The sequence below is a fragment of the Argopecten irradians genome, chromosome 14, assembly GCF_041381155.1.
Source record: "Argopecten irradians isolate NY chromosome 14, Ai_NY, whole genome shotgun sequence".
NCBI classification, from domain to species: Eukaryota; Metazoa; Mollusca; class Bivalvia; order Pectinida; family Pectinidae; genus Argopecten; species Argopecten irradians.
The window spans coordinates 17,045,423-17,189,601 of record NC_091147.1 but is presented as its reverse complement, the minus strand read 5'-3'; the positions used below and the strand labels follow the sequence as shown (position 1 = coordinate 17,189,601).

Below are 144,179 nucleotides of genomic sequence, written 5' to 3'. Positions count from 1 at the left end.
AGCATTATGCCGAAGACACCAAGCAACATATCCCACCTCATATTGTACTAGAAGACTCGGCACAAATATGTCGCAGTCTCCCAAAACATGCACTACGCACTTCCTACACGCAACATACATGGGAGGGCGTCCTTACATGGCAGGATGTTAATTAAATCAAACAAACTGTGACGATGCAACCTGAAGCGTTAGTTTTGATTCCAATTTATTCCTCATGACACAAACTGTCTATAATTTAACAAATAAGAATGCATTTACGTACTCGTGGTGAGGTTACACTCAAATGAAATAGGGACATATTAGCTTTATAAGCTTTATAATACGTTGGATTCAATTAATATAAGGATACTCAGTTGCTTCATAAAACTTTTGATGTCGAAGGTGTCAATTTAATTTAATGCTAAAGGCAAACATATGAAAACGTCATTTTGATTTATGCTTCTACTGGATAACCTTCCTCCTCTCAAGCTTTTCCCATAAACATTACGTGATATCCTCCTAATAGAAATAACTATGATTTATTTATAGAGTCTTACTTAATACTGCATACATTTCTCTCTGTGTCTCTTACGTGGTGTAGATGGAAATATCAATCTGTTGGATACAGAAGACTTGATACAATTCCATGATATACTCATGAATATAATGTGCTTAACAATTAATTACGGTCGTGTGAGAGTTTAATGAAAACTACAGAAATTATTTTCAAATATACGATATATATCGCAATTGTAACCATATAGATAATCAAATATTCCCATGTGATTAACGCCGACGTCGGGACCGAAAAGGTTGCACACCTGCTTATTTGTATCCGTCTTATACAGGTAAAATATACAACTAAGTAAGTCATAGGGGATCTAGAGATAAGGAAAACCAATCATTATTATCATAATTATTTTTAAGTATTAATGCCAATAGTTAGGTGAACTCCGAATGCAATAAGAGGTAGAATCATCGAACCGCTTTCGTAGGAATTTGTTATCTACCTCCAATTGAATTAAATGTTTATTGCCTTGGCTCACTGCGGTATAATTTTATCATATGTTAAAAACTTACGCATGTATTTTCGTCATATCAGCACTTGAAGGACGAGTATTTATTAATTTGATAACTTTAATATTGATATGCCATATATTTTGATTATACTGTTAACAACTGTATCACAAGTATTAGCTTCCCAAAAAGCTAAGAAGGCTACCATACGGCATTATTTATTAGGAAGCGATTATAGGAAAGCTTGACGTATTGTTCTGCTCTCAGTTAGCTGCCATAGTTCTTATGACAATTCATTTTTGAAGAATGATAATTTAAAAGCTTTCGCATTCAATGTAAAAGATAATAAACTTCGTGATATTCATGAAAGGGCCACTAGGCTACATTTCCGAAAAAAAAAGTTTCTTTAAAACAATTATTATTGACATAATATGGCCAAAGATGAGGTTACAACACCAAACAAGTTGAAGTTTTGTCGTCTGGGGCAGAAATAGTCAACTAACGCGTTGTAATTATGACGACGTCGGGAAACATAATACGACCTGCGTTATAAAAATGAACGTTTTCTTTATTTTAATAATGTTGTTCAGAATGTGCAGTGGCCCTTTTTCTCATGCCAACAAGTTTTCTTTCTAATATACACTGTACTGATATGCATGCACATGTAGTTGGACAAGTTGTTATAATACATATACGCACAGAAACAAGCATAACATTTCGGTTAAAATTATACTTTACTTAAGCGCATACAGTTGCACAAATATCCCCTAAGTAAAGCCTTACTGTTTTTCAGCATCCCCCATGTACGGACATTTTTTACAAGTAGGTCATGATCATCTAGCCAACCGTACTAGTTAGGCTATATATAGAAGCTGCACGCGCTCCCGACACTATAAACAAAAGTCGTTGCCTGGTATACCAGGATGGTAGCGAAAATTGATTGCCAATATTCGTCGGAAAAAAGCAATATATAGGTGAGTGCTGCATGTAGAAAATAAAGAATTTCTATCAGTTTGGTTTGAAACACCATGCCGTCCCATTCATTCGATATCTTATCCAGATTACCAGGTACGGTACGTCAATTTATCTTCGAATCGTCAATTCCACTGCATTCATCATATACCATGCAAACTTGTGAAATGAGTTTCACCATTACCAAGAGATAAAACACGAACATACTGTAGTTTCCTTAAAACATACAAACATGTACACATACACAAAACTCTGTATACAAGTGAGACCGTCCTTAAATAACCTTCGCAGTTAATAAGCCGTTAAAACTAACCTACCAATCATCCAATCAAACACCGTTTCAGTTTGCATTATCTTACCTCTCAACTAAATTATGTGGCGGGTGGCGGCGATGACGTACAGCCGCTTCCTGTTCTGAATCACCTGGTACTAGTCTTAATTTTTGAGGGTTCGATACAAGTCCACATTTTATCTAATTTCCACTCATCAGAGGATAATTATTCTGTCCGAATATCATTATATTGTTTAAGTACTTGGTTTAAACATGCCGCCAAAACACGCACCTCGCACTTCACACACGCTACACACAGCCTACATAGGAGGTCTTCCTGACATGACCATTGATGTTAATAAGATGTTAAAATAATCAAACAAACAAATAAACTTTCTCTCAAAACTGACAGGCTTGCCCGTTCTTCAAATTTCCCTTAAATTAAATCAAAATTTCTCCTTATTTGCATTAAATATGCAAACTTTACGTCTTTGTTTTTACTTAATAATGCATTATCAACTGAAAAAGCAAATATCTATAAAAATCCTTATAAACACGTTTGTTTTTAAAACATTCTCCTTTATATCAATTAGGAAATAGTCAATACCATACTGGACAGAGAAGTGTATTTACGTCTGGGATATGTGCGGAAAACCTAGACATATTCAATGTAATTGATTACTACTTCCTAGTTATTTTAGTAAAAGAAATTGATTGAGTAATGTCTTGAACTCCGTGTTTTGTTCAGATAATTGTTTTGTGGCAGTTTTAAAGTACTCATTAAAAGTAAGTGCTCGTTAAGGAAAGAGTAAGCAATTACATGCACGCAATATTACATACGTAATAGTTCTCGTGTATTCTGGAGGGATTGATCTCTATGTCTAGTTCATATATCGATTTATTTTGTCAAGAGGATTAAATCTGTAAATGCTATCAGTTTCCATTTCGGCTCTCGTTTCATTTGCTAAGAGAACTATTATCCGATTATCGATCCTAATATACAGTTTAAGTGTTAGACACTATAAGTATGATTTACGGGTCTTTTACCAACAATCTGAGTACTTTCTAGTAACAATGTCAGAAGTACATATTTCATTTGACCTGTTTTACTTTCCCAAGTAAAACATCATTCTATTGATAGCTTTATTTTACAGTAATACAAACCCTACCTCACTTATTGAAATTTTGTGCCGGAGTATTGATATAGAATTAAGGTACAATTGAGATAGAATATTTTAGATATCACAGGCTGATAAATGGTAACATATGTTAGAATATGTCTAATTCGATAATTATTATATGCAATCAGCTTCATGAAACTTTGTATTTAGATTAAAATTGGAAAGATCTCAGACAAGTTCGAAAATCTTTCTGATTAGATAGTAACTTAGATATTGCCCTTTGCAATTAAAGTTATTGAATATTGTGAATATGCTTACTTAAATAAATATGCATCGAGCTTAATGAAACTTATAGACTATATAGCTAATATTGGAAATATCTTGAACAAGTTTGAAAATAAGTTTGATTCGACTCTAACTTATTTACGGAGTTATTGCCGATTGGAATAATAATTATTGAACCTTGTGTATACGGTTAAGTGGGTCAAAATATCAGGTGACAGCCAAGGCCCATGGGATTATTGTTTTGAGATTCTACCAGATTGGTATAAGGCTATAAATATATAAACATCCCGTAACGGTTTATAATTGATGAATATGTGAAACACGAATCCATACGGTTTTTGAGATTTTACCACATTGGTATAATACCATATTTCTTAACCAAATCAAAGGTTCATGTGTATTTGATATATATTAGAAATTTCCCAACTGTTTCATTGCGGAATACAACAGTACATCCCAAAACACGCACCTCGCACTTCACACACGCTGCACACTGTATACATAGATACACGTACATGGGAGGCCGTCCGTACATGACCCTGGCTGTTAATATTAATCTAATGAATCAAACAAAGAAATGCATGTCGAAATTTTACCGACTTTAATTACTTTAAGGTTCATGCAAAGGCTTTAACCAGTGATATTTTGCAAGCCTGTAACTCATTACTGTGCTGCAATTGAACAAAACTAACTTCATTAATTGTTGGTATGTACCCTGGCTAACTGTCAGTCTTACTGTGGATATGCAATTTGTGAAGCTGCTTGTAAATTTCAGTAAAATAAGAGAAAATGAATATTTCTGGAGAAGACATAGAACTCCTGTGAATTGCATTGTGGCACCAAATAATCATGATATCGTGTTCAGTAGTGACTATGCCAGGTACTCCAACAGTTTGTTTGGCAAAATCGGTCCAGCGAATAGCACAGGAGCCTATTGTTGTAAATGCAAATGGCTGCTTTAAATGGCGGATCACGAATATATAGTATAAAAGAAGACATTTTAACTGATACAAGTGCTCATAAGAGCACTTGTATCACTATAATGTTCTCTGAACATGACAAGAAGACTATTTACGAAAAAATAGTTAAAATGTGGACTTTGAGGCTCTTTCCGGAAATTTGCATTTTTCGCCCCAAACAGATCGGTTGAACTATTTTTTTCGTGAAGAGTAATGAAATTTAGGCTTGCAAAATATCACTGTTTAAAGCCTTTACATGAACCTTAAGGGCGTGTGTTCAGGCCATTCCTCTCGAATTGGAAGATTCGGAAAATTTACTACTCACCTCCCCATTTAAAAAAGATTTCCGGACAAATTTGTCCGGAATTACGATGACCACTACGTTGTCAAGGTTTGTTTCTAGGTCAGTTAACTGGTCAGCGGCCGAGTGGTCACCAAATGTGACTATTAACCATCGGGTCATGTGACGCATGGCATAGCGCTGGACTTCCCAGCGAGCGATAGAAAACGGCTGGAAGGCAGAAAATACAATGAGTGTGTCAATTTATGTATCACTGGTTGACTGCGACAATATTTTTATAAAACATCGATATTGGTTCTTATTTTCAAAAACATGTTAGCATAGAAATATTAGTATTAGCTGTCGCAATTTTCCAGTCTTAACATAACCCGGAAAGAAAACAATACTGTGGGCATGAATTATTCAAGCTTTAGAAGATATCTTATTAGTAGATTACCTTTTTCAGTAGGGTTCTGACACATTCCATGCTACAAACTATGGTTATGTTGGGAAGTTCCCGGACAGCATAGTCGATCATTGCAAGGAAATCACGTTCAAATCTCGGGGACGAGATGTCCGGTATCATGCCATCTACCACCGAAACACCCGCAGCAGACAGACCGTGAACAAGGGCGTCTAGGTTATCATCTGACAAAATCGGTGTCATAATAGGTACTTTATTGAAAAAGACAGTATGGTCCACTATGATAACGCTATAAAATGGACAAAAGGTTGGTTAATTAATTACGGTAAAATGTCCTATCAACACCACACACAGCACATCGCACACAGGGGAAACCGTCCTTAACTGACCTTAGGTGTTTGACGTAAAACCAATTAACCAAAAATAGAACAAAAACATTTTCAGCAAAGTTCACCTACATAAGTTGAAAACTTTACAAAATATCAGTACATAGAGAGGTATGTTTTTTGTAGCTTGTTTGTTTTCCAGAAGCTTCTGCTTCTAGAGTGTACTCCATGTTTGTTGTTTTGATTGATGTTGGGTTCTAATAATTAATATACTGCCTTTGTTTCTAATCGGTTTTTCCACTAAATATGAAACATGGATACATCATCTTACCTTTATCGGTCAATACAAACGTCGACGACCACTTCAGATGGTTAGCGATCGAAGCAATGATATCAACCAACGCGTTCCCGGTTGGTTCGTACTGCCGACGGCCTTTAGCATTATTATAATTAAAATCTGCTTGAGATTCAGTTCGACATATATCAACAGTATCTTGATTATTCTCACTAAGAGACATAAATGTTGAGCTGGATCCACAATTGTTCAGTGAAACCCTGTCACTATCCGCCTCGTTAGAGCTGGGAATCACCCACTGTAGTACTTGGGTCTTTTTATCCAGTAGAAGGGAGAAGTTTAGATGATAGTCCACATCGGCCAACAACAAAACCAGGTCTATGTCTGAGTATCTCATGCTATTTACTGGAATGAGAGACAAAAGTGAGGCAACAGTAACGTATAGTTGGTTAATTTCACGATTTTTCGGAACATTATTTTTGTTGCAAAAATTTTATTCGAGCTTTTTTAAGCAAGGTTTGTACCCTTATAAACGCTAAAATTGAACTTTCTCTTATTTAGTCAAAATCGCAAAAAAATTGATCCGTAAAAATTATCAGTAATACGGTATATAATTGGGTTAATTACATGCACGCAATTGTAAAGGTTTACATTCTCTTCTTTTAATTTTGTCCAAACAAAACAACTATTAGTTTTGGTTCTGTATTGGTGCGTAGTTTAAGGGCCACAGTTCTTAGCTATTGTAGATTACAAAAGAATAATACAGAAAAACTCAAACCTATTCTTAAGAAAACACATAATCTGGAATGAAAACGTGTTCTTTTCCTGGTGAAACTTTATCATGACAAACAAATTTGAAAATTACACCATTGCAACATTGAAATGTTGTTGACCGAGTAAGAGTTAATTGTTCTTTGAGTTTACATGTATCTAAATATCCTTATAAAAAACAACCGTACCTGTGTTTAGAACAGTATATGGCTCAGATACGTCTACGTACGCCCATGTAATATTGGCGGAAATGACGTCACTGAAACCGGAAACGCTTTTAATGGTCGTCTGCTCTTTACAGAAACCTACACACGGCCCTCTCACGATACCTAGAAGAAAGGAAACGGATTAAAGAAAAATACATAATCTAGACGGAAACGAATCTTAAAGTTTCAAAATATAATGGAGACAAGAAAAGAATGCAAATGCAACCAAATCAAAGGTTTTATGTGGATCTATGATAATCTCCACCGACATACTGGTGTATCTGGAAAGGCAGATGTTTAGAGATACAAAAAGACTAATCGTCCTACAAGATGCTAGGAGATAACGTTCATACCACGTGTTAGAAGTGACCTCTCTTTTTAATTGCAATTTAACTTGCATCTGTATGAATATCGGATGACAACTTTTTTCTTTTTTTTTTAATTATTGTATACTTGCGTAGAAAAAAGAATGCGTGTAACAACTAGACCAACCAACTACATGTCTTTTCATAGACTACAATGTTTAAGTTTTGGATTCTACTATTAAAACTGCTCAAAAAAGGCAGCTATCGTGTTCTTCAACTAAAGTCTAGGATTTCATATAACACAAGAATAAAAATGGGGTCAATCTTCTCAAACTCCACCATGATTACTATTTTGGAATACATGTATGTCTTTTCTGCTTTAAAAAATCCTAATGTTAAAAAAAAAATATTTTGAAACTAAATTTTAATCTGACTTTTAAAAGAGAAATTATTGTTACTGTCAAGAATCAACGACTCCATGTTCTAACTTCACATGTTTATTAGACAACAAATCATAGTCACACAAACGCGTATAAGAGACTGGACATTCAAACACTCACATGACTTATGTTTTACTAATTACCGACATGTATATTAATGCTGACAATAAGTGATTAGAAATACATACATGACAGTTACCAAAGGATAATTACAAGTCACAAAACAGTTAAATCAATAAATAACCAGCGAACAAATGGTCCAGACAAAATTCTAACCAGAGCTCAATTTTCTATACACACTGGGCAGTTTCGAAGGTCCGTTTTGCATTTTAGTTCGTTGTTCTCATTATTGTAATAATTGACACATCAGATTAGAAAATTAATACGCGATTTTTGATGAAGTAATTTCGCAATAGGGTTCGAACGCGAATTCAAATATCGCTTAAACAATTTTATAAAACGTAAAAATGTAAAGGGAGGGGAGTTGTGTTCAAATTAGCATTATCGCAATGACGTATGAATTGACGGATTTCAAATTACCAATAAAGAGTTTTTATAAGATCCAATTAAATATGTATTTGACATCAGAACAAAAAATGTGTTCAAGCATTGTAACGGTAATAAACAACAAAATGAATCGCTGGTCGGGGCTACAACCGGGGGAGGGGCTTTCCTCAGGAATGTTCTGGAAATTTCATAGTTACGTCAGTATGTTTACGGTCACTCATCTCGCCTAAATACACAGAACATCTGATTGTTGGAGAATAATTATCTGAATGTCTAAGCGAACCATAGGTAAACAGGTCATTACAGGATTCCAGAAAAAAAAACATTACAGGTAGCCTATCCGAAACAGTATCATCAGCTTTACCCCCGTCTTTGCATTCAAAATAGGCCTACACACACGTACATGCAAACACTTGTCCATCCTCCGCACTATAAAATAAAAGTCATGACTATGAAGAATTTAGTCTATATCGCGTTCGTAGACCGATATATACATGACAAACATTCAACAGCTCAACGGTCATACCATCAATAGGCTAGACAGCCTTTTAGTAACTTTCCTCGATTGAAAATCAAATATGGCGGCTCGCTCCACTTCGGACCGCATCACTACCCTGACAACGATACATACCAGTAGTCGTTACGCTTCGGTGTTATCTAAATTTTTATTCGAAGTATACATTATTGATATATAACAAATTGAAAAAAGAAACCATATTCTAAAAATAATTGAAAGTTGTCATTGTTATACATGTATTTCAAACCAAACTGCTGCTATAATATTCAACAACCGGAACTATATCTTCGGTCATCCTGACTACAGTAGTTACCCAGCTTAGCAACCATCATCGAATTTAAATTTGATCACGAACATGTAAAAATAGACTTATTTATGTGAATATATAGATTGAACAGTGTTTTGATTGCGTTAAAGGTGGTATGAACGCAATAGGATACAGACATATTCTACATGTAGCGCTAACGCGCTACATTGAATATGTCTGTATCCTATTGCGTTCATACCACCTTTAACGCAATCAAAACACTGTTCAATCTCTATTTGATCGCAGTAAGATGTTTATTATTTATTTGACGCTGTACGCAAAGTTGGAACGACCCTGAAACTGACTGCATACTGTAAGAGCCAATCCAGAGTTCGTGGGAAATTGTGTTAACTCCCGGACCAAACAATGACGTCCTCTTTTTTAACGGTGTCTAACAGATATTTCTAACATTTACATTTTTTTCAAATTATATATTTTTGATATTTCGATCTTTGGGAAGGAGTTAATTTTCAACATTTGAAAGAAGGTCATACAAGGTGTTCACTTTCAACGTATTCGTACTCGTCAATGTGACATTCATTTAATCAATGGACTGCATTCAGTTGGAAAATACAGGAGTATGAATGCAAACTTGACAGCGGCAAAGATGAAGCGCGCCATCGCTTCACGTCGAATTTGTCAACTGATAACAGTTCAATGCTTAAATTTACATTTTGTTACAATTCATTCACATTTGATAAAATAATATTTACATTTGATAAAATAATATTTACATTTGATGGAATAATATTTACATTTGGTAACAATATAATAACATTTGGTAACAAATATTTACATTTGGTAACAATATATTTACATTTGGTAACAATATACATGTATTAATATGTTACTTACCTAGTTTGTGAATCCATACATATTAAAATGTTACTTACCTAGTTTTTGAATCCATAAATATTAAAATGTTACTTACCTAGTTTGTGAATCCATAAATATTAAAATGTTACTTACCTAGTTTGTGAATCCATAAATATTAAAATGTTACTTACCTAGTTAGTGAATCCATAAATATTAAATGTTACTTACCTAGTTTGTGAATCCATAAATATTGGAATATTACTTACCTAGTTTGTGATTCCGTAATTATAAAATTTTGCTTACCTAGTTTGAGAAGAATGATGTCGTCTAGTCCGGTAACTGTATTCGTCAATATTGTTCCTATTATCACAGTGGTCAGAGCCATATTTATCATTCGAGATGGTATTGTCACTAGTTTACCGTGATATTGATATCTACGCAACCATTCTGTAAAATATCCTCATAAACACCTCAACCGTTTACATCTCAGCTCAAATTTAATTCTTATGGTGGAATTATAAACAAATATCCGTAAAGGTTAAGCAAGCAGATTGTCGCAAAATTGTTGTTAAAGTCACAAAGTCAAGAGAACTCCGTAAAGGTTAAGCAAGCAGATTGTCGCAAAATTGTTGTTAAAGTCACAAAGTCAAGAGAACTCCGTTCAGGTTAACTAAGCAGATTGTCACAAAATTGGTGTAAGAGTCACAATGTTAAGAGAACTGTGGCAGTGACAACACAGATAACGTAGCAAAAGTATGTTGGATGAACTGTCGGAGAGCTTGGATCACCTGTAGAAGAGAGTCAGAATCTACCCCGAGTTATTCAGCAGGATATCGACCCCAGCGACCTGACGTCTCTCGGAAATACAGTGACTATATGGTAACATGCTGCGATTACACTGACAGGGATCCATCAGTGATGAAAGGCGATAACAATAATTAGCTATCTTGCTTAATGGACAAATAAATATCAACTTAGAATAAGAAAGTTCAGAAGTTTGATTTGTGTCCTTTGACTCAGCGATAAAAGGAAAGAAATTTTCTTGTTTTCCTTTTTTGCCGAAGAATTGTTTTGGTATAGCTATAATATTCACGTTCTATTGCATGTACCAGTCAGAGTCATTTAAGGACGGCTTCTCGTGCTTGGTTTGGGAGACTGTGATACGTCCACGTGTCTTCAAGAAATTTGATAGGCAAAAATATATTATTAAGTCTTTTAATTGCATTATGTGAGTGATTATAATATGGGTAGTGGTTCACGAGTACATAAATATCCAACAGCTATTAACAGTTGACAATATTTATTACACATAAACGAAGACAGATAACCCTGAAATAACAAGAACAATACCTGACAATATGTAGGGACACATAAATGAACATACTACTATATCTTCTATATTTATACTGTAAGGTATAAAATATAAACAGGTATCTATTTATTATATTATAATAGTAAATTGTATTTTAATTTCCGAGTTACATATATTTACAAATAACATTTAATTTACAGTCACTTGACTCTATGCATTGCCCTAACCTGACCGACCACGTGCGGTCCTTTGTTATACATGATATAAAGCTTTATGGACAAGTTATTTAAAGAAGTTATAACAGAAAACTATAAAGTATATTAATTATATTGCATAAAGAAGAATAAGCTAATTACTTTATTTCTAGTTATATATTAAATAAACATACCTTTCAGTACTGTGGCCGTAAAGCACACATGTACAGGCTTCTATAGGTCGTGTATGTCCAGTGCTTATTTTTCACGTAATGTGCGGACACGCTTCCTCAAGGGTGGGCGTGCACGTGCAAGGACAGGGTCATGCAGGGTCAATGTGACACACTCAACCAATCCATTCACTCGCCTCTCATACGTCATCATAACAACTTACACACACAGATTTACATGTACAGGACATTACATGACGCAGGGACATGTAAATTCAGACAGACACAGGGACATGTAAATTCAGACAATACACAGCGCATGTAGTTAAAACACCATATATAATACATATTATATATATGGTGAATTTAAACACCGCGACATTCTTCCCTGCAAAGGAAAATGACTCCTGGCATTTAAATCACCTAATGTTAAACATCACAGTTAAAATATTCATGGAAATATCAATGAGCAGTACAGTATCCAGTATCCAAGTGATTGGGGCAATCCCTACCTACAAGGATTAAAGGATCACTGCTCACTGAACAGAATTTGTTTTACCAATATTAGAAATCGATATTTACAAAATTTATCACCTTGGCCAGTGTCCCAAGGTAATATCCAGCATCTATAGCTTAACTAGAATTTCTCCACTGCCAAGTGAAACAAAACATTCCTGATGCGAATATAATCTAACATTTATTATAATTGAATTTAAATTGCAATTATGCTACAATTCTACTTAATAAATGGTAAACCATAAGGTAATACACATTAGTAGCTGTAGAGATTAAATGTCATTTTCACAATCAGGAGTGGTCTTGCTCACTATGACATTCTCCCACTGCTCTAAATGTCTAAACGTAGACCTCAGACCCAGAATTTGATGGCACCAAGGTTTCCATGAGCCATTCTCCATACAACTTAGGAGGTTTACAGACTCGTCTGGACCTTGTAGCTTGAACTGAGTCTTGTGTCTGACCAACACTGCGCATGCCTGCAGCGTTAGAATTTCGACACACACCCCTGGTACCCTGTTTCGGAGAATTCCCTGTACCAACAGTATTTGGTTGCACTGGTCGTTGCGCGCTAGCGACAGTGCGCCTGGGTCTCCTCGCAGAAATACCGTACCTTGGTGATTGACTTCCATCATAATCTGTGCTATCAGAGTCAGTAGTGGAGGAGGAACTCTCATCAAACTGTACCCCGGTATTCTGATTCCGAGTTGTCTCCCCTGGTTCATCAGCACCCTGTGTTCTAGGTAGCCATATGAAAGGGAGGAGCAGGCTCCTATGCACAGTTTTAATAGGTCTCTGTCCCGACTCTTTCCGGATCTTGTATACGGGCATATCAGCATTTGGTATACTAAGGATGATGTAGGGATCCTTAGCCCATTTATCAGCTAACTTCTGTTTGCAACACATATCAACGTTCCTCATCAGAACCCGGTCACCTACTTCTAGAGTAGCTTCTCTAACTCCCCTATCGTACCTATCTTTGTACCTCTTACCCTTCCTATCGCTTTCAGCTGAGGCAGCTTTGTAGGCAAAGTCTAACCGACGCTTAAGCTTTTGGGCATAATTCTGGCGACTCCCTGCAGTCTCAGAATCTGTATCGATGCCTAAAAATGCATCTAAACTAAGTCTTGGGTGCCAACCAAACATTAGGTTATGAGGGGAATATCCGGTGGTCTCATGTTTTGTAGCATTATATGCGTGAACAAGAGGAGCCACGTAAGATTTCCAATTGGATTTTTGTTCTTCCTCCATTGTACCTAACATTTTTAGCAAAGTTTGGTTGAACCGTTCGACCATGCCATTGCCCATAGGATGGTAAGGGGTAGTTCTCGTTTTATCCACTCCAGCTATCTTGCAAAGTTCCTTGATAACTTTGCTTTCAAAATTCCTACCCTGGTCACTGTGGATTCGGGCAGGAAAGCTGTAGTGGACAATGAACTGTTCGTACAACACCCTGGCGGTGGTACTCGCTAACTGGTTCCTGGTTGGAATTGCCTGGGCATAGCCGGTGAAATGTTCAGTGATAACCAGCACATTTTCATAGCACCCCTTTGACCTTTCTAAGTTCAAATAATCAATGCAGAGTAATTCCATTGGTCGTGAACTTTGGATATTAACCAACTCTGCTTTTGGAACAGTAGGGGTTTTTCTACGAATACACCTACCACAGCTTTCGACTCATCTATTTACCTCGGCATCAAAGCCAGGCCAAAAAAACCGACGCTTAGCCAACCAGTTTGTTCGGTCACGTCCCTGATGACCGACATCTTCATTATATTTTATTTTTCTATTTCATAAGAAATTATACACCATTTTTACCAACTTAAGCCTTCCTTGCCCGACTATATTCACTTTAACTTGAGTGTCAGCAAGTGGAAAGCTAAACGAAACAAGGTAAGGTAAAATGAATTGTATTTTTTGACTTCACTCTTTTATAATGCATAAACGCAAATAAGCCTTTTAAGCATTTGTCCACAGTGCCGCATAAGTAACCAATCAAACATATTATTGACAATGGGTTTAAGAAAATCTAAAGAATTTAGACATGATGGTTTTCTCTCGGGATGGTTTTGTTATTCCGTCAAAGTCACGCATGTGTTTATTACGATATGCATACGGATGCGTATCGAGGTTATGAATACGTGTATTTCATTTCGATTTCATATTCAACGGTACCATATTACTCACTAGGATCTATTTTCGAAAGCATTCATGTATCGACAATGCATGGTTTTAGACTAATTTCATTAAGGTTACTATATTGCGGGGTAATATTGTAATCCAATTTTCTTTCGCGGCTACTAAATTTCGCGATTTCCATTTCAAAACAAGTTCGCGAAGATTGACATTCGCGGATTTAAAAATTGTATGGAATGTCCTATCGATATTAATGATGTAGATGTATATTCGCAGTGATAAACTTTTGCGTGCGATCAAGGTAAATCCGCGTTGGTTTACAATAGTTCCATCAACCATTACGTGGACACACAACATACGTATTTCGCAGCCTCCCAAAACACGCAGGCCAAACCGGATACATAGCGAGCTTCCCGATGCCGTTCTTAAAGCTGACAATGCAAGATAAAACATTCTTTCAAATTGTCTGCAAATTATCTCAAAACGGGTTTTTTTTTATTTCAACAAGATGGTTTTAACTTGTATTGTCAACTTTAAATCATCTTCGCCGTTGTTAAGAAAATTAACCAATAACCCGGTTTGTCCCTTTTCTTTTTTCCTTTTTTTTTCAAAATAGATGAGCTTCGTCGGTGTAAGCAATGTTTTATCGTTGAGCTAAACTGCCGAAATGAAAGAGTACTATGAAATGTTCAATGGGCCTTTTTCATATAATTATGATGCTATAATTATCATATCACCATTTTCGCAAAGGATGGAGAAACATTCTTACGACTTTATGCCTGGTATGTTAATATGTTATGAACATTGCTATGGCGGTATGTAACGTCACTTAAATGGTTAAGAGCCAGTATATCAACAATAAGCAAACAAGAATTCCAAACAATTATTGTATTAACAAAAGAATGAATTTTATTGTTCTTTTAGGTAGTTTCTGAAGACTGAAAAAAATCTCATTTTTATTTCACAAAAGCAAATTGGTTTATTCTGACATTGTTTTGTTGATCTCTGATAATTAAATTGTATATTATGTGAACCCATAAATATCAAAATATTACTTACCTAGTTTGTGAATCCATGAATATTAAAATGTTACTTACCTAGCTTGTGAATTCATACATATTAAAATGTTACTTACCTAGCTTGTGAATCCGTAAATATTAAAATGTTACTTAACCTAGTTTGTGAATCAGTAAATATTAAAATGTTACTTACCTAGTTTGTTAATCCGGAAATATTAAAATGTTGCTTACCTAGTTTGAGAAGAATGATATCGTCTAGTCCGGTAACTGCATTCATCAATATCAATCCTATTATCACAGTGATCAATTCCCGCCATGTCAGAGCCATATTTATTATTCGAGATGGTATTGTCACGAATTTACCGTGATATTAATATTTACGCAACCATTCTGTAAAATATCCTCATAAACACCTCAACCGTTGTCACCTCAGCTCAAATTTAATTCTTATCGTGGAATTATAAACAAATATCCGTAAAGGTTAAGCAAGCAGATTGTCGCAAAATTGGTGTAAAAGTCACAAAGTCAAGAGAACTTCGTTCAGGTTAACTAAGCAGATTGTCACAAAATTGGTGTAAGAGTCACAATGTTAAGAGAACTGTGGCAGTGACAACACAGATAACGTAGCAAAAGTATGTTGGATGAACTGTCGGAGAGCTTTGATCACCTGTAGAAGAGAGTCAGAATCTACCCCGAGTTATTCAGCAGGATATCGACCCCAGCGACCTGACGTCTCTCGGAAATACAGTGACTATATGGTAACATGCTGCGATTACACTGACAGGGATCCATCAGTGATGAAAGGCGATAACAATAATTAGCTATCTTGCTTAATGGACAAATAAATATCAACTTAGAATAAGAAAGTTCAGAAGTTTGATTTGTGTCCTTTGACTCAGCGATAAAAGGAAAGAAATTTTCTTGTTTTCCTTTTTTGCCGAAGAATTATTTTGGTATAGCTATAATATTCACGTTCTATTGCATGTACCAGCCAGAGTCATTTAAAGACGGCTTCCCGTGCTTGGTTTCGGAGACTGTGATACGTCCACGTGTCTTCAAGAAATTTGGTAGGCAAAAAATATATTATTAAGTCTTTTAATTGTGTCACGAGAGTGATTATAATATGGTTTTTGGTTCACGAGTACATAAATAGAATCCAACAGCTATTAACATTTGACAATATTTATTACACACAAACGGAGACAGATAACCCTGTAATAAAAAGAACAATACCTCACAATATGTAGGGGCACATAAATGAACATACTACTATATCTTCTATATTTATACTGTAAGGTATAAAATATAAACAGGTATCTATTTATTATATTATAATAGTAAATTGTATTTTAATTTCCGAGTTACATATATTTACAAATAACATTTAATTTACAGTCACTTGACTCTATGCATTGCCCTAACCTGAACGACCACGTGCGGTCCTTTGTTATACATGATATAAAGCTTTATGGACAAGTTATTTAAAGAAGTTATAACAGAAAACTATAAAGTATATTAATTATATTGCATAAAGAAGAATAAGCTAATTACTTTATTTCTAGTTATATATTAAATAAAACATACCTTTCAGTACTGTGGCCGTAAAGCCCACATTTACAGGCTTCTATAGGTCGTGTATGTCCAGTGCTTATTTTTCACGTAATGTGCGGACACGCTTCCTCAAGGGTGGGCGTGTACGTGCAAGGACAGGGTCATACAGGGTCAATGTGACACACTCAACCAATCCATTCACTCCCCTCTCATACGTCATCATAACAACTTACACACACAGATTTACATGTACAGGACATTACATGACACAGGGACATGTAAATTCAGACAGACACAGGGACATGTAAATTCAGACAATACACAGCGCATGTAGTTAAAACACCATATATAATACATATTATGTATATGGTAAATTTAAACACCGCGACATTCTTCCCTGCAAAGGAAAATGACTCCTGGCATTTAAATCACCTAATGTTAAACATCACAGTTAAAATATTCATAGGAATATCAATGAGCAGTACAGTATCCAGTATCCAAGTGATTGGGGCAATCCCTACCTACAAGGATTAAAGGATCACTGCTCACTGAACAGAATTTGTTTTACCAATATTAGAAATCGATATTTACAAAATTTATCACCTTGGCCAGCGTCCCAAGGTAATATCCAGCATCTATAGCTTAGCTAGAATTTCTCCACTGCCAAGTGAAACAAAACATTCCTGATGCGAATATAATCTAACATTTATTATAATTGAATTTAAATTGTAATTATGCTACAATTCTACTTAATAAATGGTAAACCATAAGGTAATACACATTAGTAGCTGTAGAGATTAAATGTCATTTTCACAATCAGGAGTGGTCTTGCTCACTATGACATTCTCCCACTGCTCTAAATGTCTAAACGTAGACCTCAGACCCAGAATTTGATGGCACCAAGGTTTCCATGAGCCATTCTCCATACAACTTAGGAGGTTTACAGACTCGTCTGGACCTTGTAGCTTGAACTGAGTCTTGTGTCTGACCAACACTGCGCATGCCTGCAGCGTTAGAATTTCGACACACACCCCTGGTACCCTGTTTCGGAGAATTCCCTGTACCAACAGTATTTGGTTGCACTGGTCGTTGCGCGCCAGCGACAGTGCGCCTGGGTCTCCTCGCAGGAATACCGTACCTTGGTGATTGACTTCCATCATAATCTGTGCTATCAGAGTCAGTAGTGGAGGAGGAACTCTCATCAAACTGTACCCCGGTATTCTGATTCCGAGTTGTCTCCCCTGGTTCATCAGCACCCTGTGTTCTAGGTAGCCATATGAAAGGGAGGAGCAGGCTCCTATGCACAGTTTTAATAGGTCTCTGTCCCGACTCTTTCCGGATCTTGTATACGGGCATATCAGCATTTGGTATACTAAGGATAATGTAGGGATCCTTAGCCCATTTATCAGCTAATTTCTGTTTGCCACATATACCTACGTTCCTCATCAGAACCCGGTCACCTACTTCTAGAGTAGCTTCTCTAACTCCCCTATCGTACCTATCTTTGTACCTCTTACCCTTCCTATCGCTTTCAGCTGAGGCAGCTTTGTAGGCAAAGTCTAACCGACGCTTAAGCTTTTGGGCATAATTCTGGCGACTCCCTGCAGTCTCAGAATCTGTATCGATGCCTAAAAATGCATCTACACTAAGTCTTGGGTGCCAACCAAACATTAGGTTATGAGGGGAATATCCGGTGGTCTCATGTTTTGTAGCATTATATGCGTGAACAAGAGGAGCCACGTAAGATTTCCAATTGGATTTTTGTTCTTCCTCCATTGTACCTAACATTTTTAGCAAAGTTTGGTTGAACCGTTCGACCATGCCATTGCCCATAGGATGGTAAGGGGTAGTTCTCGTTTTATCCACTCCAGCTATCTTGCAAAGTTCCTTGATAACTTTGCTTTCAAAATTCCTACCCTGGTCACTGTGGATTCGGGCAGGAAAGCTGTAGTGGACAATGAACTGTTCGTACAACACCCTGGCGGTGGTACTCGCTAACTAATTCCTGGTTGGAATTGCCTGGGCATAGCCGGTGAAATGGTCAGTGATAACCAGCACATTTTCATAGCACCCCTTTGACCTTTCTAAGTTCAAATAATCAATGCAGAGTAGTTCCATTGGTCGAGAACTTTGGATATTAACCAACTCTGCTTTTGGAACAGTAGGGGTTTTTCTACGAATACACCTACCACAGCTTTCGACTCATCTATTTACCTCGGCATCAAAGCCAGGCCAAAAAAACCGACGCTTAGCCAACCAGTTTGTTCGGTCACGTCCCTGATGACCGACATATTAAGTTGCATTATATTTTATTTTTCTATTTCATAAGAAATTATACACCATTTTTACCAACTTAAGCCTTCCTTGCCCGACTATATTCACTTTAACTTGAGTGTCAGCAAGTGGAAAGCTAAACGAAACAAGGTAAGGTAAAATGAATTGTATTTTTTGACTTCACTCTTTTATAATGCATAAACGCAATAAGCTTTTTAAGCATTTGTCCACAGTGCCGCATAAGTAACCAATCAAATATATTATTGACAATGGGTTTAAGAAAATCTAAAGAATTTAGACATGATGGTTTTCTCTCGGGAAGGTTTTATTATTCCGTCAAAGTCACGCATGTGTTTATAACGATATGCATACGGATGCGTATCGAGGTTATGAATACGTGTATTTCATTTCGATTTCATATTCAACGGTACCATATTACTCACTAGGATCTATTTTCGAAAGCATTCATGTATCGACAATGCATGGTTTTAGACTAATTTCATTAAGGTTACTATATTGCGGGGTAATATTGTAATCCAATTTTCTTTCGCGGCTACTAAATTTCGCGATTTCCATTTCAAAACAAGTTCGCGAAGATTGACATTCGCGGATTTAAAAATTGTATGGAATGTCCTATCGATATTAATGATGTAGATGTATATTCGCAGTGATAAACTTTTGCGTGCGATCAAGGTAAATCCGCGTTGGTTTACAATAGTTTCATCAACCATTACGTGGACACACAACATACGTATTCCGCAGCCTCCCAAAACACGCAGGCCAAACCGGATACATAGCGAGCTTCCCGAGGCCGTTCTTAAAGCTGACAATGCAAGATAAAACATTCTTTCAAATTGTCTGCAAATTATCTCAAAACGTTTTTTTTTTATTTCAACAGGATGGTTTTAACTTGTATTGTCAACTTTAAATCATCTTCGCCGTTGTTAAGAAAATTAACCAATAACCCGGTTTGTCCCTTTTCTTTTTTCCTTTTTTTTCAAAATAAATGAGCGTCGTCGGTGTAAGCAATGTTTTATCGTTGAGCTAAACTGCCGAAATGAAAGAGTACTATGAAATGTTCAATGGGCCTTTTTCATATAATTATAATGCTATAATTATCATATCGTCATTTTCGCTAAGGATGGAGAAACATTCTTACGACTTTATGCCTGGTATGTTAATATGTTATTAACATTGCTATGGCGGTATGTAACGTCACTTAAATGGTTAAGAGCCAGTATATCAACAATAAGCAAACAAGAATTCCAGACAATTATTGTATTAACAAAAGAATGAATTTCATTGTTCTTTTAGGTAGTTTCTGAAGACTGAAAAAAATCTCATTTTTATTTCACAAAAGCAAATTGGTTTATTCTGACATTGTTTTGTTGATCTCTGATAGTTAAATTGTATATTATGTGAACCCATAAATATTAAAATGTTACTTACCTAGTTTGTGAATCCATCAATATTAAAATGTTACTTACCTAGCTTGTGAATTCATACATATTAAAATGTTACTTACCTAGCTTGTGAATCCGTAAATATTAAAATGTTACTTAACCTAGTTTGTGAATCAGTAAATATTAAAATGTTACTTACCTAGTTTGTTAATCCGGAAATATTAAAATGTTGCTTACCTAGTTTGAGAAGAATGATATCGTCTAGTCCGGTAACTGCATTCATCAATATCAATCCTATTATCACAGTGATCAATTCCCGCCATGTCAGAGCCATATTTATTATTCGAGATGGTATTGTCACGAATTTACCGTGATATTAATATTTACGCAACCATTCTGTAAGTCCTCATAAACACCTCAATCGTTTACATCTCAGCTCAAATTTAATTCTTATGGTGGAATTATAAACAAATATCCGTAAAGGTTAAGCAAGCAGATTGTCGCAAAATTGTTGTTAAAGTCACAAAGTCAAGAGAACTCCGTTCAGGTTAACTAAGCAGATTGTCACAAAATTGGTGTAAGAGTCACAATGTTAAGAGAACTGTGGCAGTGACAACACAGATAACGTAGCAAAAGTATGTTGGATGAACTGTCGGAGAGCTTGGATCACCTGTAGAAGAGAGTCAGAATCTACCCCGAGTTATTCAGCAGGATATCGACCCCAGCGACCTGACATCTCTCGGAAATACAGTGACTATATGGTAACCTGCTGCGATTACACTGACAGGGATCCATCAGTGATGAAAGGCGATAACAATAATTAGCTATCTTGCTTAATGGACAAATAAATATCAACTTAGAATAAAAAAGTTCAGAAGTTTGATTTGTGTCCTTTGACTCAGCGATAAAAGGAAAGAAATTTTCTTGTTTTCCTTTTTTGCCGAAGAATTGTTTTGGTATAGCTATAATATTCACGTTCTATTGCATGTACCAGCCAGAGTCATTTAAGGACGGCTTCCCGTGCTTGGTTTGGGAGACTGTGATTTGTCCACGTGTCTTCAAGAAATTTGGTAGGCAAAACATATATTATTAAGTCTTTTAATTGCATTATGTGAAATAAGTTTCTTAGGATTAGTTGCCAAGTTATGAACGCTTGTCTGTGATTTTTCTCCGGGTACTCCAGTTTTCCTTCACCATCGAACCCTACAGTACCCCGGCTGTTTATAAGACGTAAACTAAACAAAACAATCCAAACGAAACTGAGGATTAGAGTTTCCATAAAACCATATTATTCAGAATTTCTTTACTTGGAATTCCATTGACTTTGGAGCGCATTCTAGGTTTTATATCACTGAAATTCTTTCTCGCTATTTACCAATTTCAAAATAGTTAAATTGTATATGAAATTTTGAATTGAAACATTTGTTTAAAAATTTACTTTGAAAGATACCTTATAACTTGGTATTTTCGAGGGGATGATATTTTCAAGAAAATTTGGTCCGCTGAACTATTGAGACATGGTTGAGTTGACCCATATATACCATGACAGTAAGATCGCAAAAATAAACCCATTAAAACAAATTTTAATAAACCCACTGCAATCGTGCAGACAAATTCCACGGAGGAAGAAGAATGAGAAGTAGAAGAAGAATCGTTTAGGGAGTTAAATATCGTTTATCCTTCGTAATCGTTAAATAAATATTTGAATTATATTGTAAATTTCATGTATTTCTATTAATATCTCATTTTATTGAAAAAAATGTACAGAATCGTCTTCATTATAAAAGAGTTCACTTCTCTTGCTTCCTTCTCAGTCAATACACAATCCCACTGTATATCACCACAGTCAATTAAATCTCTTCCTTCCCACTGAGTTATCTTTCCTCGTTACGTAATTTGTTACCGTTTGTTTGATGTCGCCTGCATGCAAAGAACATATATGATACGAGGACATTGCGATCGTGTTAATTCTATGATGAAGCAATCTAGTAGGATTAATGATATATCCGTACAACGCACTACGTCGTGTCAAGTTCATTACCAAAGTACCGCCCTATTGACGCAGTGAGGTCAATTAAAGGCGTTTACCTGAAATAGGCCATCTTATGAATAAGCGAAAAGCACACATTTTCCTAGGCTTTGAAAGTGTACAAATTAAAGATATCTGTATAAAGATTACTAATTACGGTATTTCTAAACTATGGCCAAGCTCTCAGGGTAGACATGCACATATGTCATCTTCCAGAACGACATCCGTTGACTTAGTGCATGTTACTGAAATGTCTGTTAGAGCTGTATATAACAGTGGTCAACTTTTACTTAGCTATTATTATTACTACAACCAGAAGAAGGTAATACCGAATAATATCTACGATTCAAAGTTCGAATACTATGTGCCTAAAGAAGAGTTGCCAGGTACAAATTGCAAGTCGATGGATTCCACCGGGTGCTCCCGCTTAGTCTTCTTGCCCTAAATCTGTATTGCTTAAACAACCCTGGCTGTTAATAGAACATAAAACATATACAAATAACTATACAACTATCATCATATGGTTTATCATTTTAATCTCCCAACAATCAGGGTTATTTATATTACGGACAGCCTCGTATGTGTGCAATGTGTTGTAGTGTGTGAATGTCTGTATGCAGTTTGGAAAGCTGTGGTATGCGACAAATAACTCGCATGCAATGAGTTATAAAAAAATGTTTTTAATATAACAATGTATTTACATTTTCACTGCAACCCCACTATATAACCTTATCAATACAGTTGGTGTTTACCAGTGCATGAATAGCTATTTTGACAGCATCATCATTTTGACGTTACAATATTGTCGTGCCAGTGATCATGGAAAATGTCTATTCAAATGACTGTTAAATCCTTGATAATTGTTTTATTCATCATACAGGTAGATGCAAAATTACTACAATGATTTATAATCATTGAACTGCAACCAGTTGACTATTATGGGAACTTTTATGAATGCAAATTGGACAACGGCAGATTCAACGAGAAGTGCTAGCAAGCTTCATTAAATTTGCCGCTGTGCAGCTGACAATCATACCGCTATAACTGCCAACTGAATACAGTTAAATGCTTTAGTATATTGTTGATGATACAAGTTAATATACATTGAAGTCCCGGTCGCTCTAGCTCTTCTGTCAATATTCATCACGTCTACCGGCGGGTGTGTTCACAGGGTAGGCGGTGGCTGGTTTTGTAAACTGATCATAATTAGGAAGCCCCGGGTGTAATCCTATACAGATAATATAGACATATAGTTATCTCACAAGGGGACTATGTCTAAATAATTAAAAGGTCCATCATTCCGTTAACAGCTAGTGATGTTCGGGTATCGAATAGACCATAACAAGGACAGGTAATCATGCTGGGCGAAATACTAAAAATGTTAATAATGAGCAGTCGACCGGGTTAACGTTTTTACTCTAATTATTGGCTTTTATTTCCATGTAATGTGATTTGCTAATGGTATTGAAGTTTTGAACAACCGGCTAAGGTCATTAAGAGTACGCGTGCTTATTTTAATGCATATTTAATGAGCATTGCAATGCTGTCAGTTCTTTGGTGTGTGCTTCTACCACGTCACGCTCACAAGGGCTAACGAGCTGGTAGTTGTCTGCGATTCGATATCGTAGAATTTGTACTCTGAAAAAAAATCAAATATTCTCCCAGTTATGGAATTGTTACATTAAAATCTTGTAGATTTACAGTTATTGACAAAATAAAATGGCATTTGTTTGAGTTGGCTGGATGTGCTTAATGTCCTATCAACAGCCAAGGTAAGCCAATTAAGGACGGCCGCCCCTGTGTGGAACGTGGTGCATTTGGTGACTGAGACTAAGGTATGCTCGTGTTGTGTCTCCTTGCATTAATATAAAACGTCGGTTGGTTGATCACGTTTAACGTCTTATTAACAACACTAATAATTCTAGAATAACTCCCTTGTACGCAACCTATTGTTGTGTATTTGAATGTCTATGTTTTGAGAGACTACGATATATTCGTGTTGTGCAGCCTTGCACTTGTTGATAAAGACGAACCCTGGAATCATCCCAACCTCATCACATCAGGAGTCCTAGAATAAGGCCTAATGTTTAACTCAACGCAAGGATTGTAACAGTCAATTTTTTTTATCTAAGGAAATAAAAAAACAACTCAAATTATGTTTTTTTCTCTCCATTGTCGCTTTAATTGTATTATTTCTCTTTTCCTTCATCCTCGATACTCCAGAGGTTATTATATCCATATGGTCTAGGTGTGGATATAACGTCAGTGATAGTAATTCATGGAATATCGAGGATGCTTTTCCTTATATCCAAGTCTTTTATCACTGCAAAAAACGCATTATTTGTTGGTGGGGTTTTTTCCCAAGAGACCCTTTAGGATAGAAACAAAACATAAATAAAAATATGTTGACAGGGCGCATTTGCCAGTCTTTTGGCAAGGTATTACAATGCAAATCACGTCCTTATATAACATTAACCTGCTTGAAGACAGTACGTGTAAAATCATCAAGGAGGCTTTGATATCAGAAAAAGGTACGCCCATTAATCTGATGGCCCCATAAACGATTCTAATGGTGCAATTGACATACTTTTAGTAGTGCATGGAAATTGATTTTCTTTGTTTCCTTTGGAATGCTCTTCTCGTGGCCTTTGAATCAAAATATAAAATGTACCTACGGCTCTGGCCGTCAGGTTCAGTGGTGCAGATATACAGCAGAAGTCGTGTTTTATGTAAGGCATCAGTCATGGACTCTGGAGACGACTGCTTATCGCCTTATCGCAGTGCATCAGCAATCTATAACTGATTCACAATGCTCATTTCAGAGAAACACTTTAAAGGTGCATACGAAATGTATCCGAAGCGTAAATGGCTTTCTTTTTTTAAATGGACTGGTAAGACGAGTTTGGTAAGTTTGAAGAGTCGCATTTGTTAGCTAACCGTTAGTATAACATTACGTTTTGGAAAAACAATTTTCATAACGCGAGTTGTCGTGTGTTTCTTATCGTCGTTACCGCGCATTAGTTGTCTACCAATGCGCTAGACGGTAAAACAGCAAAAATGACTCTTTATTATTAACATAGATTACACAGGGAATCGTACAAGATATCGTTTGTTTGGTGTTGTTAGGCCAACAATATAGTTTTTCTGATCTTTTCGAAACGTAGTGGAACTTTATATTACCATGAATTGTTTATGAATATTGATGGTAGGACCGAAATCATGTAAAAAGTGTGAAAATGTTTCCTATATGTTTTTCATATGGTCACTTGTTATCATTTGAACTTGGAAAATTCCTTGTCAATCTACTGCATTGAACAAGTATGACGGTGTTATTCGCGAGCTTGTGGTGGATTTTGAACTTCATCCATAGACCTGCTTGCTGTCACGACTCGGAATGAAGTCCAACCAAGACTTTGGCTTCTTAACCGTCATGCAAACATTTCGCATCATTGCAACCATTCGATGACTCTTTTGTCAGAAAAAATCGGTCCCAAACAATTCAGGTATCATATGCCTTTGTCTGATTTATATGGTGTTCGATGATCCGGTTGGCTTTGTCTTATGTGTCACTGTTATGCTCGCTTCTGTTTTCTTATATGTGTGATGGTACAATGTATATCCTAGGTATTTGGCTGATGTTGCTGTCGTGTTTTCCTGATATTGTTTGTAGCGGTGATATATCATTTCTTCAGGTAAAATTCCAATCTGATTAAAACCAGCTGCGTGTTTCTCCGCTTATGATGGAGGTCCAGCTGTACAGTGTTTGTGTCTAATTAGTCGATGGCAAACTACACGACTCTGTCGCCACCCAATACGCGCACTTCGTGTGTTATATTCATGTAAAGGATGAACAAACCAGTGGCCCGGCAGAGGGTTGTATCACTTTCGAGGAAACGATGGTCAGATCCTTAATGTTTTTGCCCCGCCCCGACATTTATATTGTGTTGGTCATTGCTGTCTGTAGATGTTAGTTTTAGACGAGGACTGAACTAGTTGGTTGAGGATATTGGCTTAAAATTTAAGGTCTTTGCTAAGAATATCATGTTTCCGAGTAGCGATGTTGTTGTGAACTGTTTTCTGTACTTTATATAGGCCCAACACTCACTGTAGTGGTTGTGTCCGTGGGGTATGATATATCCTTTACAAACAAACTGGTCACCTGAGTGTTACATTTTTTATCCTCGGACCAAATATGTATCCAGTACGTCTTAATATCTATTGTTTATGGAGGATCAGTCGGGAACAATTTGATCAACGACCATCATGATCACTTACTGATGGTTCTCACAAAGGTTAACCCATTTTCTATCGGGAGTGAACAAATAATGTAATTGATTCTATCATATCTGGGAGTCATAAAGACTTTTTTGTCATTCTGGTCCCTTTCGGCTCTGCTCCTTCGCCATCTTGTGGAAGTCGGGCCGATTTGTCCAAAAGTTTACCTGCTATCTAAAACTGATGCTTCCACCAAGTTATTTTTTATTATATCTTGTAAAGCCAGGGAGTCCCAGATTTTGTATCTAGTTTTTTCCACTTCATTTCAATCACTTTGGTCACTTCTCTTATTCTTCTGGGGTTTTGTGACATGATACATTGATGCACCTTTAATCATGGATATTTTCTACAATATAACAACGAATTTGGATGCCCGGTAAGTGGTTCTGGTGAAGAAGTTGAAATGTGGGTTGTGGACTTGCACATGATAACGGACAACTAGAACACTGACACGTCAGAAAGGGCCCCGCTATGTGTCTGACGTGCTTAAGTGGAAAAGTAGTATTTTGACAACGAATTCTTCCGTGTTAGCTATATGTTGCTAATAAATAATTAATGTCAACATTAATTGGGAAACCGATGATGGTACATTATTATAATTCTTTGGAAAAAGTCTTCCAAGTATTTAACTTGAATCCTGATTCCAAGCTAACATTACATTAAGAGCATACAATTAACTCAAATAAATTTGACCTTGACCTTTGACTTAGTAACCTTGGCCCATGACCTTACCTTTGGACAGTCAACTCCTTGTTTAATTCTGAACAACTTTGCATCATAATGTTATAACAAAATGTTTATCAGTTAAGAGTTAAGAGCAACAACATTGTGATTTTTTTAAATGTTAAAATCCAAGATGGCCGATTTTTTAATTTAATTTCAGCCTGAAAAATTACCAAGCAGATCTAGGATGGATGGGGAATCATCATGTAAAATATGGGGAAAATACTCCACTCCCTTCCATCATTAATGTGCAAAAGAAAAAAAACGGACAGACGGACGGACGGACGGACGGACGGACAACCTGATTACTATAGGGCACCCGCATCTCGATGCGGGGCCCTAAAAAGGCGATCAGAATAGGTAACCCTCATATCAATGGTGACCTTAAACCTTTTAAACACTTACCAGTATATAACCCATCATAATCCAACCTAAAGAAGCACAAGAAAACAACATTCATAATCAACAATTTATTTTTTTTTAACTTGTGAAAAACAGTTTTAACTAATTCTAACTAATGCTCCTATCATATATAGATGGTTACAAAATGCAACAATTTTATTTGCAATAATAAAAATATGCAGACGTATTTTTCTTACTATTTGTATGTTGAATCTGGCTTAGTATCTATATAAACAGGATTTCAAATGTAATTATTGATCATTTCTATATGTACTGAAAACTGCCATCAATACATTTTTTTTCAAATTGCAAAAGATACAAACACAGGCACATATAAATGTATTTTGGATGCATTGCTTTGATAACAAGTTATTCGTTGGAAGAAAAACCCTTAAATAGAAAAAGATATTAAAAAAATAATGCGCTTGATAAAAGGAATGACTTAAAAGTTAATACGTATGTTGCATTGACTACGTAAATTATGAAAAATGAAGATTCAGTTTGTTCAGATTACAAAACCTCTCATGACTTGTTCTATATAAAACAGCATTAAATCATGTACTACAAAATATCTGTTTTACATGGGAATGCAGATATGCATTTGAAAAGCATCTTCAATCACTTAGCTATTTTTTCGTCTTTGATTTCGGAGAACAAATAATACTGAAATTGGTTAAATTTCAGAAACAAAAAATGCTAATATATTTGCATATTACAGAGTTATCACCCTTTCAGGTAGGTATCCATTATGACGCTATTATTTTGTGAGCGAAACTTGCATTGGTCTCTTTGATAAGTAAGATGGTATGCTCACAAACACATGACGTCATAATGAATACCTACCCGAAAGGGCAGACAACTCTGTAATATGAAATATGGAATAATAATTTCCACACTTGCCTCCCTTTGCTCAACTTGAAAGAGAGACTCTTGCATAAAATCTGAAAATTGTTCACTATATTCCACTTCTTACCTAAAACCCAACCATCACAACCAGTCATAAAATGATAAAATGAAATGGTGTAAAATGTCACTAGATAAAATGTGCCAGCACTATAACATCTCACTGCAACAGTGTGCATATTAACAATGAGCACTATACAATCTTAGAACATCTAACAAGTTTATACCCAAAGTATTATCTCTGAAAGACAAAGTATCTTCTATGAAAGACACATTCGATGCATAGGTAACATACAGACAATTTCTTAAGACTCATTTTATTATCGATTTCCTTGATATTCAATTTAAGCATAAAATTTATAAGCCAGTGATAAGCAATTCTTTTTGCTATAAAAACAATTTCTTATCCTAATGCGAGTCAAAACATTTGAAGGTAACAAACAGATACTACTGTATATTTTCATTCCTTTATCAAGACATGTAATTTTTAATAATATTTATGTAAGAAATATCTCATTTGTTAATGATTTAATTTCCTCCGATATGATTTCATGTTAGACTCATCATAGATGGTAATTTTCACATTCCTCTTAAAAACTTTCATATCACTAAAATTACACACAACCATTAGACAAATATTACTCCAAGTGTTAAATCTTAGCACCAACAATGACTAGAGAAAGATCCTAAAAGACCCGAGTATTTTATAAAAATGATTTCATCAAGTTATACAGACAGGTATATCTATATTTGCTAAAATGTAAAACTAAAACACACATATATGTATTGTGCTCTTGTTCCTTTCCAAGTCACACAATTCTTATGTTTCGGTATGGTTATAACCAGATACATTCAGTCAACTAAAGTCAACATTCTCTAGTATTGAACATCTGGATAAAAGTCACTACATCAGGCCATCTTACCCACAGAAAGGACAGAAATAAACGACCATTATAAAACAACCATGAAGTATCAACATCTTTTTCAAAATCAAATGCACAAATAAGACATTAACAAAAAAAGACATATGACGAAGATATGCTCCCCATTGCCTTATCTCTAAAAATAAGCTAAATAATACTGGTATATTTTATCTTCTACAGACAACACATATGGTCATATAACATCCCTTGAAAAGACACATGATACAGATGAAGTTAGATTTGTTTAGACATTATAACACTTATGATACTGCTACAGAAAACACACGTAATAGTCACAATTACAGATGTCAAACTGACTAATATCACTGGAAAAGAGATACATACATGACACAGTCTGTTAATATTCCTTGAAAAGACATATCTGCAGATAAAGTGAATTTATGTTGCTTACATATCTTCTGGAAAGACACATACCCGACACCTTTGAAGTTCCGCTTTGTTTAGACCTGATAACACTTGTAACACAGATCTTGAGAGTTTTGATTTCCTTTGAATAACGTTCTGTCGTATCTACTCCATGATCTCATAAGTTCATTAGAGTTTTCATTTCCTTTATTCTGTTCTGTTGTCTCTATCCTGCGATCTAAGAAGATCAGTATTTTGATTTCCTTTATCATGTTATGTCGTCTCTACTCCACAGTCTCAGAAGTTCATAAGGGTTTTGATTTCCTTTATTCTGTTCTGTTGTCTCTATCCTGCGATCTAAGAAGATCAGTATTTTGATTTCCTTTATCATGTTATGTCGTCTCTACTCCACAGTCTCAGAAGTTCATAAGGGTTTTGATTTCCTTTATTCTGTTCTGTTGTCTCTATCCTGCGATCTAAGAAGATCAGTATTTTGATTTCCTTTATCATGTTATGTCGTCTCTACTCCACAGTCTCAGAAGTTCATAAGGGTTTTGATTTCCTTTATTCTGTTCTGTTGTCTCTATCCTGCGATCTAAGAAGATCAGTATTTTGATTTCCTTTATCATGTTATGTCGTCTCTGTTCCACAGTCTCAGAAGTTCATAAGGGTTTTGATTTCCTTTATTCTGTTCTGTCGTCTCTGTTCGGCGGTCTCCTTCTTAGCAGCTCCAAATGCTCCCTGCATCAACTTTCTCTTTTTCTCCTGAAGGTCCATCATCCTCACTTCCACAGAGTCATCCACAATGAACTGGAAATAAGAGAGTTTGTGAGTAATATAGATATCTGGATGTCTAAACTTTCTACACAATTGACTCACTAGTGTTATACAGGGTGTTTTCACTATGTTTCATTATACATTTCAGTAGCACTATAATGCTGACACATTTCCAACGGAAAAACAAAGTTAAACATAACTTTGGAAGTTAAACCTGCCTTAGCAACAGACAATCTGCTCAATAAAGACTTAGGGTCACAAAAGGTCATTTATTACACAATTTGACCTGTGTATAAAGACCACTTCTACTTCTCACTTGTCCCTTGGGTGGTCTTTAATAAAGAGGTTTGAATGTATTCTTTACAAAATAAACATGCACTCAAGACCAAACACCCTACACTGAGGCTCTGATTTAAATGAGCTAAGCTGTAAAAATAATTTCACAATCAGATGCATCAAATATGCATAAGAAGCCAGTTCATCTGCTCCTACCTTTGTGATGATGACGTCTCTCTTCTGTCCCAGACGATGACATCTATCAAAACACTGCTCCTCTGCAGCTGGATTCCAGGCCTGACAAAACAAGAGGACATCAAGTTATTTCCTGTCAGTGATGTCTAGCCCAACAATACAAACCTTAACTACCTTTTCAAAACGGCTCTTATTTTTTCAACTTGGAATGTAAAACGGAATTGATAATTTTCTCGAGTCACAAAAGTTATTATTTTACTGTTAAAATACTTATAATAAACTTTTAATCACCTTCTGAACAATTTAATCAAAATAAATTAATTATGTTTCCTGCTGTAGTCCTAATAACTGACCGTTAGTCAATCACCAGACAGCAAATCTGCGAAATGAATTCACAGTCAACATAGATTATGGAAGGATTTTTGCATTTGTGAGGTATATTTTTCTTATGCTAATGTTGTTTTTAAGAAACTTTGATGTCTTGTTTCAGAAAGGTAGTTGACTTTTAAATAGTCCTCCACCAGAATCAAGGCTAATAGAATCTTACATGGGTCTGCCAAGTGCACAGATATCTCAACCCAAGTGAAGGATTTTGGCTGGTCGACCCGAGGCTTGCCGAGGGTTGAAGGCCAAAATCAATCACTTGAGTTGAGATATCCCTGTCCACTTGAGAGATCCATGCAAGATTCTTTTTCTCCCATACTTTGCAGAAAAAAATAAAAATAATGTCCATTACTATCCCACTTTTTCATCGCGCCATTATCATAGGAATGTCATTACGCATCAAAATTGATGACATCATCGACAGTGCAGCCGCAATTACGCACATGTATTGATAATGTCACCCAATTGTCTAGCGTGTGTGACCTCACTTACACCCTCCTGTGTAAGATAGATATCTTTTCCATAGCAACCACAGGATATCCCTTTGAAGTATGGGAGAAATAGAAGTGTAGTCTAAGTATCAATACAAGAGTCCATCAGTCTGATGTATACTTAATGCATATGGTTCCATGAGAAACAACCTGGAGACTGAGATATACTTACGGGGTCCATGAGAAACACCCTGGAGGCTGAGGTTAAGTTGATGCCCACACCTCCAGCCTTGAGAGACAGTAACATGATGGTAGGAGCCACTGGACTAGGGTCCATGAATTCCTCCACAGCTCTCATCCTGGTCTTCAGGTTCATGGTCCCATCTAGACGGGTAAATCTGAAGCCCTGAGCTCTGCAAATGATCCAAATAAATTCAATATTTTTGTGCTGAATTCATAATAGAAATACATGAACCAAATTTTACCAAAAGCTTAAAATTTAAGAATTATTCGTAACTGATTATCAATTAAGTGACTTGATGCAGAGTTAATTCTCTACTTTTGAAATTGGAAATGTAAGACATATTTAGTGAAATAAAAAGCATACTTTAATTCTATTATGCATATGGTTCTTTTGTCATGTTTAATAATTAATTCTGCTTGATGATAGATACAACTAGAGTTCTTATTTACCAGCCTTCCTTATTCAAGTTGCTTTTTTTAGTTCTATATAATATTGTCTGTAGTGATACTAAATTTTCATTATTTTTGTAAGGATAGTCAAAACTCATTTTCTTGAAGTAATGAGTTCATATAATGAGTTATATAAGTTAAGATTTAAGAAGATCGATCTTGATTAAAACAGTATTTTCTGATTCAATTTTTAGACTAGAAAATATTTCTTCTACACTTAAAAATGGGCATCTGCTGAGACACAATGAGCTCTTACCTCAATGGTATTTCCAGCAGACTGAGGAGAGATGTAAACTGTGAAACAACAACACTCCTGATGGTATTGTCCTCCTTCCTCAGGGTCACTAGGGCATTGATCACAGCATCTACCTGTAATTAACAAACAATTGATCACAGCATCTACCTGTAATTAACACACAATTGATCACAGCATCTACCTGTAATCATCAAACAATTGATCACAACATCTACCTATAATTACTGTCGTGTAGGTCTAACCGTTGACGATGACAGTGATGTACTCGCCGCGCAACTTGCACAATACTATTGCATACTGGGTTACAATATAATGCTAAACGCGAGTTGATTGGTTGGTATGCGTGGCTTATATCGTGTGATATGTGTGACCCATGTGTGATAGATCTATCCTGAACTCATCGGGTATTACCGTACTCATAAGAACTAGATCTATCCTGAACTCATCGGGTATTACCGAATTCATAAGAACTGCAGGATGTGTCCATACTTTCTATTACCCGCAGTTTTTACAACAGACGTTTCTTCAAAGAAAGCTCTGGCATTAAATGCGATAACGCGGTTTTCATGAGCTGCTGTCCGTGTTACAACCGGGATAGAAGAATGGATAACTTTTTGCGTCATCGCTAGCATAATTCACGGTAGGGAATGTGCGTCACAAACGTTAGCTAGGCTACTTCGAGAACAACGTAATGGCTGCCGTGAGTTTACCTGTTTGTTTCTGTATCAATCAACTTCTTAAATATCAAAGTACTTTTAATTCGCTACGGATTTATCGGCTGTTAATGGATTTCTTACATAATGTGCCGTTTTCAAACATTCAAGGACAAACATCGTACGCTCGTAGATATATCTAACGCTGTTATCGTTAAGCCTTACGTGGAAATACAGCAAATTGCCTCTAAATTCTCAAATGGCCGATGGAACCGTTTGCGGCGTACGAACATTCCTCTCCAATAAACGGGTCATTATTTTATTTCTGTTTATTCTATAAAATTAAGACTTCGTTGGTAATTTTGCTTGGGTTCCGATAAACAGGTAACTGGGTCAAATGTCCCGCGTGCAGTCACATTCTTTATAATCTTGTGACAACCTCCTCTCGTAACATCAGTTGTTTTTTTTTTTACTAATCTCATGAAAAAGATAATCCTTTAGTTTATAATGAAGATCAAGTAATTCACTACGAAGTTTACCGTCCGTCAGTACCCCGTTAGCATAAGATCTTCCACACACGTTTTTTATCAGTCGCAGCTATATTGCCTTTCAAACTCTAGAACATTGTCAGATAAACTCAGCCCACTCGCTCTATCATCTGACGTCGGGTAGGCTATCTAAACTCCGCCCCTCCAGACAATTGACAGAACCACTCGACCAGTTGATAATACTGTCGCTCAACATACCAAGGTATTACATCATTTATTTTGTCAACGGTTAGACCGACACGACAGTAACACACAATTGATCACAGCATCTACCTGTAATCATCACATAATAGTTAAAACCAGTAATCATTAAACAACAGCATCTACCTGTAATTATCACAAAATAGTTACTATCTGCAATCATCAAACAACAGCATACACCTGTAATTAGCAGACAATTGATCACAGCATCTACCTGTAATCATCACACTATAGGGGATTTCAGAAAAGATGGCGTGACGTCACAGAAAGTTTACATCCGGGTCCTCAAAGGTACAAACACAGTATGGCGACTGATAAAAACAATAACAGATACGTACATCCCTGCTTCATAATCGATACTTTGTCAAAAGTTTACGCTTTCATACTTGCAAATTCTGATTTTGAAATGGTTTCTTATTGTTTCACAGGTTACGGATGTTAACATTTTTATATTTTCATTTGTTTATTGCTAAATTTTAGTGTCGAAGCCACCTATCGAAGCGCTGCCGGGCCATCACACGTAGGCCTACCCGGTTTTGTTCATACGTATAAATTCAGGTTGTGAAAAGGTGTTTATGAAAAGATGATCTATTTCAATTTATAATATTTCTGTTATACATGAAAAACTGTTCACAATACGATATGATATACCACGGCCGCTCGTGTATGGCTTCGTCGCTGGTAGATCACCGCAGGCCACAGCATTGTTGGGGAAATAAATCATATTAATAATTACCAACACTTTTATCTCAAAACGTGCTTGTTTAAGATATATACTCGTTATTTTATATGTACATGTTGTTTTAATGGAATACTCTTGTATCATAACAAATTACGAATAGTAATTAAACTACTGTTTTACACGTATGACTGCCGATCTCGTAAAATGATATGGTGAAATCGTTCAGTTTTCATGCTGCAGATTTCATTTTTAATATTTTATTTTCAGTCGCTTTTATGCCATGGACTGCTGTGTTAAGTCTCAAACTGAAGTGGTATTACTTTTAGATAATTGGAATACATATTAGGTAGACTTCATTTAAATTGATATACATGTAAATTACAGATCGTAGTACTGTAAATGCCGACCAGGATACATTGCGCACGACTTCGAGAATCCTAAATACTCAAAGTTTTGTTTAAAAATATGATAAAAAGAATAAACCTAAAAACTGACTCATTTGTATGTTATAAACTAAATCCCAAAGTTGATGACAAAAAAATAACCAGAATACGTAATTTAATGACACTGAAAATGGACGAAATTCGGGTTCTCGGCTGTACTGTAATGGCTGCCGTGGGCTTGGGGTAATCTACGAAAGCAAATGTTTAATTTTGCACTAATCACACATCGTAAAGTGTTTTATCAAGAAACACTTCGAAAGCAGTAATTATATTTTGAGGGACTTTGAATTTAATTTGTAATTTCAAGTTGATATTTGCAATATATCTGTCAATGTTTATACGTAATGGCGACCGTGTTTTCTCGTAGCCGTCGAAAATGGAGTATAAACAGAGTAAAATATATGAATACTATATGTTTAAATTTGTATAGTATTATAAAATATTTTTATTTACACTTTTTGAAATGCAAATAACGCAATAGTTCTCGGATTGGCGTACTATTTATTACAATAAAATGTAAACAAACATCGCAAGCCGCTGTGTTCCCACAATGTTTATGTGTACAGATATAAGAGTTGTACCTTTGAGCGCCCGGATGTACCTTTGTGTGACGTCATCGCCATCTTTTCTGAAATCTCCTATAGTTTCTACCTATAATTATCACGCAATAGTTAAAAACTGTAATCATTAAACAACAGCATCTGCCTGTAAATTTCAAACAATAACTGTCGTAAGAGTGGCTGATTTATACCCCCGCTATACAAATTTAGTTACAACATCATTAATTTGGGACATTGCAGAACCTTTGTATACTCAACTCCCCTTTATGTTAGGGTTCTGTGTACAAAATTCTTCTAGTAGTTTATGAGTTCACCAGAAAAGTTGTGTCTATGGACAGACAGTCTCATTCCAGTAAACCCCCTCCCCCCCTTAACTTTGTTGCGGGGGTATAACTTACTACTATCACTACTTAAGGTGTACATCATCATTTCTTGAAGCCAAATCAATTGGCGATCCTCTTATAAGAGACACCTTTTAAAAAGATCTTCCAGCTCAGTGATAGAGAAACTTCCAGAAGCTGAAGACCTACAAATCAAACTATTAGAAAATATTCCAGAACTAAAAGAGGGCGAATCAAGTTAGGCTGAAGATTGTCCCCCACCAATATGAAATTGAGGCAGGGTTTTATGTGTATTTTGATTGGAGGTCAAAATAACCTACACTAGGTGACACCCTAACCTGAACTGAATTTCCAGTGACAAGAAGCCTTCGAAATCAGTATCAATCTACATCATCTATCGGCATTACTTTTGGTAGAAAGACAGCCATTTTGTTATCTCTTGGCCGGTAAGTGTGGCATATTGATCATCTTTAGAAGCCATTATTGTGAAAAAAAGTGAAAAATACTGATTATACGTAACCCAGACAAACATAGCAAAGATATGCATCATCTAATTTGTTAGGTGGACTTGTCTATATCACACAGGTATATAGCGGGCCAGGTGACCTTGTCTATACCACACAGGTATATAGCGGGCCAGGTGACCTTGTCTATACCACACAGGTATATAGCGGGCCAGGTGACCTTGTCTATATCACACAGGTATATAGCAGGCCAGGTGACCTTGTCTATACCACACAGGTATATAGCGGGCCAGGTGACCTTGTCTTTACCACACAGGTATACAGCGGGCCAGGTGACCTTGTCTTTACCACACAGGTATATAGCGGGCCACATTTCTTTACCCATAATGCTGTTTACATTTACCTTTGAACTGGACTTCCAGTTTTCTGGCGTGATCACATCGTCGTCACATTCCTCTGGTTCCTGTAGCTGTTCTGGCGGAACTTCAAGTAACTTATCCTCATCTACATCTCCTCGACACAGTGGACAACGGGGCTGTCAACAACAAGTCATCATTATAACTAGAAAATAGACATCCGTCAGATGGGGCCCTGCCCCCTGTTAAGTTGACCCTTAGCTGCGTAAATAACTAGTAACTCCTTTCCCTGTATATCAATTTTGTTTTTGTTTATAAAATTCTGAATTATTCAATTTTTCACCTACTTCTTTTTAGAGAAGATAAAATTTAAGATTTAGCAAATGACAATTGAAAATTTCACTAATCAAGCCAAGGTATCTTTAGTCCTGATCTCATTCACCCCTAAAATTTCATAATGAACTGTTCCATACTTTGATTAAGAAAAGCTCAAATGTTTTTACAGGGGTAAATGAGCAAAAGTAAATATCCACATATTTTACCTCAACCTCAATATTCCTCAGTTAGTCGTCATATCCACCCCTGGACTATGTCATAGCAAAACTGCAGTATCTGTGAGGGACAACTGATGAAACAGGAAGTTTGTTCCTTTGATGTAAATCAAAAGAATCGGATAATGGTACATTGTATGGCTTTGAAACTGAATGTAATTATCTCTAATCTTCAAAGGAAGGCCTGTGATTGGTCTGGTTTTTTCCTTCTAAAATGTCTTCGGTTTTGCTATTACATAATCTAGGATTGAATATCACAAGTGATAGTAGTGACAGTAACCCCTGGGGTATTGAGGATGGATTTACCTTGTCTGTTTTGATGACTGAGGCGATACAGTTGCGGCAGTAGACATGAGCGCAGTGTGTAATGACGGGTTCCTTAAGAGTATCTAGACAGATAGCACACTCCTCGTCTGAGCCTGACCCCAGGACCATAAGCAGGGTACTGATCAGTTTCTCCCTCGCCTCACTACTCAGACCATCATTGCCTGATGCTGAGGGTACATTCTCTACAAAAAAAATTATTAGAGGATGATAGGCAAGTTATCTTCCGAATACGGCGGTTTTGAGTTCCCAAAACGATGTCGGTTAAGTAGGATATCCTGTAAATTAGTACAACCTTCTGGTGATTGTGATGTCATTTTTTAACGCAATTTTTGCGAATCATAATCACTTGAAAATCACTTGGGATCTGCAATTCGCAACTCCCACATTGGCAAATACATGAATATCCATGCAAATACAGTCAAATCTAAGGCAATGATATATTTTCCATAGAAAGACCTTTTCTATACATTCAATCTGTTTTCAGAGACAATCTGTTATATGTACCATATACAAGGATTTATAAGTCTCACTTTACCACACAGCAAATTATTTTTGAAGATTCACAGCATATTGCTATGGTTTCAAAACTGTTATCTGCGAAATACTGAGAAATTGATGAATTATATCAGGCAGAATTTCCTAACCAGAGGTGTATTCAGAATGGCCAGCGCTTGCGAGCGTTAGTGCTAGAGCCAGTGCACAAGAGACCACATTATCAAATGCGTGTCCGAGCACCCGCTGCTGTTTAGGAAATTTCTTGTCGTGCGAGCCCTCGCCATCCTGAACACGTCTCTGATATTGATCAGAATTTCAAAAACATTTTCACTATCAATGTCATCTCCTGGTAAATGTTTCACTTGCAACATGGTATAATATGTTTCTCTTACATGTGTATGTGTAGTGTTTCTCACTTCTGACACCAATTGTCAAAGCTTTTATTCTCAGCTATATCTTAAGTAAACTTTCTTGCAGTATTTGCTATCTTCAATTGTCAGTCAGCTTATATTTAAGAAAACAATTCATTAAACTTTTATTGAAGAACAATCAAAAGATTTATTTTGCAGTATATGTACATGCAGTCCAAGATTCAAAATCCACAAGCTAATTTCCAACATAAACAGTATTGTAGTAAGATTTCCTTAAAGTGAATTCCAAACAATAATTTGTAAAAGTAAGATCACAAAATATATAACTTAAAACCAAACCTTACATGACAGTTTCCTATAATATCTGAAATCAGAACACTTAAATCTCCAAAAAGCCTTAATTGAACTTTTCTCTTTATGAATTCTGGCACAACTCCACTTTTAGTTAAAATCCACAACTCTGAACACCATCCCAAACCCTATCAGACACTATCTGGCTAAAAAACTGGAACTACCAAGGAAAACTCACACATCTAGAACTACAGAATCCTTACAGCGTCTGGGACCTCATAGAACTGGATACTAACTCCCTAACTATGACCTCATATACATCTTATACACTAGTCCACAGACTGTATCATGTGCCAATATACAGAGATCAGTGATATATTTACTTCTTATAGACGCATGAATCAACAAACTCTAAGATCACATATCAAAACAGTCAACCTTACTGATAACACTAACTATATTAATTAATACCGTGAATGCTACATGAACTCATATATTATCTCTCATATCTTTAATTAGAGACTACTTCATACAATTATCACTGACCTCACCCATCACTTGTATAGATATTTTAAGTAAACAAATATTGTTTTAAAACACAGTTGAAGAATATTTATCAAAATGTGACCATTCAACTGTTTTTCCCCCCCCTAAATAACTTTACTGACCATAAGGAATGAGTGTGACCACCCAAAAGTAGCAGAGGCGGCTTAACTACTTCTAAACCATGAACTTTGTGGATATAAAGGACCGCATCCAGTTCATAGCAAGGAGCTTATGGCTCTAAACATTCCAAATGATCAGGTCACGAGGTTACTAGGTTGCAGCATCCGCACATGTTTATAACCTCCTTCAACACGTACAGTCGGGTAATGCTACCATCAGGAGACAACCTAGCGAAGTATCACAGAATAAAAGTTTATCACTATAAAACAAAAGGTCACATTTTAACAAGTACACTCTTCACCATAGCAGTGTTTACAAGTTTAATAAAAAGATCCCAGTGGGATCTTGGCGCCGATGAAAGAATGATTTATGTCCGACAATGGAAAAAGGGATCTTTTCTCTGCTTTTTTAACTTCTACTACAAACTACATATGAAATTTGAGAAGGATTCTTTCAGTACTATCTGAGAAATAGCAATACCAAACTTCAATTATCAAAGTCCAAGATGGCAGCCTGTTGAAGGTGGAGCATTCATATGAAATTTGAGAAAGATCCCTTCAACACTTTCTGAGAAATAGTGGTAACAAACTTCAATCATCAAAATCTAAGTTGGCAAGATAATACTATCTTGTTTGATTTAAAGAGAGAAAAAAATACTTGTCTTACGAACACTTCTTTCATTTTCAATGGAAAATTGCCAACATCCTGACCTCTGCAGTCAAAATGCGCATGTGTTGTTTTTTTACAACTACTCGATATAGGTGGTGCACCAGGTAAAATCTAGATCATCAATATACTTACCATTTATCAATGGAGTCAAGCATCTTAACGATTCAGATTGAAAAAAGTTGGTGACAACAGATGATGGCAATGTAAAATATACTTATCACAATACACATGCTTTTGATTATATCCTCGATATTAATGAATATACCAATCGCCAGGTGTAATAGCCATACCTCGTGCTCACAAACGCACATGCACCTATTCAATGTCGGAGCAAACGACGTAGCATACTCAATACAAAATGCAAAGTCATGTGTGGTTTGATTGGCAGCAGGCGATCTGTCATTATGATATACGATAAATGCCAGTACACTACAAGATCGGAATAAAACACGGCAATGGCAAAGTATAGTAAGTTTGAGAAATCAGTATCTGATGAATATGACATTAATTAAGCAGTCTGGAGGGTTCTGAGGGATTGGCTTTTTATGACTCCATAAAATTACAATGTACTTAAATTTGTACATAATCTCTTTACAATTTTCTTTATTACTTTAATTATTCACCTATTCATATTATTTTTTTTTTTTCATGCGACATTTATTTATTTTCGTAAAATTCAAAGTTATATTTAATTTTGCAAGAGAACTCAAACGCAAATTCAAATGTCTTGCAAATAATTGTATAACATGTATGATGTATCTATGACTATCCAATTGTCAGTTAGAACTCTCAATCACAAATTAATGCATTGAATATTTTCAAATATGTTGAAGAGATGCAAAATACTTTACACGGAAGAAAATTCAGTGATTTACAGTAGATGATCTACAATAACTAAACATATCTGTTAAGAATTATATACAAGGTGTGCTAGTTTTTATCATTGGAGTTAGACTGTACCTAGAACTTCCTTTACAGCTGCAGCAGCCTTAGCAATCAACAGCGGGTGACAACACATCTGTCGGAGACGCATCAGGATAGCCAACACCTCGCCGTAGTTGTGGAGTAGTGTCCCTTGTTTGAAGTACCTGAAATTATCACAATGAAATATTCAGTGATGAAAATAGGAAATTTTGAAAAAGGGTGAAATTTATTTTTTGGGGGAAATTATATGGAATTACAGATACCGGAAACCTATTTTCTGAAAGTCAAAAAGGCTGAAATCAGCCAATTGGCTGAACATTTTCATCCCTGAACATTTACGTAAACACTCCAACATATTTAAACCCCAACAACTCATAAAACATAGTTTTGATTTCATAATATAAAATGATCAAAATAGAAAGGTTTGCAAGGTTAATGCTCTGGGCTCCTTAAGAAATCAGGGTGGAATAAACATGGATAATGCTACATGTCTCCCAATATTTCATGGTGGAGACAATATAACAGCAGCGAAAATTCAAAGAAAGAACATTTTTTCAAAGAGATAAATACATACATTATTATAAGAAGACTCTCTTGTGGTCCATGTTTGACACTATACATACAAATCAAGTAATCTTTTCAGATAAGGGCAGTGAAAACTGTATAACCTTTATCTGCAGACCTTTCGATTGAGAATCAGTGACTTGGAACTCTAACCATGAACCATGGTAACTTTATTTGCTGACTATGACATTACCCTTGTCTGACTTTGATCTTGACCTTATCAGGTTTGCTAGGATGTTATAACTTAATGAATGAATGAAATAAGTTTATAATCTTATTTGCTAACCATAACCCTGCCCTTGTCAGCTGATGTCTATGACCATAACCTATGACTAATTGACCTTACATGCTGACTAACACTCTGCCCTTGTCTGATGTCAATGACCTTACTTGCTGACTATCACTTTTCCCTTGACCTATGACCTTACTTGCTGACTATCACTTTGCCTTTGACCTATGACCTTACTTGCTGACTATCACTTTGCCTTTGACCTATGACCTTACTTGCTGACTATCACTTTGCCTTTGACCTATGACCTTACTTGCTGACTATCACTTTGCCTTTGACCTATGACCTTACTTGCTGACTATCACTTTGCCTTTGACCTATGACCTTACTTGCTGACTATCACTTTGCCCTCATTCTGCATGGCCTCGTAGACATTCCTCTCATCCTCTGTCATCTTGATATGCTCCACGAACACCTTCCTATCTGGTAGCTCCACCAGGGGTTTGTCGTTCAGTTTCTGGGTCTTGGTTCTCCGCAGGGCGATGGCAGACATCAGGTGACACACTCGTCTATACAAAACCAATCAATAGAATGATCAATCCACTCGAGTTGTGTTCAACAGATAAGGTACAAAGCTGTTACAATTATAAGACAGAAAATACAAATGTCTGTTATCATCTTTATATATATCAAAATATAATGGGACAGACAATTTCTATTCAAGAATTATTATTTGCATCTAATACAAATACAATAAGACAGAAATACATCTGAAATTTAAGCCAATTTGTCCCCTTTTAGCAACCAACTGAGCTCTTTGGGGAGTGACCAGGGCATATTTGCCAGCTTCCATTTACTCCACTTCTCTTGTCGGTCAAGTCACATACCGCTCGATAGTGAATGCCAAACATTTTATTTTGTTCATAAGTAATAATACATGGACCAAATTGCCATAGTGTGACAGGACTCGACTTCATGGCACACTTCTTGTTTAGTAGTGGTTCTATATTTGTAGCAACATAATTGTCTTTATATTTAATATCTATGTGAGGATGCTTCCCTTGCCTTGGTATTTGAGACACTTTGTTATCTACCTAAGATCACACTCTTCTTCCTGGTCCGAGGTCTCTCCTTGACATGACATCACCACTGATCACATTTGATCTATATAGCACTCTATGGTTCTGAAGATATTTAATACCTACCTGAGAGCACTTTCCTCGCCCTGGTCCAGGGGTCGCTCTATTGTACGGCGCCACCATTGTCTATCCGTGAATGGGTTTATTTGTAGAAAGTTGACTAGGGACCAAAGATCTTTCATCGAGTTCTGTATTGGAGTACCTGTCGATATGAGGGGAACAGATGAATGTAACAAAATTTTAGATTTAAATATTAACGAAACCAAATGAGTATCAGAACAAACTAGAGATATCTGTTAGAAATTCTGTAAACACAACTGTTTTTCATAAAATTGAAATATTTGTTAGCTGTGAAAATGCTAAATTAAATTGCAGCAAAAATAAATTGATTTGTAGTAAATGAATAAATGCCCCAAAGCGGCAAAGGGACAAGACAGACATGTATAACACTATAAGTCGTCCTCCACATTTTATGGTAGGGGCTCAAATGAATATTACATAAACCCGAGAGCATCTCTCACCAGTGAGGATCCATTTGCGTTCTGCCTTGAGCTGACAGATGGCCTTTGTCTGTTGGGCATTAGGATTTCTGATGTTGTGACCTTCATCTAAAACCAGTCGCAGCCAGTCAACTTTCACCAAAATGTTCTTTCCCTAAGAACATGAGAACATGATTAAATAACAAACACACAGCATTATCATCACTTTGTTGCACATTAAATCTATCTATCTGTAAAACACAAATGCCTGGCCTTGAAATTAAATCGGCACAGGATGCGATCAGAACGACATGATGGGATGGCACACAATAAATGCACTTGATTCATGGAATATATACAGTGATATATTTATCATAACATTCTGTTTTCTATTTCTTATGGGATTGAAAAGTTTTGTTTTAACATTTGCATTTTAACATGTGTGCAAACTTGAAGTAAGAACAATGCATCATTACCTTGTTAGATATAAATAATCTTTGCAGTAGAAAGATAAAAAAAGCCGGGTGATTATAAATGTGATCAGCTCTGTCGACAATGGAACTCTTACCTTGGCATCGACGGCCAGTGTGGAGTAGATGGTCAGTACTTACCTTGGCGTCGGCGGCCAGTGTGGAATAGATGGTCAGTACTTACCTTGGCGTCGGTGGCCAGTGTGGAGTAGATGATCAGTACTTACCTTGGCGTCAGCGGCCAGTGTGGAGTAGATGGTCAGTACTTACCTTGGCGTCAGCCGCCAGTGTGGAGTAGATGGTCAGTACTTACCTTGGCGTCGGCCGCCAGTGTGGAGTAGATGGTCAGTACTTACCTTGGCGTCAGCGGCCAGTGTGGAGTAGATGGTCAGTACTTACCTTGGCGTCGGCGGCTAGTGTGGAGTAGGTGGTCAGTACTTACCTTGGCGTCGGCGGCTAGTGTTGTGTAGGTGGTCAGTACTTACCTTGGCGTCAGCGGCCAGTGTGGAGTAGGTGGTCAGTACTTACCTTGGTGTCAACGGCCAGAGTGGAGAAGGTGGTCAGTATTTACCTTGGCGTCGGCGGCTAGTGTGGAGTACGTGGTCAATACTACGTCCTGTTTACTAAGGAGTGTAGGGTCCTTGGTCCGAGACGACCCATAATAGGTGTAGATCTCCAAGTGGGCATTCTCATGTAGGTGATCCTCAAGCTGGTTCTGTGTAAGCAAGGGGTCATCTCATATTAGATCTACTGATCAGGACAATTCTTTATATCAGCAAGAGATCCCAGAGGGATCTTGGCACCCATTAAAGAATGATCTATGTCTGACAATGGAAAGATGGATCTTTTCTCTACTTTTAAACTTTTTCAAACATACTTCAAATAAAATTTGAGACAGATCGCTTCAATACTTTCTGAGAAATAGCAGTAGCAAACTTCAACTCTTGTTGACCAATTGGTCTCAAAATGCAATATGCACAACTAGGGCCCTAGGGGAACCTACATATGAAATTTGAGAAAGACCCCTTCAGTACTTTCTGAGAAATAGAAATAACAAGAATAATTGTTAACAGACGGACGGACCACGGACAAAAAAGCGATTTGAATAGCCCATCATCTGATGATGGTGGGCTAAAAAATAGTATCAAACTGTTTAAATCATGTATCCGGATCCGTGTCTATTGCGGCTTTATTCTATAGGATTTTCTTTATCAAATATAGTTATTGGCGATTTAGGATTTCGTGTAATCACCATAACGGCTGTATATACAGAAAATAACAATGTAACAGCAATGGTGGGACAGAAAGCACTAAAACAAGATTATGTCTAAATTAGGTAAATTTAGGAAGTCATTCTGTTGAACATGTAATTACCTGGGTAAAAATATGCAAGTTTAGGAAGTCATGCAGTTGAACATGTAATTACCTGGGTAAAAATATGCAAGTTTAGGAAGTCATGCAGTTGAACACTTAATTACCTGCCAGTTACTGATCACAGATAGAGGAGCGATGATGAGTGTGGCTCGAGCTCCTTTTGTGTAAGTCCGTCCAGACATCTTCCCACAAGCACTGGGACCTTCAATGAGAATTTACACTTTAATTTTTTTTACAAAATCATTAATTTTCATATATGACAATCCAAACAATGGAAAATTCCTTATTTTTTTTTTAAATATCTCTCTAAAACATTCCTTTATGTTGCCACCAAATCCTTTAAATTCTGCTTTAATACTTGATGCTTATCAAATCTGGTTCACACTCTGAATGACAACACACTCCTTAACTTAAAATTTCCTATAAGATAGCATTACAGAAGATATTAAAGGGAAATGTTCCAGTAAAACATATATGGTAGAGGGGGAAGGCACTTTGAAATTGGGAGACCCACCGATAGAAGTGATTTTCTATTTTGTTGACCCACACACATATCTATTTTTTTGTAAACGAGACCATGGCATAGAAGCAATTTAATTTTTTATTTCACTCCGATTTGTTTTTGGATTTACACATTTTGATTTCTAGCATCACCAGAGTCCTAGGACAAAATTGCACTGTAAATGGTGTCAGTGAACTTTTGTTTGATATGCTGCATCTATTACTAAATTTGTATAAGGGTACAATCCTCGTAGAACCAGGGTAAAATCTACTAAACTTACTGAAGTGTTTCACAAGCATAATGCAAAAGTAGACATCTGAACATTCACACTTAAGCTTGTGAACTGCAACTTTTTCCTCGACTTAATACCAGTGAATTTAAATAAAGATCTGTTATTTTGCCAAAACTAATCTATTGTTTCTTTGTACCATTGTCAAGTTTGAATGAATATAATATGTTTTTAGATAAATAGTCTATCATTATTATATCAAAAACACTCAGAAAATAAAATAATTGTTTTTTATTGAAGATGAATTAAATATTGTCAGAAATTAACATTTTTTTCAATATTTATTTTTGTATTTTTGTAGTCAGGATGACTGAGCAACATTATAAAACATAAAATTTGCATTTTATTTCAAAAGGTTACAAATGCTTCAGATAGACCCACCCACAGAAGTGATTTTATTGAAACGCCACTCTGGCACAGAAGTGATTTTATTTTGAACCCACCATGGCACATACTATTTTTTAAAGTGCCTTCCCTGGGTGCCATATATGTTTTCCTGGAACAGCCCTAAGCAGGGAAAATCTTACATCTAGAAGCAATCCGTAATATATACATATATATATATGCTTTCCTATGGAGAGTATAATTAATTCCTTACAGTTAAGGAATGTTCATGAAACTGGACCCCATTCTATTCCCTATTAGATGCTTTCAAATCCTGAGATTTGTGACTCTGGATACCTTACCTGGACTGTTATAATGGAGAGCTATATCATCAGGAATGTCGGGTAGATCGTCATCTGTAGACAAAAATGAACATTAATGAATCAGCAAGGATATATCTACAGCCATGCTCAAATGAACTCCCTCCCAACCTGCAGCAGGCATTGTTGAAGTCATTGTAATAGGTTCAAAATCAATGTAGGTTTTACATGAAAGGTCTTGAATCAGCAAGGATACGTACTAGAGCGATGCTCAAATGAACTCCCTCCCAACCCGCAGCAGGCATTGTTGAAGCCAATGTAATAGGTTCACAATCAATGTAGGTTTTACATGAAAGGTCTTGAATCAGCAAGGATACGTACTAGAGCGATGCTCAAATGAACTCCCTCCCAACCCGCAGCAGGCATTGTTGAAGTCATTGTAATAGGTTCAAAATCAATGTAGGTTTTACATGAAAGGTCTTGAATCAGCAAGGATATATCTACAGCCATGCTCAAATTAACTCCCTCCCAACCTGCAGCAGGCATTGTTGAAGTCATTGTAATAGGTTCAAAATCAATGTAGGTTTTACATGAAAGGTCTTGAATCAGCAAGGATATATCTACAGCCATGCTCAAATGAACTCCCTCCCAACCTGCAGCAAGCATTGTTGAAGTCATTGTAATAGGTTCAAAATAAATGTAGGTTTTACATGCAAAAAATATTGAGACCTCAAAATTTATGAATAAATACACTGTAACTCATAAAATTTCTCTTAATCAATATAATGTTGATCTCAAGGGATAATGCAAAGTGAGAGAGATAGAGAATGTAGAAATTGATATGAGGGAAAACTTGTTAATTTTATGTTGAACAGTAGAATTGATAAGTTTGTTATAGAATTGCTATATCAGACCTTACTTACCACTAATATGAGGACTGTTCCATCCTCGGGATGGAGCAACAGATGGATCAGGAAGGTCATCACAATCAAGGTCAATTATACCTACAAACAAACAATGACAGCTGGAACAACAGTTTCTATGTCCACCCTGCTGATATGGCAGTTAGGTTATGATCCTACAATACTATATACATATATTGTCGTAACCATTTTAAACTCCAAAAGATCAATGGCATTCAATCAAAATGCTTATAAATATTTCAGTAAATATAGCAAAAATTCATTACTGATTCATATCCTTAGTGCAACTCAAAATTAACTTAATATGATATTTTGGCATCTATACATAGTATTTGCTGAAATTATTTCTCTTTTCATTCTAGATTTGATCAGTAGACTTAAAACAAGTTAATATACCTGCATTGGTAGAGAGTTCAGGTTTAATAGACATTCCTGGATCAGGTAGGTCCTCATCATCATCAACCACCATAGCAACACCTGGATAAAGTCCACAAACGAAAATCAGAGGCAAAATATAGTTTATAGAGCAATATCGTAAGTTTTTCACAACTTAATTCATAAATGGTCTATTCTTGATTCTGTCTTTTTTCCCTGCGATTAAAAGCAAATGGCGTGGCATCTAAACATATCAGAGATCTCATAATTTAGTATTTTATATTCTTTTTCTTCATATTAACCTTGATATATTTTAAAATTCCATTTAGGTCAAGGTCATGCTACAACTTAAGTTATTTTTTATAACATCTGATTATGCTTACTGCTTTGTAAAATGTCATGTCTCTACGATTTTTACTTGTTTAGAATACAAAGACAACACACAAAAATGATAAATTACCTTTGTTATGCTCCATATCAGGGGCCTTGCTTTCAACTTTTAGAACAGGGGTTGTGCTCTCAACTTTTAGAACGGGAGTCTTGCTCTCAATTTTTAGAATGGGAGCTGTGCTCTCAATCTTTAGAACTGAAGCCATGTTCTCAACTTTTAAAAGTTTCGGATCCACTTTATTTTCCCTACTTCTGCCTGGATTGGGAATGTCCTTGGTTTTAGTCTGATCTTTGTTTCCTGTGTTGGATGACTCCATGTTCACTGCAGTAATTTTGCCCTGGTCCATATTCTCAGCAGGCATGAGCTTTAGTTTTCCTTTACCTTTTCCTTTACCTCCCTTCTTGGCTGCCACCGAACAGCTATCGCCCTTTTTATTTACACGAGCTGAAATACACATAACACATTAGCTTTTCTAAAATTTGAGAGTCAGTAAAGACATAGCAGTATTTATAAAAATTTTCGTCATTGTATATGCTAGTGATGTTGTCACATATATTTCCTAAAGCGAATAGTCGGACAAACAAAGGCTAAAGTTGGTAAAAATGGTGTTAATATATCCAGTATAATTTCTTATGAAATAGAAAAATAAAATCTCCCATCAAAATCGCTCTGTATGCGAAGAAATTAATATATATTATGGGAATCCTAATACGTCTTCCTGACCGGCTATCAGTGCAGTTCACTCTTAACGACATTTCCACGCAGCCTCGTTTTCAAAGAGTTAGACGAATTTATATTTAGAACTGTGCTAAATTTACACAGGGCTTCCCCATAACTTTAATGGTCAAAACTGGACACCGTAAGCAGAATTTGACTATCATTATGGTATGCAATGACTTTTGGAAGGCCAAAGATCGCATTTAGAGTGGTTTCCTTTGCCCGACTATTCACTTTAAAACATACATATGCGATAAGATTTTACTTCGACATACTGTAAACCATGTAAGGGCTACTAAATTTTGCAATTTAAAAACAATTTCGTGAATACAAACATTTAGTGGAAATATCAAATAATAATTAGCGCGGAAACATGAATTTACTTGAATCACACAAAAAAAACCAACAGAATGTATAGAACAGAGATAAGGATGTAAAACTAAAGATCTACTAACTCAAAATTCAAAGCTTTGGTTATCTATGAAAATTTCAAAATACAAATCTGACATTTTATAATAGGCTTTTCTTTCTCTGTTTCAGTTTTTGCCCAAGCTATTTGAGATTCTTACCTCTTTTCATGGGAGAGTTTTCTACCTCAGAGTCACTGCTGACCGCGTATCGAGCAGGCTTCTTTGCATTGCTGAAAAAAAATAAACCAAATTATTTTGCATTGATTTTCAGTGAATTCTGTATTGCATGTTTTGTTTTAATTTGATAAGCTGGTAAGACGTATCTCTCAGTTTGGTTTGGTTTATTATAAGGTTTAAACATCTGTTAACATCCACCGTCATTTAAGGACACTCTCCACTGTGTGTAATGCATTGTTGCATGTGTGAATGTCTGTATGTTTTGGGAGGCTGCAGTATACTCGTGTTGTGTTTCCATGTGATAGTAAAACTCTCACCCTTTTTTTAATTGTGCAATCTCACTTAAGTATGCTGACAAAGACCACAAACAACACACACAAGCTGGTAAGAAAATGACGCAATGTCAAGGGAGAAGTTAACAAAATGAAAGCAAATTAGAAACCAAGTACAAATCTAACATCATACCTGCAATGCACCTCTTAGAACACATCTCTCAAAAGATGTAGGAGGAAGAGATACCGTATAAGTCAAAGAGGTGAAAACAACAATAATTAGGCCAAACAAAATTAATTAGTTGGTTCTCAGGCCACTTTTTCTGAAAATAGATGAGGGAGGGAGGTTTTTTTCCCTTTTTTATTGTAGAAAAAAAGAGACGAGGGATTTTTTTTTTTTTAATTTCCCAACACAATAGGAGGTAAAATTCACCAAAGTTTCAATTCAAAAGGATTTCATAACAGCAAATTATCAACACCTTGTTAAATACAACACGTTTTTCGTTAACAACGGTGGTATCCTCATGATTAGGGTAGGGCTCCAGTAATGACAGTTTCCGAGCGGCCGCGAAAAGCACATCAAAAGCATTTCGTTTAGTTCCCACTATCACCCGTTTCGTCATGATCACGGTATTCAGGTTTCGTTTGGGTGCATGCACCATCAATAATGTCATATCGGATGTAACGGCCGAAAGCTGTGACAGTCTCCCCAACCTTCATGTTCATCATTACTTGATCTAATCCAGACACTTTGCTCTGACCGATTGACGCCGTCATTTTGTTCAGCATCTGTTTCTCGGGAAAAAGTCCAATCTTGGGGTCCTTATGTGCCCTCCTTCAATAATTGGAACAGTTCGGTCAAAGTACAAGCATTGGAGAATCCACCAATAATGTTCCATGCCAGTACAACCGTGGAACCGTGCCAAACATTCATTCACTAGTATTGCAGACAAACGTTTAAAAGATGTGCCGTCTAAAACTGCTAAAAAAGCCGGAGACGGACACTTTTTTACGAGAGGAACCTCGTGCGTTTGCCAATCAAGATCACGTTGGCGCTTGGAATACTCGTAGTGTGAATGCAGACAAGCGTTTTGAAGATGTGCTGTCTAAAATTGTACAAAAAACGGATACAGACATTTTTTTCCAGAATTTTGGTCCAGGCATACATTTTTTTTTTACTTTTACAATAAAATCGGCAATGCGGTGCTTAAAAATGATATGAGCGCGGGCCTGAGAACCAACTAATTAATTTTTTTTGGCCTTAAATTGGTTATGAAGCAAAGGTTCACTCCATGACCAAATTCATACCGTTGATCTCACTCCTTGGAACCAATTTCTACAATGTTTACTATAAGGACATCACACTAATTTCTGAACTGCATTTATAGCAACCCAGATAGACACTAAGGTACTGCTGTACCAAATACTGAAATATGAATACTGGAAGTTTGTAATTTACCGTCGGGGCCGTCCACTGGTGCTGGGAGTGGATATCACAGGCAATGCTATACCGGCTCTGGTCTTGGTTGGTTTGGATTTCTTCTGTCCTTCTGTGTAGACATTATCAAACATGTACAAAACATATTATTATGGATGTTACCTAGAAATCGTTTAATATACCTGTCAATAATTTTAAAAGTATTGTGATATAGTTAAACAACTTCCTTAACTCTTTACCACATGCAAACTAATATAAAGGACTGCATCATCATGCTTCCATGAGGAAAGTATACAATGTTCAACACGAACATTGTTGCAACATCTGTCAAGTGTATGCACCATCTCAATGGCACTTTGTGAAGTTTTCAGTCTGGATTGATAATATGTTTTTAAAGTTAGATTTATTTACTTTCATGCTTATTTTTGAGAAATGTTTTGGCAATAAAGTTGCTTCAGAATGAATCAAACAACACAGTGATGCTATCATTTCCAAATATTATCCGATACGAGGACTTCAAAAATTAATAAAAACGTTTACAGGTCAGAAAATGGTCAATTTTCTCTGTCGGAAATACTCAAAATATTGCCGATTTTTTTTTTTTTTAATTTTAGAAAAAAAAATTTGCACAAATTACTTGAAATATCGTAATTTAAACAAACTAATATATATCTGTATCATGGCTCAGTCAATATATTTGTATTTATTTCTGCTTTGTTCGTGCCGGTTCACGGCCCGTTCACCGCTACTTTCACTTTCTAGTATTCTGAGTAGTGTGTTTGTTGTGGGATGTTTGTACATTATTTGCCATTGAAAAATGCACGAAAATAATCTATCAACTTTAAATGAAGTATATTAAAGGTTTAATGAAGTTTTGACAACAAGTTTCTGACAAAATTATCAACACTCTACGCTGTAAACTTGCTAGTCCATTCGAACACGGCGTCAGGTAATGGCGATAGTACTGGACCTCGCCGTTCTTCATGACCGTCAGATTTTCGATTGGTCAAATTGAATAAAACATCGTCTTAATCATTGTCAGATTATATGCTTTTAGGCCTGTGATATTTAAATATCATGACATTGTACTTATAATTACAAATATCTACCGTAATATCAACAACAAAAGCCATGATGGCGTCCCCCGGTAACATGAGTGAAGCAGTGAACACATGTGTGATTTTCTCGGTTGATTCATTCAGAGTTTGATATAGTAACACTGTGCCGATTTTTGATTGGTTAGAAATTTGGTCACGTCTATTATAGATTATAAAGCCTGAACACAGGTGACGCTTTTATCACGTGACACGAAGCTAGCAAAACATTGATAGTCAAAATGGCGTCCAGAGTCACTTGCATTGAGATCGTGTACAGGCGTCCAGAGGCGCTTACATTGAGATGGTGCAGGGGCGTCCAAAGATCGCAACAAATAAGGTAAAAGATTCTATTATTTCACCCCTTCCATATTTTCTTCAGTCATGATAATACTTACTTGAGTCACATGTTTCCTTTTCTTTGTTCTGTTCCAGTGTACCTTCTGTTTTACATTTGTCCTGTGAATCCTTTAGTTCCTCTGCTACAGCTGCTGTATCACATATGATCTGTTTATCACTCTGTTTCACATCCTTTGGTGGTTCTACGACGTCTGTCCCAGTCGATAAAGCTGTACAAGATGGCAACGAAGAATATGGTATCAAGTCTGTGGATATGGATGTACAGGACAGTGTTTCTGACATCGAGTTTGAGGTATCATTCAAATTACTTTCTAACGACACTAAAGCACTACATGGAGTTAATTCTATAGATAATATTTCCCTTTTCTGTTCCTCCACTGATGCTACACATATCACTTTGCTGTTCTCTGGTTCAGGAGCTAAAACAGTACTTTGTATATGGTCCTGATCTGTAGACAAACTTGACAAAGCATCCTTTGTGATGATGGTGGACAAATCTTTAGTGGCTGGAGAACTTGGATGAGTTGCTGGACTTGATACAGTAGCTGTTGCTGAACTTGATGCAGTAGCTGTTGCTGAACTTGATACAGTAGCTGTTGCCGCTTGACTGGGGAAGCCTGTTTACATAAAATTCTTCATTAATTTTTCTCTATTGTAATCTATAAATGCATGAAAATGTTTAGTTTATGGCACTCAATTTTCGCATGACCAAGCCTTGTTTTCATATATCTGGTGAGTCAATTTTTTTTGCGTTTTGATCTAAAATCGAGAACATTAAATTTGAGCAGATTTAAAATTTTGCAATTTGGCTTTTTTAGGGTATATATAATTCCTCCAATTCAAAATTTTTCGTTACGCAAATTTTCGCCTACCACTGTCCGTGAAATCACCCAAAAATCTTTCACATGAAAACCAGCTCTATGGTATCTCCTTATTGATAACACTTATCTCAGGACTGGAGTGAGCAATTATAGGAATTCTGATTTTGTCCTTGAACAATACTTCAGATATTGGAGTTCAAACAAATATATTAAAAGGACATAAACTTTAAATAATTTGTTATGTATGCTTAGATATGGATTTCAGATGTTTATTGAATATTTTATTACAGTGATTGGTTATCTCAAATGACAGGAAAATGTGGGGAATACCTACCTCAAAAAATGAAAAAATAGACTGTCATATTCTATTTTTGGAACACAAAACCAAAGCTGGCCGAAAACGAGGTTATAATGAACCACAAACTTGTTGACATGACAAGGAATATTAGTTTTCCAAATTTTAAGATTATTTTCAAATTTACAATGGTTGACAAATGAAGTTTAAGCCATATTTGTTATAAAACAATTTGTATTTAGCGTAAGAATGATAAGTCAAAAGTCAAACGAGACTTTTCATTCGACAGGGCACCGCGAAGGGAGGTTCCTGACTTATTGCACATATGTACATCACGCAAGTATAAAGTGGGGAGTTGCTCCCCTCTCTTGCATATCAGTGATCAATTTATTTTTACCTACTTTCCAAATCGTGCACGCTACTGACTCTTGACGTACACTGTTTTCTATCGGAATTCGTTTGTGTTCGCTTCACCCACGTTTTTGATCCACCATTTTGTTTACATATGCAGTGCATTGTGGGAGGTCACTAAAGTTCAAAACTACTATACTATCGTTACAAAATTCGACCGGGCCGGTTCAAAATACAGAAAGATGGAATTTCCATTATAATTATTTTATATGACAGATTTGCACAATAATTGATATATATTACTTAGTAAGGTATCTAACACATCTTAAATATGTATTTTACTCAAATTTACATGGTTTATTTAGGTTCATGTCCCTTTAATATCTGACAGTGAATTACACGCTCCACGGGATATGTAGATTAGAAAAATACATTCAATCCCTATATAAAATCACTGTTTCACGTAACATGTAGAGCAGATTTGCTTCCAGTTTCATTTTCAATCACAGCCAGCCAGCTTTGGTTGTTGGATTTTACCTTTTGGAGCAGGGCTGCCTGTTAGGTCGATGTCAGTGTTATCTGTATACCGTACTGTCCTTCTGGCACTCCTGTAATTCAATAACATTCTCAATAACAATCAATATTTTTATTTCAGAACTAATCTATACAAAAGAAATGCTTGATCGGAATTCATATTTGGTACTAAAGTAATGGATTTAATTTATTCTGAAAAGCATTACATATACTGTTAAGAAATATGACAGAGTATATGATATAGAATACTGAATTTAATAAATACTGATAATGGCAATTGTAGTAGATGATCACACACAAGTACAGATGCGTATAGTATGTTCAGTTACAAGAATGACCAGGAGTAGATTACATGCAATTTACAAAACCTTTGACATGCAATTTACAAAACCTTTGAGATGAGTTGACTAAATCCAACTCATAGGAAACTCAGCTCATCATGTTTTCACAATACAAGCATATAAATTAAAACATGTTCATCACAAAATGTTTACAACAAATTCATGGTTATTTACAACAAAGTAATTTCTATTACTGATATATTTTGTAATACATTTGCGTATAATGAACTACCACGGTATGTAAACCTGTTAGAACTGTACTTACCGTACTATATAAAGTGAAGCAATACTTTTAATATCCATACCTTTTAGGACGTGAAGACATTGGCACGTTCTCTTTGGAAGAGTATCCTTTTGGTACAAATTCTGGATCTTCTCCTTTCATCATGAACGATTTTCGAGGCTCATCTACAATAAATTGTTAAATCATTTAAATTTAATAACATAAAGGACTTAAACCAACTTATTTTTAGGTGTAATTTAATTTTGCTGCTTTCATAGATGATTAAGAATTACAACAAACAGCCCAATGGGCCTTAACAGTAATCTAATTATTAATGACATACAACATATTGTAGAGCTGAACTACACAGAAAGGGTTTTAAAAGTTTTAGCTTATTTGACCATTATAACCCTAATTGAAGTTCAAGGTCAATTATTTGAACAAACTTGTTAGCCCCTCATCCAAGAATGCTGCAGGCCCAATATGAGTAACCTTGGCCTTTTGGCTATTAAGAAGTCGTTTAAATGAAAAGTTAAAACATGGCGCACGACAACGGACAAAGATGACCTAAGAAAAATATCACTATTGAAAAATCATAGACACATATTTATTATCTGATGATGGTGGGCTAAAAATACCACGATTGAGAAACAATCATAGACACATATTTATTATCTGATGATGGTGGGCTAAAAATATCACTATTGAGAAACAACCCCATAAACATATTTATTATAGACACAATTATTACCATAATCTTCATCATCTGAGTCCACTGAGGTGTCCGTGTCTGAAATGTCATCGTCTGGGAGACAGGGTAGCTGGGGTGCCTTCGAGAAGCCCGCCCCAGGGAGGTTACGTACAAATTTACGTTGCATGCTAGTACTGGGCTTACTGTCGTCCACAATGAAGTTGGACATGTTCTCCCTCTTCAGATTAATTTTCTTCATAGCCATTGGTTTGGGTTCTAACTTGTAACTGGCAAGTCTCTGATCAACAAGAACAAGACTGTCAAAGTTGCAGCAATAATGATGCAACAAAATGAAATTTTGGGGAATGGCTGAAAAGTTACTATTGTTAATTAAAGTTGTTGTATTTTTTTATATTTTCTTGCCCTTTAAGTGAAACTTAATTTTCGAGAAATCTGGATTACCTGATTTTATCTTGAAATCAGAAAAGGAAAATGTCTGCAATTTTTAGAAGAAAAAAAATATCAACCTTTATCTGGAGTCCTGAGCCCAGTTTCATCAACATTCCCGAACTTAAAGAGTAGTTCTGTAACTTATTGTTTCCTCAACTTCTCTAATGCTTTTCTATGAAGAATTTTAAGTCAAGGAATAAAAGCTTAACACAACACAAATCTTTACCTGGATATAATATTTGACCATGTGACAGGTAAACCAGTCCCCAGTCTGACCTCAACCTGATACAGAACATATCTGTCCAGGTGATAAACAATGCAGTTCTTACCTGGGCTGACTTTTGGATCCTGTCCAGTTTGGACTGTCGCACTTTGCCTGGTACAGGTACAGCGAGAGGGAGGCCATCCTTGAAATTTGTCATGATCAGTGCGATCATCTCCAGAGTTTTCCCAAGTCCCATATCATCAGCCAGGATACCTGTAAAGAGGAAATCAATACACAAAGGTCTCATAGACACAGTTTATGTTTGGTGAAAATTAAACAGAACAAATTCTGGTACACAATAGACAACATCTCGTTACCCATACCGATAAGTCAAAATATAGGTCAAATTATTTTTAGCAATTCTGTGACCAAGTATTAAGTTCTATTGACAAATTGTGAAGACAATGTGCGAATGGATGCTCTAAGGTTAACATATGAAGGTATTATGTCCCCTAAGAGCACACATTACCTTCCTTGATATCACATATTACCTCTCCTGACAACACATATTACCTCCCCTGACACACACATTACCTCCCCTGACAACACATATTACCTCCCCTTACAACACACTTTACCTCCTTTGACAGATTGTGGCCTTTTATCTGTTGTAAATACTGTGACAGAGTTGAAGAATCGGCCTTTCTTTTCTTCCCAGAAGGGAGGTAACTTGCTGCCATTCTCACGCTGTATCATCCAATTCAAGGCTTGCTTCTGATGTGTGTACATTGGTGTAGCAATTACCTGTCATTTTAAAATGAATGCTGACAACTACTATGATATCTAGACTCATATTTCAAACTATGACAACAAGCTTCCTTCCTAGAAGATACAGAGGATTCAGATCATTCTTTTCACTAATGAGATTTCTTTGTTCATTTCAAGACAATAACATTTTTTTTAATCCAATTTGTAAATAACTGATAAAAGAGTGGGGCACCACTAGCTTCTTTTATTACTGTAATATCTGAGGTGAAAATACTCCTTCAGCACAACATTCACACCAGTTCATACTATTCACATTTGAAACCAAGTCCGCCACAAAGAAATATTTTTGGACAATCGTATGTCACTTTGGAGATTAAGGAATAATTTGACAGATTTTTTCTTCTTCTTCTTTTGCTATCTGGTAATTATTTTAATATCAAGACTAGTTACTTTGGTAAAATATCTGTGAAATACCTTTGCTGGTTCAGCTGTGCTTGTCTTATCTCCTTCCTCCAGATTCTCAAACAGTGAATCCAGCTCACTTTTCATCTAGGAAAGAATCAGAATGTTTTTCAGCAATCAAGACTATTACATAAAAGTTCAGACTGTCAAAAAAGCCTTTTATTGAGGTTGTTTTTGTGTTGTTGTTTTTTTTAATTCAAAACAAAGAACAAAAGTGTTTATTTTTGCAAGATAAAATTCAAATTTTGTAATATTGCAACCAGAAATATTCCATTAAAAAAAGAAAAACAGGGTTAAATCTATATAGTCAGTGAATGATACATGTATAAACCTATAGACCAAATGAGAACTATACAACCTGGACTAGAGTTTACCTCATCTGGAGTCATAAATGTCCGGCGTGGAGTGGGCATCCCTAGTCCAGATCCACCAGGAACACTGGAGGAGAGTTCTGTGGCCTGTGCAGCGTTAAATCCATGTCCCCTCAGCTTGTCCGCTACTGCCTGTCGGTACTCAGGCTTTCCCCAGAGAGTTAGGTTCACAGGCATTGAGTACATGTTGGTGCTTCCAAATGGAACTATGCTGAACATCACAAAAAGTGTAACAAGAAAATTTTAATACAAGGTAACTGTGGTTTTATTAGTTTAATTTCCTATTAATGGTCAGGGTCATTAAGGATGTGCTAGGTTTAAATGATGGAGGAATGCTGAAAAACCACCGACCAGAAATCATTGCCTTTACGGTACCACTCGGCCACTGTACATGTGGCCCCTACAGGGTAACTCAAATACATTAACTTTACAACCATTGAGGAAAAACTTATATAAATCAACTTTAATCAATCATGCTGTTTGCCAAGTTGAAATGTTCAAGGATTCTTAAAGTGAAAGGAAACAGTAAATTTTCTGTAGATAAAGCCTTTGTTGACACACAGGATGGCAACCTTAATCAAAATTTGTAGTTTTATTCCAAGTAAAACTGGCAAGATTGTTTAATTGATTGGGGAAAAAAACAGAGAAATAATTAAGATTTTCTCACCCTTCCAGTCTGGCCCAGCCGTTATCGACAATATGAGCAAGAGGTTTGGCCAACTCTCTCTTTATGTGGCCCACCTGTGTTCCCCCAACATTCAGAATTCTGATAGCATTACAGTCGTACTTGTTATGGGGTTCTCTCTCTATTGCCACCATCTCATTGTTGTTTACCTAAAACAGAACATTCTTTACTTTAGAGTGTCAACATCACATACCATGACTTAACTTTAATCGTGATCAGTTTATATATGTTTACCTATAAGAATAGAAGGATGACAATTATTATATTAAAAATGAAGATCAACATTACAACATGAATAAGTAACTTTTTAACAAATCCACAACTAGTCAAATCCCATTGTGATACCCAGAACATTGAAGAAAGCACATTTTACACAAAAGTTTGTACTTTTTAAGTCAGAACATTTTGACTTAATGAAATCAAATATTACTGATCAAGAGAGATAATTGATATTTAAGGGAGATAACTGTCACTTGAAAATTGATTTAAACATATTTTATTTGCCTTTTTGGTATTTGACAAAAAGGATTGGGCACAAGTTCTTTCAACTTATGGATAAGCCCTCTCCAAACATTCATACAGAATATACATATTAAAGGCTTGTTGCTGCTAAGTACTAAAATATACATAAAGATAGTTTGTTTAAATAAATTTAAAAAACAAACTGTGATTGTTGACGATGTACTCTTATTCGTTACTTCATGAGATTTACCTGGTTTTCATGCACAATATTTATTTCTAACAAGTTTAAAGAAACAGTGAAATTTAGATGAGGCGTCTATCAAAACATGCAAGATAATGAATTAAAAACGATTTGTATCTTTAATGTATTTACAAATGTAACTAAAGATTTGGATATTCTGATCAAGGGATAAGATTGGGATTTCCCAGAGTAAGACATCTAAATCAAACAGGTTGATATCTACAAGGTTTAAACTACTAAGATGTTGCATTAAAAGATTTCTTTGTAAAAGGTAAAAAGGACATGAAAAGAAGAAGTGATGGGCATTCTCAATTTCACCACACAGACAAGAAGGATTATCAGTAAGATTGACTTTAAAAAGATCATATTCACAATTGTAACATTTATTATCATATGCTACTCACTGTGCCCCTGTAGTACTGAATGCCGACAATATTTCCACGAAGATTGCCCAGTAACACCTCATCATCCAACTCACTGTGTCCCATATCGTCATCTGTGTTGATGTATCCAAGGCGATCATGATACCGATCCACTAGAGAGTTCATTTGCCACAAATAGTTGATTCTGTCTTCATACCCTTCCCTATCCCAGGACCTCCTCCTCCACTTCTTCTTTTTGGCTTTATTTTTCTTCTTTCCAAACATGTTCTATCAATGATAAAGATATCTCGTAATGTTACATGTGAATACTTTCAAATTAAATTCAAAAATCATTTTTTTACAGTCATATCTGTTCACATGATAACTGGGGCCAGGGGTTTGATCCTTGTTGCCAGCACACTATTCTCACCCTATCATACTAGCACCAACAAAAGAATAAAAGCACCTATCATATTTTTATCTTTAAAGGGACAATTCACCACCCATCACATTTTTGTCTTTAAAGGGACAATTCAGTCTAAGAGAACATTTAAATTTGTACATATATCGGAAAAACCCCAGTTCTAATGGAAATTAGATCAGTCGGTTTTACTGTGATATGCCTGAAAAGCCCATGGTGGTGACATGTGTGTAGATGTTCAAACTTGCTCGCTGTCTGCCATTACACATTGTGGTCGAACTTCTTGTATGCCGAACCCTGTCCCTTGCTCGTAGAGTAATGCATCACACACAACTGTTGTCTAGAACTGCTCAAATCGCTCTGTCAGTAGTGTGTTTACCTTATTAGGTGAATTGTCTTGTCTAAAAATCATTTTATAACCTTCTCAGTGGTTATGTAGTTTATTTGCTTAACATGCGTGACTTTGGCTTGGGTATGGGTACAGCGTCCATATTGTACCTGCTTAATCGTATTGATCAACGATTTGATATTTCAACGATATTAATTAAAATACTTAACAATGTTGTGGAATTTGTCAATGTTTTACGTTATATGTTTCATAAGAAATGTAGAACAATACATTTATGCTATATTTTGCTTCTTGGTTATGTAAAAGAATTAGCCTGAGTGAATTGTCCCTTTAATGTTATACCAAATGCAATCAAGAAAATCTTGATTGTAGTTACATGTACTTACCATTCCGTTGCCAGCGTTACCAAACACTGCCCGTGGAAGTTCTTTCTTGCTATCCTGTCTCTTGGTCTGTTTAGTTCTGGCCATTTTTACCTACAAGAAACAGAACAACTTGTATTAAGTCTAAAACATTTGGTTTATGAGATTTTCACTTCAAAAATGTTTCAGTAGGTAGGTTAGACACCGGATTTATCTTGTTAGAACACACAGGATATATATTCCGTAACTGATTTTGTGCTATGCAGGATTCAATCTATGGTACAAAGGACTTTCAATATAAATATAAAAGAAAGTGATATATATGCATACACATTTAGAATCGAAACCTTTGAAAATACCTGTAAATATGGACAGTAGGTAAATATATACTATTTTATTTTAAGGCTGATGATATAATTACTCTAGTCTCTGGCAGATCAGAACCTCTCTATTAATTGACATAATGGCTGTAACATTTCTATATGTTTATTCTGGATAACTTGGCCGGATCTCAATCCACAATTTAGGCATATCCACATTGTACATGAACATGTTCAAATTCAGACAATAAATCGCCAATTCATGTTAATATGATGTTGAACTGTTTCTATACTCAGAATCTGACCCCATCACAGACAGGAGTACAGATATGAAACTAGTTAATGCTGTAAGGGAAAAGATAATATAAGAAACCAAGATCTCAAGCTCAAATATATCTCTAATTTCAAAACATTCAAGTAAGTATGTACTTGAAAGAGTATTTTGAATTCTTCTATTATAGACTTGTTTATTTATCATATTTCTTTTGATAATATGATGATCCTTGCCATCGAATGCAGGTGGTTTTAAACCGCATTTTAAGTGTAAGAATTATTTTTTCACACTTTTGTTTCATCATTTTGGTAAAAATATATTCTTGGAAGGTGTTCAAATAATACACTCAAAATTCACTCTTGTCATAATGCAAGTTAAAAAGATACTGCATGTTACTCCAACATCTGGCTGCACCCTTTAAAGGCTTGCCTGCAGTTATATTACAGTTGTCTAAACTCGTCAGAAGTGCAACATCTTACCCAGTGATTTTTCAGTGTATTTTGGGAAAGAAGTTTTTGTAACAAATTGGGAATTTTTAATCGCACAAAGAGCAGTTTTGGGAAAAAGTTTCTCATTACTGAACATGGTATTATAGGTGATTAAATATTGTAAAACAGTAAACTGTTTCATTTTATCAAAAGATGATGACTATCACAACAGCTTCAGAGTAGGTTGTTTTAGATTAAACAAAGAGGGGAGAGATTTTCAGGTTTTATTTGTCTTTCAGAGATTTGATTTGGGAAATTTTCATTGTAATTGGGAAAAAAATTGGAGGGTTTGGCATTGGGAAATGGGAATAGGATCGTTTAACTACCCCAGTTATAGAAGGAGAAAAATCACTGTACACGCTACAATAATAAAGCTTTTGGCAATAGATAATTATTCAGTGACCAGGTAGCTCAAAGGTAGAGCATTCTGCTAGTGTTCGGAGGTCCCAGGTTGTTTGGCCGCTACATTTTTTCCTCTCCTGTCAGTGTCAGTTGCACTCTATCGTTATACTCCCATAACATGAGAGTCGACTGGTCAGCCTTTTTTTTTTCCGATGTTATTTTCCTGACTGACGACTATCATTTCCGAAGGTCTATTTCATTGATGCAGCTTCCGCTGTCTGATGAAAGCGGAAGGGAAAATGGAATATCAATATTCATAGCTCTAACAGAGATAACATTGATGTGTACTTACAGTTTAGGTATTAATTAATAAAAAAAAAAGTAATTATCCCATATATAGTGAAACCATAACTCCAGGCCTCATAAAATAGTATTTTAGAGGATAAAGTATGATGCATCCTTTAAAAAATTTCAGTAACATTTTGACCTGGTTTTAAATATGGCAGCTGGTTACTACAAAAATCGGGATGTGAAATCATGCACAGAATTAATAAACACATGCTATTCAAGTGACCTTGCAGTTCCTTTTTCCTATTTACCGGTTGGATCACTATCGGCATGAAGTTTTGTCTGGGTCATTAAAGTTTACATTAGGAGATGTACTGGGTAAATATTTGTTTTAGATGGATTTTACGGCTGATTTTGTCAAAATATTTATTTACTTATATAAATGAGGTAGGCATTTGACATTTATGACTATTGATATATAATTTAAATGTTTTATATTGTCACAATCCAAACTTTGAATATGTAGCCCTCAGCATCAGTAAATTGCCTAGGGGTTTCATTATCTTTCAGGAGAGGCGGTACCATTGAAATTTCAGGGGGCACTTTTCTATACCATATCTGTATGCTATCTTATGTGATTTAGCCCAAATCATGCGGTATACCACAGCCAGGTTCAACCGGCAAAAAGTACCTGGTACCGCCTGATATTAAAACCCCTGATTGCCTATCGAAAGTTAGAGGTTAGACACGACATAATGTTTCAAATGTGTCTCGTCGTGCTATACCTCTAACATTGTTGGAGTATCTACCTTTATAGAGCTCTGACACGTTACACAATCATAAGGACTAGGAGTAATTTATTTTGAAAACCATATTGATCTATTATTGATCCATGTGCATACCACTAGTGAATTAAAAAAATGTATAATATAAGCCTAACGTTAGGCACCCCTTCCTTTCTTCATGTTGCCCGTACTGGATAGCTGAATAGGCATGCATTATTGCATTGGTAGGCCTACCTTATTCACTTTCATTCAGTCCCTTCATTTTTTTTTTTTTTTTTACAAATTGCTTTGGCAGAAATGTTCACATACGGTATATGTACCGATTTATAGACTAATTAACAAATTCTGCGCCAGGAAGCATGACCACACTGTTGGAAAAATAGCTTTTTCACCGGGTTTCGCAGTTTCAAATTCCTCTCGGACACTCCTGTCGAAATCAAGTGTTCTGTCACTTTTTTACTTCAAAATGTTTAAAAACCATATTCCATTAGACAACAAAGTACTTACAAATATTTAAAAATCAGCAAATGAACGGGAAAATCATACACACCCAGTTAAAAAAAATGATTAAGATATTCTATCTCATTTCTTGGCCAAATGTTCGACTGCTGACTGTCTTCTGAAACTGATTTTCTTTCCCGCAAAAAAGTGACATAATCGGTGTTATGGGATTTTCAAACCCACGTAAATTAGGTCCGCCCAGGGATGATGTGTACGCCGGTCCGAGATCAGACTCACTTTCGATAGGATACGTTTTCAAAATTTTCTGGCGGAGACCCCCCATACAAGAGTTCTTGAACTTTAATTTGTCCACTTTAAACCATTGTTGGAATTTTCCGGGGGAGACTCCCGATACCTCCCTTACGAGAAGGGGCTACCACCCCCTCTCGTGCTCTCCCCGCGTCCCGGGCCTTTAAATATAATTTGGCCTCGAAGCGTTAGCCAGCTGCGGCTAGAACGAATATACGTGCCCGGCCTACAATACCTTTCGGCCGGGTATGAATTAGTCCCTATGTGTCGTAGTGGAGCGCTGCCTCCGAAAATCACTCGGGGACAGTTTTCTATACTTTTTTTGTAGGTTTCCAATTATTTTATGCGTATACATGCATTTACATATTATTTTTGTCTAAAACAAACATACATGTAACTACCATTCTTAATATCTACCGTACCGCTCACAAGACGTGAAATTCACAATTTGTGGACTTACTGTATAAATATTCCCTTCATAACGATCTTCATTCATATTCATATTATATTATGTAAAAAAAAATCCTCGATGAGAATTTGATCAATATTTTATGTTGTTCAATTTTATTGCCTAGTAGGTAAGCAATATCAAACAAGTACAATAAAATGCAAACGAACGTTTAATAATGGTTTGCATAATCATTACTTTGCTCCATTAGCAGTTATAGGCACCAATTGTAGTCTAAAGACGACACCATTTTATGTCTTAAAGTCTTTTGAGCTACAATATTGCAGTAACCTGCGGCCACCAAAGGGCCAAAGGGACCTTCGCGCCCCCATCCCCCCCCTTTCAACTTTTTTTCTTGATCCGCCTGGCCTCTGTTGTAAAGATATCAAGAACGCGTACAGTATGTTCTTGAAAGCCATGTATATGCTCATGTATCCTATAATTTCTTAATTTAGCGATAAGATGCAAAATGAAACTAATTTACTTTGAAAAAAAATCATGATTGTGTTTGTATTAACAATTCCTTGATTTGAATTATTTTAGCGCATTTGTTTTTTTAAATGAGTGAAATCGGTAGAGTATCGTTTGTTTTGTTATCCACAGTGCATGCACGGAAGTGTATAGAATGATCATTAGTTGTTTTTTGTATGGTCAATTGTGAGTATTGAAGCGGGATGAATGAAAACAGGCATGGTATACAGGTCGGTAAAACACCAAATATCGGCATTATTCGTTACGACAAATATGTGTAACATTATAGATGTCCTCATAACATATATATTAACAAATCCATGAACATGATTTTAAAAATAATGTTAGCAATAGATAAGAATCAACGTGTAATCACTGAATTACGATCAAAACTGCGATGTGTTTTCGGAGGAAATTGCGTTTCCCCCCGTTTTTCCTGAAATATTAGTTATAATTGTAACTTATATGAGTAATTTGATTATTTACTTATTTACAGTTTCTTTATTCTACATCATTCGTAATTAGAAAGCGGCTTAAACATGTATACACGAAATAGTTTTGTATAGTCGCTTGTTACTTTACTGTATAGTCGCTTGTTTTAATCCAAAAAATTACTGTATAGTCACTTGCGGAAATTTCTCATTACAAATCGCTATTATTTCTAATTTAAGTAATTTTCAAGCAAAAGGAACTTACATATGATATCGTTTAGGCCGCAGGATGTGTTCAGCATTGAGAAACATATAAACAAAAAGTGGAAAGTTGCGTAAATCTAGTTTTTTATGATTTGATTCATGGAAAGCTCACTTTTTTGATCACGTGATTCCCGGGCGACAACGATATTAAATATGTACACACCAATCGATACAGGCGCACAAGGGTAGATTAGATGCGCATCACTATCTTCACTAATATTAATCAGCCTATATGTGTTATTATTTTTTTAATATGTTAGTATGTATGCATTTTGACCATGACGTCATTAACAGGAAATTTGTTTGTTCTTTTTGTGTCTTGATAATGTGACAGATCGCCTAGAAAATTTGACATTATTTTTGTCCATACTAATGGAATTATTCTTCTCCCTATAAGGTATATTTGAACCCAACATATATTTACGCGTGCGATTAGATTTTACTTATTTCGCTGGTGATAAGAAATTGTGAAAATCAATCGCTGCAATAATGGCAAAACAGTAAAAAACAAAAGTTTAAATCGCGAAATTGAATCCCCTTGGATCAACGTTAGACACGAAAATATGAAAATAATTTTGTGAGTGAACAGCCATTTCCGGCGTAAGAAATGTGGAAATGACGTAAGTAATTTTCGTTTATGATTCTAGAAGGATTTTTTTTTCGCAATTCTGACATTTTTTTTAAAGTAATGACTGGTCCATGGAAATCCAAGTTATACCTGAAGCATCAACGTGGTGCATTCCATTGCATTTTTGTTGCATTTACTCCATCTAAATTGTAAATGACTATATATGATCAGTTTGACAGTGTATTTGATAACTCTTTTAGACTGATTTGTTTAATTTGTTAGCTTTAGAGCCTTTTATCACGGAATATAACATGCGACTATTCAAGTGTCCTCGCAAGCAACTATACATCGCAGTTTCAAAACAATGCAAGTGACTATACAATTTTAACTGATCATCCTGAAACTTCAAAATACGATTAAGTAAAAGATATTGTGTCCATTAATATGCATTTATGTGTTTTATATTGTTGGATTCATTTATAACCCTGTGATGGTGCTTGGAATACTGAAAAACAGAATGCCTTGACATAGTGCAAAATATTAGGCGAGTGTCTCAATTCTTCGATGATGAACAGCATATCGACTCACGAAAAGTGTCTGAAATGTTAATGCTGGTTTAACACTCAAAACTTCATTAGTCACTGGTAGTTCAAATTGCTATCCATGACGCCGTTTATAACTTTAGATTACAACAAAAATGTATAGAATAAATAAAATTGGCAAAAAATATCCACTATCCATCGTTTCATTTGGTGTATATAATGTAGACATCATTTGTGTGTGCAAATAAATCACTGAATATTATTCTAGGTCTAGAAAATAACGTAAAGATGATTTGTTATTTAAAGTCATAATATTAATTTTATTATATTTTAACTTTTTTTTGTCAGTGGTCATGGGCTCTAGCCAAGTTACTAATTTTTCAGAAATTATTTCGGATGTTTTAGAATTAACATGACAATTTGTGTTAGATTCCAATATAAACAATATTTTTTCTGAACCCTTATGATCCACTGATCACAAAGCAAAATGTAACATTGCATAAGATGGAATGAACTTCCGGTTATGACGTCATCAATATGGCCACTATCTCGAATTTCAAACAAGAGGCCCAGAGGTAGGGATTTGTATGCAGGAATTGAAAAAATAAGATTTTAAGGCGACTAAATTTAGGATAAACTCTTTTCTCGACATTTTAACCGACTCCTTCTCTTGTAAACTAGGTGTCCGACAGGGAGATAATTTGAGTCCTAACCTGTTCAAAATATTTCTAAATGATCTACCTAAATATTTGGAAGACTCTCAAGATCCAGTCTACCTTCAGTCTTCACCTCTTGATTGTCTGATGTACGCAGATGATGTTGTCCTCCATTCAGCCTCAGCTGCAGGCCTCCAGGAGAAACTCGATCTTTTAAATTCATACTGCACAGACTGGTGTCTTAATGTGAATGTTCAAAAAACCAAAGTGGTTGTATTCAATCATTCGGGTCGTCTGATCAAATTACCTTTTTCATTCCAGAACAATACAATTGAATGTGTCCACACTTATAAATACTTAGGATTGATATTCTCTGCCTCTGGCACTTTTTCAGCAGCCAGAAAAGAATGTTGAAATAAAGCCCAGAAAGCATACTTCAAACTCCGTAAAGACTTTTTATCATTTAATCCTTCAGTAAAAACTAGTCTGAATGTGTTCGACCATACAATCAATCCGATTTTGCTATACGGTTCTGAAATTTGGGGCTGTTTTGATACGAATGCACCAAGATTTAAAAGAAAATCGCCCACTCTAGATAATATCTACAACAATTGGGAAAGCGAGCTTCTGCATTTAAAACTTTGCAAATTTCTCCTTGGTGTACACAAAAAAAGTACGAACTTCGCTGTACGATCGGAACTTGGACGCTTTCCGATCCATTTTAATATAATCAAGGGGATGGGCATGTACTGGTATCATCTTGAACATACAGCGCACCAATTTCCCCTGCTACATGAGGCTGTATTATGCTCTAAATTATTATATGAAAACGGTAAATCTTCATGGTTCAGTTGTATCAATTCTATCTTTTCAATGACTAACACAAATAAGAGCATAATCAATAAATCTGAATATCAATTCAAACGCATTCTTATTAAAAGTCTTCGTGAACATTATATTAAAATGTGGCACACAACACGCAGTATGTTGAAGGATAGCAAGCTCTCAACTTATTGTCATTTAAAAAATAATTTTGGTACAGAACAGTATCTCTCATCTCTATCCAATTTCAATTCGAGACGATCTCTTACTAAACTCCGCATTTCCGCGCATAGACTGATGATAGAAGCTGGACGTTATTTAAAGATCCCTCGGGACGAAAGACTTTGTAAAAATTGTAATGACGGACACATAGAGGACGAAGTCCATTTTCTATTTGCCTGTGATAAATATAGAGCACAACGTCAGAAATTAATCAATGTATGCCATGACGTATGTCCAAATTTTTTACACTTAGATTCACTTAACCAATTTATATGGCTCATGAACAACGAAAACATGAGTATCCTCGTGCCTCTGTCTGATTTTATTTCACAGAACCTTCGTCGGTAATTATATAACTCAATTTCCCACTGAAACGACACAGCCACTTCTCGTTGTCGCTAACAGTTAGGAAGCTAACTATCAAATTGTATACATTTTAACTATCTATCTACTGCTGGTTGTATATCTACTATTATATAACCTTTATAGTTATCTAGTTATGAATTTCTAGTCATATAAGTGCGTTTTCACTTTAAAAGTTGTCCTGTATGATGTCTACTTTATGTAATATCATAAATGTTTTGTATGTAAATGCCCCGTGAGGGACCTTGATTGGTTTAATAAACATTGTCATATTGTCATTGTCTCTTTATAACTAACTTTCTTCTTCCTAACGTCTCCCCTGACAGCTGACTCTGGGTTCTGTCCTCTAGCCGACACACACCATAGTTTATAAAACTAGTTTCTACTCCTACTTAACATAAAGCGGATGAAGGGAGTGGGACGACTGGATTGTCCGTCTGTCAGTACATGTATAATGTGACCTTGTGGGTTGTGTTGGTTTTTGTCTTCGGTGGCATGTTTCTGGTGAAAAGTCAAGAGTTCCACAATAGAAGGAGACACCACAGTCTTCCAAAACACCCACTTTACACACGCATGACACCACATACACGGGAGGTCGTCCTTATATCATCCTCGGTACTCCAAAACTGACCAATAACATGCCTGCAGAGAATTACTCTGAAGATTTTAGAGGGAGCGACGCCCAACTTCAAAGCTACACTGTCAACCACAGTATACCGTTAGTCGATTTCTTTGAAGATATACATCAAAGAATAATATTACCTATGTCTTCCGTTGTCTTCCGGTTTGCCATGTCTATGACACCAGGGGTGGATATAACGTCAGTGATAGTAACCCATGGAAAATCGAGGACCCAGACTGTTAATAGGACGTAAACCAAACATTTTTTCCTGTAGTACAAGGCACAATGCAACAACAATGATTCATGAAGGGTATTTAATGACAGGTTTTGATGGTAGAGAAAGGTCGAAGTATCTTGAGAAAAAACACCGACCAGCGGTCAGAACCTGGCAACTGCTCCACATGGGAACTCGCGACTCAGTGGTGAAGGGTTTGTGGTAATATGTCGGGACATCTGATATAAAAAAAATCAACAGGCACACATTAGCATTGTACCTATTTACCCCATGGCATGATATCGTAAAAAGGCGACTAATTTTGGATTTTTACCGATTTTCTTCTAACTGACTTCGTCATGCCTAGGTATCGTCACCTTTACGCTATTTCACACTTTAAGTTCAGCGTTCGCACCTGTAAGAATGGCTCATGGCTCTTTGCTCTGATTGAGACACCAAGTCCATAGTCCTTTGGCATTTGGTTGAGCGCTCGCCGCTGTGAGGAAGGCTCTGGGTTATGTTCCCTGGCAGAGACTCACCAAAGTCTATAAAAGTGGTAGTTTCTGTTCCTACTTAGCACTCAGCATAAATGGAGTGGGACGACTGGTTCGCCCATTGTCAGTATAATGTGACCGGTTGGGATGGGTTGCTTGGTGTCTTCGAGGGCATGATTCAGTGATATAGCACTATAAAAAGGGCAACAGTTCCACTATACAAGAAGACACTACATGCATATACCGCAGTCTCCCAAAACACGCACCTCGCACAACATACACACAACACACCGCATACATGAGAGGCCGTCCTTACATGACCATAGCTGTTAATAGGACGTTAATTAATCAAACAAACAAATAAACAAGTCTGCAGGAGCAGAAACTATCACTTTTATAGACTTTGGTGTATTTAGGCCAGGGGACTGGTCCGACAAAACCCAGAGCCTGCCTCACAAGGACGAGTGCTCAAATAAAAGCCAAAAGTGAGGTGGTGTTAAGAGAAACGAAATTATTAGGAAGAACAAAGGTAATTAGGAAGAGGAGAAAAGATAAAAATCCCATATGCACTATTGGGCCTTTTTGGCTCCGAAATTCACTGAATTTTAGTTAGTCCATTCATAGATAAAATAATTTTATGAGAGTACACTAAGATTTTTGTGTTATATCTCCATAACATAAAAAAATCTATTCAAATTAATCCTTATAATTCAATTTACTAAAAAGATAATCTCTTCAATATTCAAAATTCATTTTGGGACTCTTTTGTCTATAAAATCATTACGCCGTCATCTCAGCCAATCAGAAGCAACGTTATAAACGACGACGCCATTTTTTCCTTTATGGGCTGATAAAGTAAATTTTTAAGCCAATGAAAATGCTGGTAACAAGCAAAATTGAATTATATGAAAATAAATTCCGGTTGCTACATGGGATGTTGTAATTTGGAGCCATATATGCCTAATAGTGCATATAGTCTTTTAGTCGCCTTTTACGATCATGCAATATGGGCAGTAACATAATTATGTTCGTTTTGTGATGTGTCTTTATCGACCCTAAGCGTAAACCATGAGCTGTCTCATGATTAATACAATTATTTCCGATGGTTTACATAAACATTGGGATCAGGTGCTCCAGACTAGATGCTCGTAATGCGGATTCAAACTTGTTCCTGTCTATGGGCTTTCTCCCGAGTGTCGCCAGCAATTTCCTATTTGTATCAGAACTTTGTTGGCCTGATATAAAAAGGCCGTGCTCGTCTTCGTGTAAAATTTCTGCTTCGTACAGATGATCCACCAGAGGAACAGCAACCAACTGCTTAACAAGACTGGTGTAATTCTGTCTGATATTCTCTCGCAAACAGTGATGTGACGAAGCGTTTTCTCGTAGCGTGACCTGGTAGTCATCACTGAAAAGTACTGAGTGGTCTATGGCCGATGATATGTCTGGGAATGTCAACTGGTGTTTAAGTTTGATCGTTTTCGTAGAAACAGGATGCTTGTTTGCTAACACTCCGCTTTTTTGTACACAGATCTCGGCCTTTGTCGGCGGGAGAACACGAATTCCAATTTTTGAGCGTTTAGATTCGAGACGACCGCATGTAGGTGAAATGCGTTTTGCTTCTTCTTTATACTTTTCTATCGGCATCCGACCTTGCATTAACTGTGTCTGAAAGTAAGGACTTTCTTTTGTTTCCAATGAAGACGTGTCATCAAAGTCTTTATTTGGTTTATGTATGTATTCCTTTTCTCTGTGTCTTGAACGAAGACCGAACGAAGACTCTAGATCTGTTCCAGAGAAGATTTTCTCATTTCCCCACGTACTTGTCTTCCCTATCGAAGGCACTAAAGATTCTATTTGTCTATCATCAGAAGCAAAAGGATTATGTAACCTGGGACGCTTTGTACAGACGTCTGGCTTTGCTAGAGGAGAAGTAGCTCTCCTCTTCCTTACTGATTCCGATGTTTTTGCAGCATTCTCTTCTTCTGTTTGGTTGAAAGGTACTTCGTCTCCAAGCGAAAAGCAAACTCTTGTTGAAGAAACAGTTCTCTGATTTCCCGGAAGTGCAACTGACGCTAATTCATTGTCTACTATTGACGGGTTAACCTCTTTACAAACCTCTTTTGTTTTGTTGGGCAAAAAAGTTCTCTGATTGACTGGTAGTACCATCCTAGTTTCTGCCCTTCCTCTATCAAAACATACATCCAACTTTTTTGCTTATTTCTTCGGTTTTGTTATCAGGCATATTATGTCCAGTGATAAAGCGATCTCCTGTTGGGAATATCGGTGTTGTGTATTTTGTTGTTTCCTTAACCCAATCGTTCAGCCGTTCTTTGTCTTTTGGCAAGATATTGTTTCCACCAATGAATGGTTGTTTGAACGACGCAACCGGTGATTCTGCAACAGATTCATCCTTTTCTTCTAAACAATAATTGTGTGCTCCTTCTGATGGTTGCTTCATAATCGAAAGAGGTGTTGCTGTAGGAGAGTTTAGCTGTCGATGCAAACATGTTGAAATAACAGATGTTGAATTTACACTTGACATGCTTGAACACTCTTCGTCGTCACTCTCATACCTAGCGTCGTGTTCGGCAACATCTATGATGTCGGCGGTTACTCCAAGCATGTCCAGAACCAGTGTTATTCCCCCTGATTGAGAAACCTGTTCTGTAATCTGCGCAGAGCCTGATCCTGCTGAATCGTGGTGATATTTCACTTTTCCTCCGTTTTCAACTTTGATTATTAATTTACCGTCACATGTGTTGAACTTCCCAGACTTTCTTACAAACGATTGAATTGAAGTACATTTTGATTGTTGCTGTTGTATCTTTGCATCAGTCATGAACATATATTCGCTAGAGGTACTCAGAAGTTTTGGACTTGAATGAGTCGCCAGCAGCGACAATCTATACTTTTTTATTGATGCTGAACATGGTTTCAATCTTAATGTGACCGATACAGCTTTTTCTTCTGTAGGATTGAGTTCAATACACGCAGTAGCTGATGGGTTTGGAATATGCAGTTTTGCCGCTGTTCTAGAGTTGTCAAAAAATTCAATGTTTTGACCATGAGTCGCATGAAATGGTACAGGAGTCATGAGTTCCGTCTCCGAATCTGTAAGACATAAAGAAACGAAAAGTTTGTGACAATCAGATATATTTGCGTACCAACAGTTAAATTTCGTTCTGGGCTTCTTCTATAAAGGATTCAATCTTTTCAACATAGCCTTATTGGAAAGTTGTGGAATGTCATATCACTTTCCAGCTAGGCTATTTGGTAGAATGTTCGACAACCTAGCCGCTTGGTTAACGCGGTCGAGAAAAGGAGGCAGAGTGAAAAATTCGACATCGTGACTAATTGGATGACACAATGATGACAAAATGGTATAGGTTATACGTTTTTTGTACTTACAAAGTCTAACAGACGCATCCCCGAACTGAATGTACACGGCCGCCCATATATTCATATCTGGTGGAATGTTCACCGTGTAAGGGATATCTCCACGAATGTACGTAAAACTGGAATCCGATCTCTCAAGGTAGACCGAACATTTCTTCTTGTACACATTTAATTCGGCTATAAAATCTATACTCTTTTTCAGATGCAATTCTTTTAAATTAGCCACACTATCGGGATTTTGGTTGAAAAATCCAACATGAATAATGGAGGTCCCTCTTACTGTTAATTTTAGTTGTTTACCGCAGACTAGTGGAAATTCGCTGAACACAATTCCACCCGAATACCGATCCTTCCAAGAAACGCTGTTCTTTTCTCGTGTCAAGACGACATTTTCACCTTTTACATCAGAAAACTTCATCGACAAAGCCATCGCACTAAAACATAAAGTTCCTCTATGTTTCTGGGTCGTTACTGTTGAGGAAATGGTCGAGTCTGAAAGAGCAACAATCACTGGTAAAAGAATATATGTATGAGGAACCATTACCACATATATGATTTCCTTGTCTACTTTTATACTAACATGAATCGCACATTTAAAGATATTTTATTTCGTCAATTACTCTGAAAAATTAAAGATAAATATTGATGCCAGTATTTTTTAATTCATCGGTTATGGAGAAATGTAACATACTCAATTGAAATAAAAAAACAACAATAGGGACACCAATTCGTTCGTAAAAATATCGTTTTTCGTTTACTTTTGCGAAATGAACTCTATTTGTATCTAATATTTAATCTCGATAGACACAAGTTAAATGAGAGTTATTACAAATACTTACCTGTTGGTATTATAAAGAATATGTGAAACAATGAAACAATTAGGACTTAAGTTTAGACTCCGCCAATAACATATGACGTAAAGTCTAAATGTTTTGGACAACTGTTTCATGATTTTGATGTCAGGTTAATATTTTTTTTTATAATTTATTTTTTATTTCATTTTCACGTGCAATATACCACATAATAAATAGATACTTGCATTCTTATTCACATTCAATATCCCTATCACACTCATTCTCAAAACATCTTACTCGTATCATCATCATCATTATCATCACATCATCAATCGTCACCATCAACACAACCAACATCGTTCCATGATTTTCATCATCATCATCATCATCATCACAACCATAATATATCTCATCATCATCATAACATCATCATCTTCATCATCAATATTATCATCACCACCATCATCTTTATCATCATCAACATAATTATTATCATCAACATCTTCATCTTCATCAACATTCATCCTCACATCGTCTTTATTATCTCATCATACTGTCATTTATCACACTTCATACTTTCATCTTATATTAATCATTCAAGAACAACCACGCTAATCCGTCCACACATAAAAAGAATCATACATACGCTCATGAAGGCGATTATTAGTAAGGTGAAATAGTAAATTAGATGTAAGTTAAGCCATATAGTATATATATATATATTGATAGAGGTATATTGCACTTATAAGTAAAGCAGAAAGAAAAGAAAGGAAAGTATAACAAGGAGGTAAGATAAAGCTTTAGAAAGGAGGAAGGTAGGCTAGCAGAATTGTGGTATTCGGCCATGTCAAAAACAACCTTAAATACTTAAAAAATATTTATATGTCTTTAAAAAATCATAACAAGTCAGCAGAATATATAATCAAAGAACACTGAAACAGACTTTGAGAAGAATCAGTTTTTTCCACTTACTCCACTCTGTATCAAATTTTTCCTTTTTTCCTTTTCCAATAGCAATGTATTTTTGAACATTATAATGGTCTTTTATTTTATTAATTAAAGAATTTAAATGAATTGAATTATGAAAGCATCTCATCTGTATAAATATATTGTTAAAGAATAATAATAATTTCTTTATCAACCTTATTTATTGGTGGATGATTATCAGAGATCAACCCAAATAGAAATGACTTTTTATTTACAGCAAAGGGAAGTAATAAAGCCTGTAAGAATGTTTCAAAACTTTGTAGTAATGACTGTACCTCAATATATTCCCATAAAATATGTATAATAGTTTCTCTTTCAGAATTACACAGTATACAAAGAGGGGAGGTAACCAGACCGATTTTGAATAAAAAAAGAATTTGTTGTTAAAATATGATGAGCCACTCGGAACAGAAACCACTGAAGCTTTGTATTCTTTGTGACCTGGAAAGGGATTTTATATATATTTGTCCAATCAGTATCATTCAAATCATCAAATATAAAGTTCCATTTTCTTTTACTAGATGGTGTTGTGTTATTTTTCATAAGCTTTCTGTAAAATATCTTTGAGCCTTTCATTTTAGGACACTCGAAAAATTATTTTAAATTTGATGGTGTAAAGGGACAGACAATTCTATTATTACTCAAATCCAAACCTGAAATCACCTTCTTAATGGCTGATGTAAAGCCGTGATATTGCAAAAAGTTTGTCACAATCTTGTATTTCTGTGAGAATTCATTTAAAGAATAAAAATCTTTCATTACATTAAAAATATTAACAACGCCTTTTTATACCAATTTTTATAAAAATAGTTTTTCCCCCAATACATATCTTTTTGTTATACCAGAGTGGTATTTCCCAAATTGACTCATTGTTTTAGTAGGTCAATGTTCAGTTACCCAAAGGCATGGAATTATTGTGTGAATTCCCAAGGGAGATAAGCCACGACACTTCTTAAAAAACTGGAGGCCAATTACACTCTAAAATATTACACATAAAATTGCTTCAAGGGTAATTTCACAAAGAATCAAAACAATTTTAGATAAAATTATCAATGAAGATCAGAATGGCTTTTTATCTGGTAGGTATATAGGTGAAAATATCCGCACAGTGTATGATGTAATGCAATATGTTGAAGATTTAAATATTCCAGGTATGTTGATGTTAGTAGATTTCGAAAAGGTATTTGACTCCGTTTCAAGGAGATTTATTGATAAAGTTGCAACTATTATAACTTTGGTCCAGAAATAAGAAAGTGGTTAAAATTATTTAACAATAATGTATATTCTTCAATTAATCAAGGGGGGAATTTATCGGAACGTATCAGTATTGAAAGAGGTTGTCGTCAAGGAGATCCAATAGCTCCCTACATTTTTATTATATGTGCGGAAGTGCTAGCTGCAAGAATTAGAAATAATAATCATACTAAAGGCATTGATGTAGATAATGTACCAATTTTGAATGTGCAATATGCAGATGACACTGGTTTGATACTAGATGGGTCAGAGAGGTCTCTTAATGAGTCTATATCGGAGCTGAATAACTATGCAAAAATTTCAGGTTTAAATATTAATACTAGTAAAACACAAGTTATATGGTTAGGGAGCTATAAATACAGTGATGTAACATATAGGCCAGATTTGAATTTACAGTGGGGGAAAAACCAGATTTACATTTTTTTCAGTTGATTTAGATCAGATACCAAAAATGAATTTTGACAAAAAAATTGTAAAACTCAAATCACTTCTTACTGCTTGGAAGAGGCGGAGCTTGACTCCAATTGGGAAAATCAATGTTATTAAATCATTATTGACATCGCAACTTAATTATCTATTTATAACTTTACCAAACCCACCAGAAAAATATTAAGCTACAATAAATTCTTTTTTATTTGATTTTTTGTGGAATGGTAAATGCCATAAGATCAAATCAGATGTTGTGATTCAAAATTATGCAGATGGTGGGCTTAAGATGATTGACTTGTATGCTTTCATTCATTCATTAAAGTTAGGATGGATTAGAAGATTATTCTCGTCTTCAGGCAAATGGTATCTGATCCTCAATATGATATAAATTTGTGGGAAGGATTATCTAAAATTGTGTATTTCCAGATGTCTTAATCAATTTTGGAAAGATGTCTTTAAAGCATGGGATAAATTAAATTATTCTGAAGATATGAGGCTAAATAGACAAGAGTGTATCCTCAAAACACCTCTCTGGTACAACAATGATATTAAAGTTGATAATAAATTTGTTTTTTTACTCCAATTGGTTTAGGTCAGGTATTTTAATTTTAAATGATTTGATGAAAAATTCTGACAATTTTACTTTTCTTTCATTTGACGAATTTATACAAAAATTTGGAATTGATACTAATTTTCTACAATACCATGGACTAATATTGTCAATAAAGCGCTATTTAATAAATATCGAAATAAAACCAGAGAAACTTTCATACCCTTTTATACCACAATTATTAGAAATTTTCTTTAAAAGCAAAGAGGGTGTGAAAGACTTCTATAAGTTTATACAACTTATATATAAGTTTCAACAACTCCAACAGGTACTAGAAAATGGAATTTGAACTTTAACTTCGATACAGAAATGTGGTTAAAAATATATACTCTTCCATTTAAGGTAACAAAAAATTCCAAATTGATATGGTTTCAAGTCAGAATTATTCATCATATATTAGTTACTAATACCTTCCTTCATAAGTTAGGAATAAATTCTAGTCCTTTGGGTACTTTATGTAATACAGAAAGGGAGACAATTATACATTGCCTATGGGAATGCAAAGAGGTGCAAACTCTGCTTCAAAATTTTGAAACTTTATTACATTTATTGTTTATTCCCTTTGCAAATAACAAAGATTCATTTCTTTTTGGAATAGTTTTACAAAATTGTAGCTCTGTTGACAATGAAATTTTGATAATTATGAAACTTTACATTTATGAAACCAGATGTCTTAGCAACTCTTTAAATATCAATGCTCTTATTAATGTAATTAAGGATAATTTTTTAGTTCAAAATTATATGTTTTTTGGTCAAAGTGACCATGTTAAAAGGCAATTTGAAATAGGCTGGAGGAAATGGAAACCTTTATTGGACCTTTGAGTATATACCTTTACCCTAGTCTTTCACTTAGTCTTTTACTACTGCTAACTTACTTTAATTTTCTTTTTTATCTTTTGTGGGGGTTTATGTAGCTGATCAGCACGATTCTTCAGAACATTTTTTTATTTATTTATTTTTATTTATTTTGTATAATATATTTAAACTGTAATATACGTGTATGTGTAACGGTACCTCCTCCTCCTCCTCTTCTTCCTTCTTCCTTCTTATCTTTCTTCTTTATTATGTCTGCTTGTCTGCTGTCTGTTGTCTGTCTGTCTGTATGTATGTATGTGTGAGTGTGTGTGTGTGTGTGAGAGAGAGAGAGAGAGTGAGAGCATGTATATATGTGCGTTATGGTTGGCTATTAATGGCTAATATATATTTTTATAGATATATCTATATGTGTAAATGTATATATGTTATGGTGCTGTATATGTTCTGTTATGCTAAGTATTTGTGTGTTATGCAATGCCAAAGCCATGATGCTTATGCATATGTATGTACACATATGTTTTGTATTATGCATGCATCATGCAGGAGTGCATGTATGCATGTATGAGGGTACATATGTACACATGTGATGTTAGAGTTTGTTTGTATGCATATACCTATGCATGCATGCACGTATGTATGTCTGCATGCATGTATGTGTATTGTGTCATGTTTGTACACATACATGCATATTATGCAGGTTAACACCATGGCATGCTATGTAATGTTTTATATATGAAGAATCATAACGTACAACTTGATGTTTTAAGTATTGTGAATGAGTGCGTATGCAAGTGTTTGTGTGTTGGTGTCCATTTATATATACTGTGTAAAATGTTTGAAAATAAAAAAAATAAAACAAAATTGATCATCATTCATGTTATCTTGAACCACATCTCTCTTGATTTTATCTGACCCACCATTCCATAAGAAATGAAACGGAATTGAGTTTATATTCTTTAGAAAAAGTTCGTTTGGATTTGGAAGCGAAATAAAAAGATGATTAAGTTGCGATACAAGCAATGACTTAATTATATGAATTCTGCCTATTGGGGTCAAAGACCTTCTTCTTTTGATCAGAGACTTAAGTTTAATTATTTTTTTATCAAAGTTCAACTTTGGAATTTCATGGAGGTTCACGCTGAACTCAATTTGTTTCTACCCCACTGTAAATTTAAATGTGGTAAAAATGAGTCCTGGCCATACTTTTTGCGACCTATCCAAAACTACTTGAGTTTTTTCTATGTTAATTTTCAAACCTGAAAGTTTTGAATATTCGTCCAATTCATTAATTGCCCCAGCCAAAGATTTTTCGGATCCATCTAATATAAGTGAGGTGTCGTCTGCAAACTGTGATACTGGTATTGGACAATTATCAATATCAATACCTGTAATATTATCATTATTTCTTAATGGTAATGGCCAAAATTTCTGCACATAGTATAAACAAGTAAGGAGCGATTGGATCTCCGTGACGACAGCCTCGTTTAATATTAAGAGAAGAAGACAAATTACCAACTTGATTAACTACTGAGAAAGCATTCCTATGTAGAGTTTTAACCCAAGACAAAATACTGTTACCAAAACCAAATTTTTTTTTAAACTTTTTCAATAAAATCCCATGATACAGAATCAAAAGCTTTTTCAAAGTGTATCATTAATAACATACCAGGAATATCGTGTTCTTCTGCATAATGCATTATATCATAAATCAACCTAATATTTACCCCCATGTATCTACCCGAAAGAAATCCTGTTTGATCGCTATCTATCAATTTATCCATAACACTTATAATTTTATAAGCTACAGTACCTGATGCAATGTTGTACACAATATTCAATAATGATATGGGCCTCAAATTTTTTATGGAATGTTTCGGTTTGTTAGCTTTTGGAATACATGTAATAACTCCTTGTCTTTGAGTTATAGACAATTCTCCCATTCTATACCCATAATTAATTGATCTGACAACAAAATGACCTATCTGAATCCAAAAACATTTAAAAATTTCAGATGTAAATCCGTCAGACCCTGGACTTTTGTTATTCTTCATGTGTTTTGAAATTTTATCTGCTTCTTTATAAGTTATCTCCCCTTCTAAACTATTTGATTCAATTTGCGATAATTTTGGTACTTTACAATTTTCGAGAAAAAGTTCTAAATTTATATTTTCCGGTGAATCATATAATTTCCTATAAAAACTGCTTACTTCTTCTAAAATGTCATCCTGTTTTGTTATAACACCGTTATCTGTAAACAACTAAGGTATAATTTTGGACGTAAAATTTTTGTTCTCTAGGCTAAAAAATAGTTTGTAGGCTTTCCCCCTTCTTCTACCCATCGTAATCTAGAGCGAATTATACTACCCTTAATTTTTTGTAATCTGATAGACTGTAATTCCTTTTTCTTCATGTCTAATTCTTCTATATTAACATTTTCTTCAACTTCCATGTTTTCAATTAGTTTTTTAAGATTATCCTCGCAAATATTCAACTGTTTTTTCTTGTAAGACGAGTAAGAAATAGTTTTCCCTCTAATTTCCATTAGCAATGTCTCCAAAAATAGCTGATCATTTATTACAAGAGGCCCAATGGCCTTAACGGTCATCTGACTTCCGTGGCAATAATCATATAGGTAATCAATAAGATATAGTGTCACGGTAGCCATCTTCGATTTGGGATCAACCAGAGATGTAACAACACTTTGTCGGGACCATGTCAGGATCATCTCTTGCAAATTTCAGTGAAATCGCACCGGTAGAACTTGAGAAGAAGTTCAAAATGCATTTTCAAGATGGCGGCTGTGGCGGCCATCTTGGATTTCAGATCGATCCGAAAAATAACAACACTTTGTCGGGACCATGTCAGGATCATTTCATGCAAGTTTCAGCCTAATCGCACCTGTAGAACTTAAGAAGAAGTTCGAAATGTGTTTTCAAGATGGCCGCTGTGGGGGCCATCTTGGATTTCGGATCGACCCGAAAAGTAACAACACTTTGTCGGGACCATGTCAGGATCATTTCAGGCAAGTTTCAGCCTAATCGCACCTGTAGAACTTGAGGAGAAATTCGAAATGTGTTTTCAAGATGGCCGCTGACCCTTCGGAAATTAGAAATTATTTTGAAAATGTGTACAAAATCTGTGGGATAAACCATTCTATACTTAGTGAATTGTATTTTTTATTTCACATCAATAATGAAAATACTATGAAGAAACGAACCTGTTGTTAAGAAGTAACGCTATAACTGTATATTACCACTGTAACTTTGTGTTCTTAGTCTGTGCAAAGGAAAGTGTTTCTACGTTAAATGATTTTATTCCATTCCGTTCTTCCAGTAGATGTACTATCATTTTCCTATTAAATACTGCTGAAATGTGTTGTTCCTTTCATATATCTTTAAATAACCCGGTGTTAGTTGATGTAAATTCACATTAAATACTACTAAAACCAGGAGAACTAAACCTAGAATTGTCTCCTCATTGTAGTTTTTGCGTTCAGTATTAAATTCGTTAACTTGAGTTTTACTGATACATTGTTAATATTGAAATCAGCTATGTTTCCCAGGTACTAGAAGAGCAGCTTTCTTATTGATTCTTAGAATGCATGGTGTCTTAATATAAAATCCCAGAGTTATTATCAGCATATTGTGAGAGTGGAGAGCAGTGATCCGCCATTACCACCACTTTTATTCTTGATATTTGATTAGATTGACAGCAATAATTAATAATTTAGTTTAATATTCATCCAGGATATATCAACGTTGTAACCATGACCTCTGATAATGCTGACACACAGGGGGCCAGTTCAATAAAATGGATGTTGTCATACATTTTTTGTATTTGGTGGATGGACTAGTGAATAAACAGTCATGTGATTCTTTTTTTCAGAAAATACCGGTTTTAAAAATTGTTAAAAAAAAAATTGGATATTTACAATAGAATCTCTTTAATAGTTAATATCCCGATTTTTAATACTAGTTTTTAGTAAATTTCCCGATTTTTTAAGTATTTTTTCAAACCTCACGTGATTTTTTTTCCTGACAGTAAAGTACGTATACTCACCAGTCCATCCTCCAAATGCAAAAACTGTATGACAACATTCATTTTCATTCACCTGACCCCCTGTGCGCTGACACAAGTACTACAGCCATGTTTAGTGATTATACACGACATACGACTTGCTCCGTAGTAACTTACCTGTTCCTAGTATGCATTGTATATAGTACTTTCTGTTTCGGTTCGAGGAATTTACTGTGAGATATCTACTTTAAAAAGTGGGTTATGTACGAACTTGAGTTCTGTATAGACAGTATAACATAGTTTGGTAGTGTTATGCCGAAATGTGCTTTGTAAACATGCCATTGGCATGTAAACAGAAAGTTAAAACAGTCATATTTCTTCAAATTGATAATAACAGTTATTATTTGTTCCTTACCTGTACACAGATTTGATAATAATATAAACTAAATCATGTGGTGAACGGATAACGATGACCTAATACACATAACCCACACATACATTCGTCCACAATAGTGATAAGCTTTCGCATTGTTTGTATAAGTGTTAATGGCTTTGTAAATATCATAAGTGCATTGAAATGCATTATAGATAAGGTTTTAGCTATGATTAATAAACATTTTAAAAGTTGATTAAGATTTATAAATCTGGCTGTAATTAGCAATGTGAATATTACAATAATTATAATTATCTGTATCATAGTATAATTATAAATATGTCAGCATTAATTATGTTATTGTAAAAGCCGATTAATTATGACGTGAAATGGTGATATAAAAAGGTAAATATGAATACTTTTGTCACATCCATCTTGTTTTATTTTATATGTTAATGTATAGGCCAAATAGAGCAGATGTTATTCAAAACCCGTATTTTATTTCGTCTAGCGTGGCGAAGAGTTACCATTATGTTCATTTATTTACATTACAAATATTACTTGCTCTGAGAAATAGAAGGACGATACCGATGACGTGTACCTGAATGCAGCCAGACATATATATATATGTACATGTATGTGTGCACATGTATTTACGTTAATGAAATTAGTGAATGTTAATGCGTGAAATTATTAATTGATTGTATTCATTAAAATAATAATCAAATTGGAGGAATTGTAAATGATATAAAAGCATAAATATTACAACGTTTATGGGGCAAATAGATATGGTCATCAGAATAGGATACCATGTAGTACATTGTTCACGTGTAATCACTGATAAATTTAAAATGGCTGCTCATTATGAGTTTTGCATACAATCGTAATATTGTTTATATAATGGGCATATATTTACTTAATAGATAAATGGTTTAATAGAATGTTCACAGTATAGGCTAACATTTGTGTTAGATTTCAAAATTGTGTAAAATACAAATATATACAAATATACGTACCATTAGGTTTACTTATATATGGATACCGGAAGTGCTAGCACCAAAATCCCCAGTGTATATAACTGAGCTGTCCCTGATTTGGACCGGCGCTGGTGGGGCCCGTAAAGATAGATAACTCATTTATATGCTTAGAGGAATAATATATGTCTATATATCTACCGTATAGAGATTTATATAAATGTGTGTTAAGTTAACCTGATTTATACAAAAATGATATGAGCAAATTATGGAATATATATATTATGTAGTGCATGTTGATATGTATCCAATATTATATATTTTCATTCGAGTTGCATGCATGTGTGGGTTGTAACACATCCGAGTTGCATCGAGACTTTACAAATAGAGTAATATACAGCGGAAGCTAAAATTTCGTATATTGTTGTAAACAATTTAAGTTTTGTCTATTTAGCATATTGTTGTGTACTTATTATACATCGTTAGTTTTGTACATAACTTGAGGTCATCGAGGATTCGACATTTTTGAGTTCCAGGTACTCGGGCTACAGATGAAAAGGGGGTCGTCTCAAATATTATTGTTTGTACATACGTTGTGAAAACTGTTTATGGCTCTGTGACAGCTTATTAACTACTCGACTAGAAACGCTTTATAATAACGTGTATAGAAATCTGACATACACACAGGTGTTATAATAAGACTGCAGTAAAAAGAAATACTTATTTACACCTACAAACAAGAAATGACCCCCATTTCAACAGTTGTCCTTGACAACATACTCAGTCAATCAACTTAAAAATAGGAAATGTCTAATAAGAATTCGATTCCTAATAATTTATCATGTGTGTGTGGTTTTTTAAATGGAAAACATGCAGTACCTAAATATTTCTATACAAAACAAAAACATAAAAGCAATAAATACTCCGAATGATTTAATGTTTTAATGATATGATCAATCAAATCGATTTACAAAAGATAATACATTTTGAAATAGTAAAATGTCATAAATAACGCTAAAACATCGCTACTGGAGACATATGAGAATAAATAAAATGTGATGGATATCAAATTTCGTAATACATTCAAACCTGCATTAGCGACCACCTCTGTATCAATACCTGTTTAATGAATCATGTTTTTGGGTCAATTTCAGCCCAATTTGACCTGTATATAACGCTCACTTGGTTATAAAGACCATTTTTCCTTGGTCTCTTGGATGGTTTTTATAGACAGGATTGACAGTATAACTACCTTACAGGGAACATTACGAAATGATCAGGATGTTTATTTACAAATTTCACAATAAAAATAACAATAAGATATACAAATTTAAATACAAAAAGAACAAGAGGTCCAAAGAGGCATTGGCGGTTACCAGAGTGCTGATACAGCGCACTGATTTACGTTTGTAATATGTATATAATGTCAGTCATGAATATTTAATACATAATTGCTATCCAATAAAGTGGATTATGGACTAAATAATATAAAAGGGTACCACTTCCCCGAAGAGGGGTTGTCGGATCCCAGTCGATTGAATCTTTTTTCTCTATTTGTTGAAGTTGAAAAGAAGATTTTTTTTTTAAGTTTAAACGGTTACATAATGTAAAACCCTATAGACCCCTGGGTGTCAGTCAGGGAAATTTTGTCATCAAGGTTCAACCGCCATTTCATACTGATAATTCTGACAATGATCGAATAATTCTCAAAGAGGTGTTTTCCCTATATAAAAGTATTCGATTTTACTATTTCTGAAATTTCAGAAGATATTTGAAATTTTAGTCAATTTTACCCGTTTTGGCCCCTTTCACAGTCCTTTGGAGTAGGGGGGGACATATAATTCAGAATTTTGATTGGCCTTATGCCTTAGATGGTTTGTGCAAAATTTCATGCATTTGCTTCAGCAGTTTTGGAGAAGTCAAAAATGTTAATTATTTACAGACACACGAGGTACGACGGACGACGCACTACGACAGACAAAAGCGATTAGAATAGATCATTTTAGACTTCGTCTCAGGTGACCTGAAAAATGGTGAAATTGGCACCATCCATGACTACATAGTTTCTCTGATACACGGAGGAGTACATTACATGAACCATGTAAGAAGAAATCATAAGGTCACGCTTATGTGAGAAAACGCTGACGTTTTTTGCTTATTATTCGATTCACAATCATTACGGAAAATCTTAATTGAGGGATGGTAAAAATAGAGTTGTCACTGGTAAACGTTAACTATTCAAGTGTGTTCAGAATGGCGAGTGTTCTCATAAGCCCTACCACAACAAGACAATTTTCTAAACAGCATTCAATATGGAGTTTAGAAGTCGCTCGTTTTGAGGTAAGTGTCGATTCCATGAGTAATGAGTCCCGTAGCACATATTTACAATTACCGTGACAAGTCATACATTTGATTTAAATAAAATTTGATATAGATTATATAAATGACTTTCGAATGACCCAACAACGAAACCCAAACAAATACAAAAATAACGCGCTTTGTCCCCCAAAATTGTTTACGGAGAAACAGTCTGTGGTTTCTGTGATCATGTGTGTCACGGGGCTTATTTTTGCTGATGAAATCGATACTTTCTTGAACCATAAACTTTAACCGGTGTATTTAGTATATTTCCTCCATAACACCCCTATTATATTGTTGCGACTCCGTGTCAGCCAATCAAACGGTGACGTCATTTTTATGTCGCTAAAACAACTTTTCAGGCAACCATACAAAATGGTATATTTATATATAAATGACAAAATAAATATCAATATCAATCGGTACAGGTAGGGTCCGAGGCACAGGAGGAAATGGTGGGATCGAACGCCTCCCCAACTTGACAGTTTCCTTCGATAGGTGTTGAGATGAAACACATGTAGTATTTGCGACAGTTGTTTGGAAATGGAAGCAGTACCTCACCAAAGCTCGTCACTCCTTCACAAGGTACTACAAAAGGATAAAGGAAATTTAGGTAAAAAACGCTGAAATAATAAAAAAATCATTGCACAGTCGTATTCATCCAATTAAGATTTTATCTCCGTTTAAATTGGTGTTATTTGTATGTCTATATATAACTTCATATATATCATATATATTTGTATGCCTATATATCGTTGATAAAAAGTGTATAACCAGGCTAACGTAAGTAGGACTTGTAACTCGTACAAATTGGCGTTTAGCCTGTAAATTTTGACAAAATATCCAAAAAAAAATACGTTAACAAAATAAAAAACTAACTAGAGCTTAGGCAAGGCAATACACACTACACACCGCATTTATGGGAGGCCGTCCTTACATGACCATGGCTGTTAATTAACGGACGATAATTAATCAAACAAGCAAGTTTATCTTTTACCGGAAGTTATAACCGTGGTTGTTGACAGTGTTGTTGTAGTCATAGATGTTGTGGTGGTAGGTGTGGTAGTGGATACGGTGGTTGGCGATGTAGTGGTGTTGGCCGCGGTAACAACAGATCGTTCTATAGTGACGTTGTCTTTGTCTAACAATAGGGTACCAATCATGAACGCCGGCTGACTACCGTCCGAGGCACGTCTGGCATACTCCTGCAGGACATCTTTTATGTTCTTCTCCAATGTAGAAATCTGAGGTCCATCGAAAATCAATGTCACGACAACTTCATCCGGAGTCTCTCTGGTGATTTGCAGGAAATAAAACGATTTAAAAAAGACATAAAATGTGTCATTACAATGAATAATTAAACAATGATATGAACCTTTTTTGTCTTTCTACGTCTCGTTTTTAAAAAAGAAGAACGGGAAAAGTAAAATAAAACAAAAATGTGACAATATCGACCAGTCACCACCGCTGGTCGACGCTTTTTCTCTGGGTACTCCGGTTTTAGTCCACCAACAAACCTAGCACGTCCTTACATGACCCTGGCTGTTAATAGGACGTTAAACTAATAAAACCAAAAACCAAAACAATCTGAAAGTATATGAAATACAAACTAATTCAAATACAATTTGACTAATACAATTTTCACATGAAAAAGACATATTTTAGGTTAAGAATATTTTACAGAAACAAACATACATATGTTGCGATATGGAAACTTACCTAAATTGTAGTAAAATGGAGGAAAGGAAATCATCCATGTAGCTTTTACCGCTGTACAACGTGTTCAGCTGATGACAAAACAAATTTAACATGATCAAATCTTCTTCTATCAAAGGGTAAATGTATACATTAGCAGATTGAACAATATTGAAATCTTAATGATTAAACAATACACATGATTGATGCGGATTTCAAGTTATCATTTTGCATTTATGCATATTTTTAAAAGATCGATCTGGAACATTAAACATCAAAAGTATTGCAGTGAAAAAAATGGTTCAAAAGTACTTCACTTTATTACAAACACGATTAGAACAAATTCATGGTTATAATGTTATACTTTTTATTCCGAAACAAGGTTGATACAAGGTTTTGTAATGCTGTCTAGAATGTTTGATGTGTAGAAACTTGTTTTCGTGGTTGCTGTGAAACAACGAATAAAAAACAACGAATTTTGTTTTTTATAATAGTTTGATCCATTGACAAACCACGAATATTTCTATCCACGAAATAATGTTAAAGCTCCAAACCATGATCCTTTTTCAAATGTTTTTGAAATAAAATGTGTTGCCATTGAAACCACGAAGGTACAGACGGATATTTCATGTTCTACAATATATGTATAACGATCTATGTTTGTAACGAAGTACCTCCACCGGAAGTTCGTTATAAGTGTGCTTTATTGTATATCGTAACGTACCTCAGTCACAAGTGGGACCGCCAGTGAGGAGAACTCTGTTGTGGTCCTATCGGCTAGGGCAGCGGTGTAGGTCATATTTCGAGCTTGGAAAGTCACTACGAACTCCGTAAACACTAAATAGACCACATCAATGCTTTACAATGGTTGTATGTCCTAATGTATTTTTCTTTAGTGCTCAAATAAATGGCGCAAAAGCAACATTACTAGGCATAAAATTCTACTATTATACAATGATGTTGGTAGGTAAAATTTATTATTTTTAGTATCCAATATACATTACCGAACAACTAGAGAAAAAATGTTAATCAAAAGTTAACTTTTTTACATGAACATACCAACCGAAACGGCATTTATTTTCTTAAAATGGTAATTTTAAAGGGAATTGATGATTTTTGTAAGTGTCGCAAAAGTTGTAAGCTCACCGATCATTTTCATAACGCGGGTCGACTTATATTTCCCGCCACCGTCTTTATTTGATTATACCATATCTTAGTCAATTCGAACCATTGTCCATTACCCTTAAGGCCATTAGAAGTCAGTCTCGACCGATTTTGTTCCACATATCTAACTAATACTGACCGGCGAGGATGATATGGTTGATAATGTTGATTGCATTTTGACTATAATATACAAGTTCCTGCTACGAGTTGATTTTCTTAGATGGTTTTTGAAAAATCGAAAATATAAATACAGACACGACTACGGATGACGCACAACGTCGGACAAATGGCGATTAGACTTGGTCGTGTCATTATATTTAAAATAGATAACCAGAAGGATATAATTTAGTCGCCTTTTCCGACTTGGCCGTACCGATTCCTACTGGTGCTGGTGTTGTGAAGTCTGATATATTGACTGGCTGACCCATTCCATCCTCTGCCAGGTACACCAGTTCTCGGCCGATCTCCCACACCACCTTATCACCAAACACATTATTCCCGGCTTGGTTACTTATGGCGGTGATAATGTCCTGTTGTGTGACATCATCAGTTCCGTTAAATACTATCCTTAAGGTGAAATTTCTAGGCTGCATGACGCTGGAAAATAGTAAATATCATAAATTGAATTCATCTTCATGTTTCTTTAGATACACTGCAAATTCGCATTTTAATATTTAACTGCTTTTTTCACGACGATTTATATTCGCGATCGCGACGTTCTAAGTTAAACTTTCCTGTATGTAAAATATTTTTGCGACGATTTATTTTTTCGATTTCTTACCGTCCGCAAAGTACGCAAAAATTGATCGCACGCTAAAAAACTGGTTTACAATACCTAAATTAACCATTTCAAAAAATGTGTCAATAAACGAAAATACGTAAAAGGAAGCCATCCATTAAGAAAGCAGTAAAATGTATGTATTGCTTTCCCTAAAAATGTTCAGGTATAGTCATCGCTAAGATATCTTTAAAATACTCAACAAGTTTTGATACTTCGAAATATAAGGAAACATTCAATGAAAAATAATGCATTTTTACAAAAACCACTTCCTATATCCTAGTTTTAAACGAGTAAATTTAGTAGTGTTCAAATGGTACTTTCCTACTCATTTCACAACTATGAGCCTTACTTGACTGGCTGTAATTTGCATCCGTAATAACGATCGTTGAGTGCTGAGGCCGTGGATATAAAATCATCAATCTGTAAATAAGTAAATAACAAAATTATAAAAGGATTTTATGATACAAATTTGAAGTTACAAAACCGGTCGTTATAGACAGGCGGTCGTTATATACGGGTGGTCATTAGAGCAGGTTTGACTGTATTTAATCAAGGGCAAATGTCAACGGCAGCTAATATAACCGAATACTTTATCACGTGAATGAGTGAACGATCCAAAACGGTCATGATTAATAGTTTGACATAATTGGATATTAAAAAGAAGAAATAAAAGCAGAAAATTAACGTTATCTTGCATTCATATTCAAAAGAAGAATGAAACAAAACATACATTAACATGAATTATGAAATAGGGCAGTTCTTACGTCTTTACAGAATAGTAGCTCAAAGTCTTTCCATAGTGTAAGGTTCGGGCCGGTGTTAAAGAACTCAAAGTCTGTATCGAGCAGAACAGCATCTGAAATGACACCAAATGCCAAAAATATACACAAGTAGTCATCAGAACCGTAAAGCAATTTACCAAGAACTATTTGCAGCATTACGTCTCGGGGGATGAACTTTTTATAATTTCGTGTTACAATGGTGTGGTCATGAAAATTTCCTTTGATAAATAATAACCAGTAGACAAACCATATAAACTCTTAAAGCCATATCGCGAAATTCCGGTTCCCAAAAATGTATTTTTCCAGCTTAGGTCTAAATGGCGAAATGTTTGGCTAGCGAATAAATCGGCTACACAGTATTAGCTGGGTATGTAAAGACATCTTAGACTATAGAAGAAACCAGGTGTTCAATGAAAGCAGGCGTCTCCTGCTTTATCAACGACCCCTATATAATAATCTAGGTATTGGTACAATACAACAATAAAAGTCTGATTTCATTTTTTCATACATATCTTTGTCAACCTACTTCTCGGAAATCCCGAAAAGCCATGATCATACGACGAATATAAGAATGTAACCCTCCTTATTGTCCCTAGATTAGTCCTGGCGACTAAATATAAGAACCTACATGAACGCGAGGGTTAACTTAACTTTTGGAACTCTACATTGACGTTGACACATATTGTGTTAAATAGTTAATAATACAAGATGTTTAACATATCTTATACCGTTTAGCCGGTTATTTACGTGGAGCTGCATTATCGCCATTCTAAGTAAAAACGATAATACATTTTAATTCATCGGTTTAAATTTGCACGATATGACTTTCGGATATACACGATTTATCTGTTACTCAATATGTCGCGAATCGAATTTTCGCGATAATAGCAGAGTACCGCTGAAATCGCGAAAGTAAATTGCAACATATCATTGTTTCAGTTCTCACCGACTTACCGAATGAAATCATCCCCCATGAGGTATGAAAGACCAACAATGGGCCTAGGGTACGGCTATAGTAGTCGTAGAAGACACTAAGGGCTGTACCTCCCTTAATCAGGCTATAGAAATCCAGGCTCGTCACGTTATACGTCATGTTCTCCGAGTCAAATCTCAGGGAAAACTCAACGACGGGGGGAAGTTCGCTGTAATACAGGGTAAAGATAACTTCATTTTTTTAAATAATATTTTTATGTCGACTTTAATTCATTTTAGATATGCAAATAACAACATCGCATAATAATATTCGTTGATAAGGACAGGTAAGAAAAACCTGTCTTAGCAGCCACCTCTGTAGAAAGACCATCTGCTTAAGGCCTCTTTTTCAGGCTTCCAAATGATCAATTGCAATCAACATACCGGTGTACCATTGGTCTCTTGGGTGGATATTGAAAGAAAGTGAAAAAAACGAAAATGTCTACGCAGCTAAGAATTTAAGCTCTACAGTGAGTTTAAATCTATTACAAGATTTTTTCAGACCTCATTATTTTATATACCTAAATCGGACATCCATGCACTCCTTGAAGTCACCGGCCAGGGTACTGTCCGCCATTACGATGCTTGTAATCTGAAATGAAAGCCACAGTAAAAATTGTTCTGATTTAATAATGCAATCACAGTAATTAAGCATGAAACTTGAATAACATAGTTTTTGGGTTATAGATCCATAACATACAAAGCAAGTTTTTACTTATAACTCAATCTTATGTCTTGAATTTCTTAAAGGACTTTTTCATTAAGAAATTGTTACGCCATGGAATTAGCCAAATGGTGGTATCGTTATAAACCGCGACATCAATTTTCATGTCACGAAACTTTAAGCCAGTGATTTGTATGAATTTATTTGTTCGTTTAAGGAAGATTGAATTATAATTAGACAGAATGATTGTTAAGCATGTACAGTAATCATGTCTATTGATGGCACGATATTTGATAAGCTACTTGAGACGAATACAAATTATGTATTTCATTAAAACACACAAAGCGCGAGCGGATCGCTGAAAAAAAAACAGTCACGACATTATTGCGGACTGGGTTTCTATAACACGTAGTGCAAGCATTTATTTAAACAGGAGGCTCATGGGCCTTAACGGTCATCTGACTATTAGCACAATACAACGTAGTCGTTTAAAGATTTTAGCCAATTTGTCCCCCGTGACCTTAAATGAAAGTCAAGGTCAATTATTTAAAAAAAAACTTGGTAGCCCTTCATCAAAGCATACTGCAGGCCCAATATGAGTACCCTGTGCATTTTGGTTCTTGAGAAGAAGTCGTTTAAAGATTTAAGCCTTTTTGACCCCTGTGACCTTGAATGAAGATCAAGGTCAATCATGTGAACAAACTTGGTAGCCCTTCATCCCAGCATGCTACAGGCCCAATATCAGGTGTCTAGGCCTCTTACTTATTCACAAGAAGTCGTTAAAAGATCTTTGCATATTTGACCCCCGTGACCTTGAATGAAGGCCAAGGTCAATTATTAAAAAAAACTTGGTATCCCTTCATCAAAGCATACTGCAGGCCCAATATGAGTACCCTGTGCATTTTGGTTCTTGAGAAGAAGTCGTTTAAAGATTTAAGCCTTTTTGACCCCTGTGACCTTGAATGAAGATCAAGGTCATTCATTTGAAGAAACTTGGTAGCCCTTAATCCCGGCATGCCACAGGACCAATATCTGGTCTCTAGGCCTCTTAGTAATTCAGTAGAAAAGGTTAAAATATTTTACCCTATTTGACCCCCGTGACCTTGAATGAAAGGCAAGTATATCTATTTTAAAAAACTTGGTAGCCCTTCATCCCAGCATGCCGCAGGCCCAATATGAGTACCCTTGGCCTTTTGGTTCTTGAGAAGAAGTCGTTAAAAGATTTTTTCCTTTTTGACCCCTGTGACCTTGAATGAAGGTCAAGGTCATTCATTTGAACAAAATTGGTAGCCCTTCATCCCAGCATGCTACAGGCCCTATATGAGTACCCTGGGCCTATCGTTTATTGAGGAGAAGTCGTTTGAATGAAAAGTTTACGCCCGGCGGACGGCGCACGACGACGGACGGTGCATGATGACAATAAGTTATCCTGACACTTTTGGTCAGATGACCTAATAAATGTTATTTAAAAAGATACAATAAATATTTGTTTACCTTGCAAGAAGCAAGGATTAAAGATATAGAACACAATGAAACTGTTCAAAAAATATGTCACTATTGATGGGCAGATCACAGTCACACAATTTGTGAAAATAAGTATCTCGCAATAGTAAAGTGTTTACAGTAACTATTTTAAAATTTACTGTTATTTCATGGACACATATAGACGTGACATCATTGTTGAACACTTACAGCTGTACAGAGCGGATTAGCAAGCTGTTTATATGCCTCAGACTGCGGATCAGCGAGATCCGGATTCCATAATTGGTTGATGACTTGTAAAGTGAGAGGGACGTCAATATAGCCCGTGTAATTGGAGAAGTAGACGGTATAGCCCCCTAAGTTATGTCCCATGTAGTCTCCGAATCTCACCAGAGGGCGCTTGCTGGACAGAAAGTCTGATAAACTGTTCTGCAAACTCGCTACATTAAATCCACCATCCATATATATAGCAAGTGTTGCCAAAGATGAACTGCTCAAATTGGTGGCATTTCTAAAGAAAATAACACCGCATGTTAATTAGTTGAGCAATTTAACACATTTCTCAGCATATGTCGGTAACATTAACAAGTTAGTAGTTTCTTATACGTTTGACCAACGTTACTATGCAAGAGGGTCAATGACGTACAAGTGAATATTATTTTGTAGTATTTCTTTCTAGTATTCTATAGGCTCAGAATGACATATCTACGCAGACGTATGCTTGACAAGACGTCAGTGAATTTTTTTTTTAATATTTTAAACCTGCAACCTGGGATGGAATTCAAGTTCCGTTTGAGCACTGCAAGCAGGACGGCAGACGATTATCTTTGGCGCACAATACCTATAGATAATTCTGACTACAATACCTATAGATAATTCTGACTACAATACCTATAGATAATTCTGACTACACCTATAGATAATTCTGACTACAATACCTATAGATAATTCTGACTACAATACTTACAGATAATTCTGACTACAATACCTATAGATAATTCTGACTACAACAACTATTGATAATTCTGACTACAATACCTAAAGATAATTCTGACTACAATACCTATAGATAATTCTGACTACAATACCTATGGATAAATTATCCAAAAATAGCAGTTATTAATCTAAAATAATAGATTTTTCAATTTCTATTGAACTATAAACTGTAATATAAAATAGAAATTAAACAAAAATGTTGAAAACAAAATCATGAGATGGAGACAAACGTGACTTACTGTATATTTTCTACCAAGCATCCTATGTAGTTCTGAGCAAAAGGCGAAGCATTCATCAACTGAGTGATCTGCGAAGACAAGGAGAGTATTACACAAAAAGAATTGAAGACAACTTCATATAAGGGCATGGAGGATCACAAAATAATATCAATGATTTAGCAACTCAAAGCTCGGAGTGTACCTACCATTCATAGTAAGCATACGGAATAGTAATTTTCAATCATACCATTTATAATAAGTTAAATTATTAAATTATTTGATACCAGATTCGATCTTTGAGGACACCATTATAAAAAGAAATTAGAGATAACCCGGAATTTCTTTTATAATACGCAAACGCGATTTCTTTAGAGCTGTTCAATGTAACCACATGTGGATTCAAATAATTTGTATATAATGACGATAAAAATATTTTCTTCCAGCACCATTTCGTGTGATCCACTTACATCAGAACACATTCTGAGGTCTACTGTTCTGTAGCTGGTCGATTCTGGGTCCAGCAGATTTGACGTGAACACTAGGTTGACCAGATGACCGTACCAGGTTTTCCTTGTGGCGTTGTAGTTCTGGACTTCCACCACTAAATCGCCAAGGGTCACTCCAAATCTATCCGAGTATAGAAGTGGTTTATCATCCAATAGTTCTGTTCGAGCAGCTTGGAGCGTCGAAATAGTCTCGTTACCATCAAACGTTAGTTCAACATTCATAATAAAGGGGTTGTTCCTGAAGCGGAAAATTCAAATGTCATTATACAATGGATTTAAAGTTAAATATTTAGAAACTATATATTGAGAAGTAATTCCTATTATTTTTTCAGTCCGCAAAAATTTGAAATGGAAAGGCTAAAATGGAATTTAACAAGTATGGATTAAAATGTCCTATATGAAAAATTCGCGAAAAAAATGTCACTGCAAATTAATATATAAGTGAAAATTGCGAATTTCTCACCGGGAAATTAAAATAATTTTACAGTCTTTGGCCGTACAACAATCGTATTATGGAACAGAAATACACTAGACGAATATTGGTTTTTCATTTACAGAAAAGGTTAAAAAATGAATATCAATATAGAAATAAATTACAGGTTCAAATTTTGACAGAAGGTGCTTAGGAACATAGTGACGTGATTAAATAAGTCTAATGAATATTGAACAACGCAAAAATATTGGGTAAATATGAGACTACCACCCTTGATAAGACAGTTCCTACCTGAAGTTAGCGACGTCACAGCCAAAGAAATGTGGGAACTGTTGGTGCCCCCGGAGCACTGCCTCCACCTGTTAGGGTATACATTCATTACATTAATCATGAGACAATAGACAGTGGGTATACATATCAAAACAAACCGTAAATATCAATAACTTTCAATGCTCATGACTAGTTCTTAGTATTTGCTATCAAAGATATCAAATACTGTTAAATCAACCTATTTTCGCGGTTCCTAAATTTTCGCATATTCATGCCCAATACATTTTTCATGTCATTTGATTTAGCAATTTACAAGTATAACTCTATTGTGCAGATAGGTGAATATTTTTCGCGGTGATTTATTTTCGCGAATTCTAAATGAGCGAAATATATAGCACATGTAAATAAGTTAAATTTCAGTATCGATATGGAAATCAAGCGAAACCCCAAATTGATAACTGTAAACCAACTTTTTTTTCGCGGCTATTCAATTTCTCTATTTCCGTCTCAAAACATTTCTAGGGAGATTAAGTTTCGCTGAAATTGAATGGGAATACTCTCATTTCATTGAGCAAGAATGGTGGAAGATATCAATTCGCACAGATAAGCTTGCGCGAATTAACATTGAGCACGAAATTCGCGAAAATAAATCGCACGCGAATGAAATCAAGCAGTCAGAGAAAAGATATTATAGAAGCTGCTGAGTAAGATTTTTCTTCTTCGTATGCGGCATCCTTAAATAAAAAGGTAAAATAGTTGCTCAGGAATTTATGTTTTACAAACGTTTAATTCCTTTTCAGGGTTCAGTTTACTTTCAAATTAATTAGTGACACAAAAGGGGAGTATTCTTTTACCAAGTGAGCGTATCCTAGACATGTGTCGAAATCACCAAATAATTGTAATATAATACAATATATCTACTGTTAACCAACTTTTTTCACGGGTACTAAATCTCGTGATTTCAATTTCAAAACAACTTCGCTAAGTTTGATATTCCCCGATTTGACAATTTAATGCTAATTCCTAACAATATGGATGATATTGATATTAATTCGCGGAGATAAACTTTCATGAATTTACTGGGATCGCGAAATCCGCAAAAATAAATCGCACGCGAAAGAACTTTGGTTTACAGTAGTGTGCTGATGCTAAAGCATTTCATTACCAGGAATCGTATTTGACAATCACTTACATCACTTAGTCTTCGCCATACAACGTAGTGATAGTATGAAATTATTGTCATTTGACACATAGTTTACCGATTTAGTAGGTTGATGTATCTTACCCGATTAATCTTCTCCCAATATGTCATCTGGAAGATAGCCGCTCACCATTGATGAATCGAGCGTTTTTAATTTTCATTTCGATTGCACTGTTCAATCAAGCATATCTATAAAGATCACCCAAGAGTCAAAGAAAAATGTCTTTACAGGGAGGCATTCTTGACATAAAGGGAAAATTGTGTTAAAATTCAGCAGGTGGTCTTTATACAGGGTTGGCTGCTAAGGCGGGTTTGACAGTATTTTCTTACCTCGTTACAGAAAGACGTGGCTAACGTAACAAACTCTTGGGATGTGTTGTTAGACAGATCGGCTGTGAATGTCCTGTTCAGGACTGGCAGGAAAAACACAAAGGTCGTCCGCAACACTGAAATCAAAACTTAGTATGATTTACTGGAGGAAATACACAAAGGTCGTCCGATTTACTTTTGCAAACTTCGTGATCCAAGTAAATTCATGATAGTTTATCTCTACATCATTCATAACTTCTATTCATTTCTTTTTTTAATCTGCAAATGTTAATCATTCCAAACTTTAAAAAAGGGAAACCTTATTAAGACAACTTAGCATAGCAAGATTTAAAAGTAAAAGCATTATCATTTTAGAGAATATATTTATGGGGTCAGCAAGATGTCTCGGACAGCATATCCGTCCGCATATACTACGGATATTCGAGGAAAATAGTCCAATTAAAAACCATAGTTAGAATATTAAGATGAAATCACAAGGATAAACGTCATTAAAGACAATATATACCTTGGTCACATGTCGGTCCAGTGCGTCCGACTGGACAGTCACAGATAAAAGATCCGTTTGTATTCCGACAACTTCCGGGTCCACAGGGCAAACTATTACATTCATTTACATCTGAAACACATATATATCAATATTCCCATCATCATTGTACACTGCCTGGTATAAGGCCCAATGCTATTTCTATGTAACAACATTGGGCCCTCTGTGACGTCAATACACACATGACATCATTACTGTAACGTTGGAAATTATAATTTGCGATTGTCAGCTGGTATCTGTTCTCTGTCTGAATTCACATTTGGAGCATTTAATACAATTTCCAATCAATTCAACATGTCTTAAAACATAAACATATACCAAAGTAAAAACAAAATCGTTACATTCACACCTATATTTAAATATAAAATAAAAATTATATTTTGTAGTTGTATTTGATGTCTCTAAGAACATTAATTTAAGAACAGGAACAGATTCACAGAAATTCATTATGAGGCCATTTGCCTACCTAATCATGTCAATCTTCCTAAATATATTAGTTAACTATGTGAGTATGTACCTGTGGAACAGTTCTTTCCAGTCCAGCCACTGGAACACACACAGGAGTACGATCCTGGTGTGTTGACACACCCACCATTGTGGTTACATGGCACAGTATTACACTCATTCACATCTACGACAGAAAGTAATAAGGCGTTACCTTATTATTATAAAATAGTATATTACGTTTTTAATTACTAATTTTCATTTTTCTATAATCATTTTAAAGTTATATTTGCCATAACTGGGCGAAATTGTGTATAACTTTGTACAACGACGGCCGATAAATTTTGAATTCTGTCTTTACATCTTATAGAGTTACCTGTTCTTGAGACAATTATTGCTAGGTCATTCCTTTTACACTGTACTTGAATATCACGTGATCAGTATATCTTACCGTCAGTACACAGGCTTCCGGTCCATCCGACGGGGCAGTCACAGGCAAATGAACCAGAGACCTCCGAACATACACCGCCATTAAAGCATGGATCGTTGTCGCACTCCTTGACATCTGCATTCAGAAACCAATGTAAAATCATCAACAGATTAATTTTTCATAATAAGAATGTAGCCTTTATGTGTTTACCCGCGAATCTGTTGTGGTGAGTTTATATTTCAGTTCCTTTATGACAAAACTATATTTCAATTCCATTGCACAAAATAAGCTATTCATCTGTGATTAATCTATGGAATTTGTGTTTTATTCATATCCATTTAGTATTTTTTTCTGAATATGAGCTGTATAAAGAGCAAATAAAAAAACATTTTGCCCCAAAGAGTGTTATCAATTTGCTTCAAGGGATGTTATATCATTTTTGACCCATTTAAAGGTTTGTTTGAATAATAATTTAAGTATTTCAGTTCAGCAAGGTTCAAATGCTCCTTGTCAACTTATCTTGTTTGTGGTCATGGAACGTGTCCCTACCGCTATTGGTGAAGGCTAATATTCTAATGAGCGTAATATTCTTTCATTCGTTTTATAAGTGTGTTGAGTGAGTTACCTATGGAACAGTTCGGTCCGGTCCATCCTGTTGTACACACACAGGTGTAGGAACCCAGAGAATTAATACAGCCTCCGTTATTATCGCAAGGTACATTTGAGCATTCGTTCACATCTGAGGATAAAACGTTTATTCATTATGAAACCGTCATTACTTACTTCTGTTTCATTATCGAATTCAGCGATTGTTTCACGATCTACAATCAGCTACAGAATATGGACACAAGACAACGTACCAACGTATTGGTCCATTTGTTATAAACATGTTAAATGAAGCCATATGTTTGAAGATTACGTATATTGTGAAGAAGTCTATCAGAAGTGCTAAAAGTACATACTGAGGATACGTGGATGAACATTTTCTTGATTTTGTTTTTTAATTACAATTAAAGAGGCATCATTTCATATACCAAAACAATCATTGACTTTTTGTAGGTTAATACGAGGAATTATTAAACCTTTGAAAGGTGATATTTCTCTCGGCCTTCGGCCTCTGGGAATATCACTTTTCTCAGGTTTAACAATTCCTCGTATGAACCTACAAAAAGTAAAAATCTGTATAATGTTCATCGCTAAACCACATTAAAAAAAGATGAAACTCTCACTGCGTTCACAATTAGTAGGCGATTACAAGAGGCCCATGGGCCTTAACGGTCACCTGAGTTTAGATACAGAATGAAACAAAGTGTTTATTTAAACACTATATATTTGCCGATCAGGCCCTTGAAGTCAGTCAGTGATTTTATAAATTTGACTTTTTAATCTATGAAGGGTATTTGATTTCATCAAATTTCTGAATTCAGATGAAAGATTTTTGAAATTTTATCCATTTTGACCCCTTTTGGCCCCGTCCCTCTAGCCCCTGGGGGTCGGCCAGGACCAATATGGATATGACGCTAAAATGCTATCTCGGGCTAATAATTCTAACCCAGATTGACTAATTTCCTATGTAAACTAAGCAAATAATGTTCATAAATGTGTTTTCCCTTTATATTCAATAGTAAATTTTACCCCCTCCCCAGGGGAAAATCTGAGAGCCAAGGGCCATGGAATTCACAATTAATGTACAGGGCCTTAAGACCTTCCAATATATGAAGAGTGTCTGGTTCCATCAAATCTGTGAATTCAGAGAAGATTTCTGAAATTTTAACCACTTTTACCAGTTTTGCCCCGCCCCTCTGGCCCCTGGGGGTCGGCCAGGACCAATATGGATATTGTGTTAAAATGCCCAATCTCATAGGAATAATTCTGACAACATTTGACTAATATACTATTATAAATGACCAAATTATGCTCAAAAATGTGTTTTCCCTATATAAACTATTGTAAATTTAACCCCCTCCCCAGGGGGAAACCTGAGACCCCAGGGTCATAGAATTCAGAATTTTTTGTAGAATGCCTTGAGACCTTTATATCCATGAAGAGTATTTGATTCTAGCACATCTGTGAGTGGAGAAGTAGATTTTTGAAATTTTAGCCAATTTTACCTTTTTCGACCCTTCCCCCATTTCACCCTGAGAGGTGGTGGTCATATGATTCACAATTTTGGTTGACCTTTGGCCTTAGAAGGTTTGTGCAAAATGTCATTGAAATTGCTTTAGCGGTTTTGGAGAGGAGGTCGAAAATGTAAATTGTTTACGGACACACGACGCGCGACAATCGACGCACGAAGGACTACGGACTACGCAAGACGACGGACAAAAGGCGATTAGAATAGGTAACTTGAGACTTCGTCTCAGGTGACCTAAAAAGCCTCGATAGCAAAATATGATCAGTGGAGGAATGCCATTATATGTAAAAATGGGAAAATCTATATTACTCCCATCTTACCATCAGTACACAAACTGCCCACCCATCCGGAAGAACAATTACAGTAGAAGGACCCTGTTGTCTCTACACAGACGGCCCCGTTATGACAGGGGTCAGTATCACACTCTTTGATATCTGTGGGGAAGCAAATATAGACATATTATGCAGTCATATGAATTATGTTGTGGATTGACAGCAAGAAAAGAAAGCAATAGTGAATGTCAAATGAAACACCGACTAATCTGAGGACTGAGGTAGATTCACAGTAGTTAGTTACGAGACACCAAAACGACTTGGGTAAAGTAGGACTAGCCGTCGATTAGTCTCAACTTCCGGTACTTTATATTTTGACATGATTTTTGTGACGCCACAATCACCGGAAGTTGGGACTCATCGACGGCAAATCCTACCTTAAAGAGACAACGACATCGTTTTGATATTTCGAAACTCTCGTAAATAATTGCTAGTCTTGGTTATATCTGGAAAAGGACGTTAAGATCCATGTATAAATTAATCAATCATGGAACTATTATTTTTATTATTTTTGTGCTACATTAATTAAGGAGATTGTCGAATACTTACTGAAGAATACCTGCAACATTTTCGACATGTTAAGTGTCTGCAGCCATGGCAATGGCCAATAATAAAAGGAAAAGCGCTTACAAGGGAATGGAGTATTCTGTGACAAGTAAAAAAGTGGTACCGTTTGTATCTAGTGGTTGTTTAACGTTGGCGAAACCTTTAAGCTGGGGTGGTGATGTTGTAATAATATAAAATATCTTCACAAATCGGCCATGGATGTTCATAGATGAAAAGGCTAATGCATAATATCAACAAAATGGTAAGTAGCGACAGAAATGTCTTGACTGCACTCCCATATTGCATTTTCTTTATCTTGAGCAAATTATGCTGGAGATATCTGGGGAGTAAGATAGTATATTAAGAGCATACTTTACCGTCTTGACAGTATTGCCCGGTGAATCCTGCAGCACATTGACAATAGAACGAACCAGGAGTGTCTACACAGTTACCACCGTTATCACATGGGGATGTCAAACATTCATCTACATCTGAAAAGAAAGGAATATATGGCATCTAAAGGATAGAAAGGACAAGAGAAGCATAAAGCGTAAATAATGTGGATGTTATAACGAAACTACAGCGTGTTCTTCAAATTAGAACGATACCTTCTTAGGTTGATTTACAGAAATGCGGTCAGAGATTTTAATTGCAAAAAACTTGATTTGGGAGAGAAGACCAATGTTAGAGGGCATATTTGGAAGCCAAGGCCTTGGTAAGTTAGCTATCACTTCAAATCAAAAGCCCCAGTAGGTACTATTTTGAGAAACCTCCGAGAGTAAACGCCGAAAGAATACTTCGACCACATTTATCTTACCATCAGTACACAAACTGCCCACCCATCCGGCAGCACAATTACAGTAGAAGGACCCTGTTGTCTCTACACAGACGGCCCCGTTATGACAGGGGTCAGTGTCGCACTCCTTGATATCTGTAGGGAAGGTAATATATGAACATTATACAGCCACAGGCGAAATGGATCTCTCAAGTCAGCATCAAGTTTTAAATTATGACTTCAGTAGCAAATAAAAGAAGAATATCCTATATCTGTAGTCCCGCGTAGGTGTTAATTGCGAAAAGGGGTGGTGGGTAACTAGTAAAAATATCGAGTACTTTAACAACTAAAAATGAACAGCACTTCCATTTCACAACTCTGCCACGATCTTCAGGGGAAAGGACCAAAGGATAATATAAAGCATTTTCACAACTCAGGCATGGGTTCAAGACTTGGATAAAAGCCAAATATAAACTATATATCTATAACTCGGTTCAGATGGTAAATAATGCAAATATCAACTTAATTCAATATTCTGACGTATTTCCTAAAATGAATAGCTAGTGTTGAATTAACCACTTGCCCATTGTACTGTTTTATTCGGGAAATAAAAAGCAAACTTTACCGTCTTGACAGTATTGTCCTGTTAATCCTGTAGCACACTGACAATAGAACGAACCAGGAGTGTCTACACAGTTACCGCCGTTATCACACGGGGATGTCAAACATTCATTTACATCTGAAAAGAAAGAAACATGTGCCACAAAAAACAAAGGAAGGACAGCAAAGACAAAAGTCTACAGGTATCATCAACTACCAATAAACATTGTGCAATAAGGATGCTACTGTGTGTTCGTGTAAGTTTGGTTACTTAACATAATATATCCAGTTATTTTGATATAACAAGCATTCCAGATTGTGATGATGAGAAAAGTACTTCTCAGCATCACATATATTCGTATATTTCCGCTACTGAATACAAAAATAAACATGGTAAAAAAGATATTTGCTTTCTCAGTACATAAAATTTAATTTCGGTGTCTTGCGAAAAACGTTTTGCGCTCTCTCTCTCTCTCTCTCTCTCTCTTACATCAAATGTTACTTTTTATCTCTTAATTTTTATGATATTTAGGAATACACAGTGAACGTACTTTGACTACAGGTTGGTCCCGACCATCCATCATTACACATGCACGTGAAACCTCCAGAGGAAGAATCAAGGCACGTGGCGTTGTTCTTACAAGGACCGGAAATGCACGCGTAGATAGCTGGAATGACAATTTGAATTGCAAAAGATACTTACTTCTTAAAGACAAATGATTAAGTAACAAATACAATATGACAAAAATTGGCAAACTTCAAATAGTTATAATGGAAAAAGTACAAATGGTAAAATATACAAATCGTTGGAGTAAGAAGTAACCAATGTATATAATAACATTGCACTTAAAAATAAAATAGCTTAGCAATAGGAATGAGTAATGCCTTTTCTGGTATACTTAGTTATCATTATACTTTCACCAGTGATACACTTGGATGTCAATGTTGATATAAGATGTTTGCAATATGTATATAACGAACTATGCTTATAACGATGTAGTTCCGTTGGTCCCCATGGGTTTGTTATAACTGTGTTTTAATGTAATATGGAAGACTTACTCTCTTCGCAATTTCGTCCTGAATTTTGCGGCAGACATGTACATTGGTAAGTACCGTCTTGGTTAGAGCATGATCCACTATTCTGACAAGGGGACATCTGACATTCATTTATATCTGGAATACATATATTTCTTATAAGTAAGATAAGTTACTCCCAAGATCATTTTAATTGATAACAATGGGGACAACAGTACATTCAGATAAATCATGATCACTCCTTCCCTAGTAGCCATTCATTCGAAAAATATGTCACACATGTTCAACAATTTGATATAACAGTTTATAACAGTTATCTTCCTTACCTACATCAGTTATCTCCCTTACACAAATAATATATATCTCCCTTACCTCTATCATAGGTATCCCGTTATTATTATAAATCTATACGTACATCTTCCTTACCTAGATCAGTTATATCCCTTACATAAATAATATATATCTCCCTTACCTCTATCACCAACCTATCTTATCCATATCATAGTTATCTCCCTTACCTGTATCAAAGTTATTTCCCTTACCTTTATCAAAGTTTTCATAGTTATTTCCCTTAATCTTTATCATAGTTATTTCCCCTTGCCAGTTTTCCTAACCTGTATACAGTTTCTCCCTTACCTGTATCACAGTTATCACCTTACATGTATCTTATCTCACAGATATCTCCTTACTGTATCACAGTTATCCCCTACCTGTATCACAGTTATCTCCCTTACCTGTATCACAGTATCCTTACCTGTATACAGTTATCACCTTACAGTATCACCTGTATCACAGTTATCTCCCTTACCTGTATCACAGTTTCTCCCTTATCACATCACAGTTATTCTCCCTTACCTGTATCACAGTTATCTCCCTTACCTGTATCACAGTTATCTCCCTTACCTGTATCACAGTTATCTCCCATCCATCCTGAATCACACAGACACTGGTATGTACCAGGCTGTGTAACACATGTGGCTCCGTTTTTACAAGGATCAGAGCTGCACTCATTGACCACTGTAGGTATCCAAAACTTAGTGTTAAATGTTATACTAGACTGATATATGTGGAATGTTATACATACATAACAGGTAGGAAAAGGGAACGTTTCTATGCACGGTAGTAAACAAGACGTTTTACCAGATATAAAAGTGTCAACACATTGTGTGTCTATAATTAAATCATTGATCTCTATGACTAATTGAGAGAAAGATGTGGGTTCTGCTTAATAGTAATAAGTTCATGAATGGAAATATTTGACAAAATCAACAGCATAACTCTTATCTTTTTTACCTTGAGTGCAATCATGACCCGTCCATTCAACCGTGCAGCTGCACGTGTAAGAGCCTCGATTATCAATGCAAGTACCACCATTCTTACAAGGGAGCTGTTGACATTCGTCAATATCTGTCAAAGTGAAAATTTACTTTTTGTATATTTTCTCTTATTTAAAAAAAATATGATTGCGTTTGTACCCTAGAAACCGTGCGTAAAATTATGTCCTTATGATACACAGCACTATGAAAAAAATGTATTTTTTATAAGACCTTCCTTAAATCAAAGTAACTGATACTATAAGAAACAGTGATCTATTAACGTTTACATCTTAATTGGCGCTTTATGTACCTCCGGATACTTACTTTCTGTACAGAACTGTCCGGTTATTCCTGGGGGACACAGACACGTGTAGGAGCCCTGACTGTTCATACACGTGCTTCCTGACATGCAGTTATCTACACCCAACGTACATTCGTTCACATCTGTACGCCAATAAAACATTTGAAAAAATCAATTTGCATTTTGCACTAGTTAATATTTTGTATGATATTTAATTAATTTAATTTAATATTATACTCATATGAATAGACCACAATTAATTATACATTCACTTAAAGACGATTTATTTGATGAAGGGGGAAAGCGTAGCCAGCAGTCAGCATATAAACACTGATTGCATTGAAATAAATAGCAAAGTAATGTCAATTAAGAAAGTATTGTTTCTATTCTACTTTATGCGTCATGACTATACTGTAATATTAGAAAAAAAGTTACTTTCGATATCCATGCATTAATTACTGTGTTAACCGTTAAACGTTACTTACCTTCGCTACACACGAGTCCCGTCCGACCTGGCGGACATGTACACGTATACCCGCCGTTAATGTTAACGCACGTGCCTCCATACATACACATTGTCATCCCGAGGCGACATTCGTTAATATCTGTAAAAATATTACTATCTGATTATTACATAAAACCCAATCCTTTATCAAAGTTTTCGTTGTCAAGGTAATGCATTTATATAAGAAGGTGGAAAAAATGAAAATGGCTGGTGAAAAGTGAAGTGACGGTAGACTGCGATACACAAAATATCATGAATTCAGTCTACACATGTATTTGGAAATAATTACGTTGTATACGCCAATTTCAAATCACTTAAAGTCATATGTTCATTTGATAATATACTTATTAAATTAAATGATTATTTTATTCCATCATTACGTTTCCTTTATTAGGCAAAAAAATATGTCTGTTTAGGGTTAGCAGACCGACCCTAATTTTTTACCCCCGACCCTGATTTTTTTCCCCACTTTCCTACGAAAAAAAAATTAAAAAGCCATTATTTTAGGGTGAAAAAATTAAAAAGCCATTATTTTAGGGTGAAAGACACTAGAAAAAATATTTTAAAAAAAATTCTCCCAACCAACCGACCCTATTTTTTTGCCAATGTAACCCTAAACAGACATTTTTTGGCCTTATCACTAATAGTTGTATTAACATGATCGCTGTATAACAAGTCAACTCATAACTCACCATCCGAACAGTTCTGTCCTGTCCATCCGGACGTACATATGCACGTGTAGGAGCCATCACTGTCTACACACGAGGCCGCGTGGTCACAAACTCCAGTCTGGCATTCATCTACATCTTTAATGGTAAATATTATGGGTAATTATCTCAATGGGCTATATGATAAAGAAGCATCATTCAATATTCAATAATACGGATGATAATACATGTTCAATAGCATGACAAAAAAGCTACATTTTACATTGACAATAATATTATGGTGTAAAATGATATATATTCGATATTAAATATCTTCAACAGGAAATAGTATGGATAATAATGTTTCCTATTTCAATTTTTCTGCAAAAAGGTTAGAAGATGCTTACTCTGTTCACAGTAGGTTCCCCTCCAGCCGGAGGGACAGTCACATGCGTACGACCCGTTATTGTTCCTGCATGATCCCCCATTGAGGCAAGGCTCAATTTGTATGTTACATTCATTGATGTCTGTCAACAACAACAAAAATGTTAACCACAATATGACGATCTAGTGTCATTGTACAACAGAGACCAAGATAAACCACAGAAAATCACAAAGACATCTTAACTATCAGGGTGTTTTTTTTCTTTTAGATCCAGGAGCATGAACAATTGGGCGAAAGATCGAGGAGACATTGACCAGCTACCAATGGCTAATCATAAAATTTTAATTCGAAAAATTAAGTACCGGAAATACTTCATTTTGAAAGGTTCATTTCCTTCCTTATTTTTCATATATCAGAATTTATTTAAAACATAAAAAAACAACCAAACAGTAAACATTTTCGCCAATTTTGACAGCAATATTTTAATAATCGTCAACACATTGACATAAATAAATGCTAAAATAAATTTAAGGCATCACGAGATATTTTAATGACAGTAAAACTCATATTCTTAGTACAGCTGTAGTATATTACCTACCAACTTCGCAATTGACACCAGTCCATCCTACATTGCACGTGCAGAAGTAACTATTCTGTCCATTGAAGCACGTGCCTCCGTTAGCGCACGGGTTATTTGCACACTCGTCGATACCTGTATAACAGCCACATGGAAGTAAATATTGACAATGATTGTATTAGTAAAGCTGGGATGAAATTACATATCATCGTCGAATAAAGAACAATGAAATAATCAAATTCTCCAAAAATTTAATGCTGCTGGTTCATCATTAGTAATTATTAATAAAGTCAAATCGTAGAAAATGTAAAACCACAAAACATCATGGTTAGAAATATAGAAAATACGTAATGATTAAAATTCAAGCATATGTCGATATTGTTTTTTATAATCGTTCTTTTAAGACAAATTATTAACAGATGGATTAAGGGATATCTGGTATAGTCAAAGTCATTGTTATCTTTCATGACTCTCTTGAAAAATCGCCGTTTGTAATAGTGTATAGCTAGAAATACAATTACATATAAAAGAACAAAAAAATGTAATTCTAAGCATAATATAATAAAAAAAGCATTTCTTGATACTTACGAATAGAACAAAGTGGTCCTGTCCACCCCCTATCACATTGGCAATAGAATGATCCATCCGTATTCCTACAGTTGCCATGATTGGAACAGTCCACTTGGTTACATTCATTTATATCTGTTATTAAACATAAAAAAGTATCACGTTAGATCAAAAAGGAGAATAAAGGGAAAACACACAAGTGAGATAAAACGAAAGAAAATAGCATAAAACACAGAAAGAAAGAAAAAATAGAAAAAAAGAAAACCACAAAGACATAAAAAAAAATCTTATAAAGATTTCGGCTGAGCTTTGCTTGTACAAATTACATGATATAATAACTTTCAACGATTTGATATATGGAATTCGTGGAATGTGGCCTTGCATTTACAATTTTAAATACGTTGATACAATGAATTATTACAGCTATAAATCTTTCATTTGTGAAAATAAAAAGACAGAGTAGTATGTATGGGTGTATCCAGGTATATGTACGTACCGGTTTGACATTGAGTGCCTGTCCACCCAGACAGACAGACACACATGTAAGAGCCAGGGGTTGCTATACAACTTCCATTGTTTTGACACGGGCGGCTGTCACATTCTCTAAGGCCTAAAACATAGAACTCAATTAAATAATATGCCAATGTATACCAAATCGAATGTTTAATGTATATGGTATGAAAAAAACTAGCAACCTTCTGAACTGCATTGAAGTTTAAAGATGAAACAAACACGATTTTTAAAAACAGTTTTTAGTATTTGGGTATTGCTTTTACATATTGTGCTTCTTAATTACGTATATAATGTATATTTCTTACACAGTTGTACAGTAATATGAATTACCATTACTTACTATCCGTACAGTGCTGGCCTGTCCAATTACTACCACAGTCACACGTGTATGATCCGAGGCTGTTCGTGCATGATCCGCCATTCTGACAGGGGGATGTCAAGCATTCATTTATGTCTGAAATATCAGTTAATTACATTTTGTTTGTCTAAAATAAACCACCATTTGTCAGAAATATCAGCAAAACATGTATCTGATACATCTGAAATATCACTTTACTAATCATCTGTTACACGTCTGAAATACCTTTATTTGACACACGTGAAGTAAGGATACGTCTGACAATTAATGTGACACATTTCTATACTACATTATCTTGCTTGGTTGATGATAACTATACCTGATTCACACAAATCTCCAGTAAATCCCTGAGAACACTGGCATATAAATCCTCCAGTCTGAAGTTCCCGGCAAAAACCGTTGTTCTGGCAGGGCTGGTCACTACAGGTCAGCGGAGCTGATGGGAAAAGAAAAAATATTTTCATATCAAGCTGATTTAATTTGAGCTTGATATGTTAGATCTGAAACAATCATGAAAGTCAATGGCATCATGTAAAAATAACTATATGCACTAATTGATTTGTTCGTCGTACCCAACACAAACTAGTTATGTTTATGGTCGAAAACATCGCAAAACAAGAGGCCCATGGGCCTTAACGGTCACCTGAGTTAGAATATATAATGAAACAAATAATGAAACAAATTAAAGACATATAAACACTATATGCTGGGCCTTGAAGTTGGTCAGTGATTTATAAATTTGACCTTTTTAGACTATGAAGAGTATTTGCTTCCATCAAACCTGTGAACTTAGAGGTATTTTTGAAATTTTAATCAATTTGACCCTGTTTGGTCCTGCCCCTCTGGTCCCCCAGGGGGTCATCGAGGACGGATATGGATGTTAAAATGCTATATCTTCGGCTAATAATTCTAATCAAGTTTGACTAATTTCCTACGAAAATTGGGCAAATAATGTTCACAAATATGTTTTTCCTATATAAACTAAAGTAAACTTGACCCCTCCCCAGGGGGTAACGTGAGACCCCAAGATCATATAATTCACAGTTTTTATAAAACACCTGAAGACCTTTCCATCTATAATTATTTGATTCTACTATATCCAGAATTTTAGAAGATTTTTGAAGTTTTAGCCTATTTGACCCTTTTTTAGCCCCCCCCCCCTGCCCCCAGGGGGTCGGCCAGGACCAATGTGGATATGATATTAAAATGCTATCTCAGGCTAATAATTCTAACCAAGTTTGACTCATTTCCTATGAAAATTGAGCAAAAAATGCTCATTAATGTGTTTTTCCTATATAAACTATAGTAAACTTGACCCCCTCCCCAAGGGGAAACAGGAGACCCCAGGGTCATATAATTTACAATTTTTATAAACAAACTTTAAGACCTTTTCATATCTTTAAAGTGTATTTGATTATACCATTTCCAGAATTTTAAAAGAATATTTTTGAAGTTTTAGCCTATTTGACCTTTTTTGGCCCCGCCCCTCTGCCCCCAGGGGGTCGGCCTGGACCAATATGGATATGATATTAAAATGCTATCTCAGGCTAATAATTCTAACCAAGTTTGACTCGTTTCCAATGAAAATTGAGCAAAAAATGCTCATAAATGTGTTTTCCCTATATAAACTATAGTAAACTTGACCCCCTCCCCAAGGGGAAACAGGAGACCCCAGGGCATATAATTCACAATTTTTGTAAAGGACCTTAAGACCTTTCTATTTATGAAAAGTATTTGATTCTACCATATCCAGAATTTCAGATGAAGATATTTGAAGTTTTAGCCTATTTGACCCCTTTTGACCCCGCCTCTAAGGCCCCTGGGGGTCAGTTATAGACAAGAGGCCCAGAGGGCCTGTATCGCTCACCTGGTTTGTAAGGCCAAGTAATGTTCTGAATACAGGTTCATTGTTTCTTTTCTGAAGGAATTTTAATATTAACCTCTAAATCCCCTATTGGGCCCCACCCATCCCGCCCCCAGGGGGTCAGAGGCAAATTTTATACAAGTTCTGTTCCCCTTCCCCAAGGATGTTTATGGCCAAATTTGGTCATGCAAAACTAGGACAAGAAGTATTTAAATTACCTGGCCCACCCGTATTTATACAGTCAGAATGCTTGTGGCCAAATTTGGTTACATTCCATTCAGAACTCTATGACCCCTATTGGCCCCGCCCTCTGCCCCCGGGGGACCAGAGCAAATTTCAGTTCTGTTCCCTTCCCCAAGGACCAAATTTGGTTAATCGTTAGTACGATTAAAGGATTACTCTATTTCCCCTAATCAGAGCCAAAATTATACAAGTTTGTCCTTCCCCAAGGATTTTGTGGCCAAATTGAGCAAAAAATGACATAAATGTGTTTTCCCTATATAAACTTTAGTAAACTTGACCCCCCTCCCCAAGGGGAAACAGGAGACCCCAGGGCATATAATTCACAATTTTTGTAAAGGACCTTAAGACCTTTCTATTTATGAAAAGTATTTGATTCTACCATATCCAGAATTTCAGATGAAGATTTTTGAAGTTTTAGCCTATTTGACCCCTTTTGACCCAGCCTCTAAGGCCCCTGGGGGTCAGTTATAGAAAATTTGTTAATAGGATTAAATGGCCATCTCATACTGATAATTCTGACAACATTTGACTCATTTCCTATTACAAATGACCATATAATGCGCAAAAATGTGTTTTCTCAATATAAAGTATAGTAAACTTAACTCCCTCCCCAGGAGGAAACTAGAGACCCCAGGGTCATATAATTCACAATTTTTGTAAAGGACCTTAAGACCTTTCTATCTATGAAGAGTATTTGATTCTACCACATCTGTGAGTAGAGAAGAAGATTTTTGAAATTTTACTCAATTTTACCCCTTTTGCCCCTCCCACAGCCCCCTGGGGGGTGGGGACCATATAATTCACAATTTTGATTGGCCTTATGCCTTGTAAGGTTTGTGCAAAATTTCATTGAAATTGCTTCAGCAGTTTTGGAGAAGAAGTCGAAAATGTAAATTGTTTACGGACATACGACGGACGACGCACGACGCACGACGCACGACGGACGACGCACGACGACGGACAAAAGGCGATTAGAATAGGTCACTTGAGACTTCATCTCAGGTGACTTGAGACTTCGTCTCAGTTGACCTAAAAAATCATAGGTAGGTGTTTCAAGCGTGTGAATACAAAACAATTCGCTACTATACTAAAGGATTTTACCGCAATATTGTTTTTGGTTATCGATATTTTCTCCTTCATTGGTTTCTTTTCGGAAAAAAATTATAAATAAAATCAAATCAGATCTTAATATCATCAAAGAACCCTGTTGATTAAGAGGTCTCGTTAACCTGGTATCAGTTAATCCGTTTTCTCTCACTATTTGGGCACCTAATTTAGTTTTAAAAAAGCGATGTGATAACAGCCGCTTCACTTTTCAATCATTTTTCCATGAGGTGATTAGCGGGGTTCTACTGTATAACAGTAGAACTTGCCTTATCGCATGTCATCGGGACCAACCCATATGACCAGATTATATAGGTGTTTGTTACAATAAATTAAAAAGGAAAATGTTATACAATTCAACCGGACTATACGGATTTTCGGAATAGACAAGTGCCGTTTTGACAAGGCATATACTGCACACTATTTTACACCTTGGGTGTCCTGTATAGATTACCATCTGTTGTCGTGGTTTGTGTTGTTGATGTTTGTGCTGTTGTTGTTGAAGCTGTAGTTGTACTCTTCGTCGTCATCGTGGTGGACGCTGTCGACGACGATGTTATTGGTGTTGCTGTTGTTGGCGGTGCAGTTGTTGATGTTTCCGTTGTTGATAGAGTTGTAGTCGTTGTTGTTGGTGTAGTAGTTGATAACGTCGTTGTTGATTTTGTTGTTGGTGTAGTCATCGTTGATTCCGTTGTTGCCTGGGTTGTAGTGGTTGTTGTTGGTGGAGTTGTTGTTGATACTGTTGTTGGTGATGATAGTGAACTCGTGACTGTTGTTTGTGGTTGGGAAGTCGTTGTTCCCGTGGTTATGTTCACTTTAGAAATGGTTATGACAGATTGACTCAAAATTAAGTTCAGATCACCAACGAAAGCAAGTTCAAGGCCATCAACTGTCATGCCTGGGGCAATATTGGAAAGGACCCACGTGATGTTGTTGATAATGTAACTTCCTCTTGGGAGTGCAAATGTCAAGTAGAAGTCTGTCTCTACGGGTAACTCTCTGTAACATCATCGATATTTAATTACCTATGAGACAGAACATCATATTATAATCTGATAATCTTAGTTTGTCACATTGACTTTGGTTTAAACATAAAGCGACGACACAACTTTTGCAAGCAAATAGTTCAATAATAGAGAGGTTTCCCATGAATTACGAGCAGAATATCACAAACTTTTCAATATGGGGATTTCTAGATACTAAAATGACGTGATTAAAGAACGATTTACCGTCAATCAGTCTCACCTTTTGTCGTCACAAATATCACGTCATTTTTTTATTTCAATACAGCTTTAATGTTATTGTTAATGTAACGCAAATATAATAAATATTTATGTTTGTTGCGTTGCAAAAGATAAATAGCCTGTAAAATGAAATGGTCAGACGTCGACAGTTTGATTTACATACCTAAACGTCAATATACCACACTCTTCCAGATTCTCTGATATGATGGAATACTCCAGAAACTTTATCAGCTGTAACAAATTCAACAGCAGTTTAAAGTCTAGTGGTATAGTTCTTTTTTACATCAATAATATCAAAAACGTCACTTGAGTACTTTCAAACATTATGTTTAAAACGGTAAATTATCAGACATTACCATAACTATTTATAGTTAGTCATATAGCCAAAATTTAATTTGTCAAAAATGATCTAACAGTTTAAGCCAAAATCGCAAAAAAAATACCAGCTTTGTGATATTTTATAATAATAACTTAATTTCGTTTATTCTCACTATTTGACTTGCTATTGCTGTGAACGCGAAAATTTCATCTACGAAACATTGAAAAATTATCCAATAATACATAATTTAAAGGTTTCAAATGTGCTCCCATTTTTAGCAAAAAACGCAAAAATTCTAACCCGAGTTAATAATCAGATAAACTTCGTGCGTTCCATTTGCGGATTCGTACCAGTTGCACTAAAGAGATACGGCACCGCCAAATGGAACGCGTTTGGGTTTTTACATGATGGCGGCACTCATATGAAAGATACGCTTCGAATATAAAAGCTAAGTATTTTCGGTGTTAACAATGAAATGGATATAAAATAACACCTAAAAAGTTTCAGCACACATTAAAATAAACGATCCATGTAATTTTATCGGATATAAATACGCTCTGCCTTGTTTTCAACAAAGAAAACATTCCGGTGACAAATGAAGAATCTCGGGTCCACCATCTTGGATATAAGTGGTACTCTTTTGAATATGAACCACTTGTACCGGTTCGATTCGGCTGGTACAGCGCGTTCCATTACAGATACAGCGGGTTCGTACCAGTTGTATCTGCAAATGGAACGCACGGTATATAAACATTTGTATTCCATGTAACCTACATTGGTACAGAATCCCATCTGGAGTGTCTCAAACCTTGGCGATCTTACTTCTTTCAGGTCGTCGGTATAGTTAAAGGAATAGAGTCCATATCGGGCGTGGACATACGTTCCCTCTGAAAGAATGAAACAAAATTTAGACGAGATGTTATATTGGTTGAAAGTATATTAAAAATCATGCAAGAGTTAAAATTTCCATTAAAATTCGTTCTAGAGTTATCATTGTTATAATCATTTATCGGTCATGATCAGGTTCAGGTAGACTTCTGGTAGAAAACTTCTGGTAGAAAAAACACCGCTTAACGGTCGGTAACTTAAAACATTCCTATTTGGGTTTCGACATTGTGACCCAAAGATGTTAGTGAAATACACTATTCATTACCTCTCTGTTAACACGAACCTTCAGTCTTCATCTACTGAATTAGTATACAACTAGTCATTTTCTGAGGTCAATTATTTTACGGTTTGGGCTTAAAACAGTAAAAAAAATAACCAATCTAAAGTTCATCATCAGGTACTTTTGGTTCACATGTGATTTCATATTTTGGAGGATGAAATTTTCATGATAGCATGTGTAACGCAAAATCGTAAAACTATCATTTCCGCGAAAACAATTGGCTATACGGTAGTTAAGATGTGCTATGGCCATGCAGTTTGTTCTATCAATAGTGCTCAGACTTTTTGTAATACAAAGCAATTAGTACCATTCCCAACCTCTCCATCGGGTAAGCCAAACACCACAGAACATACCAACGACTCCAGGCTTCAGTGGGCTGGGAGTGATGACACTGTGTCCAGTAATGTCTACAAGGAAATCCCCCACGAACAAAAGTCGATAGCCACGTGAGTATTTGGCACGTGCCTGGGACAAAATGGACGACATGATTTCATACTCCGTCAGTTTATTCCTGAACAACAGGTCAAAGGTCAAGAGAACCACTGGCTGTCCTGTTGTATTCCTGATTTGAAAGATAAAAAGATAATAAAACGTGTGACAAGGACAAAATCGCATTTAAAAATTATTATTGCTTAACCGCAGTGTGACAAACATTGCAAACAAACTTTAGTTGATACCTACCCGAGTATTCCTGAACACTCGCAATCTGTTGTGTTGTACCACCTAAAACGGAAAAAAGTATGTGGTCACTTATATCTGTATACTGATTTTCTAAATTGTAACAAAAATACTAATTAAAATAAGACTTGTTACTACACTCCATTATGATGCTCTACGTTACGCTTCAATACGTGGGCTAGTTTTAATTAAACAACGATTGATTTGTTATATATTTTACTTTTACAAAAAAACAAAAAACATATTTAAAACTCAAAAATAAATTTCATTGCTTGTATGTAGAATGCAATTTCTTATTTTCCCCTCATTTTCTGTTATTATGTCATAATGAAAATAAATCCCGTAATGGCGATTAAAGTAACATTTAAACGCCAAGAAAGGGACATCTTTCGCAAAAATATGAAATTGTGCATTAAAACATTTTCATTTTTTTCTTTTCATTTTTTAAATGTGCAAAGAGAAAATTATATTAAGCATTGCTTTTAATTTTATTGGATTGTGAAAACATTGTTTGCAAACTTTCTGCTAGAGAGTCATACTGTTGTAAACATTTTCCATATTACAAATGAATTAAGAAATGTTTATCAATGTTTGAATGAATTACAAATACAACAATGAAATCATTTATGCCTGTCTAGCTCATCAGCTTTTCATACATCAACTTCTTCACAGAACAGCCCTTGTAGAAGTCTGAATACAGCCCCTCTTCAAAGTAGCTATCTATCTGAAAATATACAAATAAAAAGTATTAAGATTGAAAACTAAAAATGATATGGAATAAGAATGCGTGTTCCACGTGCGCGCTCTCTGATTCGTTGTCTGACATACAAATTTAGGTCAAATACTGTCAGGCTGCTGACAACCGGTCATAGAGCGTCATCGGATTGAGGAGGGTTGTAATTGGGTGTCTTTTATAACATAATTAATTAAACATCAAGTGCCAACTCTACTAAATATTTATGTAACTTGACTGATAAAATTCTATCTGAATATCTCTCCCAAGTTTTGTCTCATTTCATTTAATAATCTGATTTTCTTTGCTTTATCGTTCTCAATAATTATGATTGAGATATTGCAGCAACTAGTGTCATGTATGTGTGTCTAATGCTATAGAACAATATTTGTAAATTTCAAAAAAAAAATCTAAAAAAGTATTTTCTGAATTTTTTATATTAAATAATCCAATAAAATAACTATGAACGTCGTTCAGTTGGTATTCATAGCAAATATGAATGCCAACTTGACAGAGACAAATTCCATGAAGCACGCTAGCAAATTCCATGAAGCACGCTAGCAAATTCCATGAAGCACGCTAGCAAATTCCATGAAGCACGCTAGCAAATTCCATGAAGCACGCTAGCAAATTCCATGAAGCACGCTAGCAAATTCCATGAAGCACGCTAGCAAATTCCATGAAGCACGGAGGCAAATTCCATGAAGCACGCTAGCGCTTCATGTCGGATTTGCCTTCGTCCAGTTGGCATTCATATTGGATATTAATGCTAACTGAAAGACGTTCAATGCTTATATTTACATTTGGTTTCAATTTTATGTTGAAATACCAAGGGCTTTTGCATCTATAATGAATTGATTATTCGTTATCGTCAAGGATGGAACAGCCATTTGAACAGCCGTTTTCCGTGATCGCTGGTACGATAATTGTGACGTCACAATGATAATGACGTCTTATTAAGCGCTTGAATTCCATAGTCTATATGAATGCAAACTGCGCTTGGTAAGTTACATAGTGGGACTGCAGTGAAAATGTAAACATATAATTATTTACATAACATTTGAATTAGCGTTCAGTTCAAGTTTTCTGGCGAAATAACGCATTTATATTTTGTATATCAAGAAAATAGATTTGTTTACAGTAAATAAGGGCCATAACAAGTAATAACACAGTACCTCATTACAAAACGGCAGAGCGATGTTAATGAAGTGTTCAGATGTTACATTGTCCATATCATCATTCCATGTCGTGTTCCAGAGAGGCATCGAGACATTGGCCACATGATATTCTACAGAATAAAGGTATTATTAGGTAAACTACCAGGTACTTTGTATGTTATTATCAAATAATATACTTATAGTTATCATAGTTGTCCTAAAAGAAATATACGACCTCACATGATCATTGAAGTTAGAAAAAATAAATGTTAAACTGATTTTTGCTTACTCCAACAACTCACCAAATTTTGGGTCCTTTGCACCTGTAAAGGAGATACCATAAAAATTCACGAGTTTGAATTGTCAACACTGTTAATGTATATTTAAATGGATTGCTGTACTCAAAATTATCAGTCTGTACTACAACATTTTCTACGTGTATTTATATTGTTCCGACCTTTTCATCTATTCGTTTCGTGTAATGCCTCAGACATGTTTATCGTACTATTAATATCAGTGAATAGTGTATACCTGAAAGCCAAATAGAAATATTGTACTGTTTTCTAGAAATATGACTTTTTAATTATTTAGAGGTGAGATAGTATTACCAAACAAAATAGCAACTTTTTTAACATTGCAATTTTCATTACCTAGAAGCTTTTTTTAATTACATATGAAGACTGATTATCTCAATATTGGCTGACAAATATCATCTCACCATTCATAACGACGAAAAAGACGATGACAGCGACGCAGAAGGAGATAAAGAACGCCCCCAGTAACAAGAGCAATGTGATCCCTCTTCTTCTGTCTCTGCGCATGTCCTTGTAATCGAAGAATTTAAGGCTGTTTATCCCGTACATCGCCCCAGAGTGGACACGGTAATGGCCGAAGGGATAGGATTTCTGTGTAGAAACGAAACCAGAATGAACTCTTGTTTCTCTACAATATACTCCCGAAAAACACGTCTTCAGTAACTGACATAGTGTGTAGGACAATTATACAAGTTACAATTATATTCACAGAGAAAAAAAATGCTGTATTTGTTAACTTGAAATTTCTCTTTTATATTGTTAAGAACAAGAATTTACCCCCACAAAATTGTAAAAAAATGTAATTAGATTGATTCGTCTTAAGAACATTGAAATTGAAAATAGCTATCAAAAATTTCGACAAAAGTATCCCGTGATAAAATATATTGCAGAAGAGGTTTCAAAATCAAAAAATAAAAATATCTTTTTGTGATGTGTTAGAATTATTAATGCAATTTATTTATTACAAGCAGTATCTTCAAAAAGAAATATTAAGTATCGGTTGAGTTGTAAAGTAATGACGTTACACTCATTGCCTGCCCCATGGCATCCGATACAACTGAATATCTCAAATCAATACTGATTTTCATGGTTCACGTCTGAGTGAGCATGTATGTTTTCTATTTGTTTCTCGTATCTACAAGCCATCTAATTTATGTACATCCCATTTGTTTTACAAACGCCTATCATTTTACAAGAATCTTGTAGGTTAGTCAACATTTAGAGTAATATCCCGATAAAGGTGTGGCGATAGTAAGCAAAGTAAAGTAATATAGAGAAAAATGACAAGTATTTTCATGATTCATATGGATATTTCCACGTCTGTCGTCTTCAACTGAAAGCGATAGTCGTCAGGAAGTTAAATACATGTATAATATAGCTATATGTATGTATGAAAGAGTAGTCTCGTTAAGCTACACTATAAATATCTAAATTTCACTTCAAATCGGGAAGTCTTGATACGGCAGTATGTGATAATGGCGACGATGGCTAGCATAGAGAGGAAGGTTTCATTAAAGTTGAATAACTTTGAGAACTTTGAGTTGTCTAATTTCAGATTAAATGAATTTTTCTAGCGACTGTTATAATTATATCTGAGGGTCCCGTGTATAACGCAGCATTATTAATTTATATTCTAATTTTGATATAATAATAAAAAGAGATATTTTGGCCGCGTTTATCAAAAGCTCAACCTGAAAATTATCCAAATATTACGAAACATAAGTAACGAATCTGGATGGGTTTGATATCTGAACGCATAACACAGATTTCTTCACGAATATACGACTTCTATATGATTTCAATTTTTGTCGATAACATGTTTTGTAAGACAGTTTCATGTGTGGATATGAAGGATAATGGTATCTAATCGATACAAAATGTAGAAATACCCGAGGCTTGCCGAGGGTTTTATATTTTATGATCTCGAGAGTAGAATATCTTATCCATATATGAAAGGGTATGTTTCTCTCATACCTCAATGCTGTTATAACAGATATCCGGCCATTTTGGCTTTTTCGGAAAGCTTAATAAGAAAACCGATAAACCCCATTGTATACGTCCTTTACAATAATACTAGTTTCTGAACTTGACGTTATACTGAAAAAACAGGTTTTAGTGATGGCGTGACATTGCAAGGCTAAACATGCAGTACAGCATCGGGCAACACGAGTGCATTGCATGAGAATAGCCAGTATTACTCCCGGAGGTGAGAGACACCTGACACGGTTTTGTTTCAATGTATGACCCATTTTCTCATTTCCACAACACTCGTCTATCTTCCTAATGTGTTCTCGTTTGTCACATTTTTGCCATTGAAAAGCTATTTGCATCCACAGAGTCCACTGAATAATCAAAATTCCTTTTTTTTTATCGATATAAGATCACATATCATTTTTTTCATTTATGAAAATCATTTTACAATACGAATATTTTTTTCTAAAGATTTAAGGTTTATATTTATCTGCACTTTTGTATTTTACTTTCCACAAGTAGTTGTTACTTGGCATATTCGGTATATTCTGTTCAATATCATTGATAAACAACAATGTCCATCACATGATAATATGGTACTGATCAAATATTTCTTATTGCTCGATAAGGTTTCAATTATTGTATTAAGTTTAGCCGTGCATGTACTTTGTTTATTATGTCTAATGAATTATTAAAGAGTAAATAAACTACCTTTAGGACAAAGAATTCAATAGTAAATAAACACCAAATTTACCTTTAAGACAAAGAAATATGTTATGACTGTGTGACTGACCTTTCAATGACAAATAGGTCATGTATTAAAACACCAAATTATGTCTGGTTACAACAGACGGTAAACAAAGGTTTCTATTAAGGGGATTTAAAACGTACCCTATAGTCGGTTATTTTCGGGGATCAAAATTACTTGTTAGCGGTTTCAAAATATCGCGAGAGAATAATTCAATGAACATAATTCATCCATTTCTCATTTTTGCGCGATCAAATTTCCACTACTATAGCAATATCCCACGAAAATAACCAGCTTTACCGTAGAATGACAATTATTGAAAACAAAGAAATCAAATGAATGAATATTGCTCGTTTGCATGCCCTAGCGATAAATGAATTTGTATTGTGACTCCAGCAAAATTATATGCAATATTTAAACTCGATATTTGACTGACCAAATGTTTTAATAGCCTTGAACTATAAGCTGTTATTTTTTTTCAATTAACTTCGAATTGAAAATAATAATAATAAAAAAACCAGAAATCATCTGAAAACAAAATTACTTTAGTTGTTTTCCTGTCCTATATTTTATACAGTATTTAAACTCGATATTTAATGGACCGAACGTTTTAATTTTTTTAACTATAAGTTGTTGTTTTCCCCAATAACTACACATAATAGTTTTAGTGAATCGTCGAACTGGTTTGAGTTTCGAATCTGTTATTCAGATCTTTAACCCGTGGATATACATTCCGTTTGAAATTTTATGCATGGATATTCCATTAGCTTACGGCATTTTTTACGCACAAACACTATTTGTCTCATATAATAATAATAAGTTATGCAAATAATTATGAGAAAAGAAATTATACATAAACAACATTTACATACATTGATATTATACTCTGAGGGACAAAAACATCAGACAAACATGAGGGAGTTATGAGGAAACAAAGAAAACAAGAAAACGAACATGTATCCACAACTCCACTATGAAATCATCCTCTGAACACCTGTCATGTGATTGGAATGCGATGGAAATAAATTTCTGTCTATATTCAGTGAAATCCATTAATAATGTTAGGTTGTTCGATTTTACGGGGAGAACATTTCGCGACCTCCTCTTTGAAATAGGCCGCACTTGAAAGCAAACCTTGAATGCCTTTCTGGGAAATTATCTCAGTAATAAATCGAAATAATCTGATATGTGATCAATATTAAATTATCATAATGGAGTATATTTGTCGAACATACTCATGTATCATAGATTCAGATACATGAAAATATCTAAAGTATTCTTTTGGTAACGGTGAGTTGTATTCCTTCACTTAAACATCGATGTCCCTTTTTTCAACTTCATCGGGTTATGAAAGAAACTTTGTTTGCAAACTGTGTGAAACCGCGTAACGGATTCTCACAACAGTTTGCAAACAAAATTTATTTCATTACCCGATGAAGTTAAAAAATAATTACATCATTGCTTATAATTAAAGTTTCAGACTACTAGATAACATACGATTCAATTGCTTTTCCAATGGTCAGGACTATTTTTTTCTTAATAAATGTGCAACGTCGACGTGTCTATTGTGACGTCATGATTACGTAGGATTTTCGCTCCATTCTCGGAATTTTTCTTCATAGTAAACAGATCTCGTAAGTAAGCTTTACATGTCCTAGAGGATAAATGACTCTGAAAATTAGACGGGCTTGAAAAAAGACAGTTATGAAAATAAGCCTCATAGATTTTTCTTTCAAAAATTGTGACATATTATCAAGGTTTAAGTGCATCTAAAGCATGTAAAGCGGCATATCAAAATATTATCAAAGTCTAATGTTTACAACAATAGATAACTTACGTAGTCATGCGATAGAGCCATCCTGGAGTTTAGTGTGTTTCCATACATGGATTCCATCCATCTTTCGTCTTTGGTCTTCATTGTTTTATTGTCCAAGTCAAATCCCAGATGATATTAATCTTAGTATCTGCAATCTTCCATAAAAAAAGTTCACCTTCTTCGTTGAGCGAAACTTACTCAACTACAACGTTTGTCTCGTTCGGAGAGTTACCTACTTCGTAGAACCAGTAGTCCACTTATTAACCTCGCAATAGCAAAATGGTTAATCGGTCTTCAAATCATATTCCGAAAATCAAAAATGTTGATTGATAAAATGGTTTCACTTATCAATCCCGTAATATGAATTGCTTAATCCTCTTCGTAGAATCAGTAGTCCACTTATTTACCTCGTAATAGCAAAATGCTTAATCGGTCTTCAAATCATACCGAAAAGCAAAAGTGTTGATGGACAAAATGGTTAATCCTTTACATTCTAAGTGACTTTTTTAAATGACCATGATGTCATAAATATCTCTTGGAAACTGAAAAGTCTAGAGATAAGTATTTCCTCGCATAATTACATTAGGTATTACGAAATCCACTTTTGACTCTTCTCTCACGCCTCTTTGCTATCTCGTGTACGATTGTGACGACAAACTTACAAAGAGTCTCGCCTTTTTGCCCTGGGAAGCAGTCTCCCATCTGAACCGGAATATTCAGGCCACCACGCGGAATATTTACAAAATATTTCGACTCCCCTGTCACGTTGTCGTGTCGTCTTACCGCGAGGGATGCGTGGCGTGTTGGTGCTTTAATGTTAGATGTATCAATATTATGTAAATATCTCGTTGTTTTAATGGTGTTTGAAGGAAGGTGTTCGGGCCTGGGGCTGGGAGTCTATAAACTGTTATCTCCGTATGGACCACTCATCTACATAACGTTATAACTGATGTGTGTCATCCCTAGTATCCGGCTTTGTTAACATGGGGACGGTAGACAATAACAGGTCCACGAGAAGTTAACTGATCATAACTAGTTAAATCGATCAGTCAGTCAGAAGGTTTACACCACTATCAGGTTATGCCAGTGTCATTGATATTTCTATCAGTCTTACTAAGTATTGGTAACAGTATTCCATCTTCGTTGCAAGTAAATATTGTCTGATTGAATTCAAAAGCTGTGTTGAAATGGAATCCCTTAGTTAAGAATAAAATGGTGTTTCTAATTAAATTAATAATATCTGTTTCAGCTTCGTTACAATCCGTGGATTGCAGCTGTATAAACATAATCAGATTTTTTTATTCACTTTTCACATAGCGTTTAGGCTCCTAATTAGGAAATACCTCAAGATTACGAATCAACAGTGATTGGCCAAATCATTGTCTAAGAATAGTTTCCAGCCAAATGTCTTGTAGCTTCCGCTACAAAGGAAGCCTCGGCTTGTTGGTGTCTACTACAGGTTTTCCCATCACCTCCGTGCAGTTGATTCCTAGTTCCCAGTTCCTTATTCCATTACTTATTCGATTCCCTGATTACTTATTCGATTCCCTGACTACTTATTCGATTTCTAGCTACAATTACCATCAGAAATGGTTCAAAATGCATTATTATGCATCACAATGATCTGGTTGACCTTTTAATTACTCATTAAGGGCCAATTACTTATTCGATTCCCTGATTACTTATTCGATTCCCTGATTACTTATTCGATTCCCTGATTACTTATTCGATTCCCTGATTACTTATTCAATTTCTAGCTACTAATTACCATCAGAAATGGTTCCAAATGCATTATTATGCATCACAATGATCTGGTTGACCTTTTAATTACTCATTAAGGGCCAATTACTTATTCGATTCTCTGATTACTTATTCGATTCCCTGATTACTTATTCAATTTCTAGCTACTAATTACCATCAGAAATGGTTAAAAATGCATTATTATGCATCACAATGATCTGGTTGACCTTTTAATTGCTCAATAAGAGCCCATTACTTATTCGATTCCCTGATTACTTATTCAATTCCCTGATTACTTATTCAATTTCTAGCTACTAATTACCATCAGAAATGGTTCCAAATGCATTATTATGCATTACAATGATCTGGTTGACCTTTTAATTACTCATTAAGGGCTCATTACTTATTCGATTCCCTGATTACTTATTCGATTCCCTGATTACTTATTCAATTTCTAGCTACTAATTACCATAAGAAATGGTTCAAAAGGCATTTTTATGCATCACAATGATCTAGTTGACCTTTTATTTACTCATGAAGGGCCCATTACTTATTCGATTCTCTGATTAATTGTTAGATTCCCTGATTACTTATTCAATTTCTTGCTACTAATTACCATAAGAAATGGTTCAAAATGCATTATTATGCATCACAATGATCTAGTTGACCTTTTAATTGCTCATTAAGAGCCCATTACTTATTCGATTCCCTGATTACTTATTCGATTCCCTGATTACTTATTCAATTTCTAGCTACTAATTACCATAAGAAATGGTTCAAAATGCATTATTATGCATCACAATGATCTAGTTGACCTTTTAATTCCTCATTAAGGGCCCATTACTCATTCGATTCCCTGATTACTTATTCGATTCCCTGATTACGTATTCAATTTCTAGCAACTAATTACCATCAGAAATGGTTCAAAATGCATTATTATGCATCACAATGATCTAGTTGACCTTTTAATTACTCATTAAGGGCCCATTACTCATTCGATTCCCTGATTACTAAATCGATTCCCTGATTACTTATTCAATTTCTAGCTACTAATTACCATCAGAAATGGTTCAAAATGCATTATTATGCATCACAATGATCTAGTTAACCTTTTAATTACTCATTAAGGATAAAAAATGGTCCTAAATGCATTTTAAAGACATTATTTTATGTAAATAAGCAACCGACACCCATCTTTGTAGCCAAAACAAACATAAAATTTGAGAATCTCTTCTCCCAACCGTACCTTATCTCGTTCGCGGCGAGAGTAACATAGAGTGGCCCCCCTTCCTCATTATAGAGCCACAATGGCAAAATGGCTTAGGAGGAAAGGGAGGAAACATAAGGGTGAGACTCCATAAAGTTATGGTAAATACTGGGTGTCGCATATGTCATGTTACCCATTGAAATGACATACATAGTCAAAAACCATGTATGTGAATCCATTTACTCCAAAGTGTTGTATGAATAATACATGTATAAAGGAACGATTTGATTCTGCTAAAAAGCATTGACGTCATAATGACGTCACACATTTGGGACAGTGGCATGTCAAGAGGACAATATACAGGTAATGAGACATGTTCCATCCTTTTGAAGACGTAGTGATTTTGGTTCTTTAATGTCCCATTTCTCAACAAATCAAATCATTTCTAAGTGAGTATTACCAGAATTACAGAATGTAATCACCAACACCAGAAAACGTCCATATATATATATTAGGTATTAGAACAACTCTTCGATACCAGTGTTCTTAAGATGCTCAAATGTCAGTGGTAATGTCGTTTTGACTGCATTTTCTGCTTTTTATTTAAGATAAGATTTCATGTATAATTTTGTTTTTTATGAAGAAAAAGAAAATTTTAATTTCAGGCAGTTTACAAATGGAATCTTTTCGTGCTTTACGTTCTGTATAAAAAAAAACCTAGAACACTTTGAAAGTGTATCATAGTTTTTGGGACACCCTGTATCACATAATGAAAATTGGTTTTACCGTGGGCCTTGACGGTCATCTGACATTACCGGAGAAACAAAGGTTGGCAACTGGGTGTTCAGGGAAGTAGCGAAAAGGTCTGTTTAAGGCTCCTGCCACCCTTGACAAATGCCCTCGAAGATCGAGGGATTTAGAAGCCATTGTGTCAGAACCGTCTGGCGGCGCCTAGAGAGAGTATTCGGCAGACCATTAAACTGCAGAGATGCCCGTAGCATCACAAATCACTTTGGGATGCAGAATCTTTTGAAAAGCCTGCAGAGCCAACTGAACAGCCCTCATCTCCACCCGCCGTAGTGCCCGGAAAGCTGTTTCCCAGATTGGCAATGGCCACCGAGATAAGCCCTCCACCCTATCAATCACGCATTTGTGAACAAGGTCATGGTGGGAGCTGGTTTGAACAACTGAAACCTCCCCACGGAGAACATTGTCTTTCATATTCTACCAACGAGCAATCTCTTTCACAAAATGATTGATAGGAAACCAAGACTCCCATTTCCTGATGGTGGGGACCCAGTTCGCGAGGAGGAACATCTGGAAATGTCTGATGTAATGTCTCCCCAGAGAGACCACATCTGGGTAACGTTGAGGTAACTCAGAAAACTGAGAAACCAACGAATCCGGACGTAGGACCAGTTATGAGCAACAAGACCAGAAAGATCTTTGGCCTTATGGAACTTCTCCAACGATGGAAAAGCCATACTCTGAATCGTGTTGAAATGTTGAGAGAATCGTCGAAATATACTTTCCCTGGAGTGCGGAAACCTCATGACAACCATGCAGCGGCTTGGTGAAAACCAAAGAAGGCGGCATGGCCCGGAAGTGGAAAACAGTCCTGTTGCAAGTAGAACGTAATTTATGTGACGACTTCTTCCATGTTTCAAAATATTTTATTAAATCAAAAGATTTAAGTTTGATCCGGGCAGCAGGCAAGGCCTATATACGTCCTCTCCACACGATTGCATGCATGTATGTAGAAGCATATTTTCAAAAGCGTATTTTAAAAGCACTTTGTACTGGATTGATTATATAAAATAACATTTAATCATTTTAGAATTGACACAAATCGTGCAGGTTACTGAAAAATACACTAATAGATGATGATGTAAATATATTACAGAAGAAATTACCTATAGCGACAAATAACATGCATAACTTTCTGTTGTAACACTAAATGATAACGGTATTAATTGATCAGTATTCAATATTAGCTTAATTTGATTTAAGTTAAACTGGATTTTGACTCTGAACTTAATCCCTCGATGTCACTCTCACTCCCGACATTCATTGTAACCAGGCAGCACTAAATGTCCATGGTGTTTTACTATTAAGTGCCTACCCGACCACAATTATACAGGTCATGAGCAACACTGTGGGAGTAAATTATTATATATAAATACATGTATATTCATAAAGGAAAAGAAATTAATCTTTGTTTGTTCTTTACCTTCATAATTTCGCCAGTCTCTTGGTCAAGCCCCATCATAATATATGATACAGCAAAGGGGAAAGTAGGAATAGATAAAGTAAATATGCAGTTGCATTAAAAAAATATATTAATTTTACTTTAAAGTTTCTAAAAGCTTAAAGGTCTACCTGTTGATTCAATGTATTTCTGGATGCATGAACACATTGCAGAATTTAGATCACAACTAAGGTGATTACTTCCCGTTTGTTAGCAAGTTGATATACATAAACATTTAGCTTAAGATTCAACTTAAGATTGAGTTGGATATCTACTTGTAGGAGAGACATAGAGTCAATTAAAAGTCATCTTTCAGTTATGAATCCAGGGTAAAATAGAAAGAAGAGACAAACATCCTCAACAGAGCTGCCACAAATACAAGATGCATTATCAATGAGATGATCTTGATATAAATCTGAGTTTAATTGATTTGCTTGGTTTCTAAGTTGGCATAAAATAATACTAAATGATCTAGCTCCACTATACAAGTATCTAAAAGCATACGTCCATACTTTCTCCGCATAACTGCGTATGGCATGACGGCTTGTTGTGCCGACCCTTTGATGATAATCTGGAAGTAGGCTTCTACTGAAGCGGCCCACATTGAAGCTATGATGACCGGTGGAGTCTACATTTTGAAGTTAGGAGAATCAATGTGCCTGTTGAAATCATATAGATATATGACTGAACGCCATGCTCTGGACTTCTTCTGGACCAGAAATATTCTTGAATAGAATCAGTTGTTTGTGCAGTCCTCAATAAGTACCTCCTCGACCGCGTTCTTTAGTCTCTAAAAGTGCATTATCCGGATCCCCGGAGGAGGAAAGAAGATACGCTTTGTCAACAAGGATTCCGCAAGACGGGAATGCCCAATCCCTCAACAACTACAGACTAGGCCCAAGAGTCCTCTGTGATTTCCCTCCACTCTGAAAGGAAGGCAGACAGACGACCTCCTACAGGCAGATCGGGAGGAGGAAGATCGAAACCTTCCCAGGTTGGAGAATCCTTTCCTATCATGAAGCCTAGTCTTGCGGCATAAGGACCAGAATTTGAGACTGAAGGAGCGTAGTCCTCCAGAACAGACCCTTTGTCTGGAATGATCAAGAAAGGGGAGTCAGGAACTCTTCTTTTTATCTCCAAGAGGGCTTGGATCATTCCCATTGTTGTCCTTGAAGTAAGGCTTCCACTTCTGCTGCACAGGGGACTGGGGAGCTGAAATTTTAGCCTTCTTCTTGTGTCGCGCTGATACCTGCGAGGTACTTGCCTTCACGATCTGCATTCATTTCAAAGAAGGACAGAAGCGACCAAGTCCTCCTTCAAACCTTTATGAACAGAAGAAAGAGTCCTCCCAAAAAGAGTGGACCCAGAAAAGATCAAGTCAACAAACAGGAACGGCAAGGTTCATCGATTGCGCGGGTTTTTAAAACAGAAAAACGCCTAGCCAACAAGATATTGGCGAGCGATACGGGATGGCGACCGCTCCCTTAAGCGTATGTACGACAAGAAATATATCATCCTGAACGGCAGCAAGTGCTTGGACGCGCATCCGATATGGTGTCTCCCGTCACTTGTTCTGGCACTTATATAAGAATAAATATGTAATTAAAAATTCCATAAACAGGAAGTGTTTGAAGTGGAAGTAGGGGTTGACTGAAAGCTCACGTTTTTAATAAGTGCAACATGTCTCTCTTTATCTTTTAATTTTTTATATCTAATTGGATTTACGTGCGAACAGCTAGTTGGATAGGCTCGCGCGTGTATGTCCGTTCAGAAGCGAGCCTCCGCAAACGTTCGCGAACGCTCGTCATTCTGAAGACGCCACTGTAATGAAGCCAGCGCTCGCAATGCCCTGTTCAGGGAAGAGATAACTCTGTCCTGAATGTCGGCTTATTCTGGCTTGGATATCCAACCCTCACCCACCCTATAGATAAACTGTCAGAAATTCTATATAAGACACAATCTGAATTAGGAGACGGAGCAACATCGTCCTCTTGTGATGTTCCTTGCAGTTGAGAACCATCTTATCCACTTAGTATCAAATCAAAATATCAAATAGTTCATTACAATACCTACTAATACATTTTGTACCACTTCCGATATGATAAAGTAATTGTAAATCTAATAAGTAATCGTGATATCGAATAAGTAATCAGGAAATCGAATAAGTAAGAGGTCTTTAATGGGCAATTAAAAGGTCAAATACATCATTATAATGCATACCAATTTATTTTAAACAATTTCTGATGTTAATTAGTAGCTAGAATTCGAATAAGTAATCAGGGAATAGAATAAGTAATCAGGGAATCGAATAAGTAATCAGGGAATCGAATAAGTAATTAATGAGTAATTAAAAGGTCAACGAGATCAGTGTGATGCATGATAATGCATTTTGAACCATTTCTGATGGTAATTAGTAGCTAGAAATCGAATAAGTAATTTGGGAATCGAATAAGTAATCAGGGAATCGAATAAGTAATCGGCCCTTAATGAGCAATTAAAAGGTCAACTAGATCATTGTGATGCATAATAATGCATTTTGAACCATTTCTGATGTTAATGAATAGCTAGAAATCGAATAAGTAATCAGGGAATCGAATAAGTAATCAGGAAATAGAATAAGTAATGGGCCCTTAATGAGTAATTAAAAGGTCAACTAGATCATTGTGATGCATAATAATGCATTTTGAACCATTTCTGATGGTAATTAGTAGCTAGAAATTGAATAAGTAATCAGGGAATCGAATAAGTAATCAGGGAATCGAATAAGTAATGGGCCCTTAATGAGCAATTAAAAGATCAACTAGATCATTGTGATGCATAATAATGCATTTTGAACCATTTCTGATGGTAATTAGTAGCTAGAAATTGAATAAGTAATCAGGGAATCGAATAAGTAATCAGGGAATCGAATAAGTAATGGGCCCTTAAGGAGTAATTAAAAGGTCAACGAGATCATTGTGATGCATAATAATGCATTTTGAACCATTTCTGATGGTAATTAGTAGCTAGAAATTGAATAAGTAATCAGGGAATCGAATAAGTAATCAGGGAATCGAATAAGTAATGGAATAAGGAACTGGGAACTAGGAATCAACTTCACGGAGGTTTTCCCATCACTGCCCATCTCTGGGGAAGATGCAAACACTCTATCCTGATGAAAGTTTGACATTCGATTGGCTTCAGAGTAGTTGTGCCTTTTTTCTAATAAGTAAGATAGCTCTCTAAAGTAATTTGTCATTGCACATCTTCTTAGTATACCTTTCCTCCGTTAGGGCGATGTTACATGACCTAAATACATGCATATGGGCGTTTGGACTGTTTGCTCAGTGGAAAGTCCTGGCCTGTTGTCGCACTCCATTTTAGAGGTTTGTAGATGAAGGAAGAAGGTTGCAAACATACCTCAATATGAAATGGAAATGATCTCTGACCACATTAGTCTTCTTGACAATGATAGTCTTCTGTCTGGGTCCCCTATCCTTAATGTCAATGACCTCTGTGTCCCATGTTTGACATTACTGATGTTTATCTCTATGTTTCTGATGTCAGTATGTACCATTTCCATCCTACCGACTTTGTCCGCATTTTATTTCCGCCGCACATTATCTTTACCTAATCGTTTACGCCCTGTGAATATTGCACAATCTAATACACTGCTGGTAAACCATTTAAGTCAAGAGACTGAAAATTCTACACTAGATATTTGCCTCTATTATTAGCTAGTTGTTGGCTGTTGCGTGTTCCACCATGGAACGTCATCCTTCTTCACAAATGATTTAGCACATTTTGTTAGCTGGCATGGACGTTTTCACTCCTCTTGCAAGTATATCGAATATCTACTTTCAATGAAGATAGAGCTAGGAATTCAATGATTTTCTTGCAATCCTGTTATGGAACAAAGCGTTCCTCTGCTACCTGATAGATTGTTATCTTGGTTTTTCTCTCCATGCGACCTTTCGTAGTCTTCCATAGTCTTTCATATTGTTCAAATCACTTCAATATAAATATAACCTTTCAGAGTTGACTCATCAATGTCTGTGAGTTGATAGTTTCTCAGACTAGGGGATTCTGCGACACTATCCTAATGATGAGTTCCTTTCAGCATCTTTGAACTGGCTCCAAGATAGTAAAACAGTTTTAAGTAGACTTTGCCAATCGCAAATGACGCTACAAAAAGTTACGTCATCTTTTTCAATTCAGTTCAAAATATTTTATTAATCAGCAAAAGGATTAGATAACGGGCAGACACAAATCATCTTTGATTAGCTAAGCAAAAACTTAAGTCTAAGACTGTTTCAAGATCCCGAGGCCTGGACCCAGTTGTTAAAAAAGATATTTCTAAAGACAATCACAGTTAAACGACATTTTTCAAACCAAGATAAAATCATTAAATAAAATAATTTCTTTCATAACAAACTTGATGTATAACATCATGCTTTTCCTTCTTGCTCATTTTGAAGAAGATATAATTCCAAGTTTTAAAACAACTGGTACATGACTTCTAGTTGCCTCTAACTTCTTTGATCTCTTTCTTCAAGAGGAATTGACACAGTGATTTAAGGTATTTTCTTTTTCTATTTGCTTTCCATTTCTTCTTCCTTATGTTTCTGTAATTCTAATGGGATTCATTCGCTTCCTGAGGTCGTGTTGTAACAGCTGTAGTTCTAATCTCTCTATGCTAACCAATGTCCAAACGCTACAACTAAAATTTCTACATGCTGAGTTCCATAAACTGTATCCAATAATGATGGCGACAAAAAACAGAACAGTGAATAGAGAAATCTTCATTTATATCTTCGTTTCAAAAGTTAAACATTTAAAATCATTTCAATAACATAAAAGGGTTTCATGCATTTGTTAAGAATCAAATACAGACTCAATCCCTGGCAAAAAATGACAATTTAGCTCTAATTATTCACTTCAGTCATTGTCAGTTGGGACTTAGGAAATGTAATAAATAAATAAAAACTTCATACACAACAAGGCAGAAACTAGATATGAAAATAAGTTCAGTGCATTATTTCATTATCATCAAAATTGTATTTCACTCATCGAAAAATATACCAAATTCTCTACATATAGGTTGTCAACAAAATAAGGCAAGGCTGGAGTTGCCTAGGTTATCTAGAAGAAGGTAGCCACGAGTTACATATGTTTTCTGGAAACAGAGGGGAAGTCGAGAGTTACCTAGACATCTAGAAAGAGAGGGCAGCAATGAGTTGCCTACAGTATGCTATCTACCAACAGGGGGCAAGCCTGGAGTTGTCTACAAATAGCGGGCAAGCCTGGAGTTGTCTACAAATAGCGGGCGAGGCTGGAGTTGTCTACAAATAGCGGGCGAGGCTGGAGTTGTCTACAAATAGCGGGCGAGGCTGGAGTTGCTCAGTAGTTATGTTACCTTACATCCTACCACTCACTCCACCTAATGACAGACATGACAAAATTGTTTATCTCATGTTCTACCACTCAGTTAGGACCTCAGGGTCATCAGTTTGAGGTTTATGATGGATGGTTGCCAAGTTATGACAATATTTTCATTCATTCCTCCACCTTAAGATAAGATCACGAAAATTTCAAAATGATAAAATATAATGATTTTGTGTTTACTTAAAAATATGAAAATTTTGACCTGTGTAACAACCAGCTTGCTATACACTATAGCATTATCATAAACTATTCTTACAAATTTTAACACCCTAAAGTATAACCTATAAATTATCTCCCCTTCCATTACAGCAGTGAACAATATTCCGATAATGCAATTTAGCACCAACAGATCGGATTTTCTGTATACTGTATATTGATCGTACTGTAAGTTTTCAGTAAGTATTTTTTTCAACAAATAATATTGACTTTAATCTTCAAAACAATTTTTTTTTTAAACTTAAGAATTTTTTTAGACAACTCTTATAATTTGCGATTGGAAGTTTTTGACATTCAATGGTTTCACAATAGAATTCCGTCATCCATGTATCAGTTTGGTGTTTCTGTTGAAGAGAATCCTTCATCCTGATGTAAATATTTGCTGATAAAAATATTTTATGTTACAATTTCAGTTATACTTCAATATATTTTTTCAGTCATTGATGATCACAGTTGAAGAACTATCCCTGATCACAGAATCACAGTACCTAGAAGTCTTATTCCCTAAATTTTCTCCATTTGTTGATGACCAGGTATCGCTTGTTCCAGATCAATTCTCGACCGTACTTGGCGTACCAGCTGAAATAGTTTAGGTGAGAAATTACATACCAGATTAAACATTTTAATCCCTATTCAAGCAATTTAAAACATGAAATCATTGTGTAAGCTCATTCTTCTGAATGCAAAATGGCAAAAATATATAAAATTAAATCATGAAATAATCACTTCGGTTTTTAACAAATGTAATATCTTGTATCCTTTGTAATGCCTTATATCTCTACTTTCTATGATAGATATAAATCTGTTATTTCCTTACCAATAATTCGTAATACACTACTTATATATTAAGTTAATTATCCTTGCTTCCAACAAGTTTAATTAACTGAATATACACCAAGTTAATAAAATCAGGGAATACAGAAAATGTATAAAATATCTGATTTTCTCTAACAAGCAAAGGCATTGATATTATATATATAGTGTAACTTCTGAAAACAGTACCTTCTCAAAACCAATCACCTCTTGAAACCGAACACTGATGTGATGTTCGGAATGATGACTTCTTTATTAGTTGTAAATAAAACTTCCCCAAACCGATTTCTCCAAATTCTGAGAACCGGACTGATTTTGAGATCGGAATAGGGTAGTCAAACATAACTAAAATACACTTCTGAAAACCGATACCTTGAGGTCTGATCTATTGATCAATAAATCTGGATCGTAATGATCAATATTCGGTTCACTTCTCCAAACTGAAACCCCTCTAAACTGGCAAAAATTCTATGCACCTACCATGTTCTGTTTGGGTAAGTTCCATTCCACTGTACTTAGTTGATGTCATATAAGTTTTCATTTTCTTACAATCAAACTAATACAATATACTTACTATCCGAACAACAAGCCGCCTAAGTGCCCGGCGTGGTCCAGTGCCCTCCAGCCCAGGATAATTCCTAGTATATCCATGGTGAGTATAAACTTCACACCCTGACAATAGATTATAAAATATTTCAAGGTTACTAGTGGTCACCAACTAGAATAAAAGATATTGATAAAATTGAAACTGTACAGAGAAGAGCCACGAAAAGTCTACCAGGCATGAAAGAACTACCATATCAAGAAAGACGGCAAAAGCTGAAACTACCTACTTTCACATACAGAAGGATTAGAGGAGACACAATTGAACTTTTTTAAAATAACAAACAATATTTATGACAAGAAGTCTTGTAAATTCTTAAAACTTTGGAAAGATGTAGGATACAGACAGGGTAGTCGAGGTCACACCAAAATGATCTTCCCACAACAGTTTAAGACCAACAAAAGAGAAAACAGCTTTTCGATCCGAATAATTAAATGGTGGAATAGTCTAACAGAAGAAATTGTAACAGCTCCAAACATAACCACTTTTAAAAACAGACTTGATGAATTCTTTAGTAAACATGATATTATTTATAACTATAGGGCAACCATGTCATAACCGGAAAATGAACTGTAATGTATTTAACTTCTATCATTAATTTGAGTCCAGTGTAGAGGAACATAATGTGTTCCTGTATTGGAAAACTACTATATTATATCATATTATAATATATTATATTATATTATATTATATCACATGTATTCATAAATTCCTCAATAATCTGTTAGTGTATCTGTTTATACAATACCATAAACTCTAGATAAACCACGATTATTTATTGGTTGATTTGATTGAAAGGCTTAGGTACTAACCACCAGTTGGTATACATTCCATCTGTTTGGGTCTTACTAAATGTTTCTGAAATTCAGAATTCTGTATATAGCTTAATGTTTCGTCAATTTAGGCCGATTCTTTAAGTAAATAAACATTATTGATCACTCACAGAATCTAGAGAGAAGCTATGTGGGTAAATGCTGCTCAGGAATGGAATACAAAGTCTTCCGTCAGGCATATGGTGCCAATACATTCCTAGAACACCCATCAAGGCTCCGGACTGAAAGTAAATCAAGTATTTTAATACTTCTAACACAATAATTAATTCTTGAGTAGTATTTGAAGTTGATTCATCGCGCACAGAGCATAAACCATACCCATCATTTGAACAATAGTTGGTGTTTCATTTTATATATATCTGTCTAATTTACACAAAAATAACATAAAATAATTCATTTTGCTTTTGGTGCATGCACAATCAGTACTTCATTCCATATAGAACATAGTGCCACAGAATTTTTTCTGATGCAATTAATTATTTTTGACATTTTCATCTTGAAGTAAAATTAGAAGCTCAAACATTTGACAGCGGTGGAGCATCTTTAATGTTTGAATCCTGCAGTCGCCGTAAAGATATATTCCACTATATCCACTTCAAAGCAGACCTTTACAAAACAAGACAGTCCAGAAGAGGGGTTTTGGAGTTCAGATTCATCATTTATATCAAAGATATTGATTCCCTTTTTCCTAGGGATATTTCTTGCCAATTTGTTACAAATCATGCTGAACTATTCTTTGACATGTAGTAATTTAAAGAATTGTTTCTATATATAGTACACAAAATGTAACTAACAGATGGACGACGGATGATGCATCATGTCATAAGCTCATTGCCCCTTCAGGCCAAGTGACCTATAAATATATACTTACAGCACCAACAGAACTGATAGGTAGAGCCCGGGCGATCATGTGTACCTGACTCAACAAGGCTGACATTACTCCTACAATGTAACACATTTGTCTGTTACTACAGCAAGCTATGTACAGTATTCAAGGTTCAAAATGAACTTTTTGTCATTTAGGAAGATCTTGTTCAATTCATTGGAGAAAAATTTGTTATTAAATATATCTGATTTTAAAACTAAACACATTGAGCTCAATGGGACTTAAAAACAGATCTTCACAGTACACTTAGTAAATGTAGTGTATAGTGAAGATCTGTATTTTAATCAGATTGTGTTGATCTAGATTTCTCCATGTGAATATAAATTTATCTAGTGATGAACAAATATTGATATACAGCCATACCGCTTATTATTTAGCAAAACTTGTAACGGTAAATAGTTTGGATCCCTTTGATCTCCCACACAGTTCGGCGACGATCAGTTTGCAAAACGTTTTTGATTGGCTGACCAATCAGGGAACATTATCAAAGTGAGTGTAACACTGTGATTGACTAGAAGTTTTGCCAGTAGGCCGGGCCAATGCTTGTCGGTAAAAAAACTATATTTCTTTACCAATTTGCTTTGCAATTGTTTAAATACTATTCAAATGTTCACATTAGCTAAAGTCAGCGTTCACTTTGTAACCAATTTTATTTTACATGTAACATAATAAAGGAAAAAATATTTCATTACCATATCCATGAATCAATTTTAATAATATTGAAAAATTAGGAAAAAGATAGTTTATTAATTACCGTATTCATGTATCAATTTTAATAATATTGAAGCCTTAGAAGTTAAAACGTTTATAGCACTGTAACACCAATGCAAAAATAAATGATTTATGAGTTTATAAATAAATTTAACCCGTTCAACCAAGTTTTTGTCACTGTATATGATCTGAATATTCAAAACATGTTGGAATGTTAACATTCTCTAACGGTTTTTAACACGTTAAACATTATAAATCTAATATTTCGATAGAAATGTTGCATGTCTGCAAATGATATTTCACACATAGCTTCAGAAATTCCTACTTTAGTATTGCCTAATCAAATTTCAGTATACATGTATATCGTTCCTGTTTCATTACAGATTTCAGTTTGCAAAACACATTTACTACTGGATCAAAATTTAGGTTATATGTAGGCAGAAAGAAGAGAGAAACAAATCAACAAACCATTTTTTCCTGGTATCGTGCAATTTTCTGTATCTTTGAACTATTAAATTAAAAAAAAAAAAAGGCCACATACAGTGGCCCCGCCTAGTTCCCAAACTACAAGTCCATCAAAGTGCTACATTCACACTGATACTAATCCCTGATTGGACAGCCAATTAAAAACGTTTTGCAAACTGATCGTCGCCGAGGTGTGCAGGAGATCAAAGGGATCTAAACTATTTACCATTACAAGTTTTGCTAAATAATAGCGGTATCGCTGTAACAAAGATAAAGTTGTCCTCTTTCAATAGTTTTATTTCAAATACAAACAACAAGACATAAAGAGGTTGTGATGTATCTTGTAACATACTAAAACATCATAACTTTTAAACGTAAAAAAATATTGTAATTAAAACAATGTTACAGCACTAAGTTCGGCTGATGCAAATACAGTAAAACCCCTGTAACTCAAACAGCAGGGGACTACATCAATAGTTCGAGGAATACATGGTATTCGACTCATCCGAGGTTTGTCACAATCGATCATCGATAGTCAAAATGTCTTGTCTCAAACTATGAAAAACAATGCATGTCAATGACATTTTAATTATCGTGATTTTCAGCATTTTGAATTTTTATGAAAGTGGTTTCTATAGCAATATCAAATTGAAAACATATATGTTACAAAAAAATTAGCTTTAGAAAATTTCTTACGGGTCGAACAACTATTTGATGAATACATGGTTTAATAGTAAGTATTTGATGAAAAGGGATATGTTTCTGTTTGAGGAATAAGGGGTATTTGATTAAAAGGTGTCTGGGCTATCCTTAGTTTTGTTATATGAAATATATAGGGACAAGGTTAGGACCATACATTCAGTTCAACAAATTGGGGGTATTCGAGGAATGCGGGTTCGAGTTAGAGGGGTTACACTATACAATAATTGATGGTTCGCCAACTGTCAATCAAACAGTCTGAGTACCTCATGCGACTTTGCAGCATTGTATATATGCTCCGAAATGTGGTTCCACATTAAATAGGCACACATCTGTGTGCAAGCAGGAGTAACTACATATTGCCTGGCAACCGGTCAGTTAGATCAAGGGAGAGCACTCACCAGCACTAAGGTAAACTGCCATAAACTGCTCACGGCCAAGTTTTGTGGCAATGTCCTTGAAGCTCCAGAAAACATACATGTTCATGAAGATGTGAAGGAAGTTAAAATGGCTGAAGGAAGACAGCAGCATGGAGATACGAGGGTTTACTGTGAAAAAATAATCAGATTAAAATCAACATCCCATAGGGGTCATGTTCTGATTAACTTTCAAATTGACCAATAAAATTACAACTTCCAAATTTCTTGATGGGCCAAAACAGTTTGCCAGAGCTGTCAGAATAATTTTCGTGTATGTAGCCATTTCGTCCAAAAAGCACAAAAAATAGAAAACATAATAAATATATCTATTTATAGCGGAAGGTGGCAAGACACTTAGATCATTTTGTCATTGAAACTTTTTTTTCTGTTACTTTTATTCCAGTGATTTGTATTTTGACCTGAAAGTTCCTTGAAGTCTTCAGCTACCTTTAAGTAGACCATTAATATCTTGTGGTAATGAAATAGTGTCTGAGTATGTGAATGAAATATAACAAGTTTTACCAGTAGATAGGCAGAAGTATCGCTTCATTGTTGGTAAGAGGGCCGGGACCCTCCACATCACGTAGACAGCTACATTAGCTGCGATAATTCCTAGCACTGCCTTAGCACCAGACGGTACCTGACTCCATATATGTTCCATCTAAAGCAAAACAGCAAAATAAATCTGTTGATATTATGATTTATTCGTTATCAGTATCATATTTAAACACATTACTTCAAAAGCAAACATCTTTATGGTTATAAAAATAAATGCCTCCCTAGCAATGATTTTCTCATTCGTAGGATTATTCCAGATCTTGAAACTGTTGTAAACATGTTTTTTCCCAAAGAAAAAATTGTCTTGTATGAACTTTCCCCATGTCCAAATAACGATTACATTACTTACGTCACTTCTAAACCCAATCTTCTGTGATCTGTCAGCGCTGTAGATACGAAGGTGACGTTCAAATCTCTGTGCCTGACTCCTGGTATCTTCATAGCACCATATCATACACCCAGTAAAACTACATACGCACATCTGTAGAAGAAAATATCTTTAACATTTCTTTTAATCATCCCAAGCCCATCATCACAGACCCACGGTTTATTACACTACGCTGCTACTGCTCTTACCACAAGTGCAGCATAGCATTATATAATCAACCATGGGTCTCTGACGATGCTCCAAGTCAAAATTTGAATTTCTTTGATTTAAGGAATATTTAAGAATAATCAATTAGTCTTTACCAACAGTTTATAAACAATGCTACAAAATCAATCAATTTTACTATATATATCTATGTATATTTATCTTGACCATGAGTAAGACGAGCTGGTAAGAAGTCTGTTATCATTAATATCATCAATCTGTTTTGTGGATGAAGATTGTTTTAGCTCTTATCCTGTCAGAAGCTCAGTATCCAATGGTAAGAGAAACATATATTTGCCTCGGTAAAAAGTCAAGTCTAATTAATTAAATTTTCAAACTTTTCTCTTACAAGTTTTGTAATTAAACCACATGTTAAACATGATATATTGAAAAGAAATACAGATAACATTTCCTGAGGAGATATCATACAAGTTTATAGAGTCTTTAAAGATAAAGTATTTCAATTGTTAGAAATCAATTTCAATAAAATTTCATCAATTTATTCAGAAGTGGCTAGTATATCTACACAAATTTTAACTATATCCCAGTAGAATAATATTACATGTAGTTATATAATGTTTTGCAGGGGTGATACAGAAATATGGGTCTATGAAAAGTGTTGTAAATGTATTGGAAGAGGCAAATTTCAGCATGATGTGTTAGCATGATTCATTATATTTGTCGCTGTCAAGTTTGCATTCATTATTGCCAAATAAATGCAGCGGTATATATATCCATACCAATCGGCCCTATCATTGTTATGAATAATGACAACAACAGCTTCTTTTCATACTTACACCTGCAGTAAAGGCAAATGACTTCAGTAAAACACTCCCTCCTCCAGCTTCTTCCACTTGTTCAGACTTATTCTGTTTAGAACCTCTTCTAATCTTCTTACCCTTATCACCTTGTTGAAAAGTTCGTATGGAAGGTTTGTGTGTATTGTATTGCAGTAACTGCCTGCCGACTAGACTCGACTGTCCCCGGTATATATGTGATGGGTTATGTGTACACCTACTTGTAAAAGTTCTAAAACATCCTAATCTAGAAGGAATGAAATGTTTATGTGGTAAAAACTGGCCATTTTGTACTAGTTTGGACGGAAACTTTCTTATTAAACTGGAATAAGTAGAACAAGTATGATTGTGATTACAGGCAATCCTTCCTCCTGTGTTGAGTGGTGTGACTCTGAATTCAAATAGAAACGTCACATTCATTTCAATAGTATTCAAGATAATACAGTGTAACTAGTCTAAGAAGGCACTACAATCAGCATATATTTGGTCTTCCTCTATACTCCAAGGGTTACTATCACTGATGTAATATCCATCCCTGGACTATCTCATAGTAAAACTCAAGGCAACAGAAGACACATGTAATATGATGCTTCAATGTACATCAAAGGAATTGTACATCGAAGGAATTGTATAACAGTACACTAGCAGACTGATTGACTGTGTTGCTTTGAAGTTGCGTGTCACTCTTTCTGTAATCTTCAAAGCAAGTCTCTGCAAGCCTGTGATAGGTCAGTTTTTTTTTCTCCTGAACTGCCTTTAGTTTTACTATGAGTATGAGATAGTCTGGGGGTGGATGTAACGTTAGAGATAGTAACCCCTGGAGAACTGAGGATGATATTTGATCGGTAGAGCCAGGTTTCTGGATTAAGACCTACATGTTTTAATGAATTATTACGAATTAAGAAGGAAAATGCTATAAAATAATCCGGATTGGACAAATAATGGTAATGATACAGTCGTGTGCCAAAAGTCTTCGTAATTTTAGTGATGCAATCCCGGTCTTTTTTGCATGTTAGATAAGTAAGGATCATGCACAAGTACCTGTGCTTCGCTCCTATAGAGGACAACCGCGGCCGGAGTGCAAGAACAGGTATTTTCATTATTCTCAAGATATGGTAATTTTGTTAAAGGTGCATAAAAATAACGTCTAATTCGTAAATAGTAAAATAGAACTGAGATGTATCATAGAAAACGACTCAAAACAACTTACCGACATAAACCTACTCGGAGACAAGAAGTCAACCGTACGGGAGCCGCCATGTTTATTACGAAACTAAAAGAAGTTGACTTTATCCGGATCGGGATCTGGTTCCGGAATCTGGACAATTTAATCACAATTTGGTATTTTAGAAGTTGTCAACAATTAGCTGCTACAATAAGTAACAATAAAGTTTTTTTTTGCAAATATAAATTTTCCACTTCATTTTAATTTGCCACAAGTAAATTAGCTGAGTATCATCCTTGATACCCCAGGGATTACTATCACTGTTGTTATATCCACTTCTATGCCAGTATAGAATATATATATAATATATACGTACCCAGCCTACTATTCCTTTCGGCCGGGTACTCTTTGTCCTAGTGGAGCACTGCCTTAGAAAATCAATTATATAGGCACATTTTTCTATACTTTTTTGTAGGTTTCCAGCTATGTTATGCTTATACGTGCATTTATATATTATTTTTGTCCAAAAAAAAACAAAGCAATCATTCTTAATATCCATCGCATCAATCACAAGACATCAAATTCACAATTTGTAGACTTGCCGTATACTTTTCCTTCGAAAAGACCTTCACATTTATATGTAAAAAAAATAATGTCTCTCTGTGAATTTATTTTACAGAGTTCAGTTTTATTATCTAGTTTGTAATCAATTAACTAAAGTAAAACCAGTACGATAATATGCATGCAGACTTTTTAAAATGGTTTGGATAATCATT

At 35.5% G+C, this 144,179-nt stretch overlaps 6 protein-coding genes across 6 annotated transcripts in view; all 6 read right to left on the bottom strand.

The window, feature by feature from the left end:
- LOC138307067 (glutamate receptor ionotropic, kainate 4-like) overlaps window positions 1-10,183 on the bottom strand; it is an 18,563-nt gene extending 8,380 nt beyond the window's left edge. Inside the window, exons 1-5 of the mRNA XM_069247695.1 lie at window positions 10,102-10,183; window positions 6,889-7,029; window positions 5,966-6,334; window positions 5,342-5,532; window positions 4,930-5,115 (exon numbers count right to left, since the gene is read on the bottom strand). Of these exons, the coding sequence (XP_069103796.1) occupies window positions 4,930-5,115; window positions 5,342-5,532; window positions 5,966-6,334; window positions 6,889-7,029; window positions 10,102-10,183 (969 nt within the window). The remainder of the gene's footprint in view (window positions 1-4,929; window positions 5,116-5,341; window positions 5,533-5,965; window positions 6,335-6,888; window positions 7,030-10,101) is intronic.
- A 17,302-nt stretch (window positions 10,184-27,485) lies between these two features.
- Window positions 27,486-64,939, bottom strand: LOC138307263 (helicase-like transcription factor). The gene is made up of 30 exons (XM_069247905.1): window positions 64,837-64,939; window positions 61,814-61,903; window positions 60,700-60,945; window positions 59,575-59,741; window positions 58,911-59,118; window positions 58,549-58,623; window positions 57,945-58,110; window positions 57,431-57,579; window positions 56,712-56,949; window positions 56,043-56,145; window positions 55,400-55,470; window positions 53,434-54,012; window positions 51,963-52,053; window positions 50,214-50,284; window positions 48,997-49,371; window positions 48,558-48,638; window positions 48,162-48,242; window positions 47,281-47,334; window positions 45,908-46,005; window positions 45,001-45,144; window positions 44,002-44,134; window positions 43,547-43,682; window positions 42,731-42,910; window positions 41,585-41,712; window positions 38,112-38,314; window positions 37,302-37,433; window positions 33,007-33,119; window positions 32,290-32,470; window positions 31,264-31,344; window positions 27,486-30,804 (listed from the first exon to the last, which is right to left on the bottom strand). The coding sequence occupies exons 2-30, from the start codon at window positions 61,895-61,897 to the stop codon at window positions 30,649-30,651; spliced, it is 4,524 nt and encodes a 1,507-aa protein (XP_069104006.1). The 5' UTR covers window positions 61,898-61,903; window positions 64,837-64,939; the 3' UTR covers window positions 27,486-30,648.
- Window positions 64,940-68,866: 3,927 nt separating this feature from the next.
- On the bottom strand, window positions 68,867-84,926 carry LOC138307222 (uncharacterized). Its single transcript, XM_069247855.1, is given in 4 exon segments — window positions 68,867-73,349; window positions 73,351-74,267; window positions 74,565-75,044; window positions 84,849-84,926. Coding segments are annotated over 3 exon segments (2,424 nt in total). The 5' UTR covers window positions 74,983-75,044; window positions 84,849-84,926; the 3' UTR covers window positions 68,867-72,260.
- An 808-nt stretch (window positions 84,927-85,734) lies between these two features.
- On the bottom strand, window positions 85,735-92,718 carry LOC138307675 (uncharacterized). The gene is made up of 8 exons (XM_069248495.1): window positions 92,541-92,718; window positions 91,569-91,660; window positions 91,154-91,224; window positions 90,397-90,620; window positions 89,584-89,696; window positions 88,884-88,951; window positions 88,162-88,457; window positions 85,735-87,752 (listed from the first exon to the last, which is right to left on the bottom strand). Exons 1-8 carry the CDS (start codon window positions 92,677-92,679, stop codon window positions 87,580-87,582), a joined length of 1,176 nt encoding a protein of 391 aa, XP_069104596.1. The 5' UTR covers window positions 92,680-92,718; the 3' UTR covers window positions 85,735-87,579.
- A 12,273-nt stretch (window positions 92,719-104,991) lies between these two features.
- Window positions 104,992-117,095, bottom strand: LOC138307066 (fibropellin-1-like). The gene is made up of 16 exons (XM_069247693.1): window positions 116,963-117,095; window positions 116,216-116,328; window positions 115,286-115,353; window positions 114,333-114,877; window positions 110,987-111,103; window positions 110,293-110,406; window positions 109,818-109,931; window positions 109,251-109,364; window positions 108,675-108,794; window positions 108,313-108,426; window positions 107,601-107,720; window positions 107,139-107,258; window positions 106,792-106,905; window positions 106,354-106,515; window positions 105,523-105,636; window positions 104,992-105,131 (listed from the first exon to the last, which is right to left on the bottom strand). Exons 1-16 carry the CDS (start codon window positions 117,093-117,095, stop codon window positions 104,992-104,994), a joined length of 2,322 nt encoding a protein of 773 aa, XP_069103794.1.
- A 16,896-nt stretch (window positions 117,096-133,991) lies between these two features.
- On the bottom strand, window positions 133,992-143,501 carry LOC138307383 (presenilin-associated rhomboid-like protein, mitochondrial). The gene is made up of 9 exons (XM_069248093.1): window positions 143,449-143,501; window positions 142,239-142,629; window positions 141,199-141,330; window positions 140,814-140,952; window positions 140,274-140,420; window positions 137,983-138,053; window positions 137,222-137,332; window positions 136,249-136,346; window positions 133,992-135,440 (listed from the first exon to the last, which is right to left on the bottom strand). The coding sequence occupies exons 1-9, from the start codon at window positions 143,496-143,498 to the stop codon at window positions 135,359-135,361; spliced, it is 1,221 nt and encodes a 406-aa protein (XP_069104194.1). The 5' UTR covers window positions 143,499-143,501; the 3' UTR covers window positions 133,992-135,358.
- Between the last annotated feature and the right edge of the window lie 678 nt (window positions 143,502-144,179).

Coding starts and splice junctions, on each gene's coding strand:
- LOC138307263 (XM_069247905.1), bottom strand. CDS start 61,897: ATGGCCAGAACTAAACAGACCAAGAGACAGGATAGCAAGAAAGAACTT. Junction 38,315..41,584: donor AGCTGTAAAGGAAGTTCTAG/GTACAGTCTAAC, acceptor TTTTTTTTGTAG/AGAATGTACCCTCAGCATCA. Junction 37,434..38,111: donor CAGTCATCAAAACAGACAAG/GTAAATCCATCC, acceptor TGTTGTTGACAG/CCCCGTTGTCCACTGTGTCG.
- LOC138307675 (XM_069248495.1), bottom strand. CDS start 92,679: ATGACGTATAACGTGACGAGCCTGGATTTCTATAGCCTGATTAAGGGA. Junction 91,225..91,568: donor AGCTACTATTCTGTAAAGAC/GTAAGAACTGCC, acceptor ACTTATTTACAG/ATTGATGATTTTATATCCAC. Junction 89,697..90,396: donor ACCAGCACCAGTAGGAATCG/GTACGGCCAAGT, acceptor TGGTCTATTTAG/TGTTTACGGAGTTCGTAGTG.
- LOC138307066 (XM_069247693.1), bottom strand. CDS start 117,095: ATGTCGTCCATTTTGTCCCAGGCACGTGCCAAATACTCACGTGGCTAT. Junction 110,407..110,986: donor TGGAGATTTGTGTGAATCAG/GTATAGTTATCA, acceptor TCTATGTTTTAG/GCCTTAGAGAATGTGACAGC. Junction 105,637..106,353: donor GGGAGATAACTGTGATACAG/GTAAGGGAGAAT, acceptor TATGTATTCCAG/ATATAAATGAATGTCAGATG.
- LOC138307383 (XM_069248093.1), bottom strand. CDS start 143,498: ATGGCGGCTCCCGTACGGTTGACTTCTTGTCTCCGAGTAGGTTTATGT. Junction 140,421..140,813: donor ATACTTCTGCCTATCTACTG/GTAAAACTTGTT, acceptor ATTTTTTCACAG/TAAACCCTCGTATCTCCATG. Junction 136,347..137,221: donor ATAGCTTCTCTCTAGATTCT/GTGAGTGATCAA, acceptor ATCTATTGTCAG/GGTGTGAAGTTTATACTCAC.